General features: G+C 43.3%; 1 protein-coding gene across 1 annotated transcript; it reads left to right on the top strand.

Annotated features, from left to right (window-relative positions):
• Positions 1–60,742: 60,742 nt before the first annotated feature.
• LOC107185725 (Down syndrome cell adhesion molecule-like protein Dscam2) lies at positions 60,743–139,366 on the top strand. Its single transcript, XM_015573480.1, has 11 exons — positions 60,743–60,833; positions 72,284–72,604; positions 78,646–78,807; positions 95,277–95,426; positions 111,003–111,328; positions 120,042–120,303; positions 130,535–130,679; positions 133,717–133,979; positions 136,213–136,374; positions 138,690–138,971; positions 139,224–139,366. Exons 1-11 carry the CDS (start codon positions 60,743–60,745, stop codon positions 139,364–139,366), a joined length of 2,307 nt encoding a protein of 768 aa, XP_015428966.1.
• The last annotated feature ends 4,813 nt before the right edge of the window (positions 139,367–144,179 follow it).

Genomic DNA, 144,179 nt, shown 5'->3' with positions numbered 1-144,179 from the left:
GTCGATGCGCGATGGCAAACGATATCGGAAAGCCATGAAGGGAACGTACGAAGTTTCCATCATTAGGCCGTACAGCATGTGCGCGATACGGTCGCAATTAAACCGCTATAGGGTAAGGGGTCAGGTTTAACGTAACGTGGCGGCGGCGTCGTCACGTAGTCGGGCGTCCTTAGAGCGACGACATACCATGCCCGTAATATAGCATACCGTGGCATAATGCCGCATAATAAACCCCGGGGATAGACGGCGGGGGCGTTCTACGGTTCTGGCCCCTGGAGTACGCACGCCGATATACGTATATATACCGTTATCGGCTTCCTGGCTATAGCTAGACCGTGGCCGGAGCGTAGCGCGCCGCCCCGCCCGGTATATACCCGTATTCTATCCGTTAAGCTGTACACGCTTTCCTCGCGCCCGCGCAACCCCTCATTATCTCAACACAATGAATGCTCCCGGCCGTCCGGTATTGGCATTCGCGTGAATTCCAATAGAATTTAATTGGAGAAGATTGAGCGCGGCTGTGGTATACGTGCACCAGCTGCACGCACGCCCACGGCCGTATGCGAAAAAACAGGCTGCGGAATGGTCCAATTGCTAGTCAGATCGGAACACTCGCGGCAGTTATCGTCACGGTTCTCCATTATTCTACTTTTTTGTGTCAAGATTTCGCGGTTACTGTGGCGCTTTTATTGGGGTGGGTTATATAGTTTTGGGTGGGTACTGGATCATCGACGAGGGAAATTAAGGGTTTGATCGAGCTTTTGGACACCTTTTATCTCGATCGTGATAGGATTCGTAATATAGATTATGGGTACTGGGTAAGAACTGATCTTACTGGAAATTAGAGGATTAACTGGATAGAAAATATTATGGTGTTATGTGGAGGGTTAATGAAATTTTAGGTACTTGAATGATGGGATCACAGACGCTCAACTAATATTTCAACCGTTGTTATAATATTATATAATTCGGAGTATTGCTTCTGCTTTTAGGAAATTTACTGAGACATCGGGTCAGGTGTTTGCCCTTTTATATTAGGGAAGTTGGTGGAAAAAAATGTAGTTTTGGGCTTGAGTCATAGTGTAGAAGATCCAGCGTCATTTCAGATAATAACTTGTTCAATGATAGTGTTTGAAATTAACAGCGAAGAGAAAGTCTTATTTAAGAAATCTTCAAATTGAGAATCTCTTGGACTATTAGATTCTCGCTACTTCGATATTTTGCCTCTATCTACAGCTACCGCAGGTGATCTTGTGTTATTAACTTACAAAGTAAGCAGTATCTGTGAACTGTCTTCATCCCTTTCAGCAGTGATCATCTTCAATGTAAATTAATTTCAGTACCAATATAAGAATCGCAGTTGTCGGTAGAATGGTCAACTTGAACTTCCGTCCACTATATCCGTACGAGTATCAACTCACAATCGCAGATGATAGTCCAATAGTTTTCACCAAACGTATGACAGCGGACGACAGTTCGCAAGAAGCGAAAATGCAGTTCAAACTGTGCACATTGTCTTCTTTCCATCGTACCTCCAGGGAATACAACGTTTACGGGGACAATACCGGTTTTCTCGCCGGAGTATGACTATTGTGTCACGGTGGGGTCCTTAATGGTTCGTGTTTCTTCCAGACCGCGGACGTTTCACGCGTGAAGTGCAACGTAACTGGCTCTCTGCGAGCATCGACGAGCATTCTGAAACGTTTTAGACGTTTCGACAGACGCCTGTATCTTTTTTTTCACCAGGCTTCATTCTCCGTACAAGAACCCAATGTAATTGTTGGTAGAACGGGTGACAGCGTCCTGGGGGGGGGGGGGACATTTTCCGGATAAATACGGACAACTACACGGAAACGGTGTTTACAAGTTCATCTGTCGCCGAAAAGTTCGGCCGTGTTGCCTCGCGCATTTGTTCACGGTAATCGAATCACGCCGCAGCCGTATTACCAGCGAGACGGTGTGATGTTTTTGAAAACGTGTCTGAAACAACAAACGCCTAGATGCAAGGTTCGTCGTGGCGCTCATTTGCAATTGAAATGAACGGGTAAACGGATCCACTGCGTCGTATCCTTTTCGACACTACCATTGGGACGAAATAATGTGAAATGGATCGACCTCCGTTTGGCTCGCCTTTCGTCGATAGAATCATCCCCTGGTGGCGATCGAGTCGAATTTTTCGAAAGTGAACCGGTTATTTACATGCCGGACGGATTACGGGCACCGTTTTCACATTAATTGCAACGCAGGCCACCGGTCACAATCAGTTTCGCGAATTTAATTTGTTTTCAATTTGCTCGCCGTCGGACACACGGCAAATAAAGGCACGGGACGGGGGTACGGCAACATGTGCTGCCCGGTCTCGCATTTAATTCGAGGAAAAGTAGAACGGATGCGTGTAATCGCTCGCGTCGCATCGCTCCGGGTCGGAGAGTGTTCATCCCCCGGCAAATGTATATCGGGGCACGGTTTTGGCCGCGCGTTCGTTCGGATCGATATATCGGAACGGATATAACGCGGCCCCCATAATTCACCACCCCTCTCCGGTTATAACGTAATCCTTTAATTCATGCCGATATAAATTAGAATAAGCTCCACGGCCTGTCGCGAGCGAATCCCCGCGTTTTCTGGGAATTTTACCAAACAGTATAGAACAACGCACCTTCTCGATATTCCATAGTGCCTCGAGAATTATGATCGGTGGCTTCTCAGGATACACCGGGTCGCTAGGTACATTGAATCGAATGAAAGATACGCTCACGGTGAATACATATAGATATTTCGTTCGCCCTCTCGGGGGGAAAAGTACGATATAACGTGTAATAAATTCATCGTCGGTAGACAGTGACAAGAGCCACACGATGTTTCCAAGCGTCGGAGGGAGTGGGTTGAACCGAATCGCGCGAACTTCCCGCGCCGTCTAGCAGAAGCGAGATTAATCTGGGTAAAATGTAACGCGGTTATTGATCTGAGCGACCTGGCGGGCATTTATCATCGGACGTCGTCGCGAAAGGCGATTACGAGATCACAAAGAGGATGAGACTCTTCTTCGCGCGCGTAAATCGCCCTCGTAAATAACTTTTCGGCCTTTTAAGTGGATTTTCGTTTTGCCTCGCGAACCTTTCACCCCCACCCCCTCCCCTCCCTCGTGCTCGACACTTTCTATCGTGTACGTAAGCAAAACGTTTGCGTCTCTAAGATCATCGTTCCGAGATGCGACGTGATGGATCTTCGTTTGCAGAATGATTCTGAATAGTCGATTCACAAATCTTGTCTGTCTTTACAAGGACCCAACTTCAGGTCGACGAATTTAGTAAAATTTTGATGACATGTAGCAGGCTTCTAACTCTTTACAAATCGTGTACCATATAGGGACGACCTGAATTTGGTGCCCTCTGCTTGCTAGTATCGAAAGTTATTCTAAGCAGCGGTTGTTTCCATAAATATTACGATCTTTAGTCATTCATACTTATTTTGTATCTATAGTTAATGGACAACATATAGTGAATTCGCAAGAATTTTTTTCAATGTTTCTAGAAGCGTTTTGTACATCTCGGGACAATCTCATTCGTCGAAATTAGTAATAGGAACATCTTGTATCTTACTCAGAGTCGTAGGAGTCGTTTCAAGTAAAATTTGTCCCAGTTTAGTTCTATCAGGAAACTGCTTAGATTTCCTGTCAATCCTCAGCGGACTAATTTCACGTGTTCGCCAGATCTTGTCCACCAAATACGGAAACCACTAAGCACATTGGCACCGCACCGTCTCGCGAAGTTTTATCGTAATTACAAATTTCGAAATCGGCAGAGATATCGCGGCCGGTTTCATTTTGTTCTCGACGGGTACGCCCCTCGGAATCGTTTACCAAGTGTAGGATAATAAATTTCTCTCGTCGTAAAATCCTGCAACCGAGAGCATTTTTCGAAATCTGATTTATCGTGTACGTGAATACCTAACAAAAAGAGGCGGTAAATAACTCATTTCGTTTTTGACGTTTCATTCTTTTACAGGCGCGTGAGAGAGAGAGAGAGAGAGAGAGCGAGAGACAGTGCAAATGCGCGGACTCGAGCGCACGCGCTCGCAGACCTTTCATGCAATATTCAAACGCGGCGTCGAAACACGATTTATCTTCTCCGGCCGACAAACAACGGAAAACAATTTTCTCCGATGGTACGTAAGATGTTAGAGAAAGGGAGAGAAAGAGAGAACGACTCGACGTGACTACGCTCGGCCGGTTATCGATTTAAACGTTTTACTACCTTCATAATCCGTCGCGGTTCTACGGAGACGGCAGTGGGTACCTAAAAGCGGATGATCCTTCTCGCGTGCATAAACCGCCTTAATGCACCTGCCGTGAGAGTGCATCATCGTTCGCTACCCCTGCCCCCGCCTTCACCGCCTGCAAATGACACGCCGTCCATTCATTTCTCTTTTATCTCTGTTTCGTCCATTGTGCCGGGGCGTAACAAAAGCCTCGTAATGATTTAATAGAAAGGAGCCCACGCGTCTTTTGCGAGAGAAACTCTTTTTCATGCCGCGATGGGGCGCACCCCGAAGCATACTTCGCGGGTTGGATCTAACCAATCTTTCGATGCGTTACATTATTACTCGTTCCCATTCTATGTAATGGTTCGATCCAGAAGAGAGAAAACAGGTAGTGAACGGTATGAATGGTGGTGCGTGAAATTTTAACGAACGGTTTTCTACATGGCTCGAATGACCGTTTCTGTTTGTGATTATTATCCGCTGATACTAATCCATATGTCCATGTATGGAAGTTGGAAAAGCGGGAAAAGGCACGGTTCCCTTTTGACACACGATACCCTTTGATATCGAGGGTTTCGTTTGGTGTCCGATTGCGTAATCGGGATGATAGAAATATTCGGGTAGAACGAAAATTACCTTCCCATTAGTGAATTTGTTATTTATAGCGATAAGAAAAATGCTTGAGCAATAGGATATTCCAAGGTTTCTGTGTGTGAGAATTGTATAAGTATTGGGTTATAGAGGAGGTAACTATTGAATGTATTCGCAGGTACGCATTAATCTTAGTTTAATTTAGATTAAGCCACTCACTCTTTGCGCAATGCGATCGTTATAATATCAGACTCGATTCATTATCTTCGAAACATAGAAACCCAGGAAATTAATAATCTAACATTCATCGCGTCGATTTTCACAGCGTTTTAATGAACCATCTGATGATAATGTCTTTGACTCAGTCAGGGTAATTTTGTCCCAAGTCAGAAAGTGATCATTCTCAATTTTACAGCTCTACTAATTGTTAGATTGAGTTGATTTTTACATGAAAAGATACCTCACGTAAAATTACCCGTAAAAGTGCTGTAAACACGAAAATGATCATTTACTGACTTTCGAACAAAATTACCCCAACTTACTGTCGTTATACACCCTCTATTTGCCCAATACATTCATCCCATAACAGGTTCGATGAATTATCCCCGAAACACAGAACCCCACGATATTCATAATGAAAATTCATCGCCTCTATTTTCACGGCGTTTTAATAAATCATCTAAATTGATTATTGGACATAACTTCCCCGCCCGGAACATGCTGCTACGGTTTCAATGAAACCAGCATTTGAGTCGGGTTAAAAGACCTCATACCTCTTCGTGTACATAAACCGCCTTAATGCACCCTCGGTAGCAGGCCATTACACCACGCACCCCCTGCCGCCTGCCCCGACCACCCTCTCGTCTTCCCGGTGACTTGCGCCGCGGTCGTTCACACATTCATAGCGTGCTCGCGCGAGCGGGTGCGCACACACATGGCCGACCGGCCATTGATACGAGCGAACGTACACTGGCGCGAGCTATACTCTCTCTCCACTTTTCCTCTCTCTCTCTCTCTCTCTGCATCCCCATTCAGCTTCCATCCCCCTTTAACGCATATTTACGCTGTATCGACCGGCTAGTGGGCGAAATTTACACTACCAGTAGCGATACATTATTTCCGCGAACATTAGCGCACCGACGTTATTGCATTCCCGGCTGTCCGCCGGGGATTGCACGCGACTTCCGCGACAATGGATCTCCTCGAGTTCCTCGGCGAGGCACCACCCGGTTCGAAAAAGAAAAAAGGAATACGCCTCGATCACTGGGACCATTAGAACTGGCCTCGACGGCCTCTTCTCCTGTGAACATGTCCAGGGAATTCGCTTGTCAATTGCACTGGCAGTAACAGGCATTAACCACTCTTCAGAAATTGTATTTTTACAGTTCTCGATTGTAGAGCTATGTCCGCTTTATTCCGCGACTGAAATTCTACGAAGAATTCCGCGAAGAAGCTCGTTTCTGGTTGGGAACGATTTAGTATTGAGTGTAAGTACTGTAAAGTATACCTTTGTTTTGGAATTTGATAGGTTCATTACTGAAGCATTAGAATAGAATATTCTGCCTTTTAACCGTCGTGCACTGTTCGCGTCAGTTTCACTGAAACTTCGATTTTTAATTATATTCTTTGTCAGAGAAACTTGGCAATTATTTCGGTACCAGTGGTTTACATGTACAGTGGGTGATCAACTTATTAGAGCCACAGCATGAAAAATATTTTTTTTGTATTTGGGTAGAAATCAAATCATAATGTCAAAATTTGTGTACTGGATAATGTTTAATTAACAATTGTTCACTAAAAGTATTATAGAAAATATTGTTAAAATCGTAAAGTCGTCAATTTATGCACGTGGCTCTAATAATTTGATCAATCAGTGTATAACGATTAAGCGACATGTAAGTAATTATATTTTCTTAATTCGACTTTAGCACAGACACCAAGTTTACTTCAAGGAATAGTAATTTAAGAATCTATTGAACGGTGCACGAGGGTTAAATAACATCGATTTTTTGTACTAGAGACGGTTCGAGGCACTTTACAGTTATCGCTAATTTATACGCAGGGTGTTTCGTAACGAAACTGACAAACTCCTTTAGCATATTTAGCAGTTCACTTTGAGTTAGGAAATTCATACGTAGTAATGGGTTCATCTTAGTTCGTTAAAGTTTAAACATTATATTGTTAAAGTTTAAATATTTTTATTGTTACTGCTACTCATCTATTATTTAGTCAAATTTCCAGCCCTACCAGCGAGAGTTATTCATGGCAGAATGTTATAAGTAAGTGAATATTAGTACGATCAAATAATTTACGAATTATGCACTTGGAGTCTGCGCTTGGACCAACAATGTTCCAATTTTATAGACTAACATTTTAAAAAACCATCTTAAAAAACTTCCATTCGAATTCGCGTCTGATCAATCGTTCGGAAACGCGACACACGACGAAAAAGTACTTTTGAATGAACTAAAAATTTCAGTATTACCAACGTCATCAATATTTCATCGCGGGAACGTTCCAAACGACCCACGTACATTATCTCGCATAAATATTAGTACACCTGGTCTGAACAAACACAATAGGATGTTTCATAAAAATGGTATCTTGTACATTACATTCGTTACGTTATAGTAGAATAAACGTTGTTCATCGAGCTTTAATATTCCCCAAATAATATTTATTTCAGACTTTCAGCAATTTATGTCTGCATATTCGACAAATGTCCAAATACTTATGAGCAGATGCAGAACACATCGATATATTTCATCTCTGTCGATACAATTTTACCTCTCACACTTTCCCCGCAAAACGACGTCGCCTTTTTTTCTTTCCCCTCTTGTTTCTTGTCACTTTCACCGCGAATTCAACGCCAGATTGCGCCGCAGCGTACCTGCGCTTTTCGGGCACCAAGTGGTCCATTCTCATGCACATATTCGCCGGCATGCATGTCCCGCAGCGCGACCACTTACAGCCATCGAATAATCCCGGGCCGTTTGAAAAATTTAGTCTTCGTCTGTGGCGAGGCTCGAGTCGACTAAACCGGCAAAGCTTTTGTCTGCTTCCATTATTTCTTCCTAAAGCATACCTACTTCAACAGTGTGGGAGGTGGCGACAACGAAATTCTCGACGCGAACACCGTAACAATCCGTTTCAGCCGACGAGCATCTTCGAAAATTCTCCCTGGCTCGGACCATTTTCGCTCATCAGCCGTGGACGTTCTCGAACAGAGTCACTACATACACACAAACCTTTGCTTTCTCTACCAGTTACAGGGAACTTCATTTCCGGACCCAGTCTTTCGAACTATAAACGCTACGTCTGCTTCCCGTACCTTTATGATTTCCTTTATCGCGTAACACGAAGAATTTCATCGTGCAGAACTGTACAGTCTTCGAGCGCGATTTGCTCGAGAAAAGTTAATATCAGCGATTGCAAGCTTGAATCCACCATACCTGATCCCCCCCTGGTCTTAAGTTAATTGCTCTCCCGTTGCGAAATTCCGTGCACGATGCTCCACGCGCAGCGAAACTAGGTCCATTTGTACGCGACCGTTTCCCCGCGCGCGCCAAATTTGGAACGCTAAGTTTTCGTGTTAGGAGGACATACCTACATAGTGTAAAAAAAGGTCGGGACCAAACCTATACTACGTCGTGTTAATGGGACCAAGTGGATAAAAAAAAGTTTGTATAAACTCATGTCTGAAAATGCTTTATTGAAAAGTTTTAAGCGTTCAAAGATTACGGATGGGTTCATGAAAATATGATAGAAACAGAAAACCAGATTTCGGAGTGTATTGAACATCCGTTTACTACTATTTTTAGTACAATAGGAATATTTGATAGAGTTCGATAAGCAATAGTTCGACCAATGGAAACTCACATTCTTGCACAAGGAGGAAATTTCGTTTATAACTTTCCAAAAATTATTTCCTTGCATAAGTTTATATGAACTTTCTTGGCCCACTCGATCTCATTAGTATGTATGTAGTATAAGTTTGGTCCCCACCTTTTTGGACATTCTATGTATCTCACGCACGCCAGTTTTCCGTTGTTAATCATTCACGGACTATAAATCGGCGCGCATCGTATAACAATCGAATTTTTTTCGGCGGATTATAATCAAGGGAGGATGTGCTGCTGCGATGGGATTCCAAGTTTCGCTTGGGAAGTTACAGCGGTTGAACCGGCGATAAATATTTTCCGACGAGCTCTCCGAGCCTGGCTTAATATTCCTTCGGTTCCCTTATTACGCCCGGGACATTGTTACCGCGGCGCAGTTACTTCCGGAAGTTGAGCGATGAATTAAGTGGACGGATACTTGCTTTCGCGTTACCGTCGTCGACTGCTCCAACCCCCGCAAACCGGGGACGGAAATACGGTTTTGCCGAGCGGGACGATCGAATTCACGAGTTCGAGGTTCTTCCTTGACGGAAACGCTCCGATGGAGTTTTCCTCGAAGAATTTCGTGCGTGCTTGCCTCTACGGGCCCCTTCAGTTTCTTTATCAACTTTTCGTTTTTATTTCTGTTCTTGGAGCTCGCTGCTACCGCTCAAAGAAAGGACCCAACCTCTTCTGATCTGTTTCGAGAGTGTACAGGGTGCTTCCGAAAAGTGTTACTTTCATTTACCTATGTAACTTTTGTACGAAATGGAACTATTAACACTAGAACTACCAAATAAGTCAAAACGATTTATCAGTACACTCTTATAACGATGATTAAAGTGTTATAACTAGGCTGCGGATTTTTATGCAAAATGACACTTTCTAAAGTAATTTATAAAGATAGGAGCAAATAGAGGAATTTATTTTGCCTCTTCAGTATTTTATCGGATTAAGAATAAAATAGAAAACTCGTTGCGTTTAACGAAAGTTTTGTCTTTTATTATATTTTATAGAGCTCTAGAGGCTATAATTGCATAAAATTCGCAGTCTAGTTATAAGAATACATTTTCTCAGATCCTTTATTACGATATGAAAGTGAAGGAATTAGGTAATTTATAAATTTGTAAATTTTCAAAAGTTTGTCATGTTTGTCGACGAATCGAAACAGATATGCGTTTATTGTCGGTGGTCCTAGTGTTAAAGCAATACGTCATTTTAACAAGTGCTGTTAATATTCACATTAGACTGTTCGTATTCACATTCCAGTTATTATTCCAATCTTGTATTAAAATACCCACGGTAAGATCAGGAAAATCCGGTACCTCTTCCACGAAACATTTTCACGTTTAAACTTTTCAACCGCGACGAAAATCAGTTCCTCCCTGAGCTTCCTCGCAGCCGCGCGGGCACGCCCGAACATTCGACGAAATTCTACACTCCTCTGAAGCTTCTACATAAACTAGAAATCGTTCCACGAGAAGAGTGAAAATATTCGTGAGTCCCATGTTTTCGAAAAATTTAAACTCCACGCGTCAAAGTAGAACGTCGAATTTACGGTAGGTACGTACAGACAGGCGGGGGGAGGGGCGTGGAACCGATAAAAAAAACCCAGCAATGCCTCCGATACAACGCGGCCGCGCAATTTTCACGAAATTTCCCAGCGTTCCCTTTTCTCTATCGAGTTCGCCCCGTTTATATTTTCGCTCGGCGGCCTGTGGCCTGACTGCTGCGAAGAAATCCCCGAGGGTGCAGTGACGTTTCCGTATTTTCAGGATGGCCTGACAACGGGGCGATAAAGTGAAACGGTGCGGATTCTTCGTGAACGGCCGAGTCAGTCCCCCACGGTTACTGCCGCCCGCCATTCGGCCAGTGATCTTGCCCGCTGTAAAAATATATTTATCTTCCCCGCCGTAAACTAGAAATTTCGCCGCGCAAATATACCACGTATATACACGCGCGATCGTCTTTTCCCCGTTGTACCCTTAAACCAACGGACGCGTGCGTTCCTGATGTAAAAACGAAACCGCGTGCTACAGGAAGGTTCGCATAAAGTGATCGTAGCTTATTACGTGGAGATAACCGATTCGCGTGAAAAATGTTCGATCGAAACGAACATCGTTCTATGTATAGTGTAAAGGATTGATAGAGCAAACTTCAAATTTATGGTTGGGAGACGGTTGTTTGCGGCTTCAGGTTACTTCAGAGAAGAGGCTGGAATCGTGTCATGAACAACCAAGGGACTTTACTGGTTAAGCCGTGACATTTAGCAGATTCGGCAATTGATCTGGGAAATTCTGGCAACGTTAGGCTCAATGCAGAACACTGTGTTGTATTACTTCGAAGGAAGGCGCAATCGAGGTGGGATGGAAGGGAGAATGGGTCAGTGTTTCAACATATACAGGGTGAATTTTTCCATGCTAGAGGCGAAAGGCAAGCCGCCCGTTTTGTCGTTAAATAGTCGCTAGCTACACCTACGGAGCAGTATTAGTCTTGAAAGAACCTTGGCGTGCCCTAATAAGGATTGTTTCCTAGCTGGGCTTATGTTAATCTTAGGAAGAACTTTGTGATTGAGAATAAAGCTTCATTGTATGCAATCAACTTGCAATTCTCTTCTTTTATAGTTTCATTCTATGTAAACGTTGCGGTTTTGTTTGAAATGTATAGTTCACAAAAAAGACATATTTCCTGAATATGCAGAGACAGAAATGTACTTACAACCTCAAATAACAAATACTGATGGAAAACAATGTTTTTTGTGGTTGCGGCGTTGGTTATGTCAATCTTTGTCGGAATTGACTAAAAATCTACTGTGTATTTTCATCGGAGTCGATAGTTCATGCCTGTTTTAATAAACCATTGCGTACAGTTAAATAAAGCCGTCTCAGGATTTATTGTGGAAATACAAATCAAAGCAATACAGAGTTAGAAGATCTGATTCAAATGGAAGTGAAATGATACACAGAAGAATAATTCAGAAGTGAAATGGTCCAATGCAGTTACCATAAGTTTAAGACTCGAATTAAGTCAGGTCATGATTAAAGGACTCAAACTGAACTTATTTCGGACCAAAACATTAACATTTTACAGGTGTTAGGTTGGACCCATTCGAATCTTTAGTCCTAGGTTTGTCCGACTCCAATCTGTCGACCATATACGAGTCTAATATAAGTCTCTTGCCCCTGGTTAGGCATCGTTGAGTCTCTCATGCATCCCTTTCCGTTGATTCTGGGTTATTCTAGTATAAACATATCGATTCCCATTTAATTAACCTAAAGTACGGTAACCGCTCAGTTATTACTAGACCGGAAATTCACATTAAATAAACGATCAGGAAGATAGGTTACATTATATCAAACTGTACCTTTCAAACTATAAACTTAATACTCCTGTTCGTGAAGACTTTCACGTTCGTTATCGAAATATTATAAACTTAACTAACTACAACTATTACTAACTACGGCTACTGTAATTAATTGAAAGGGAACAAGTTGCGACGCTTCTCACGAACAACCAACGCCTTCTGTATCACGTCCACACAAACGCTCGCGTTACGTACGTGCGGGGACCAGAGCCCGGCGAGCAGAACCGAACAGGAGGAAGTGCTCGCTGAGTCGATTCACGTTCCGCAAACGAGCCTTCACGCGCGTCGTCGTCGTCGCCATCGCCGCGTTCCAATATCTAAGTCATAATTCTAATGAAATTCCTCGGCGCGTCGCGGTCTCCGAATTTCAATCCGCGATAAATAACGGGTCAGCCAGACGCCGTCGTGGAAAATACCAACGCTGCCGGTACACGGCCGTTCTGCTGCCGATATATTATTTTGTTCGGTCGGGAAACGCGGTCAAACCGGCGAACTCGCTGGTACGCGGAGAAACGCGAGGAGACGAGAGGAGGTAGGAAAAAAAGCGAGTTCGTAGAAATAGAAATAACGCGGAAGTATGCCGGGCGGAATGAAAATTCCCCGGCAGATAATGGGAATTTTTTTACGACCAAGAATTCCCATGTCTTCGTGCGACGAATCGTATATCCCGGATAAACTTTATCTCTTAAGTTCGTCGGGTCTATTTTGACCCGTATCTAGCAACTGTTTTATATTGCAATTCAGGTATATTATTCGAGAGAGATAAAATATGACAATACATAAAATGTTAGCTATACAGCCGAATAATATGTATGTAAATAAGGCGGAGCACCACGTGATCCTCTATGTAGAAATAAGAAAAAATATAGATAAAACTTTGTTATTTTCGGCTTAGTTTTCGAGAACAGCGAGTTTGAATATTTGCTGGATACGCGTGCAATTGAATAGAACTTGGCTAGCGGGTCTGGTCATTGCATTCCGTTTCTACTTAGTACCATGACTAATAGTCTAATACATGGTTTCACATGAATTGAAAAAATGCTTTGATCGGATCCAATGATTTTTCTGTTTTAGTCTGAACCCAATAAGATACTTAAAAGGAAAAATAAATTTCTACATTTGTTTCTGTCTTTATAAATTACTTTAGAAAATGTTATTTTGCATACAAATCCGCAGTCTACTTATGACATAATCTGATATTCTAGCTTGGTGTAACCTGCAGACTATTCCTCTTGCTTTTCGAGGAAATCACTCTTAATTAGCAAATATTGACTTAAAATTAAACCAAGTGTAACCACCACCATTACCTATTTAGCACAAAAACGTATTACGATTACAACATTCCAAAGTGGTTATCGGGCGACAGTAATTTATTTATCAATCGTACGGGAGCGACGTTCATTCGGCGGTGATCTGGGACCCCGACTTGTTACGCGATTCATTTCACGGATACGACGCCGGTATGTACGAGAAACGTAATTACGAACGGTGTATTTGATATGGGTGCGAGAGCATTTTCTACGGCGGCTTTCACGTTAATTAATATCAGTTCGTTTCGCGGACACCGTCACAGGATTTATAGTTCGTCGAGGGGGGGGGGGGGGGGGGCTGCAGAAATTTTCCTGACACGTTGGACACGTAACACGGAATTCAAGGACCTTAATGCATTGGTAGCGACGCATTATTTCGGCAGATACGAGCGTTGAAATGCGGTTCCAGCAGGTGGTCCACGAAACTTTGCATTACGTTCCACGAGTGTGCGGGTCATGCTACTGGATTTTCTCATAGTCAAGACAAACGCGTTGTAATTTCAAGGACACTCGACTCCAGAGTTCCGCGGTCGTTATTTTTCCGCTGTTGATAATTGAACACAGGCCATTACGTCGCGACTATGATTACTAAAGGCCCGTCTACACGTTCAAATTATTTGCGCAAACTTACTTGTGCATTACACGTTCAGTCTACCTTGCACAGTTATTTTATATACATATAAAGAATAATCTAGAATTACAATTTGTTATTACAAATTAAATAATAAAAGTCATGGGAATTATTTGCCAAGAACGTTAGCTTCCATTTAGATGTACGATTTGCTTGTGCAAACGTGAGTGCACAAGTGTGTTTGCGCAAATTATTTGAACATGTAAGTTACCGTTTAGAGGCAACGATTTGCTTGTACAAACATGAAGCATAAGTATGTTTGCGTAAATTATTTGAACGTGGAAACGGGCCATTACGAAATCGCGCATGGAGGAATGGGCATTATTGCTTGCCATTTTTCTTATTCGTTAGGGAATTTCGACTGGTTATCTGCGTTATCTAGTTGTTGGGATTAAAGTGATTTTGGTATTACGAGGAAACGAATTATATATTAACGAGGAAACGAATAATCTTTTTCATGTAAGTATATATACAGTGAATCATCTTTATTTTATCTCTTAGCACACCAACGAATTTTCGCATACCAATATTAATATTATATAATGATTTATGGTCACTGAACTTACCAGAATACTATCTTAATTATGTCGCGAGTGCAATGCACTGGTAGCTAAGGCAAAGGTGCCGGAGAACATATTTCAGGACGGCCGCAATTAATTCAGCTCGATGAGGTCGAATGGGCAAAAGCGAAGAAACCCGACGACAGGATACTCGTAAGTTTCCGCGGGAGCAAGAACCGTGGAAAAGTAAAGTATCGTCGCTCCGTTGTACCCGTTGGGTAAGGTGATGGAATGGCTGGTTGGGGAAAAAAGTGTCGGGTGTGAGAGCGAGACGCGGATGAATGGACGTTAGAAGAGGACTGGCGGAGAAGCTCAGCAAATAAGGAGTATGGGGCAGGGCGGCTGGGACGAGTTGCGAGGCAGAAGAATGCTCTTGACGTTGACAACGATGGAATGAAACTGTCGCCGGCGAACACCATGGTCTCCGTGTTGCTTTTTTTTTGTCGTTTACACTCGTTGCTTGCTTCTTTTTTTTAGGAAGCCGGCCGTATTAATTTCGTGCCCGCGGCGAAATGGACGCAGCCGTGGAACTTTTCAAACTTCGGGTCGTATCGTCACGTCAACGCAAACCCCTAGAGCAAACCCAGAAACGCATTATTCAATGGTATTTCCACGTAATCGTGACGTTAAGGGGGATATCTACCTTGTGGGGCAGTAAAGTAGATGATTTTCTGCGAACTTTTGGCACGAAAACTGTTCGAGGTTAATGTCTGTGGGCCGTGAATGAATGTGGCTATCTATTGTAGTAGATTTATTAAGAAGAATAAAAAGATTACTAAAATTGCAGCCTTCTGAAGAAAATGAACCGAATTTCGCCCAAAAATCAGGAAAGTTTAAATAAATAAAAATCGGTAATAGATACGACAATAAATCTACTACAATCTCGTTTCCTTTTGCATTTCAAATAATTCTTGGGGTACACTTTGTCAATGCCAGTATTTCTTCAACGGACCCAGTCATCACTTTGTATCAACAAAATGTTTTTTTTTGGCGTCACAAAAATTCAGAGTAATAGTTAAAGATAATACAAAAATAACCTGATAACCTTCGAATTAATTTGTCGAACAGTTTTTTGTGCAAAAAATTTGCAAACATCTACTTTACGTGAAAGCGATTTTTCCAAATTCAAACATCTGACGAAGTCACAGCTGTGGATACGGGGACAATCGTGTGATTGTGCTGAAAAATTGTATAAATTGTAACAACTGTAATTACAACAGAGGAAGCGTACGATGGATGCAAAGCAACATCAGATTCTATAATGGTCGTTTCCGAATCTCTTGTTACAACGAACGAAGCATGCCTAAAAGGGCAGTCCAACCGGTTAAAGGTAACACGTGGGTAAATAATATTTTCCGTTGATACGCTTATTACACGCGAACGTCCTCGTACAGTACTTAGATTCTCGTTAGAGGGATGATATATTAACTCCGGTTATGAGGCTCTTTTGTTCACCCCGGTTATGAATTCTGTATAAACAGGCGGAGGGTGCGGGGGTTAGCTCGAGAGATATGTGCTCGCGTAGAGGTGGGTGCCGGTCGCAGCCCCTACTCGTGTGTCGCCGCTTGAACTTTGAATGCGGGGCGCGAGTACATTAAATTACAGTTCATGCTCCATGAAAACGCGGTCGTATCTCTTATTCGTCCGAGCGTTTCCCCAATTACGGAATCCCCATTCGCGATCGTCGTCGAAAACCAATCCTGGAGGGGGCCACTTTAATCCACCGCGCACCGATAACGAGAGACCTGCGTCTCTGTTCGGATGATAACAAGGGGTACCTCCAATGGATTACCGAAAATTTCGCAACGTTCGATAAATCGATTGCACTTAAGGAGAGAGAGACAGAGGGATCCATGACTGCGCTCGATGGCCGCCGATTAGGAGGTAGGAAGACAGTCGTAAAGTCCAGGCTTGGTGGAATTACTTATTTTAATAAAGACTCGCTAAATTGCAAAGCACTTTGCTAAAACGATTACTGTGCTCGGGAAATTGCTTTTAGCGCCACAATTACGTTCGTGCGTCGCCTTGGCCGGTGCGAACCATGAAGCAAAAGGTGGGGAAGAGAGGGGGGGGGGTGGAGGTGGGGCGCCAACTACCGTACGCTCAACTGTTGCGAAGATCCTCTCAACGGCTTCTTTTCTGTTTCACGCGCGAGCCGCTCACGCCGCTGGCCTTTTCACGTCGATATCACGTTTTATTCCCGACACTTCGCGTGCGCGTGGATTCTTGTTTTCACGGTGTTATAGAGATTTCCCTACCCACCGCCGACGAGCCAGGTACGTGCTCCACATTCGCGAGAGGGCAGCGCCTCGTACGGTCCGTTAAAGGTCCCGGGGCAGCTAAACGAGAAAAATACAGAGACCCATCATGGTTTTCCCAGCGATCTCGCGGCCCCGTCTGCTATCCCTTCACCCCTTTGTTCCGCGAAGTAGTCCGGGGATACGCGGCCGCGCGTGGGGTGAACAAAAAAAGAATACCTCTCGTATTTAACTCCCGTCGAGAAAAAAGGATTTCGAAGCATCGAATCCGATTACCCGTTCCATACCGACCCCTCCTCCCGATTTGAACTGGGTCAGCTGTGCTACCACTGACGTCACGACATTCCTGATACAGGAAATCCACCGTTACCAGGCGGTATGTACCTTCGTGCCACGGTCGTTCACGATCCTTATCGTTCTAGCTGGTCTCCATTTTCCATAACTGGCCTGCCACGTTTCACAATCAACGGCTGACTACGTCGCCAAGGGGAAATGGTGTGTCCATCTGGTTCGTAAACTTAATCGCGGAGGCGACAGAATTGCCTCCCTTCCCTCCCCAATCCCTGGTTCCGTTTCATCGGCGCAGGAGACGAAGGTAATTTCACCACCGCCGCGGGAACAATGTTACTCTGGTACTTCTCTTTCTACCCTCCGTCGAGTTCGATCCGGCCGATAAATGTACCCGTTGGATGACCCAATCTTCTGGACCTGGACCGAGAGACACCTTCCATCTCCGGGCGGCGCTCGACGATCGCGTAAAAAAGTTCTTTAATCTGTCGACGATCCGAGGAAATGTTTCCCACCCCTTTCTCCCTCACACCGTGATATCGGGTCGTGACACCGTCGTCTTTCACGGATTGGATACACGGAGATTTTAAAGGGGGTTGGAACTGGGCCATCGTGGTTCCTAGGGATCGTGCAAAATTTCGCAGTAAAATTCCACGATGTTTCGTCGGCATCGTAACCACGGGCGCGGCTGATACAAAACGGGAGGCGTATCTAAACAGCTTCTCGCTGAATAAACAACCGTCCCGACTGGCGGCGTGGCGCACGCTTTTATCGCGCTCCGCTGGGTATCTCGTTTTTAATCGTTGGATCAGAAGATTCTTTCTTTTGCCGAGTTGATGTAAAAAACGAAATTCAAATAGCGAGATACGGCGATGCTCGAATCGAGCGCGCACGGTGGCTCATTACAGAATAATGTTTTTCACTGGATAATTGGGGAGTTTTTGTTTCAGCCTCAATGGGTAGTCTTAATTAAGCGTATCAACTGTACTGTATGTGTATTTCTATATTACAATTACTGTTATAAATTAATGTTTGCAATTAGAAGAAAGACTGTATTTTACAATTTTTTTTATATATCAGGAACACATCAAATTCGCAGTATAATTTATAACAAATTTACAAGAATAAACCTTGATTGCACTGCTCTCTACGTATAATATACAAAATCTACAAATACGTTTGTCTCGTATTGTAGATTTCTGAGGCAGCTTAATAACCCGAGATTGTACAGCAACAATTTATTATCGGTAAAATCAAATCTTCCAAATTTCCTCAAGTTCTCTAACAAACACTACATTTTCGAGACCTACAATCAGAATTGTAAAATATCGTCCACGTTTTCCCTGGTCTGTTCCCGTTTCCAAAAGGGAGAACGAGCAGGAAAAGAGGGAAAACAGATGAATTCGGGCTCAGGGTTGCATATGACGTTCGAATGTTGGTGAGGCGGCTAGACGGTCGGTTGGAGCGGAGGGTGGAGGGGGTTGCCTTCTGCCGGGGCGGGATGAGCGAGTGTAAGACTAGAATGAGGGGCAAACGTGACGGCGGGGCCGTGAAGCGAATCAAACGATTTTACGCTCCAAATTCCAGCTCTTTGAATCAACCAGCGCGGAGAGAAGACTGTAAGAAATGGCAAAAAGTACAGTTATTTCGTTTCTCGCTGAAGTACCTGTATTCATATTGGGACGATTGTCCCGTGTCCCCCTTGTAGAATTCTAGACGAATGGGTCGCCGACACGAGAATCGAGGATGCGTATTTTTCACGCTGTTCTTTCGGAAACGGTTGGACCCTGTGGCAGGAAATAATAAATGTCTTGTGTATTTGATACAATTTGTTTAGTAACTAAGTACATTTGAGCACTCGGAATTATTGGAACAGAAGAATTACTACAATTCGGTAACAGATTAGTGACGCGATGAGCTTGTTAAGAAATAATAAGAAATTATTGGTAATAGTATTTTCTGTAACCACACGATACCAAAAAGAATGTGACAAAAAACGGTAACAACAGATCAAGCCTATATTCACTTAATGAGGATTAACGTCTAACATCAGTTTCACTTTGAACCACGACAAAGTATTGTATAAATCTTTGGTCACGTTGTGTTAATCATCAAGTTGTGTGGTCGTTCCATCGGTTAACATAACATCGAGTATATTTTGCTTTTGCGGAACGGGGCAGTTCCTCCATTAATGTGAAAATTGTATTTGCAATAGTAAAATACAGTGAGGTAAACACAGCTGTGCACCATGGCGTTCTCTCGGCGTAGTTTAATGGTGCCGGCGGCAAGTTACTCTGTGTCTCTTTACATCTCGGTAATTAGTAAATATGTTGTGTGTTTACCGTGTACAGATTATATAAACTAGGGGACATTTGTGCGCCTGCACTCGGTGTCCCGACAGTTCGTGACGATAAACGTTTTTTGTTCGTGGTATCGTACGATTCATTGATTTATCAGAACATAATTTCATATTTATTTCAGTCGAACGTTCTTTCGATTATACAGAAAGTAAAGAGATACAGAAATGAAAACGTTACCACGGTTATATTCTTAATCAGTATTATAACAATTATTTCGAACGTAAACCGCAGCGAGATGTATCGACAAGGCGAGTCAACATTCCGTTGCCAAACTGTGCATCATACGATAGAGTATCGCTGGTTTGCATTTAATTAGCTACGACAAACAAAGCGAATTGCCTGCATTTCATTTCCGCGATGTTCTGCTGCGTGGACCAATGTTGACTCGACGTTTTCTGCTACTTTCCTACGTTTTTTTCGTTGGATAATCCTGTACCAAGAAACACCGATTAAAAGCATCATGATTTTATTTTAATACGTGACACGTACAGGGGTCGTTAACCGTGTCGTTTTCTTCGACGAGAGAGACGAACCGAAGCATATCGTGAATCGTCGTTGTCACCAACTCGCGCGCGTATACTCGTGTGTCCGTTCAGTTGACGAGCCGCTGGAAAATCGGCGTGAGAAGAAAAAAAAAACTGTTCAATATTCCATGGCGGAGGTGAAGCAAAGGAAGCGACGGAGTGTGTGCGATGAACGGCTAAACCGGTAAATAGAATACAACGCTTCGAATCGTATCTATATTCTCTTTGCGGGAACATCGATTCCTTTTGACACGACTCCGAACGAAATGTATCCTTCGCCGCTTTGAAACGGCGGCTCTCGAGTTCGATCAAAGTGTTCTCGGTATATCGATCGAATATTTGCAAAACGAGGAGAATACAGGCGGCCGAATTTAATCCATTCTATCGCTACCTACCTGTGCACCGTCGATCTTTGCAATTCTGTATCTACTCGCAGACCTCTCTATAAACACTCTTACGCCTTATCAGAAACGAGACCAGATGTTTCGTGTGAATATAAGCATTCGATGAAAGTGTTCCCCGTATGTAGATTAGGACTTTGTTCAACTGGCTTAATCGGGGGACACACAACTTTGATAAATTGAGGCCTACCGGATAATCAAGATTTGGGGAGACATTACTGAAAACGTATTTTATATACAAAATAAGCTCTTTATATTACAGAATCTGTATTTCTTTTTACAATACAATCATAGCCAGATGTATCTACTTAGGTTCCTTTTATTTTTTTAATGTTACACCTGTAAACGCTTTGTCACGAACTAACGAAACATGGATTTTGTGGAAACAAAACAGATTTGTAATAGACGATCATTCGTTATTAGTGAATACATGACCTCGAATAACCGAAACCCCCGATGCGATCCGGTGAATCGAGGTTCTACTGTATATCGACCGAATATTCGTAAAACAAGAAAAATACAGGCATTCATATCTAATCCATTCTATTGTTACGGAGCCTCTGCATCATCGATCTTTGCAATCCATCCATGAGACCTTTCTACAAACATTAAACGCCTGGTAAGAAACACATCCAGACGTTTCGCGTCAATATGATCGTTCCAGAAGCCCAAGAGAAAGAAACTGTCGGTGGAATAAAACAAACGTATCGGCGAGTGTATAGAGGAAACGATCCACTGGCATGTATATACGCACCGCGTGTTTTATGATTATGTACGGTCGCGTGACGTGCACCGTCTGGGAGGACTTTCATTGAGCGGACAAACCCCTAGGCACGGATTCGAGAGGGGAAAAAAAAATTGTCGATACGAAGTAGGGGTTTGGGCTTGAAGCGGTGGGGAATAGGGGGTGGACGTGGGATGGGTGAGTGTAGAGTGGGCAGCCTGCCAGAAAGGACGGGGCGAAAGGTGGGATGAGGTCCGATCGTGGGCATGCAATGAAACAGAGAGAGAGAGAGAGCGAGAGAGGGATAGCGAGACGGGGTGGTAAAGCTGCGAAGGTAGTTCGACCAGGGAGAGAGAGAGTGAGAGAAACTGAAGCTCGCGGGGGTACGGGAGGGTTTGAACAGAGAGGAAGAGGCTGGCTAAAGTTGGCTGGGATACGCGGATAGCGGATTGGGATGGATGGGTTGATTGATTGGGCACGCTTGTATTGTTTCAGGAGGAAGCTGAATCGACGTAACGGTCTACGGCAGGATGGCCAGTTGGCCGTTGAGACTCGTATTCCTGTCCAGCGCCCTCATCCTTGTCCGCGGTAAGTAAGAACACAAATCGGGCCCAGTCGGCCCTGTCCTGCTTGCCATGAAAATCATTCCCTCCTCCCGGCATGTTGTTCTCGGTCGGCCATTTCGTCGACCGGGGCAATACCGTCCGGAGGGATGCGCCTGTTTCCGCGTTCGGGGAGGGTGGAAGTGCGTTTAAGCCGAGTAAATATTTGGCGTCGGTGAACGCGAAGCGAGAAAATGAGGCAGCTTCGCGTCTGCTCGGTATAGAAAGTATTTTTATTTTACATTATTTATTTTTTTTTCCGTTTCTTTTCTTTTGTTGGTAATACAGCGACTTCCTTTTTGGGAGGAACTATATCCTTTGGATCTCGGAGAGTAAACTGGGTTTTTTGTGAACCCGTACGACAGAATGTAATATTAAGAGGATTTTCATTGGTGCAAGTCCGAAAACACATCGGCGAATCCGTTGCAAAAGTATGCGAGCTATAAATAGAATTTTTAATATCGCGCGGTTACTCGGCGCATCGACTTCCAAGCACGTCGGTTCACAGCCAAGCTGCCCGTCTTCAGCATTGTTCTCGATAGTTCTTTTTCCTCGGAGAGCCTGGAGCTCTCTGTTCCGCGGTCGAAGTGTCCGGTGATTGATTTTCCGTCAGTCCGCGATTCGCTCGCCATTGCTCACCCGCGTGACGAAAGTACCGCTGGTATCCAGTATAAATTATGGGACGCCGCTCTCATTTATTCCGCAATCTATTATCTCCCGTGCTTCTCGCGTAATTTGAAAGGTTATTCATGGGTAACTTGCGTGGGGGATGAAAGTATTGGATACCTATGTCCCCTATAAACTTCGACCGTCAATAACTTCGTTCCTCTTCGAATTACAAATTGACCAGCTTACTGGCCGATTTAATTGCATTTGGAATCGTTCGACATTAATTGAATGTCCGTTAAAGTGAAGTTCCCAGGGTGTTTCTAAATCGTTTCATCGAGCCCTGAGGGACACATTTAACAGATCCACGTTTGTATAACATTGTTCGTCGGACATGAACGAGTAGATTACGGTAACGAGGCTCGACAAACAGTCCTGGAAAATTTCTCTTTAATAACGTCCAAATACTTAACGGCCATCGGCGTTATATGCAGAGTCCGGTCGAATAATATGTAAAAGCTAGCACTATGTGATTCCTTATGGAAAAATAAGAAAAAATATAGAATTAAAGTTCGTCATTCTCAGCTTAGTTTTCGAGAAAATCGAATGCAAGTACTAATCTGAAACGCGTGTATTCGTCTTGGTAGTAAGTGGAAACGGAATTCGATGATCAGATGCACTGGCCAACAAAGAATGATCGAAAAGTGATACACGCCGATTTTTTTGTAATTTTGCTGAATTGTTTATTGACCCCTTGCAGGTCCTATTCAATTGCACGCATATCCAGCAGATATTCAAATTCGATTTTCTTGAAAACTAAACCGAGAATGACAAAATTTTGTTCTATATTCTTTTTTTCTTATATTTTCAAAAGGAATTACGTGGTGCCCGCTTTTCTTTTACATATTATTTCCCTCGAACCCGTAGATTCGTATATAAAGTTCACGCCGATTCCGTTTAAACTCGATCGTTTCGAGGTCGAGCGAAAACTTTTGTGCTCGAATTCTCCGAAGTAATTTCGTTTCGCGGTGACCGAGCCGCCGGTGATGCCTTTGCCATCGGTTGGAAGCGAACCCGGCTTTATTTATTGCGCCCCTATAAACGTCCCCGAGGGGTATTAAATCGCCGATAAATTCAGGGTATATCGTTCGATGACAATTCGAACTCCGTCGGCAAAAACACGCGATACTTGTTGCCTTGGTACCTTCAGCTCTCTTTCCGTTATTCCATTGTCTCGGCCTGGGTTTCGTAACAATCGTCCCCGTAAGAAACATTAAACCAACGCCCACGGTCTCTACCTTCTAATTAAATATCGTACTTCGCCGACCCGGAATGATGTAAACTTTCGCGTCCAAGTTTATGACCCTCGAGGAACTTTCCTGATATTCAATATCATCGTGCTCGTAGAAACTTTTTAATCGTCGGTACTGAAATATTCTCCCCATCCCCTCATGGTTTTTCTCGGTATCCACGGTGTCACGTGTACATTCCACCTTTTCCGTTGTATTCCCGTCGATCGAGGCAGTCAACAGGGGTATACGATCTCCGCAGGAATCCTCTCTCGAATCCTCTCGAATCGGCTCGGGAGCATCGAATTCGTGTTATCTGAGCTGCGATGTCTGTCTTTCAACGACTCTCCTCCGACAACTTTTTCGTCTTTTTCCACCCTGCTTGCTTCCAGAGGGGAGGGGAAGAACGTGGGACACCGGCACACGGACGGGACAAGCTACAAAGTCTAAAAGAGTACGACGAAGAGACTAGTCGTGGCTGGCAGTTTGCGGGCGTGAGCCGTCACGGGGGTGGAAATAGTGGAGAAAGACCGTGGAGTGATTTGGAATAGAGTCGCGGATTGGGGCCAGGGGGTTAGGGGGTGGTGGTGACGACGGGACGAAAGCGCGACGGAGCGTGAAAGGAGAGAGGGGTTGGAAAAAAAGGAGAAGAAAGAGGAGAGTTAGGCGGATGGGTGGGGCGGGGTAAGACGGTGGTGTTAGTAGCGGCGATGGTGGCTTAAACGAGGTAGGAGGGAACGGGTGCTTTCTTAAAGATGTGAGTCGGGGGCGCACTTGTTGCGCGGGAAAGGAGTATGGGCGATGCCAAGGAAGGAAGGAAGGAACAGGCGTGTGCAAGCTTCGTGGCCGGAGGTGGGGGACAAGGGGGTGGGGTGGGGTATTCGCCGAGTCGGTCGGAGGGACCGAAGAAAAACGACCAAAGGGGGGTGAAGAAGGAGATTTGACGGCGACGAGAGTTGCCGGGCTGGTGGTAAGGTGAGGAAAAGATACGGAGTGCTGGAGGGGGATGGAGGTACGACTTGGGAATCGAATTGATTCTCTTTTACGGGCTCGCGTTACTTTTCTTCACCGTCTTGCCGTCATTGCCTCTTGACCGGGGGCCTTTTGCTGGTCTCCTCTTCCAACACCTTACCGTCCTCCCCCACCCCCATTCCTCTTCCGTGTTATTTATTTATCAACTCTCGCACGTAGCTTTCCTCATCCTCGCGTAAAGGACCCCACGATGCTCTTTTTCCATTGAACCTCCTACTTTCCCTCTTCCTCGGCATTTCTTTTCTCTATACCCCCCTCCCAGCTTCTGCTCCTTCTGAACGTCGATCCCTCTTCTGTACCAGTTTCCTCGTCCGTTTCTTTTTCTCATCGTTCGACTGTGAAAGGCGGTTCTTTCACATCGACGCGAGGAATCGGCACTCGCCAATTGCGCCCCGAGGACGGAGTAGAAGACTTATTGGGATTCCTTGCGGACAACGGTCCTCTAAGGCGTCCCCGTTCGATCCTCTAACGAACAGTCCTGACGATCCATTCATTATCTTGAATATCGTATATCGAACGAGATAACGAAAAAAAAGGGAGTTTCATAACTAATGTTCTTTTTTTGTGATATGTAACTATATGTTCGACTGGATCGAAGAAAGGGCATGGAGGTATTAAAAGAACGCACGTGACGCAACAGGGCTTTAATCCAGAATGGTTTTGATCCTCTCTGGAAATTTTTGAGGAAAGAGAAATGGCGCACTTACGTTTATTAGTCGAGCGATACAGAGACAAGAGGAAGCAGCAAGCTTTTCCACCACCGCGTGGGCGGCGGTCCATTGAACCTTCTGGCTTGAGAGAATTCACCATGTTACTTATTTATCAGCGTCCACACGTACGCGATGCGCAGCAGCCACTTCCCTGTAAAGAACCACGCGACCATCAGCCCCTGGGAAAAAGGCACTTTCCACGCGAGCAGATAGAATCACCGGGGCCCGGATTGGATTGGAGTCTCGACGAAAAACTTATTGGGATTCCTTGCGAATATAACGGGGTTCCCGGGTCTGCTTTCACCTGCGACCTATCCACGCGAATTGATCGATATCGCGTCGGACCGACGTGATATTAACCGGAGAATTGAAGTTACGCATGTAATTTCGCGCAACCCCGACGAAGTTCCCTTTTAATCGGAAAGATTAAACGCTGAAGAACGAGATTTTGCTTTAAGTGTGTCGATCTATCAAGGAGTAAAGAATGTTCAGCAGCCACGTCGAGATTAACTGAAGTGTCCAGGGGTGTAGGGATGAGGGACCAGTTTTTGCATATTATGATATTTGAACATATATGGATGTATTTTTCTATTATTATTAATATTATTATTATTGGTGTAAATGGGCATTGCCCTTTGGCTCAATAGTTTACAATTTTGTATGAGGTAAGCGAATACTTCGTGTAGTGACAGTAATGATTCGGTGCTGAAGATACTAGACTCATATTTTTTCCCTTATCTCTTCAATTACGATCATCAAAATCGTGCCTGTTCATCGTTTTAACAATCTAGTGCACTTGTTGGGTCCGTGGGACCCACGAGGATACTGTTTTTTCGTTTGAGTACTCTTCACTTGTACACTGGACGGTTAACGATGCATTCTATTGTGATTGTCGGAAAATCGTACTGTTTTTATGGGAAGACTTACAATCAATATTTTTCAATTTATATCATATTTCTGTTACCTATTTTTTTTTTACAATTTCTTTTCATTTTTTAAATTAATTTGATTGCACCGGTTATACAGCTTCGAGTGTATTTGCGAAAAAAAACTCTTCAACCTACTTCTAGATTGATTTTGTTTCCGAAGTTTTTTTCTGGATACGGAATATTTTTGTGATCCAATGAAATAATCATCTGATGGAACAAAGTTTAATCAGTCGGGTGGGAGATATTAAATTTTCCAGTCGAAATATTGTATTTCTCTACAAGTTTGTTAGAACGTAACGAAAATGGACCTTACACTTGTTTATAAGTAACACCTCAGAAATTTTTCTACGTTGGGAGACAGTCGCCAACTGCGCAAGTTATGTTGCCCTGAAAAATTTTATCGTCGAATCTGATATTGACGCTTCCGAGGAAACATACGCCTGGTCATTGGTCACAACAGAGAGAGAGAGAGAGAGAGAGAGAGAGAGAGCCTTTGGTTCGTTCAACGCTCGTCGAATCCGTCTCCCCCGTAAGTGTTTCCATCTTTTATCGACGTCCACATCGGCCAGCCTCGCCTTCGATTCGATTCCGTTTGACGAATAGCCGTGTCCCCGGCAATACCCACCGATTTCCCTTTCCCCTGTAAATTAGGATAATGCGAGCTTGCGCACAACCTGGTGTACCCGCGGCGAGAAATTTGCTCCGGTGACACTTTATTGATTTCAAGATTATCGTGTTCCCGGCGGTGTGGCGCGAGAGACATCGGTCTGAAACGCGCTCTCCGACCGGACGGTGAACGGCGAACCAAGATATTGTACCCGGTGAGCTCGTAATTGGGACTCCGCTAGGTATCCTCCCTACCCGCACCAACCCCTCTGGCCCTCTGGCCGTCGCGCGATTTCGTCGATCTGTCCAATCGAGGCGACCCTCGATGCTGGAAACTCTCCAACATCATTTAGAATGTCTACATTCGGCTGCGCGGGGGATTCGATTGGATCGGTTTTTCCGGAAATTTAACTGAGCGTATGATTCCGGGCACTTCCGGGGAGGGTTGGAGGATTTTATTCCTACTGTCGTCGTCCGGGTATCCGTCGATGACCGGAAGCCGATCGCGCGCAGTCCCGACGGAGGCGGCGTCCTATTGTAATCGGGTAGCTTCGTAAAAATAAAACGCAATTTCTCGCGGAACGATCCGCCGAGACACGACGAGACAGAGTGCATCGTTGTCCTGCGAATTTCCGCCAATGTATACGCCCGGTTCGAAAAGTATTCCCGTTACGCATTTACCCCGTGAACGAGCTCGTAAGTTCGCCCGCGAATTTATCGAACGGTTAATTGAAATGAAGCGGGTAATCCGCTTTCTCCGAACGAGGATCCTTTTTGTCTCTTTTTTTATTCTCTCTCTCTTCCTCTTTTGCGACGATCGGAAAAGAATCCTCCTTTATCGGGGAGGAGCGAGCCTTCGACTGATAGGAAACTTTCATAAAAGAATTCAAATTAGTCGATCCTCGGAATTTAACTATCCTATTCGAGGTTCTCTGATGAAATTTTCGTCCGTGGGAGTATTGAACTCGCTCCCTTTACCTAACTCCCCACCACCCCCTCCCTGTGGCTCATCCTGGGGTCAATGTGTGCCTTATTTTTACACTATCGATTTCCTTCGCTTCTTTGACGCTGGATCCTGCATTATTCAACGGGGCTTCCGGTTCGCGTTATTCCCGCCACTCTTCGTACATAGAACATCACAGATTCTCGTTAATCCTGTGCTCTTCCGTTCCCACCCTTTCTTTTGTATTTGACGCACGTTGATTCCGTCATACGATTGTGCGACGGTAATTATTTCATCGGGCTCTACAACGTCTCGGAAATCTTTTTCCCGCCGGTAATCCGGTCTATCGGGTCGAAAGAGGATTTTGTTGGCTGCCCTTTTCAGGAAGCGGTTATAAGGGGGTGGGTGGGGTTGGGGGTGGATGGGGGATCAGTGCAGCGCCGTGAACTACGTATAATGCGTACATCGTCTACATGAATTATGCCGAGCCCTGGAGAGGCTGGATTATATACCACTGTACTCGTGGTTGTTGAATACTACCCAGCCAGTAGCAACGATTTTAATTAACCACGTGACACGACGACCGTATTGACCGTCCATTTCCCCAACGATCGAACGAAACAACGGGGGGCACTCGATTAATGCTCCTTCATACGGGAAAAGTAAAAAAATCCCCGTGGTTTTGGAGTTCGTGCCGCTGGTCGCCTTCGATCGTGATCGTGCAACGTTCGCAACAAAATAAATACCTATTCGTGAAAGCTTCGAAATTGTTGTTGATGGACAACAAGCGGGAGGAGAAAAGGTGGAAAGCAAGGTACGAAACGTTATGGAACGGGTCGACGTATACAGTGGATACTGTTTGCGTTGCTGCAGTAGCATACTAGGCACTGTTTTGATCAGTCACCGTTTTTGATGGTTCAGAAACAGAGAATATTCCGTGGCCACTGGTTGTTGAAACTGACGTGACGATGTTTTTGTGCGTGGAAATGTCAGAGGAAAAGTCTTTTTTTCGATTCGAAATGGAGGATACTGTTCTGGTTGTCTTTCGTCGGAAGAAACTCTGTATTTTGTTGATGATACTTTGTTAGACAAACGAACGGAATGTTCCATGATATATCGCTGCGGTAATGTAGCATCAGGAGAGTTAGTTCAGAAAGTACACGGCACTGTATGCGATTTCTGTTTTGAACAGCTACTTCTACTTTAACCGTGATACATATTCCTACTGTCCTTTTCACGTTTACTCGTAGCGGGCGTTGTTCTGTGTGTCTGTAAATCTGTATGGTATTATGAATCCGATATGCGTACATCGTAAAAGATCGACAGAGAATTAATATTGATATCCGCGAAGTAGGAGATGATCAGAACGCAGAAATAAAAGTGGCCATTCGATACAGAGAACTCGTAGAATACTTGACGTTTAATCCACACGAACGTACTTTTATCACGGTATTTTGCGTGTGAAGTAGTTTCAAAATTTAATCTCATTACATAATACACGAACGTACTTTTATCACGGTATTTTGCGTGTGAAGTAGTTTCAAAATTTAATCTCATTACTCAAAACTAAATATTGAATACCAAAAAATACGCTGTATTACATATTCGCACATCTAATACCCAGAACAATAAAAACCGCTCAAATTCAACAGTTACTTTACACAGCATTTACCTACTAACGCTCCGCGTCATCCGGTCGTCTCATAAAGCCCTGTATCAACAATCGTCTCGAATGTCTAATTACCGACCCGGCTAAAGTAAACAGCGAAATCAAGGTTTCAGCGAGCGAGAAAAGTGGAGAAGCTTTTTCCTACCGGAATCATTCGCGAGGGAAACATGTCGCCGAGATAGGGGGGGAGTTGGGAAAGCTTTCCTCGTAGATTCGAGCCGCGACAAGCTACATTTGCACAGAACGTCTCGAATACACACCCTCCCCCTTGGGTCGTTCTCTTTCGCGTAAAGTGTTAAATAAACAAATTTAAGCGCGGCTGTGTCCAACGAGCAGCGGCCAGGGGTACGGAGGATGGTCGAAAGAAACGAGGGGAGCGTGCCAGTATCAACACCAAGGCGAAAGTTGTCGTCTCTGTCGCGCGGAGTCGGCGCAGATAGCGCCCACGATCTTTGCGTTCAAGTATCGCAGACATTTAACGAAAGGCGCGCTCGGTGAAAGAGGCGGCGGCGGCGATAAACGGGCGTCGTTTCACGCGAGCCGAGGCGAGGCGCCGGCTGCCTGGGACTGCTAACGAAAAGAGTGCGTATAACGGCAGTCTCGATTGCGCAGCCCTTTTCTCGCGTATACATTTTCTCTCCTCTCTCGCGCGCCCGAAACCCTCACCTCCCACCCCATTCCCCCCGATCTCACTCTCGCCGTCAATTGACAAAGGCTGGCAAGTTCGCGCGGAACGCTGAAAGGGATTCGTGATATTCTCATTTATTTTAATTCCCCCCTCCGGGCGGCGTTCAAAGGATTCAACGAACGGCCACCGTTTTCCACGGTATCGAGAAATTTGTCATTTATTCGCGTGCTATGCGCGTGTGTCAGATTCACGCAGGCGAGTTGTATACTGGAGCTGGCTCTCTTCGATAAACGGCTTTGGTAAAGGAATTAAATAAAATTGTTATTGACCCTTTTGCTACGGTAGTGTCGGCCAAGTTGCAATTACGCGGTATGGTAATGTAGGCTGGCAGGAATCACGAGACGCTTTAAAGTTACTTCGCTTTCTTACATCGCAGCAATGAGAATGTCACTTTTCATACAGATAAACAAAATATTAAGTTGACCAAAATGTTGTCTCGTATTTTTGCGCCGGATGATGCTTTTCTACTTGAAAAATAATTTGAAAATATGAAACAAAAGTTTGTTAAAACTGGCTTCCTTTTTGAAGTAATTGAGTTTGAATTTTAACGAAGTATGTATACCTGCATCGAGGCAGTTGAAGGTGAACGCGAGGATCAGGATGCGAGGGGAATATGTATTTGTTGTTTGACATTGTCGCAAACACATTTCAATGATAAGACGACATCTGGATTCGGCTCAATATGGAATTACTTTTCATTGGTCAAGATTTGAACCAATAGGACACGTATTCCTTTCATTGTCTTGACGGTCTCTGTAGAGGTCGGAAGGAATACGAGTAGTAGTGGTTGAAACCTTGAACTGTGACAAGGTGTTTCCGTATCGGACTTCAGTGCCCAACATTGGACTTCAGTGCCTGAAATTGCAGTTCAGTGTCTAAAGTGGAATTCAGTGGACCAAGATTCAAACTCAGTTACCTCGAAAAGTGAATTACCGAACCAATTTTATTCTTCCTTTCTGACACATTTTTCACCTTGAATCGCCACCTTTCCGCTTTTACCACCGGTTAAAGGACATATCTGGAACATTGAATGTTTTAAAGCAGATAGAAAAGTGAACAGTAAAAGTTTTTTATTCGAAAAGAACTGTTCGTATTTTAAAGGGTTGGATCGATGAATTATACGTTTCCGGTTATCAAAAAATTAGACTTACTATGTAAATTATCTCCACTCGAGTTCGCGTGCTGGATTTTTCGCATACTCGAATACCACTCAAGCTTGAAAATTACCTGAACACTTCAACTCTCGAACTTCCGAACTTCTCGTTCCCTACTACACAATCAAAATTTTCAACTACCATCGAACTCGACTACATAAGCCTTATAAAACATCCAAACTATATAACATCGCACTGCAAACATACCTTAACAAACACGCTAATTACCATGCACATTCAACGAAACGAACCTGCATCTCTCACTTTACGTAATCAAACGAAGTCATCGTACTATTCACTATTCCTATTCATCACTTCCTGGATATCTTCTTACGCAACCATGTATGATTTCTTCCAGCGAGACCTTGCGACCGAATGCAATCATCTCGAACCTTTCGATTCTTACTAACTCAATAATCTGAGCGCGTCGCGTCGTTAACTTCAAATGGAAACGATCGATTCCCGCAATTACAGCGAAAACATGTACCAAACCTTATGTGGAAAGCTCGCGTAACGCGAAACTTGTTACAAAATTCCTTTATTTTCTTCGTCCACCGTAATTCGCGACATTAACACCGGGGTAAAAAAAAACAAAACATGGCAATCCACGGAAAAGAAACGACGACATCCTGGCGGAGAGTTTTTTTTTCAAATCCCTTACCATTTAAACCGAGTCGCAGAGGGTTGGCTCGATAGGGTGTCGAGCGGTAGGAAGGAAAGAGGGGGTGCGTGCAGGCAGTTGTTTATAAATTTCTTTTCTGGTCGCGATCGCGCGGTTACCCAACCTTCCCCTCTGCTAGTATTATTCTCTCACAAGGGGGAACCGCGCTACCTTTGGCACGGGACACGGATTTCGTGGCGCGTATTTCCATAAATGCCCCGCTTGTATTTGTAACCGCGCCGCGGTGGAACCGGACGCGAACAAAACGCGTTAAAACCGACAGGATTTTCGAACGCGTTCCACGAACACCAACGCGTCGAAATTTTCTATTCAAACCGCGCCGTCGCTGTCGGAATCTTCTATAATACGCCCCGGGAACACTCGATCCTCCCCGTGGTTCTGCATTAAAGCAATTAAATTTAAGCGAGTTGCGATTCGAAAATTCTCTCCGACGCGTTTACAACGCTCGGGATTGAGTGCAATTAAAAACGAGCGAATCCGTGGAAATGGAATTGTACTGCTATTGGGCGAGCAAAAATATATTTGTTACGGCATATTATTATTATAGTTAAATTTGAGTGGTACGAATACGACACGCAGTTTGGTTTACATTTGTACGGTATGAAAGACGAGGTGAGCCTCAGACACCACACTAGTACGAATTTACACCAGCGAAACTTTATTTCGTCTGTTCGTTTTGAAATTTATCATTTATTTCTAACAAATTTTCATAGTTAAATTTTAGTTACGGAAATGTTCAGATTTCTGGAAAAAGTACGTTACGTTTTCCTATCTTTCTTTGTTAATAACTTTTTAATAACCAATAATCGGCGGTTTAAACTTTTCGAAGGTTATTCCGAAGAATGACCTTGACAACATATGTCAAGATTAGGGTCATCAGGTGTGGGTGCTTATCAGAAGGGCACCCACGATATTTAATCAAAATTCGTCCTGCTCCAAAATAATCCATCCAGGATCAGACAAAATCTATTCTGTAGGTACGCACATGAATCTCGGCCCAGTTAAATTAACAAAATATTGAAGTTTTCCACGGTATACTCTTTGCTAATTTTAGCGACGCGAGTGACTGGTATTGATCCAGGCCCAATTTCCGCTTCTCCTTTCCGTCGTCGCACGTGCACGTCTTGTAATATCGAAGACAGCCCTGCGATGCTTTCACCCTACAATTTCTCCGCATTCTCCGCGTGGAATTATTGGGAAGGCATTGAAGTATATTGGAGCACAGTGTTAGGTTGTCACGGCGCAACAAAGGCGATTAAATCGCGTGTCACGGTTATGACGTCTAGCACAATAAGCGGAATATTCAATGGGCAATCGAAGGGGCCGGGAGAGTAACCGCGTATTGATAATGCTAATCACGTACTTACATTCGAGCCGTGTTATTAATACGTCGCTGCGACGTTCGCGAAGGGAACACGCGTTGTTCGAAGCAATTTATCGTATCCAATTTCGAGAGTAGGTACCGCGAGCTCTGAATAACAATGCGTATCGAGCCACGCGAGGAAGCGTTTTTAATCAACAACATTCACACGACGCGACTTCAGTAATTTCGCGAAGAAATTATGTTCGCGGTAATATGTACTTGTCCTTTTGATGGAGGGTTCACGATTTGTTCACTCTGTTCTAAGCAAATTGTGTTGCAAGTAGTACCGAGCACAGAGAAAATAAGTATCGATTTATGATACTGAATGATACGAGTGGTGCAATAAGAAGGGGTTAATTTTTCACAAAGAAAGTAAGACGAAAGTCAACAAAATTTTGTCCTATATGTATGATTGTCTCCGAAACATAGTTTCGAAAAGGAAAACGAAACATGTGCTTGCGATTAGTAGAAACGGTATGCAATGGTCAGACATTCTGTCAGGTTTACCGCTTTGATTGCCAGAGTGAAAAAGGCCGTATGTAGCCAGACATACTTTATTTCGTTTTGCAAGAAACAAATCGTCGAAAATATATGCGTTTATTTAATACAGGCTGTTGGTCTTGCTTTAAATTATACTGCGATATTAATTTGGCGGAAAGCTTTTGTAACGGTATTTAAATAATCCAGCCTTTTTATAATTTACGTTGCAGTCAAAATGTTAATGAAACAAAACCCTTTAGCTGCGTTGTATTCAGTAGTACGTGTACCCAACGAATGATAAGCGTTATTTGCCTCGAGAAAAAGCTTTATTTATATAAATTTCATTCTATATTTTCGTATAACCTCATCACGAGTAGTCACTATCTTATTAGTTCCACCTCAAGTAACAAATTATACTATGCACAAATTCATTTGCTTTTACTATTCACTTGATAATCATATCTGTCACTTAAAGTTAACTAAGAAAAAGTGCAATTTCGTTTATTCTAGTCTTCGAATTTGCCTGTATACAGTCGTCTAGTATCTCGTCAAGATTCTCCAATTACGTTCAACGTCCGACCCGACATCTTTCGAGCGAATTAAATATTTTTCCTCGGGACCGTTTCAATTACCGCGGTAGCGACGAACAAGTCACGGGAAAATATAGTTTAGCGAATTTACACCCGTAGCCGGTTCTAACGATGTTTCCGCGGGGTTTCGTCCAGTCTCGGCGGACTTCGTTAATAAACGCAGCACGAGCAGTCACTCGACGGTTTATTCACGCGGTACCAAGCAACTATTTCGTTTTCCTCGGGCCGCCTGTATACTTTGCAACGAGGGAAAATCATAATGTCCGCGCTGAATACACCGCTGTAAATTGACGGAACGAGCAATTACGGGACTGGCTGCTCCGTAAATGGACATCGCGCGAAACACGTTAGTTTGCGCGCGTACATTTAATGCACGCGTGGATACGCATACCGGCGCCGTGCCCGGCGTTTCGCTGATGTTTACAAGGCGGAACCGTAAACTTTGGAATCGGACCTTTGGATGTGTCTACTCTCCTCCATTCGTATGAATTAGACCGGACGAAATTAAATTATACGAAAGGAAGACTATCTTCAAGCGGTGGACACATTTATTACCTAACGCACGGAATGGTGAAATGTTCTCGAAATTTGAAGTACCCAAACGCCGTCAATTGGCATTAGGAAATTGCTGGAAGTCTGAAGTAAATATTGTTTAGGGGATATTAAAGCTCGGTGCACAGCGTTTATATATTTTTTACTATAATGTAATAAATGTAGCTTAAAATCTTATTATTACGAAACATCACATTTTCCTCATACAGAACATATGTTCTAATACTTACGAGCGGTAGTCTGTATCTAAACCGTTATACAACCCCGCTCTATCGTCGGCGGTATCTCCGAGCCTTCTCGAATCTTATATTTCAGCGACACCATATAAATCAAATTTAATTCTGAAATTTACGTTAGTTTCCGTTCCACTTTCCGTCATATTCCGATACTTCCTAACGGGAGATCGCGAATTAATTCCTTCCTAGGGGAAATTCAGATATTTATAATATCGATGTTTCCGCCTGTGTCGAGACCGCGAGAGGGGAATTAAAATAAAAACCGAATTACAGAGCGGAAATCGGGCCCACCCCCTTCCCTAGAACGAACGTTCGAGCCTCCGAGGTCTCCGACCCATTGTGCTTTCGACTTTTGACACGTTCTCCGCGTACACGCGACTGAACTCGATGGTCTCTCCCTCTCTCCCTCCCTTTCGGTGTGTTCGTCGTTGGTTTCCGTGCTTGTTAACTAGTTAAAGCCATTGTGTTCGTACGACGGAGCGAACCGGCAGGCCAGCTGACTGAGGCTGGCTCTGTTTTGCTCTGCCTGCCTGCTTGCCTGCTGGCGCCCCAGAGATGTATCTGGAGATGTCTGGAGACGCGAACGACGTCGGGTCGTCGACGTCGTTCCAGGCGCGCACACACAGAAAGCTCCGCGGATGAGATGAAACGCGTTGGAAACAAGGGCGGGGGGGAGGCCTCCTCTGAGGGTGGAAAAAGGGAAAAGTGATTAGGTTGGGAACCGTCAACCTTCTCCCGGCGCCCGAGCATTTCTGGTACACCCACCCCGCCCTCCCTCCCCCATTTCCCCCAGCCATGAGCTCCGAGTCGATAATTAACAAGCCGGGCCAGTCGAGTCACTTAGGCATGCTGTGTCGTAGTCGTCTCTTCCTCGTTCTCGTCGTCGTCCTTGTTGTCGTCAACTCGTCCTCCTCGTCCTCGTCGCGGCCGTAATTTCTGCCCTCTTCTCGCAGTCGCGGTTGCTCCGCTTGCTTGTTTTTTTTTTTTTTTTTTTTTGTTCAGTGTTTTCTCGTTTCTCTCGATTTCTCTGCTCGTCTTTCTCTGTTTACCCCACCCGAACGTCGATGGCCAACACTGCGAACAGCGGGTTAATTGTTAACGAGAAAAGTTTGCATTTTCGAGTGCAAACCCCTGCAATTCTCGTGCTCTTTGCCCTTCGCCAACCCCCACTCGTCCTTCCTCTATGTGTATCCCGGTAACGAATTCAGCGAATCGCGTGGATCGTTGCCTCGATCCTTCTCCGCTGCCCCCCCCTTCCCCCCTTCAGACCCCTGTTCCACCGACTGTCTCCCGTGGAGCGGTTTTCTCATTGTCCGCGGTGAATGCGTCCCGTTTCAACATTTTCCCGCGCACGATCTCTCTGTTACCAACGCCGTTGGTCGACTAAAGCGAACGAAACGCACGGTCATCGTACCTCCCAACACCCCCCTCATCGACTCACCCACCCCGCAACCCTTTTCGCCCGGGTAGCATCGTTTCAGTGTTGTTTTGAAATTGGTACTAATTGGGGTACCGTTTCAGCTTCTCACTACGCGGCTGTCTGCTCTTGTACCACCTCAATAGATGTAACGCACGAAGTATTTTTTAACGATCATTGAACACTTTTTATATTATGTTCTGATGAACAATTATCATTGACTGTAGTCTCTCTGATCTTGATTTTAGAAATTGAACTCCAATAGCATTCCAATAGAGACACGCTGTCTGAATAGCTGTTGCCGTCAGACAGAAAATCAGTAAACAATATTATTGTTATACAAATAACAATATTCGATGAGCTAATAAATGATCCACTGCTTCTTTTTAATAAACTGGTAGTACAGTTTAAATTTACGTCTTTCTACCCTGTTCTTCTTTTAAAATACCGGCGAATAGGGGGGAGGGTGAGGGCATATATCATTGTAACAGCATAGGGTTCTAACTTCTTTCAAATTAATTGTAAGTATTGAATTTGACGAAATATAGGGTGTCTTGCTTTGTTAATGAGATATTAACGAAAAACTCCGACGAAATTTTTAAATTGTCCATCTGACCAATTAAAAATGTCTTACTTGGAAGCACTAAATCGGAACATGAGCAAGCTCCAGTACATTAGTAGAGCATCGCAAGATACATACCGGTATCAGTGTGTCGTTCGACCCCCTGATGAAGCTACCTGTAATGTTTGCGAAACATAAGGAAAATAATTCCACAAGGACATAGCTCACCGTCAGCCTCAACGGTAATAACTGTAACACCTCGAATCTCTGATGACTATTAAAACTCTCCTTTATAATCCCGAATCCCTGTGAATCTCATTACAAAACATGCACCGAATTAATCACCTCGATTTCACTAACCAGCGTGTTCCAACATTTCATATCCAAGGACAATACAAAGGAATAAGCAGATTCCCGGTATAATTTATTGGTGCTGTAGGAGCGGGCTAGGTATGGCCGTGTACCACGACCGTAAAAAGGTGTCACTTTTGATGCCGAGGTAGTACTGCGTGTTGCCCCCATGTATTTCCTTTTTTTGGGGGGTTGGGGGGGGGCAAGCCCAGGGGCAAACGGCTCTGGGATTTTTCGTTTACACCAGCGCGGCCGTATCTGTTGTGCGGAACCGCGCGCAGCCGAGTTCTTTGAACCCACCACGCTGGGTTCTCCCTGAACGGCGTGCGCTTTTCTCTTTCCTGTTTCGGCTCTCGCTCGTGGAAAAACCGTTGCACGCGGTCGTTTCGAGGAGGCGGGAATGCTCGACGAATTCGGGTAGTGTGCGAGCAACAGCAGTAGCAGGGAAACGTCGAAGTCGTTGCCGGTTGAAAAGCATCGTCTCCCATCCGGTAACGAGAGTATCGAGAGGGACGGAGATGATCCATCCTTCTTCCGGGGAGGGACCAACCTGCAACCGGAACTCGCGTGACGACGATCGCCTCGTCTCGGTACTCGTTAACGAACACTTGATGTGAGAGAAAGAGAGAGAGAGAGAGAGAGAGAGTTAGTGAGAGAGTGAAAGAGAGGAGGCACTAGCGCGCACTTACCACACACACACACACACATTGGAGGAATTTTTCCTCTCTCCTTTTCGCCGTCCTTTCGATTTGCCCCGCTTTCCCCCGTTCACCATGGCACGAAACGCCAGTTTTCCCTGGGTAAAAAATTAATTTACGCCGCATGTCGCCGCGACTAGGAGGCCGAGACCGCGGTGAAAAGCTTTGGCTGAGCCTGTACAAGGAAGAGGAGCGGTTGACGCGGAGAGGCGGGAAGGGCGACAGAGAGAAGCGGAACCGGTAGGTGGAAGGAGGAGAGAGACAGGCGGCCGAGGCAGAACCCTAGGGTGCGTCAAGAGTATAAGTGCACCAGAGGGGGTGACTACTACCATCATCCCCCTTCTAGTACCGAGGGAGGGTTGAGTTTCCTATGGTTTAATTGGGCGCGAAATCATTTCCGATGCAATGCGCGCGGATGCAGCCGCGACGACGAGTAATCACCGTAAAAGCTCGACTTCTCTCTCTGTCTTCCCACGTACCCTGTCCTTCTATCGTGTGATTTCTCTCTTTCTCACTCTTACCTTCGCGCGTACCTCGCCCCTCCCGCCCTTAGGCCAGGCGTCCATTCTTTCTTCCTTCATTTCGTCTGCATCTATCATCCACCCGCGTCCGTATCGTTTCTCAGAGCACAAAAGAAACCGCGATCGATACGCCAACTGTCACACAGAAAGAGATTTGTGCATGCGTTCCCCGACTATCTTATTTGCCGTATGGTGGCATGTTGATGAAGTCAACTGATGCGATATCGTGACATCGTAAAACCAGGAAGTTGTAAAGAAAGCCGGTAGCCGAAACTATAATTTGTGACTACTTTCATCAAATTTTTGTCGAACAATATTTTTCTATTTATTTAATTATTAAATCTGGCCCCATACTTTTGGCCTGTAGTGTATATTTTTAGTGTAACTTTAGCCCCATTGGATAACGTCTGAACACTCAGTCTCGAGGAGCCTTCGAACACTCATCGATGATTTGCTGTATACCGTTCGTTGATCGAAGGCGTCACCTCTCTCGCGTGTGTACATGACGAGAAGTTTCGCGAGAGCGTGCGTTCTCGCCACAAAAAAAAAGGACCGCAGTGTTTGTTCGATTCGTCGATGACCAAATGGGATCACAGTATAATCAGCATGAGCCAGAGATTCTGTCGTTCGTTTCAGCGACGCCCACAGTGTCCTACGTGCATCGCTGTTTGCGCGTCTACGAGGCAATTTCCATCGATCGACCGAACTTCGACGCGTTAATGTTTGAGCAGGTTGATTAAAAATAACACGCACGAGCATATCGGGAGAGGATGTTAACTTCATTGCATCGATCCTGACCCCGAAACCACCCCGATTCGGACTCTCCGCCGTTCGGTCATAACATATGGCATCCCGATAGCTTGATCTTCGACCGCAGCTTATTCCGCTGTGAAATAACGCGAGGGGCGGTTTACGATCGTTCGATTATTTAAATTGTAGCTCGCAATGTACGCGCCCCAGAGAAACGTCGTATCTCTAGTGGTGTACGATCGATGCGGTACCTGGCATCGAATGTGCATTGTTTTAAAATTCGTATATCGATGCACGAGCTCGGCTAGTGCGGTGCGCGCGATTTAATCGAGCTGCTCTTCCGTATTATTATTATTGCCGTCATTTAATTCTGGTGCGTAAATAATAACGGGAGCTGTGTTGCGATATTAATTTCGCCCTGTGCCAGGCGCCCGTTGACTTTGCACAGATTCTCCCGTCGCCGCCGCCGCCACGGCCTGTTAGCCGCAGAACGGAAATGCGCAAATTGCGCGCCATCATCGCCGCCGTTGGATTTCCGATATTCGGTAATTTCCGTGCGGCCGCCGCCACGCCAATGGTAGACGCTATTAACGGTGCGGACGCAAGCGTGTACTCGATTTACAATTAATTACGTCGAATGTAAGCGGCTTTCGTGCCCGACGATTCTTCTGAATGGAAAAACACGATCCTCGGAGGCACGGGGCATTTGATCGTCGGGACTAATTGTTAGGTGTATCGTTATGGTTTTGCTTCTGAAAGGCGGGGTTTTCAATTTCGGATCATCGATTCTAACCTTTTGACTCATAAGATTGCACTAGCGCAACAATCATTTTAATAGCGAGTCCAACTTCGTCGCCGGTTAATCTGTAACATTTGTCAGGAAGGATGCGAAGTAGATCTTAACGTTTCCACTTGAGAAATTCCAGTATTCACTCAAAAAGGAATAAAAAAAAATAAGAAAAAATAGTTTGGTTTAATATCGATGTTTTTGACTTTAATAATTTTGAGAAAACGATTTAATAGTCTGGGCGTTGAAGAGTTAAGGAAACTTTTAGGAAATGTAGTAGGTTTCCACTTATTAATAAATCACCCTTCATATGGGGGTAAATACTCGAAAGTTTTTGAGTTATTCGCTTCTGGAGTTTTTCACGTGACTTACATAAATACAAGTTATGGTGTGCGAAATATTCGTTGGTGTTGTAACGCCGGGACGACGTCCGGTTTCCAGTAGAAACTTTCTACCGTGACCGCCAGAATTCAAATACGTCCAAAATGTCCAAAAGTCTTTGGGAGGGTAGGATAATTTGTACCGAAGTCACGCGGAAACTTCAGAAGCATACATATAACTCAGAAACTTTCGAGTATCTGCCCCTATATGGAAGTGATTTATAAGGAGGTAGAAGCATGTACATGTCCTAAAACTTTCATTAAAATTGACGATCGGGGGATGAGGGTTGGTCTGATCCCCTTGTGAGATATTACGTACGCGTAGTAGGGGAATGAGGCTATTAAGAATGACTATGCTGTGATCTCGAACTCGGAATAAAAGTATTTATCTACAGATGTCATGTGTTCTCCAGTTTAAATATTAGTGAAACATTTTCATTATATAAAGAGTACGAAAATAAGGCAGTTTAACAGAAATTTTAAGGAAAGTAAGCTTGGATACATGCCACGATGTAAATGGCACGGTAAAATGGAAGTTCTATTGTATTATTAACCTAACTTCTGTTTTATTTGTGTTTAGTTCATTGGCGGTTTGTAGATGTACAATATCTACTTAGACTTGTTATACTCAATTTTCTATGTATTAAAGACTAACTTCCTATCTCATTTCTTTGTAAGCTTGGAAATGAATTTGGAGTCAAGTTTGGTATTTTTTCATTCTTTTCAAGTCATTTTACTTACATGAATCCAAAACACATAAAAATTGAAAAGAATTATAGAAAGAAAGTTGTTTATATCGGTTTTCAGAGTTGCTTATGACCGACATTGACGCCATTTCTCTGGCCGATACTGATTTTTCCGACCGAATGATACTTATTTCAATTCTTTGGATGTCGAGTATTATAATTTCCAAGTACTGTTTTTTTCAAAAATTATTTAGTTCAAACCAATTTCCTCTTCCATTTTGCACTTAATATCCGAATAGTTGACGATCTGTGCTCAAAGTGTATTCGTCCATTAACCATCTAATCGCCTCAGTATCGATCTTCCGGGTAAAAAAACATGGCAAAATGGTTAGATTACTATGTGGTTAGATTACGTGCCTCGCGACGTCGGTACGAGCCTACGTGAGCTATCATATATTACAACGTTGGCGTTAACCGCTTTGTATTCGGTCGTAAAAGGACTCGCGGGCTTCTATCGCGTCCAATAGTTAAAGTAGAGGGTGTATAACGAGGATGCTTTGCAAGTCGCTCACCCCGTTCCTCATTCTGGGCTTGTCATATCGTTATCACCGGGGCTAAAGTTAAATGGAGGAACGGAAGGTCGTTGACACGGTGCGCGCCACAAAGGCCAGGAAATTGCAAAAATAGCGGTGTCTCTGTTGCCCACTTATTTTAATGTCGTTGTCCCGGCAGCTTGAGACCGTTGTCGCATGAGTTAAACGTATTGGGTTGCCTCGATAACCGGAAGAACGATACGATATCCATATACAGACATGCGTATTACCCCAACGGAATACAACTTTTGCTGGCCTATTGACGCGTCAGTGCTCATGGAATTACATTCTTCGTGATAATTACAAGGTATGATCAAATCGTTTTATTCGAAACCTCCTATATCAATTATTTATTATTAATCTTAACAGTAATTCCATGGGATCACCATAAATGTAATCTGTTTCTGCCCTTATGTAGGTTTGAAATCATTTTTTCCCAGTTTCCGAAAGCAAAATGATAAGCGGATGCCAAAGTCAAATCTAGTTCCTCCTGCGGTTTTTTAATTATTTTCTCTCGCGTGGCAAAATTTCGTTCCCTTAGCACTCGTTTAATGCGAGGGAAGAAGATGAAAAGTAATCCCAAATAAAGCATGCATGCGTGGCTCACATGTGAAACTCATTGGCTCAATTGCTGTTTCGTCTTCACATCGTAACCATAGATACATGTTTTGATCTTAGTTAAGATTAAGTTTAATACGTTTTAATTTTCTTTCCTTGCGTTAAATAGGTGTTAAAAGGACGACGTTTCTTGGAAAAAAAGAAGATTTCAAAGATGTACAAGGGTAGGAAACGATTATTTTAAAGGTGATCCTACGTAACTAGTATCAAGATTAATAATAAATGATTTATACATGGAGTCCTTCAACGTTTTTAAAAAAGTTTGTAAAAAAAGACCAACAGCCTCTATTAACTAAACGCATATATTTCCGATGATTTCTAGCTTACAAAATAAAATAAATGATGTCTAGCTACGTACGGCTTTTTTCACTGCCGCGATCAACGTGTCAAACGGGGCCGTCACAAAGTCACGGTGTTAGCTGAATCTTGAACAACTGACCGCTCAAGAACAGTCTTTCGAATTTAATGAAAGACTAAAATGCCTTAAGGAGCGAATAGCCGACTTAACGGAATGAAACGAATTCCAGACAGACAAGAAGCTTCTGCTCCGTCTTTGATGGTAATAGTTCAAATTTCCAATCATTGCACTTCCACCATCTCATTTCTCTTACTATTACTGTACCTGGTTGCTCCACGCAGTACTTTACGGACGTTGACGTGCCGCCCCTCCCTGTCCAAAACAACACGAACCCAGGAGACTCTCTTATTTCGATTGCGAGCGCGATTACAATTGGTGAAGCACCCCCTTCCAACGGTTTATTTGTCATCGGCGGTCGCGTCGAAACGTCGATGCTTTCAACGGGAATAAAGCGATCGATCGCGGTCGGTTCGTCTATCGTTCGAAGAAAACGAAGCTGCGTCTGGTTAGGCGGCGTGGATTTTGCAAGCGTGGTAGGAAACTTGGCGCAGCTGCTACCGTCTGCGCTCACCTTCTCGCCCGCAATTTATGCTAAGTGAATTAACATTGATCTGGCCGGGAAATATGGGTTCGTTCCGACAGACAGAGGCGCGCTTGCTTGCTTTATCTATCCATCTCTCTCTCTGTACTCTTATCCTTCTGGCTGTGGCAAATTCGAATTTTACGCGCGCGCACACGCTCAGAGAGAGAGAGATAGAAAGAGAGAGATCCCCGTGTTTCCCTATACATCGTGCCAGGAGCGTTTCAGGGCTTTCGTTCAGTCGGTTGAACGCGAACGGAAGCAACCCGTGAAAGGGTGCCGCGTCACACGCTAAGAGACGGCCATGTAATCGGTGTGCCATGTAAAAATCAATTATTCCCGCGATGATACCGGGGGAATCGTTCCGGAATGAAAATTTTCGGCCGGTTCACGTTCGTTTACACGCGAAAGCCGCTATTGTTCTCGCAAAGTAGAACGATATTGATGATGATAATAATATGTCTTCGTTTGTGGTGAGATGGATTGGACGTGGAATGGGCAGAAACAATTTAATATAGTGGACAATAGGTGAATGACATGGTACCTTAACAAATACTATTGAGACAAAGGAAATATATTAATATCGTGAGATGCCAAGGGTTGAGGGTAGCGGGCGGATTTTCGGGGTTCTTGCTGCTATGCAAGCTTCTAACAGAATGGTCGAATGCTACTTTCGGTCGCATTCGTTCCCTTGTTTGGGAGAGTGGCAAACCTATATAAAGGACGAAAGTTGCGAAGTAGACGGAAAATGACGTTCTGTCGTTTAAAAAGATGGAACACTTTTAATTTTGTAATACGACCGAGTCTTTCTATAAAGATTTGAGGGTGCGTTACGAATATACATAAATCAAAATAAATAAAATACATAAATCGAGTGGAAGCGTAAAAGAGTAAATATCACTTTATCTGTGACGGTGGATGATTGACAAAGATATTATCCGTATAAATAACCTCGTGGCAGGTTCGGGCCCGGGACTTCATATTTGCGGTGAAAAATTAAACGCTGCCATGCATTGCGTGAATTTTACGAACCATTTCGATTTCCAACAGAAAATCTACACGCACCGACGAGTAACAAACGGGGGCTAATGCGCAACATCCGGCTGGGGTTTATAGAATTTTTTTTTGCAAACGTTTCTATACATCTCGGCCAATCCGCAGAATTATTGCAAGAGCATTACCGATTGATCACGGGAACCAATTAATCCGCGTGGCCTCGCGTGACCGTTCCGATCCCAGAGAGGCCTCCTTTTGACGGTCGAGCTCACTTTGTACATATCTCCTTTCCGTATCAATTTAACGACACAAAATTGAGCCCCCATACGTTTCAAACTGATCGTTAAAAATTGTCGCTAAACGCGGCCGACTGTACACGGGGTGAAAGGCAGCCGCCCCTATCCCCCCCCCCTTACTCCCACCACACCGATATTTCTCGATAGAATGTATACGTATAACCGCGCGAAAACCAATTAACCTAGATTCGGCCCGACTGCATTTGCGCCTGGTGATTTCCCTAATTATACGCGACAGCTCGCTACGGGTTTTATATTTTATTTCCGCTTAACGTCGCAAACCGTCTCGTTAAGGGTTTCAATATTTTTTACCTTCTATTTTTTTTTCTCTATCTTTCTCTCTCTTGCTGGCGTTTGGGGTTTTTTTTGCTTGGAAAAGCGTAATCGCGTCGCTGCGGCCACACCTTCCCTGTCTAACTTCTTTACCCCCGGCCTTTTTATATTCCGGCAGTTTATTTTTCAAAACACGATCCCACGATGTCAGATCTTACGAAGGAAATGGAACTTGAAAGTGTGGATTTATGCACTTATTGTTTAGTTCCCTAGCTACAACCCTACCACTGGGAGGGTCCCCCGTGGAACCAATCAAGTGCCCAGTAATAGGGATGACGTTCGAACACTCAGTGTCAAATAGCCTTCGAACACTCATCGATGATTTACTGTAGATTCGTCAGTGACTAACTATATAGTGGTAGCGAATGTGTTAAAAATTTAAATGTAACAATTACGTCTCCCCCCAAAAAATATACAAAAATTTTGATTATCAATAGAAGAATAGTCAAGCATTTTGTCAATCCAGGCGTATCACTCTAGTTATTACTCTAACAAATATACGATTATGTTAACGATTACAATAGGGACTTTATTTGAAACACTGTTCCATTCCAGCTGAATTCCAAACATCACACTGTGACACCGTGTCCCAGATTTACAGTGCAATAAAAGTTTGCACCGTGCCTGCCGGCCGGAGGACCGAAAAACGCGCGAGAGCGACTCGATTAATTCGTGTGCGTGCCGGCAACGCACGGACCGTGGAATCCGTTGAAAACGTACGGCTTTAAACGAACATCCCCCCACCACGCGTACAACGTCGTCCAGTTTTTCTCCTTCGAATCAATAACAGATAGAAGCGGCTTTCGCGGAGGTAAAAAGGGATCGGTCCACAAGCGCGCTACTGGCTATACCCTTTTTCCGTCGTGGCCTCTCCACACATTCCCGCGAACCCGGGGCGGGCATACCCATCTGGGCTGGAGATGGCATTTTAAATCGATTGATCGGCAACCGGCTTTTACTCGGCTTCATGCGAAAATAATTGTGCGGCCGAGCTCCATCGTTCACAGCGTATCCCTGGGATCTCGCAACTGCCCGCGGATCCGTTTCGTTTCGAGAATCGGCGGTGGTCCACTGCAAAACAATGAATCCGTCTATTTTCACACGTAGAGCAGGCCCGTTGCTCCCTTTGTGCCGTTTCTTCAAAGCGTTCGATTGTTTTGTAACCGTTATTTACTCGAGAGTTTGATTGCGTTCTCCTTGGATCGAGGTGGAAATTCAGATGCGCACGGGGAAGAAGATTTTATTGTTTATTGTTACGTGTTAGAATATACTTTCTTTAGTATTATAGGGGTATACTAGTGTAGATGCCTGTTTTCAATATGATATTTGCCATAGTTCTCTGGTAGTTTCTTTGCAAAGAAAATCTCAAATGTCACATTGAAAACGGGCATCTACACTAGAATACCGTAAATTATCGATGAGTGTTCGAAGACTCCTCGGCACTGACTCTTCAGACGTCATCCCCACCACTGGAAGGGTCTTACGTGGAACCAGTTTAACGCCCAGTGGTGGGGATAACGTCTGAATGCACAGTACCTCCTTAATGTACCTTCTTATTGTACCTCCTTAAGAGTACGTGCTGTGCCTAGAGAAAGGTGATATTTTATAAGCGTTGCATATCGTGCACCTGTTTTGTTTATCACATGCTAGTATTACTATAGTCTATGGAGCTTTGATAGGGTCTAAATAATTATTCATTTGACACTTTGGTTGCCGGACTTGACCTTAAAATCAGCTGATATTAGGGAAAAACGAACATTCCTTGATGTGCCACGTAATTGTAGAAACCACCTATTTATATTGTAATTTTTTGCATCAACAAAATACTAAAAAATGTGGGGCGACACGTCCACCTGTCAGGAGACAGTGAACGTGTTAATACCGTAATAACTTTGTAATGCTTTTTGCAGTTATATTCGTATTCGATATTCACGAATAGAGGGTATGCGTCGATTTAGAAGTCCGTTGTTTGAAAGTCTCATCACTGTTAATATTACAGAATTTATTACTCTTCAACTAATTAATTATTCCGTAGTGATCACTGGATTACGAATTCCTCTGCGCAATTTCTACAAAAGTTTACATACTAACCCGTTTAATGATATTTAAAGAGCCCAATTGAACCTATAATAACACTTCCGTCTGTTTCAAGTTTCTGTAATTAAACCCATAAAAAAAAACAATATTCGCAAAATATATCCGGCATCTGCCAATAATAAATCCAGCTACGTCATCAGTTACGCAACCAAGTATTCCACCGTGTACCAATTGCGTAACGACTCAGGTACAAATATATATTTTATTCGCAAGAGGGAATCAGTTTCTCGTTCGTACAGTAACGTCATTGCGTCAGCATCACAATTTTCCGTCGTGTATTAAATTCTCGTTTGAAATACTTTCTCTCTCAAAGTTACTCCGTTAGCATCTCTTTTTTTTTATCCCCCGCGAAATTCCCACCCTTTTCGCGGTTAATTCTCTCCCTTGCATCAGCGGCGTCTCTTCGCGTCTCTCTTTCTAGTTGCCCCCATCCCCTGTTTTTAATCGAACCGGGCCGCACCGTATCAGATTCCATCGGAACCGCGGTGAAACAAGTTTCATGAATTTTATTAGCCCTCCCCTGCGTTTGGAACGCGCAATGCGCCGACAGACAGAGAGAAGTGTGTCAGATAGCACCTTGTCAGGCCTACCCCCCTTCCCATCCCCCTGTTCAATCGATAACTCGCTAACACGCCGCGCGAATTTCACACGATTACGAATACGTGCCTGGCCGTGCGCACGAACACGCTCGAAATAAATGTGGCTATTCGCTCTTCGAAGGAATCCGTCCGCCGAACGTCCCGCACAATAGGATTAACTCCGGCGATGCATTAACGACTAACCGTGTTTCGGCGCGGTGAACATTGCAGAAATGGGATTCAGAAGCCAGCCGTTGGAAACGAGGTCCGCAACACGTTTGGACAATCTACCGGCTGGAGGAACGGAAAAATTACGGCACGAGCGTGCCACGTATACATACGTGTGTTTTCAATTTAAACAATTATCAACAACAGACAGAGCTGTCAGCTGCTTTGTCGTGGGAAAATATTGGAGCGCTGGGAAATCATTTGCGATTGTTAATCATTGTTTTAAGTACGAAAAATCACGAGATTCGATTTTTAATTTACCAAACTGGGTTGTTGCTTTAAGTAAACGTGGAAATTAGCTGTTCGGAGATCGTAGACAGCTTGTCCCGCGGTGATGTATTACAAAGTGGAAAAATACGATAAGCGATTTAAGGCCGTTACTCCAGTTTTTGTGTAATTAGACATTTCGTTATAATGTAAAGTGTAACTGTTATAGGTATATTCTTTTTTTCTGGTGTAATCTTTTACTAATAATTAGTAATTAATGTAGGTACATTACGGAGTGGGTAGTATAATGCATAATAATATTGGTCAAGTAAATTAACGACGTGATAGTAATTCGTTTAGAGATATTCATTTGCGAAAGTGATTGTAGCACAGGTGGAAAATTCATATTAGCTGAACATTAATAATGCAAACGCGTTACGATAAAGGTTTACCATCTTTACAACATTGAATCATACAGGTAAAGTCACAATATCAAAAAGTATCAGTTTTCATCTTGTTTTTGGACTCGACTGAGTCCTTCGAACCTACATATGTAGGTCTGTGTCATCCTCTGGGAGTGTCCTGTTAGGATTTTCTGAGAGTCAGCGGTTGGCTGCTTCCTGATGTATCTTTTGCACCCTTCTTAGGTATCTAAGGTAACGTGACCTCTTATCGAAAACGAACTCATAGCGGCTACCTGTTTTTATACTTTCTAGCATTCCTGAGTTGATTGTTATCCGTGATCGAGCACGACCAGCTGAGAATTTAATTTTCTTTCGCGAAAACTACAATAACGGGAGCGACCATTCTCATCGATAAAGGAAGATTACGTAGATACACGAGAATGATTGCGAATAATATTGTTACGGGGCCGATCCGTCGGTGAGTAGGCGGGTCTGTGACCGTTAGGTCAGACGGGGATGAAGAATGGTGAAATGGATGGGAGTGCTGGTGGCAGAAAGTATATGTAAACGAATGAACCTGCTCAGGGAACGGAATGAAGCGTACTCTCGTCGCTCCATTGCAAAGCGATCAAGGCACTTAATTATTAGATGTACGAATGTTAGCGTGTTTGCCTTCGTTCACCACCCCCCGAAAGTGGCTTAGCTGTTAGCCGGGAACAATTTAATTCTCATCACGTAATAGGGAGCCAACGTGACTCTGCATTTTCATGAAACACACGACGTATTTGTGGGGGAGGGGAGTAATGCTCCGCCTCGCTACTCCCTCGCTTGTTTTCCCCCACATTCCCTGATTTTGATTTCGGCTGAAACGCCGAATAAATTATCGGGTTAACGCACGTGTATTCGACCTAGATAACGAATGCTATAGACACGAAACCCGCTCGAATCTGTTATAGTACTCGGTGAGTACGCGGTAAAATGCAATTCGAATGCCGAATACGATTTCTTTGGTACGATTTCGAAAAAATAAATTACTACCCGTGCCGTCTACCATGAAACGCAAATATTTTCCGTATCTCATGCACGTAAGCATTTCGTTTACCGTATTACCTATCCCGAAAGAATGTTGAATCTCGTCGATTACGGGAAATACATGTACCGAGGAAGAGATGGTTCGCCAATTAGAACCGGTCACGGTTGATTCGCGGAGGAAAGGATAATTAGAGGACAGTTCGATCGAACGAGCGACCACGATCACTGGAACTTCCATCGTCTATCAAAGGACAAACCCCGGTGATTACGGTCATTACCGACTGCGCGTGTTCCCTTCCTGCAGGGGAATGACAAAACAAGAACAGAGTTCCCGACGAGGATCATCGTGGTAGGTTTTTGAAAAAAGGTCGATGTTCACCGGGGCTAAAATATCGTCGGGAAAGAGAGAGATCGAGAGAGATAGAGAGAGCGTGCCCCTTTGAAGCTTGATCAACGCGAGATCGCCAATACACGCGCCGATAAGTTGCCTGTGGATGGGTCCCTATGTGTGTTTTAACTTGTCGCACTTAAAAAAAAAAATCCGTAGGACAAGGAGCCCAGCAACTGGGTTGAAATTGACGGGGAGGTGGTGGCGGTGGTCGGGGATCGAACCGAGCGACTACAGTGGGTACGGAGGGGATCGATGATAGGAAAGAAGGGTAGGTTGGTAGAAAAAAGAAGCTGATGGAACGGTAAAGGTGAAAGAGAACGGGACCGGAGAGGGGATAAATGAAGGGGACGCCGAGGGTGGGCAGGGGACAAAGTAGCAGAAATCAAGTGAGTGGGAAAGAGAGAAATATAATTGATAGGGAGCCGACGACCGGGAAAAGTGTACACGTATGCAAATGAATGGGTGGAGTGGGGTGGGCGGAGGAATGCGGTGATGTAGAGATGTGTGCGCGCAGCTGGGACACGAGGGATAGAGAGAGAGAGAGAGGGAGGGCGAGAGGAAACGTGAGTGGAACGGGACAGTATATGGGAGAGAAAGCTAGACAGAGACGGGGATACGTAATGGGTATGCATAGGTGTGAGATGCGACGCAGACCCCGGGGACTGCGTTAATTCCGGGGACCTGATTAATCGGAAACAGGACTATCGTGCAAATAGGCGCGAGATAACCCCGTCGTCCGTTGCCGCCGTCCACCTATCTGCGACCGTGTCCCACCCTGGCTCCATAATGCATCCTGATGGTGGCTTCGATCGACCCCGTTCCTAGATTTAGAGTTAAGTCCATGGGGGTACCATGACCGGGAGCGGCGGCGTCGGATCGCATCGATTTAATTACGATCGATCTGTCAAGCCGATGACGCCGCGCAACCAACACCCGACCCCGATATATCGCGGCTTGCCCTAAATTTCGAAAATGTTCGGTTCACGTGCGGCCGCGATGGCTGGTTGCGTTCTGCTGCGCTGTTACGTTTCGGTTCCGGGTCACTGTCTTGCCAATGAGAGGCTCGCTCGATGGGAACAGGTCATCTAATCCTATCGCGGTGAAAAAGGCCGATGAGCGCATTAAGTGAAAAATATTTTCTTGAAGCTTGTCTGCTGTATACGGGATCTTGAAAAAAATGTGTGTAAGCTTTTTTTTATGCTTATAGTACTCACCGAGTGGAGTGAAAAATGTCTAATTAACATAGGCACTAAATTAATCCTTTCGATGAAAAATAAAGATGTTTATTCTCATATTTGTTAAGGATGTTCGGTATGTATTTCTTTCATTTCGATATAAAATTCACATTTCCGGGTCAGAGATCGATGTGCATTTTCCGATGTTACTTCTGTATCTCGTATTGTCTGTTGTCATATCACCTTGAACTAATGCACTTGTAAACTGAATTCTTTTGATTACATTCGATATGTTGTGAAGTGACTCATTTACGACGCCGAAGATCAAGTTTAATTCGAGGAATAGAAATACAATTTATTGAACAGTACACAAGAGTCAAGTATCTTAATTTACAAGTACAAATAACGACATTATAGTTCTCTAAAATTTCCCAGAAATCCGTATATATCAATGCAAACAACCTACATTTATATATTCTCAGTAATTCACATACAAACTTTTTAAAGAACCCTCAGACACCTCCACTGACCCGAGTCAACGAACCACCTTCTGCGCAATCTCATCATTTCTTGAGATTTTGTCAATTTGCCCGTATATTCGCTGATACCGCGCTAATTTCAACATGGCGTCCAGATTGCATTCCACTTGAACTCTTAAAGATACTCATCTGCCAGCGTGCCATGCAATACCTTTTCGTGTGTAGAAATGGAAGTCTAAAGGAGAGTTCGGAAGACGTTGTCGAACGATACTAGAAGGGTGGTTTAATTTATTCGACGCCGGGAGCTCGTAGTGCAGGCTTGTCAGCATGTAGCTACAGTTGTCTAGGCGCGCGTCGCGGTTTTCGCTGAATTGCGAAAATGTCGGGTCCACGCGGTCCAATTGTGTCGGACCGCTATTGGACGCACAGGTCTCGCGCGATCGATTCCCACGGTGGAGTAGGCGGTGACTTTCTTCCTCGAGGAGTTTTAATTTATTCTTCGAAACCGGTTGCACTTTTTTTTCTTGCGTGCCCTCTCGCGGAACTTGTCCAGCGATGCTCGAACTATCGTGGAACTTCCATAACGACAGACTGGTTCCTCCCTATTTTGTTTCTTTTTTTTTAAATTCCCTAAGAATAAAGTTCAAACCAGCTCGCAAAGAAAAGCCACAGTAAGGTACTATCCGTCGTATCGCGATTTTTCCATCGCGGAGAGGCAGGAACAGGAGCGATATCGCGTGTCCTTGGAGAACATCAGAGCCACGTTCGATTCGTTCCACAAAAGGGGGAAATGCAGCCGGCTATTAAATCGCGAAATAACTTCTCGTACCGTGATATTGAAAGAAAAACCATAGAATGATTTAAAGTGGACGGTCGCGATAGCGAAGTAGGAAGCTGCCTATTCACGATATCATCCTCGATATCCCAATTTGTTCCCCCTGACATTTCATTTGATAAACCCACCCCCGGTTCCTCGATACAAGTCCCGTTGTTAACGCGAAACTAGATATTATACGTACCAGGTGGTTACGGAATAGGCCCAGCAATTAAAAACCTCGGCTGTAATTAATCGGATAAATGTGAATCGTGGATAATTGTACCGAATACTACCGAGAGGAGCGGAGAGAACAGGTTTTGTCTCGGAACTTTTAAATGCGCCCACCGTTAAACGAACCGTGTGCGTGCGACGAATAGAGTTTCGAGTTAAATTGCCATAAATAAACGTCTTGGCTCTCTGGCTACACTCTCGCGGAGCGTTAAGTGACGTAATAGGGCTAGAAGGACGGGGGGAGGAGGAGGAGGAGGAGAAGGGGTTGAAAAAAGCGTAGGCTAGAGGACAACAAAAGAATCGAGCCTATACCGTGGCGGGTCTCCTATGGTACGCCTGCCCCCTTCAATTATATTCGGAGTAATTAACGATGGATAGCGTATAATGAACAATATCCACGGGCCAGACAGTATTTATGGCCAGGACTCGGTGTGATGGAGGAGGGGCGAAGAGGGGCGGGAAGGGGGAGGGGTGAGCACAGTGGTATTTTGTATGCGGGCCATATTTTATCCTACAATTGAAAATAATTTACGATTCACGGTGGGCGACGCAGCTTGTAATTAGAATGCAAAATGAGGCGGAACTGCCCCTCCCCTCTCCTCTCTGAACACATTGCGTATAGCTCTCGCTCTAGCTCGTGTATTCGCGGCTGTGAAATTAGAATGACGCGTTTCCTGAGTGTACTGTGCGCGAATTACGGGAATTCACGCTCCGGGGACGGCGGTTTTTATTAAAATCGGACCTGGGAATTTCGCGCGCGTTAAGCTTCGTACGGAATTTTCGTGTTTTCGCGAACGGCCGCGAACGAGTACGACGCGTCGAACCGCGCCTACTCTTGGGATCTCAGTCTGTTTACACACCGGTCGTGGATTATAAACGGCGGAATGGTTACGCGTGTCCACGCGGCGTGCTTCTTGTGTAGGTGGCTTTTCATTGGGCTGGTTTCGCTTCTTTGTCGGGATAGGGGGAGGGGCAAAGAAAAGAAAAATTCCGTGTCGAGACCGTGTGTTGTTCTTCGTTGTTCCATCGAGTTTTTAGAAGTTTGTCCGTTTCTCCGCGGACTGTATGCTCGATGAGTCCCTGTGTTGCGACCTGACGCAGGTGTGGCGACGGTCGTAACGCTCGTCGCGCCTTGGCCCGTCGACATTGTCACCAAACCGTCATAAACAGGGATTCCTGGACAGCTGCACATTACGTGCAAAATATTCACGGTCCTTAAGACCGTTCCTTATATTTTTGCGCTGACTTCCAAGAATCCAAGAAATAATACATACACCTATTTCTTCCAACGTAAACTACCACCGCTTGAACCACCTTTCTTGTAACGGGTTTCACCCGCTAACCCCCCCACTGATGACCCTCTCGGGCGTGAGGCCCGGTCCCTACCTACACCAACCAAAATTCTGCATTTTCCACCAATCACGAGTCAATCCGTTCCAGCAAGCATCTATACATTCACTCAATCACCAGAACACACTCAACCGTCATCAAGAATACATCGATCAGTCAGACCACAACCAGTACACACATACACACGCTTTTGTTGCTGAAGTATAAGTGTGTTATCAAGTCGTCTTAAATTATTAAAAATTACATAACATCAGCATCTGCTACCACACATCATTTATCTACGAGTTCCTCGATATTAATTTATTACCAGACAGTGGCAAGTGACGAGCTTATCGTAAGTCACCAAACCCTCATCTGCGATTTTTTAATTTTTCGCCGGGGAAGGGAACTATCTCGAGATCCCGTGAACCCCTTTGCCCACACTTTTGTTTCGTCCTCTCCGCTCTGCCCCCCTTGTTCGTTCCGCCATCGTTCCCTTTAATACGTCAAGAGCCGCGTCGTTTCGCCGTCTGCACCTCAGGCGAGACTAGCTTCGCGCGCCTACCCTCCTTCCCCTCACGCCGCGATCGATATTCTATTGTATCGGTGCGTTCGAGTATCCTGAAGAGTTTCACTGCCTCGTAACGACACCGATGGTATTATGCTAATTCAGCGTGTCGCTGGAGTGCGGATGCCGGTGAGTGATAAGCTACGAACACCTGGTCGAGGAGGGAAGAGGACGCCTCGAAGCCTCCGGGGCGCGCATCAGCTTCCCTCTGGCGTGTCAGAGGGGAAACGACATCGGGGTTCACCGCTTCGAAAGAACCTCCTGGCAATCGCGACATTCGTGATTAATTCCCCAGAAAAATAGGACGAGCTCTATACGCGTCGGATACGACCGCCGCTGCGAACCGATGACGCAGGTGTCTGGATAATTCTTTTGTCTCGCCCGGCGATCGATCCGTCCGAATGCCACTGCGTGCATCTGTACTGATTTATACCTGATTTATCGTTACACTCATTCACCTCACTCCCCCTTCTGATGCCGCATGAAGAAATTATTGACTTGCAAGGGGAGAATTACTAGGGGAATGGGCAAACAATGGAATGGCACGAGACGAGGTTAACCTGAACTGAGTTTTTTCTGTGACTTATTAGTTTAACTCGTAATTGAACACGCTGATATAAATCGTACAGTATATGGTAATTTACGTGCTTTTAATTCTTATTATTGGTACTCTTCCTGGTTATTCCATTTGCTCTATTTTTTACTCTGAAATATTTTTCCTTACAGTTCTTTGCAGTTTGTGAGAGTTCTCGCAGTAGATCCCATAGAGTTCATTTCGACGAATCATTTGAAATGGGACCTCCGACACATTTCTAAAGAGTTCCTCGAACAGTTCTAAACAGGTACACACAAAGAGGGTGCCTTTTTCTTCTTCTTCTTCAGAAATCATTCCCCATATAGGGTCAGATACTTGAAAGTTTTTGAGTTCTGCCTGAGTTGCTTTTGAAGTTTCCCGCGGCACTTAAGTGAAAGTTACGTTGATCGATCGTTCGCAGATGTAACGTCGAGGCAACGCTCATGGTTTCTACCGTGACGGCTACAGTTCAAATACGTCCTAAATATGTCCAAAAATCTTTGGATCATATTCGTTACATCTACGAACAATCGGGCAACATGACCTACATTTATATCATCTGAAAAACTTCAATGGCAAATAACTAAACTTTCGAGTGTCTAACCCCATATGAGGGGTGGCTTGTACAGAGAAAGAACTACATGTCCTACATATTTTATTAAAATCGGTGACCCAAAGTTGAAGCCCTGTCCTCTTCAGTTCTCTGATTTTACTTTTTATCGTCACAACTTTTACTAGTTATTCCACTTTCTCTACTCCACGCTCTAAAACGTTTTCCCACATGACTCTGTCAACCACATAGCGTTCATTCCGGACGTATCGTTCAGATATGGGACAGCCAAAGAGTTTCTCGAACAGTTCTAAACAGACCCCCACCCGAAAGATTCAAGAAGTTAGTTCTCCCGGGGCTAAATATTCGAGCAGTTCATTCACGCTGCCTGTCTCATTCAGGTACCAACCATCGTACAAAATAGACGTTGGTCCTATTGGCACACGGAATATTTGCGTCAGATGACACGGAAAAAAGTGCTTAGCAGGATTCGGCAGTCGAGAATCTGTGGAACTGTCGGAGCGATGGGTTAGCAGGACATTAATCGCGGGGATTAACTCCTCTAAGAAGGGGATTAAGAAAGTTACCACCGTCGACGGAGGCTGCCTATCCGCTGCTAAGCAGTTTACGGAGGAGAGACCCCGTGATGTCGTCAAACGTTTTCTTCGCTCGGTGCACGACCGCCGTCTTTTTTTTTTGTTGCTTCTCAAGACGTTCTCTCTCTCTTCTCCTTCCTCTTCACAGTCGGAGAATCGTAAGTAGGGCTCAACCGTATTACCTTCCCCGCGAGCCCATTTCCCGTTCACTGTTTCAATTATCCGGTAGCTCTGCTAATTGCATTTTGCGCTTCATTTTCTGCCCGATGAATCGGCCTTCCTCCTTTTTAACCTCTCTTTTAAGCGGCGCAACGTCTTTCGCCCGATAAAATATCCATCCGGTACGAGGGCGAGTTTATTTCTATGGGCAATAATTACAATTTCTTCAATTCAATGATTCTTTTCGGGCTCTGGTCGTCTTTTCAGAATTTCCCCTTTAAAGTCAACAAAACGGCCGGGAATTTTTCAGAATCTTAAAATTCGTTACCTGACAATTAGCAATCTCTGAGTTTCTACTTTGCTTTCAATGTTCCATTGAATTTAGACTTCCGACACATCGACTGCTGAGCACCGTTCGTACCATTTGCTACAAACTTATTTCTACACGTAGTAATTACAAGTTTGAACGAACGTTTCGAATTTCAGCTGCCTTTTCGGTGTTTCTGTTTAAAAATTAATACAAAATTCTATCGTAGCAGATTTCAGAAACTTGGGATTTCTAATTTGGAGTCAATATTCCATTGAATTTAGATTTCTAACTCATCGATAGCTAAGTACCGTTCGGATCACTTGATACAAGTTTTATACGTTTGATCGGCTGTTTCAGATGCCAGTTTTCTTTCCTTTGAAAATGTAACAAAAATCCTATCGTCGCGAACTCGAGAATTTCGGGATTTCTAATTTCGACTCAGCATTTCACTGAATTTCGATGTCTATTTCCGAGATACAGGAGAAACCTTTCGATCTGTCTGTTGTTACCGCTGATAGCCAAGTGGTGTTCGAGCGTTGCTCGCGTTCCTCTTCACCGCGGCAATTAACAAGTTAACAGCGGCCATTCAATGTCGTTGAAAGATGAAACTTTCCCGGTACCGTGCTCCGAAGGGTTAGACACCCATCGCTTTGCCCGTCGAGGAGCCAGAAGATTGGATTGATTGGCAGATTGATGGGACCGCTCGAAATCGCTGATTGCGCCTGTCGATGCTTGTTGAAAAGAGAGTCGACCCCCTTGAAACGTAAACGCTGAAGAGAACTTTCGAAATACCGGTTGGAAACTCGAAACTCTGTGCACTCGTAGAATTTTCGTTGGTGGAATCGATCGCGAAGTATCTACCGTTGCGATCGTACAAGAATCCGACAGATTGCCGATATAAATTCAAATTGACCAAGAAAATACAAAGAGAAAGCGAAATGGAAATGAATCACTTAATTAGAGAACCGCTTGCTTCACTTCCGAATTGTTCCCATGTCGAACAAAAAGGCAGAACAGACGATAACCGGCGATTTGCAAGGTAGAAGAGGATCTAGCCGAGATAACTGACGATTCCCCAGCCAGGTCGTAAGCAGCTTATGGTAACGATCGGGTCAGTGGACCGGGGTCCCTCGCAGACTCTCGAGGGGCGAGCGTTAAGAAACACGAGCGTTACGATCCATTTACGTTGAAATTTCACGATATTAGGAATCTACGAATCGATTTCACCTGATAATATGAAGACGATGGGTTCGCGGGTAGGTGGCTCTGACGACACGTACGACCACGTACACCCACACACGCGGTTACGAGGGAGGCACAGTGGAAGGCAGAAGGCACGGATCCATGGAATTGTCAGCCATTCCAGACTCCAGGGATTAACTCGCCCAGGAATGCATTCCTCCTTCCTCCCCTCCGCACCTCCCTCCACGCCACCCTTTCTCGATCTTCTGTCTCCTATCCATCTCTCACTCTCTCTTTCTCTCTCTCTGTCTCGCCCTCTTCAGCTTTTCCGTCTTCTACCGGAATTTCACCTCCTTCTCCGACGTCCATCGTGATTTTCTCGCCTCGTCCCACTTCATGACAGGGGACGAAGCACTCGCAGTCATTTTCTCCATTTTGCGATTCGATTTCCGCCGATATTGCTGCCGTCTCGGTAGATTCTTCCATTCGTCCGGATGAAGACGCTGCCGAGGGAAATATATTCATTCGCCACCGACAGAAAGAGACGGCGAGTCGAGTGGGAGCGGGAAAGTATAGGCGAAGGAAGGAGAACGGAATGGGTGAGAGAGGGTCAGACGGAATCGGCGAGAGAAGAAGGGAAATCGAATGGTGGTTAAGCGTGGAGAAAGAGAGGGAGGGGCAGCCGTAAGACTCTCAGCGACGCGGCCAACTAATTTCATCGACGATGCCGTCGATTTCCCTTCGTTCGTACCTTGAAACCGAGTTCTCGACCAACATGCTCCATGGTGTGTGCATAATGCGTCTAACCGTGTACTCGAAGATCAGGCCAGAGCATCGACGCCGTTCAAAGTGAGCCAGTAAGATGCCGACACGGTACATAGTGTCGAGAATTGCCGCCTTTAAAAAGGGAAGACAGTCGAGGGAGAGCGCCCGGAAGTCGTTTTTGGCGAGTCACTTGAATGAAAAATCAGGAGGTGAAGTGTTTCCATGCGCGTGATATTACGTATAGATAATCTCTTTGGTTTATTCATTTTTCCTTTGACGAGGCAGCAGGAAAGAAATAAATTCTGTGGGGGAAAAAGATGCGTAGTGAATGTTTGTAGCAAGCGTAAATTTGAAATGACGATTTAGGCGTGCGTGACGTAACTTTTATCTGGGAATGAAAGAAAATTGTTTGGTGAGGATGGAAGAGAAAGGGATGCATGTGGGTGTGTTTCTGTGTGGAAGGAGGAAATATACGGGAAAAACGTGCGCGAAGTGTCAAAAGGCAGACCGAAAGAGCTTTGACAGCGAACAGAGAGCAGAGTACAACACACTCTTCCAAATTACTCAAACGTTACAGATATATTCAGATTAAGCAATATTCACCACGATCTACATACTCTTCGTACTACGGTCACAAACCAGAAAAAGGGCAAGCTTAATTATTCATCGAGAAAACGCAACCGGAAAACGTTCCACCTCGTCTCAGCCCTAAACGTCACAAGAGGGTCGAGGCGATCGATGATCCGTTAATTTGGGAACGCATCCGGTTCCCGATATCGCCGTGAATTTCCCACGGCGTAACGCGACTCGTCGAGATTGAAACGAAATCTAGCACTTGGAAGTCGATGGCTTCGTCACGGATCGATCCGCCTCACGGCTTTATCTGGCCGTTGCCGATTACACGTACGCGGTCGGGTGACATACGTGCCGGGTACATGTGTGTTGGTGCCTGTTTGCGCGCGCGCACACCTACCTGTGCACGTACACACGTACACGTTGCACGGTACCGTACAATCGCGCGCGTGTACGTATACCGTGCCTTTATGGAGGGACCAATCGGACTGCGCAATGCAGCGAAGTCACGGCGTGATTGGTACGGTATTGTGCGCCATAACCAACGGTGAAATTAACCATGATCCTGATCAAACGATCCTAACGGTTCACGGGGCGCGTGCCGGCAAAATCCGAAACCGGGGGCGGTATCGCGGCGACACTGCATTGCAGCTAACTTCGGGATTCTGCGTACGCGAAATATATTCGTATTTATGTAGGCGCTTATGTCGGATTAGTTGTGCGGAACGGGAAGGATAATCGTGGTACTCTCCACCCTTGCCTTATCGATCCCGATGCGAGCCAGCGTTGTTTAAACCGACTCGAATTAACGAAAGGAACTTTGGCCCCGATCGCGGCGTTAGAACCGGCCAGCCAGCAGACGTCAGTGGCGTCGGGGACCGTGGTTAATTGAATAGTACTACTGTCCTTGCGTTCCGGATCGAATTCGATCGATACCTGTCGTACTTGCCATGATTGGGATTATTGGTGAAACGTGGAGAAAATGTATTGGAATCACGAGTACCTTTACCTTGATGCATGGAAGCTTGTAATTCACATGTAACTTTCATCCAAATACAAGTAGAATAGATTGATAGTGGACGGACAAGTAGAATAAGTTGATATTGGCCAGACAAGGAGAATCGATTGGTAGTGGGCGGGCAAGTAGAATAAGTTGACATTATCCAGACAAGCAGAATGTGTCGACATTGCCCAGACAAATAGAATTTATCAATAGCAACTTGGCAAGTAGAATAGTTCGATATTGATCAGACAAGCATAATAGATCGATACTGACATACCAAGTAGAATGTGTTTAGAACAAGCATACAATTCCGTGGAGAGCGTTGTCAATAGCAATGCAACGGCCACGTTCCTCTACATCGTCTCTCAACTGCCTAGTAAGTATCCACGGAATAATGTTCGAATACGTGAATTCGATTACACGAAAAATGAAATTCAACCATACATCATTTTCCTCCCTTCACTAATCCAAAATTGCTACACCGGAAGTCAGCCCTCGTCAGAGTACCCATGTCAAGAAAATATCCGTTCGACTGGCACATTACGGTTCCACGATTCTCACTGAAACTCGATCCACAGCTTCCGAAATCTGAAGGCAACGGTGCGCGTCTGGCATTCGCCTCGAGCGCGGGCTTAAATTTCATCCAGGGGGTTTGAACGAGGGCTCACTCTAATTAGAGAATTAAACGCGTTCGACGTTCCCGGGTGGCTCCGGCAAGTGCGCGCATCGGGAGTATCTGGTAACCTAACGTACTCCGACTCGATGTACCAAATTCCAGGGTGGTTGGGAGCGGGGGGAGGGGTGGGAATCCCAGAACGATTCGTCTTTCTCGACCGTGTGAATACCGGGTTCCCAGCGATAAGAAAATCGCCGTGATTCTCTTGTAGCCCGCCTAACGCACAGTGCCGGTTAATTCGTCAGTGTGTGACGTACGGTGAATTTCGCCGCGACAAATGATAATACCTACCGTTGCCGGGGATCCGATCCCTCCGCACTATTGCGGCGTAACGGTGCTCTGTAATTAATCAGGAGCGCGAGGTACAACGCAACAGAGCGAGATAGAATATAGGGGCTGGTACCTGGAACGCGTAACAGTCGCGTTGCACCAACGGCGGCAACGTTTACACACGCGATTCGACCTGGCGTGTAACACGCGTGTAGGTGCATAGGTGCGCGTCGAGCCCGCGCGCACGGTTGCCACCGGTCGAACACGACCGGATACGGTGCGCACAGCGGAATGGTGGAAAAGTGAGGGGTGGCAGCGGATGGAGAGAGATGGGGGAGGGTCGAGTGTATAAATGCAGTATAAATGGCGCCGGTGCATAATTGTGGACTGGCACAGGTGTGTATCGTGTTCGGGGCAAGGAGGAAGCGGCCCGCGTAACCGTCGCCCGGCCATATGCGCACGTAATGGAATGCACTAGAGGCTGGATGGTACGCGGGGATTGCCGTTGGAAAGCTTCAAAGGGTTTTTTCTGACGCGATCCGTCGCGCTTCTGGATGTGTTCCGGAGTTTTATTCGATGCAGGAAGTGAATGTCGGTAGCGCAGGAGTTAAGTGATTGATGAACTGTTAATTTAATAGACTCTTTAGCACGGGGGGTATGACGTTTATGTCGGGGAATTTATGGGATAGGTTTAGTTGGAAACTCCAGGAAACTCCATTAGTCGCTACTGTGCTCTTGACGGTCTCTGGTCGGCTAACTTCCTCGCGGATTCTTCCCAATGCGATCGTACGGCGACGTTATACCCGTGTCGCTTGCTCGTGCCGTCGTTTGCCCGAATGTGCTCGTGCACTGCAGACATCATGGCGATGCATAGTTGGTATTTAAACGTTTGTTCGAAATGACTCGCTTTTTATTTTGTCAATTTTATCAAATTTAGTACATCGAAGACAAGTAACGTCAGTGAAACAGTAAATGAGGTCTGTAATGTTTACCGAGAAAGTACTCTATCAGAAGGAACTGGTCGCAAATGTTTCTGCAAAATTGACAGATGGGAATTCTGATCCTCAGGATAAAAAATGTTCATCATTTATTGCTAACACATATGACAGTTTTCGGCCAAATGGAATTATCAAATTGCCGGAAAGATGGCGAAAGATTATAAAACAAACCGTTGCATGTCTTATAGAATACCGAAATAATTGCTTCAAAGTATAGAGTTTACTTATCTACCTAAAAATCGACACCAATTTCCGGACATTCAATTATCAAACTATGCCTCCAATGGATCATATAAATCAGACATCATCTATATCAATCTACGAACGTCCATATCACTTATACAGCGTTTCTCGTACAAATATCAAGCTCCGTCTATCGCCAGAGGCATAAAATTGTATTAATCATACATCAATGATATTTCATCACGGAGAAAGATCATAAATGGACTGCATAATAACACAATGTCCGTGATACGCCAGCATTTTCGACGCTACAAAGTATTTCCTTCCAATTGTCGAAACCTTTACTCGATGATCTTTTCGTGTCGTTCGAAAAATACAGGGAAATATTTCAGGTGACAAAGTCACGCGGGGCACTGGCTATACGGGAGAATGAGCGTGCATTGAGTAACGCAAGCGTTAAACAGCCGCGACGACGAGCGAATACGCGTTCAAAGGCACAGGACACCTGGAACGATAAGAGGAGAGGACCGAAGCGGGCGGCCATGAATGACGTGAATGCATAATTGGTACAGACGTATCGCGCCCGTTAAGCCCCCGTTGATGAATTAACTATATCGTGGCCGTTTGTGAGCGGAACGTACACCGAAGACATAGGATCGCGCGCGGCTGCAGCCCGCGTTCTGTCGCTGAAGGAGGAACAACACAGCGACAGGTCGAAAATGTCACCTTTTTTGTTATATAATTTCAAAGTATGAACCTTTGAGAATATTCTCCTAAAGTATTAAGTAGAAATTCGTGAACATAACAAAGTTATAGCAGCTTTTGTCCCACCATAAACGTCACTTCAGAAAATAATAAAGAAGCTTTAACACTTTGACTGCCACGTCACTCAAATATGGGTGACACGTACATTGCAAAGAGACTGGGTTATTTAAATACCGTTATACAATTTTTGCGTGAAATTAATATCGCAGTATAATTTAAAACAAGAGCAACAGCCTCTGTTAATTAAACGCATACATTTTGAACGATGTATAACTTTAAAAACGAAATAAAGTGTGTCTGGTTATGTAAGGCTTTTTCCACTGTGGCAGTCAACGTGTTAAGGGACTACATATATCTACCAGGAGAAACAGTACGATGGATTTCAAGAATTTTTTTAAAATTTCAAATGTTTTCAAAATATCTCCCGGATAATTCACAGAAAAAACTCGCACTTTTTCCGGGCGTCACTGTGTTGGTCCCGCTGAAGAGTTAGAAGGGTTGCACAATATTTGGAATTTTCCATGACACGGCATAATGCGGGACAAATACGCGCCCTCACGGTAAATAGTTGCGTTGTTTCGTGGAAACTGGGCGCATGGGTGAGTATCATTGCGGCGAGGACGTTGTCGGCTTGTAATTGTCTCTGCGAACGTAGTTATCCGGTGGTTACGTAACACCGGAAGCAACTGATACGAAAGCATCGAGGCGGCCGGCTGTTACGCAATTATCGGGCGATCGTGGAAAAACTATGAGACTTGAACAAAACCATGGAGAGGCTTCGGAAATTTCGATAAAAAAAAGAACTGTTAATGGTTTTTGTCGAACACTGCTATCGTTTTCTCGCGCGAGAGAAATTAATTTACAGTCCGTGAGCAAGGCAACAGCAGAGAAGTTTTGAATCCCGAATTTCGACGTGATTAATTAGCCCGCGTTAAATCGTGTTTCGGAGGTACATACCGCTGTTACGCGCGATCTTACACGCGCCATCGTGAATTTTCCACTGGCCGATGTTGTAGACCGTTATTGTGGAACGTTTCGATTGTCGAATGCTTACGGACGTACAGAAAGCCTTTGTGCTACCGTTACAGAGCCCTTTGCGAACTGTTCGGCACTCGTGCAAGCATTTTGCGAACAAAGTTCGGCATTGATCCAGTTTCGAATTTCAGTCATATCGGTGTCGTTTTGATCGTGTTCAGTGTAAAATTATCAGTAATATATTTACAGTTATGAAGACATTTTTACTTCGTATGCTGTCATTTTTTAAATGTACAGTTGAAATCTTCTTACTTGAACAGTCAGCATTGTTATAATTTATATTCAGTTGTTGCGATCCAACTCAGATAGCATATCTAATCGACATTAGATCATAATGCATCAATTATCTTTTATCTAGGTTCATGTTATTAATTTACTCTAAAGCAATGGCAAATTATAAGTTAATCGCGAGCTTACAACAACACATTTATTCCTCCGTTATTCTCCCCGCTTAACTGCTACCATCGTTACAGAGTTATCCAGTTTGTCCCGTCTTGGAAAAAAGCTCCAACAAGGAAAAGAAAAAGCTGCTCGTTATTCTTGATAATCCACCTCCATTTACAGTTTATCCTACCTCTACAATTGTGATAGTACAATACTCATTTTCTCCCGTTTAGCTTTTGATAAGTGCAATAATTGAAATAAATATAATAAATATGTTATCCTTAATGTTGTACATGCTGGTCTCCGTAAATTAACAAAACAATTAACACTAAAACTACCAGCGTTGAATGTATTCCAAATTAATTGAATGCATAATACAGTATAATATAAAATGTACAGTAAATAGTCAACCAAAAGCACTATTATAATTTTAGTAATTGTAAAATAAGAACTCTGCAATTCATAATTATGACGGGTTTGGCAGTAGTAGTGTTAAAACAAAATTGCCGTTCTCCATTATGCTTCACGAACAGCTAGTTTCAATTAAATTAATTAAACATTCCTGCCATATAGTACATATTTCCATTTCCTTCAAAACGATGCTCCACACGAATAAATATTCATTCCCGATCCACCTGTTCTCAAAGAATCATCAACTGTTATACCGTGCTCGTACAAAGCGATGGAACCTCGAGGAACGTGTCTCTCATGCGTATCAGTCGCGTCGTATATCGTGGCATCGATGTATTCGCTTGTTTCCCGTTTCCGCGATCACATGAACCTTCCTCAGTCGACCGAACCCCTACATTTTCCCTCGTCGCGCATTAACGCGTATGTACAGAGAGAGTCAAAAGTGAGTATACAGTTTGAAAGTATGGGATTTATTCAGATTTATTTCTCTGAATTTAGTAACTAACATTTCGCATAGATGCTCTTTTACATTGACATCAGACGACTGTGGAGGAGGACATAAATGATTGAAAGTGTTTTCCAGCAAATAATTTTTAACCAGCTTTAATATATATTTTAGGTCACAATCTCACTCAAATGCATTTGCACCTGAATTTGATTTTAAAATATTTAAATATCCAAATTTGTCCATAGTACTATACATGAAAACCAACTGTGCTACAATCGAGCAATGTTTTTTTTTTTCACAAGCGATGTTTACAAAATTGTGTGGTTATATCTTCGAATTTCTTTTTCTCGAATTTTTTGGTTGCTCATTCATCCCGAAAATGTTCAGAAAATCATACGAAACTGCATTATTCTAGTGATCTTACACCAGTAAGATGTTACAGAAGTATTATACGAACCTCATGTTTGTAAGGTGTATACTTAGTTTTGACTCTGACTGTATATACACACACACAGTAAAGAAATTAAAACCACGCTGACGAGGACAGAGAACTCTAATCTCTCGCAAGCGTCCACGTAAAAGAGGCGAAAATCACGACGCAAGTGTACACGGGTTTGATTTATTTGTGGCCCAGTTTTTTTCCCACGCGTTGCAATTATCCCGGAGTTTACGGAGGAGGGTATAATGTTCAATTTGCGTTTTGCACAGTGAACCGCCTACGACCCTTAATAGAGAATTTATTCGAACTTGACGCCGAGTTTTTCCTCTAACCGCGTGTAACACGTGTAAACGATGGACACGAGCGCCCTCGAGGGTGCATCGTTCGCGCTCAAATCGAGCCAGTTTCACCCGAAATATTGTATAAGGGGACTTGAAGTGACGAATGCAAATATAGGCGAGATACGGTGACCGTGTTATAGAACATGGTGGTACCCCGTTGAAACAGAAAAATAAGCAGCGTTAAATAACCGGTACAAATTTCGCGGCAGCGCGTTTTATAATGAAACTAGGATACAAACGATCCCGATAAATTCTGGTATATGTAAATTCTCAATGTTCCAGAAACACACGGAATGATAAAAGAAGCATCGCGCGTGATTGTTTTCGGTTTCGTTAAACCGAGTCACTCGAAATAATTGCAAAAACGAACTGAAACGGTTTTTAATTTTCCACAATTTTTGTACGGAGATCTTTCTCAGGTATACCTATTCCATTGTTTTTTTTCTATAATCCCGCAGTCGGTTTTTGTTACCAGGGAATTCAAAACCGGATGCATTTTTATTCATTGTTTGATCGGTGTTTGGGAATTTCACGGGGAACGAGTAGACTGAACGGGTGAAACAAAAAATGTATTATATATTTTTCAGCTCGAAACCAGGACATGAGAACGACGGATTTCCGTCCGAACTGAATCCCCTCATATCTCGGGGATGTATTAATTATGAAAACGGAGCAAAACCAAGAATACCGTTGTGCGAGACGGGTGGTATAAACACACCACGTGTTCATTATTTATTGTTAATTGGTGGACCGGTAATGCATAGTTTCAAGGGGATGTAAAATTCATCGGGAATGTTCCGTATACACACGCCCAGGCGGCATACGGATTCAAGTGTTGAGTAACCAACGGTATTGATTGGCTTGCAAACGTATGCAGATAGTCTCTAAACACTTCATAGGGACAATCATAGGGATTTCCGTAAGGTTCTACATTTAAACGGTGATCAGAACAGTGTTCTTCGGGGGTAATCTCTGGTTAGATATTTTAAAAAATTCAGCATCAAATTAACTTTTTAGAGGCGGCCAATGCAACAGGAAGTCTACTATATGGACCTGGAATAGATGACTGTCAAAGTTAAAAAAAAATTGTTTCACACGTAAATTTATTTTGAATCTTTAAACGCGCTTTTTTCGAAACAAAATTTTCAAACTCGGTGACCAGGATTAATAAAAAATCGCGTTGAACGGATTCGTAACAAATTTTAAGGGCTCATTTCATGTGTAAAAATCTAGCCTTTAATCGAAGGATTTTATTTTTAAATGTTTAGTTTTTATTTTACAGTCGAAAAATGAGCATTTTTTTAAAATGAAAATCGGTTACTTAATTTTAAGCGGCCATTTTGTCTGAAATGATTTTTTCCTAAAATACTTCGATTAGGGATTGGATAAATTAATATACCAACTAAATTTCGATGTTAGATGATCCAATTCTGGACAGGAGTGGTCTTCGCGAATCACCTTTTTAAAAAGGCTCTACGGGAACTCTTACACAATTCTTAAATAAATCAATATTTTTACACGAAAATTTAACAAAACATCCTCTAAATGTGCCTCTATTAAATACAGAAACGTTCGTCAAAATAAAAACACACGCGTTTCCCTGAAAAATTCCCGAAAAATCGCTATTTGTTTACCTCACAACCATAGATGACTCGTTAAATCATTCCACGCGGATAAATGTTACAGGAGAATACTTTGATGAACTGTAGGATGCAAATGAACCGGTGCTTTTAAAGGACCTCATCCTATTGCGCCCAAATGCGTAATCGTAAACCGAGCGTAGAAACAAGGGAATATGGGTCATCGAGTTAAGTACCGTCTCATTCAATCTATTCGCGAACACGACGACGTAGATTTTCCTTGACTCGGCTGCGCCAGTGTTCCTTTGCATCCTTAATAACTGTTTTACGACGAGTTTCACTGGCAGCTGCAGACTGCTTTACGTACACAGTAATTTAATTGTATCTTTTATAGTGGAATGTTTATGGCATTAGGAAACATACAATCTCAGATCCTGTTTCTGATGTATCGTAGTGTATTACGCACATTTTATTCAAGGGATTTTCATTTGGTGCATAATTTGGACATTTGTTATACAGTAAATGCTTCCATATCCGAACACCTGCAACACACACACATACATTATCCGAACCCTTGTCTCCCCATTAGTTCGGATACGAGAGGCTGTACTATATTATCTAAACTTCTGGCTTTACCACCGATATGTACGTACTCACACTCCCTTTCCAGCTCAGAAATCGACTATGAACGTATAATATTTATAACCACGAAAAACACAATTGAATGCTAATGCTCAAGTAAATCGACTTAGTTTACTTTTAATCCTCGGACAATATAAAAGTGACCGAAAGAAAAATCCTCTAAAATACAGTTCAATTCTCTCAACATCTGGCAGCTTCTGCATACGCCATCGCTATGCTCCCAAAAAACAATACCTTTCTCACAGGTATCTGAATCCACCATCGATTCCCAGAGATACACAAACACTGTATCCACGCTCTCTACCACGAGAACTTTCTGCATAAAACCAAACGGGTAACAACGAGATTAGCATTTTTGCCAAGTTTCGGAGACTTCCGACCGCTGTGCGCACCGATACGCGCTGGGACACAGTCTGCGTATATGGGTCGACCGTACGCAGTCACGTATAGAGCGGAATATAGTAGCTAGAGTAGGCGGGTGTAGGGGGTGGACTGTAAACCGGTGGTGACGCAGGTGTATCATGCTCGTAGAACGCAGGAAGCGGCCGAACATAAACGTCTTTCCGGTGCATGCAGGAGTGGTACCACTTGGCTGAATGCAATACATCCACCCTGTCCCCCTCCCCTAGGGTGTGCACTCTTACCGGTCTTCCGGATTCCCGCGTATCGGCATCCAGGTTATCAAACCGGCGTTCATACATAATGGAACCTATTCCTTCCAGCCTGTACCCTTCCCTGTACCTAGGCTCATTTCCCATGCGCATCACCGCCCTCGTTCGTCCCTGGGCTCTGTGTGTTCCCCATCCGATCGCCGAAAAACAAGCTCCCGGAATTCCTGGGGACAAAGCTCTTCCGCGACAGTGCTGGCATCAGCTGCGTCCCGAGATGTGCTCTATCAGATTTTCTCGTTCGAAGGAGCACCGCGAGGGGAAGCATAAAGAGGGAAGGGATGGGTGCTGTGGATGGAGAGACAATGGATATAAAAGAGAAAACGAGGGATAGACACCGGGCGGAAATGATATGAGTAGAGATCGAGGGGGAGGGAGAGCTGGCGGTAAATGTTGCAATCGCAGCGAGCTGCGGCGAGGGGCGATTCGCACGCTATTGAACAGGCCTCGGGTGCACGTACGACGCGAGTTTTACTGCCGGCGGGGAAGATAGTTCGGTTACCATTTATTTGGGTATCGTGTCTGATATCCTTGTTGTTTCGTCATCGATCGGTGATGTTACCTGGACTTGGAAAGTTGTAAGTAAACTGCGGACTTTATACATTTATAGAATATCCGATTGTCTAAAATTCAGTACAGTAAACAGTTTTAGAATGTTTATTTAGATTTTCTTTTTATTTCGAAACTATTCAAACCTTTAACAGGGAAAATATATTTATTTTTGTGTCCACTTTCGAGAGATTCGTCCATAAAATGTTATATTTCCATAAAAATTCGCGTTTTACTTATAAAATATACACTATCGCTTGTACGTATCTTGCCTACCCTCGAAAACGGGTATATTTATTTTCGTTTCAGATTTCGCTTTTGGAATTATGGACATTGATCTTTTAATACAGTAGATACTCGATTAGTGTTTGCAGGCTCCTCGGCACTGAGCATTAAATATTTCATAAATTAATGCCCATATGCGGCTAGAACAAATATCATTGGCTTCAGAATTCCAAATTCCATCACTGTGCTAAACCTCATTACAAAGTCAGCGTTACACTTGAGGACCTCTTCTTGTCAGTGCCGAGGAGCCTTCGAACATTCATCGAGGATTTACTGTATCGTAAGTCTAATTTTGTTGGCAATTTGATTGTGTTCGTTTGAAATTATTCTTCTGACAAATTGGTAGTTTTGGAGAATAAGAATAGAGTATTTTAGTTACTTAGAGTTATGCATTCATAAGTCAAGATAAACAACCAAGACAGCCTCCTATTATGCCGTTCTGCGTGAACGATGAACCTGCTGGCTTTACGTGAAAAATGCAAATGATGTCGCGCCGCCCGTAATAACTGACAAGACGAAGACCGAATATGATCGATTCCCGTGTTATTACTCGTCTAGCAGCGACGCTTCGCAACAAAATGAAAGGTCCCCCGTGTTTGCCGGCGTTATAGATACATATAGAGATGCAGGCGTTTCGCGCATTTCGAGATATAAGCTCTTCGCCGTCGATACTAGGAAAATATCGAAGAACTTTCAAACTAACCGCTGAATCCTTATATCGGGAAGAAAATTCTGGGCTCAGTTGTTTCTTATCTCGGGCTGAACATTACTGTTCGATCTATTTTCCGATGGAATATATACTTCTGATCTGTGTATCTGTTATTTGCCGATAAGTAACGCATAAAGTGACTTTATCTAGAAAAATCAACACCTGGTAATTAATACGCTTCGTGCTTGTCAATTACCACAGAGGTGCCCAACTTCTATTTCATATAAAGTGTGTTCGGCAACTGGTTTCAGAAATTCTACATGTCAAAATGAAACAAAAATCAAAAATGTTGAAGTTGCGTTGGAATCTTTGTTATTGACTTATTAACGATCGGAAATCAAGGTCAGAAAGGCCTGAAACCAGGTACCCTGCGTACAAGCGGTAAGAATAGGGCACGAGGGTCACGGTGAGTATAATGGCTTCGCCTAAAAAAAATACAATCTTACGTCTCAGCCAAACATGTGATATATACATTTTCCTTGGTACAATCCCAACATCCACAGGTCATGCGCGACCGTTAATGACGTTGTCGAGGGACAGGTAGTACAATATCCACTCACTGTTTAGATATTTCAATTACTTTTCGGTCCTCTGCGTGGAATTCGAGTAACGTTTCCTCAGTTCGGTGCTGGTCGTCAACGTGAACAGATCTAGTCGATCCGAAATAACCTTCGAATTTTTCTGTAGTATTAGTTCAATATCTTGCATCGTTTCGTGTGTGTTTTTTTACGAAGTGTCACAAGAAGATACTCCAGGCTCGAGTTTAAATGTTACGCATCACTTTTTTGGCCACGAGGTAAAGGTGTATTCTTAAAAGTTTCCAACCCGAAGTTTTGATTGTTAATAATTTGACAACGAAACTTTCACCACAATTTCGTCATGCTTGATTTTCGTTTTATTTTAACACGCAGAATTATCTCTTAAAAGTTCTGACCCTAGTGACCGAACACACTATATATGTATACCCACATAATACTACAGTATCTGTACAAAACAGACCTATCTTCCTCTGTTAACAGTTTCATCAAATATAAGTATACCCAATATTTGGATATTGAATATTCAGAATATTTGGCTATCAGCCAAATGCAATTACCACCCCATCGTGTGAGCGACAAATGTCAACAGTAGACATAAAACAGGCGTGCCTAAATAATTTGAACAGTTCTTGGAACTAATATGAATTCTACTGTAGTATTAAAAATCCAAAAACCGATATAGGTAGTTCCGAATTTTACAGGTCGTATCATATACTTCTCGAATTATTATTACTCTAGACAATCTTCGGAGAATCCCCGATTCGTATACAAAAGAGAAAACCAAGAGTCTATCAGCGCCATGGAAAGCATATGTCCCTTCAAGGCACACCTTTTTCAGTCGATGGTTATTATATAATGGACACGATCCTTGTTTAAACCTAACACGCTGTATTACATGTTTCAGGACGGGGTGTGGTGCTGGATAGTCAGGGTCCAGTGCTGATCTCGGAGCCACGCTCGGCGGTCGAATTCTCGAACGAGACCGGAACAATGATCCATTGTTCGGCCCAAGGCAGCCCGCCGCCGAGGATTGATTGGCTTATGGGCGACATGTCACCGGTGATCCCCATACCGAACATCCGCGAGACGCTGGTGAATGGTTCGATGTACTTCTTGCCGTTCAGAGCGGAGGGTTACCGGCACGACGTTCACTCGGCCGTCTACAGATGTCAAGCCTCGAACAGTGTTTTCGCGTGGCTGACTAAACCTGTTCGCATGTGTCCGTGTCTCGTCCCTCCGTTGTACAGGATGTCCTAGAAATATGGAATAGAGTAGTGATGTAAATGGAAGAACATTTGTTCGTATAAGGCCCTGTTTTGAAGAAAATTGAATTTAAAAATTGTTTCGTGTAGTCTTAAGGTAGATTGACCCTCGGAAAGACTCTATGATGGACGATGCAGGGCTATATACAGGGTGTTTCAGGAACTTGATACGATATTTTTATAGTCGTTCTCAATTGGAAGAAAAATGTGTAATAATATCGTGTCTCATCTGTTTCTGCTTTCTTCCTTCAAGACCCCTTAAATATTGTAACGTATTGCTGGGTCACCCTATATATTAATTACGTCGCTCATGAAGAAAATAGTACTAATGAGTAACTGTGATTCCGTTGCTGGCAGGAAAGCTGGAAATTTCAATTAGCATTTCAGACGGTGAAGTTTCATTCTGTATTTAAATAGCCATTGTTCTCGAGTTGAGACAGTGAAAACATTGAACTGCAACGTCTGTAGGTAGATAACACTAAGACCTTTCGCACTCCATATTTCTGTTAACTCGTTCAATTCAAACACAAGTACCTTAGTTCTCAATCAATTTTACGATCTCTTCGTTTTTTTTCTTCTTTCGCCAAGTATACTCATGCACTCGTTAATACCACCAGTAGAAACAATAAATGACTAAGACACGCAGCTGCCTGTACTTACATGAAAAAAATCTGATTTCAACAATCGCACCAAAATCTAATATAATTCCTTCAAAATACAGCAGGACTACGATTAACCAGCTTAACCGGGATAAAAGCATTTCGGATAAATCAAGACCTGGGGAGAAATTACTGTAAATATATTGTAGATATATTCCTTTTTACAATATAAGTATAGCCAGACGTATCTGCTTACATATCTTTTATTTTGTACATGTTGCATTTACAAGTGCTTTGCCACGAATTAATGGAAGAGGGATTCTGTAAAAACAAAAAAGGGTCATAAGAGACGCTCCTTCTTTGTTAACCCTCTACAGTCCGAACTCTTTTCGTGACTATACAAAAATTGATCTAACGTGGAACCAACAAATGTCAACCTCTAAATACAAATTAACAATGAATTTACAATTTTCAAAGATTTTACTATTACTCTGATATCTCAAGCTAGCGTTGACAATCGCTACAAAGAATCTTATCGGTTACCAAAGAGAGGTTACAGAACACCCTGTATACATCACATAACGGCAAAAAAATAAATTAGATCGAAAAAATATCGATGTACTTGTACGTAAGTTCAAAGTCACTCGGGGCTACAAAGGGTTAATGAATTACGAGACCCTCGATGAGCCGAGACCCTTTTGACCCTGATTGATCGCAACTACAGATAATCGTGATTCGGTTAATCAAGGTCCTACTGTATTCAAATTCCTCTCCGACATGCGTCATTAAATTTCGAAAGTGAAAAAAAAGCTACTATCCTCGTATCCGGAGAATCGTTGCACCACACCAATCACGATGATTTTACCCAACTGAACGGGGGGCGTATCCCTTGGGAAGCTTACAAAATCGTCGGGACAAAGCATGCTTCCTGGTTACGGACTATAACGTGTTCGTAATGCGACAAAAAATTGTCGGATACCATTCTGCAGGAGGTATCGTTACTCGCAATTATGCCATTGAGGGCGGCGCAGCTGGAGTATACGCTGGGGCTTCTTTCCCGTAGAACGAGCTTCGCCTCTTGCACTTAGCGTACCGGGCGGCATCAGCACACGGATATTTAGCGTCTCGCCGTAAGATGCCCGCTTTACCCGCCACAATCCTCCACTTCTTCCCGCCACGATCCCCCACTTTTTCCAGCCACAATCCCCCACTTTTACCCACCACGATCCCCCACTTTTTCCCGTCACAATCCTCCAATTTTTCCCGTCAAAATCCTCCACTTTTACCCGCCACGATCCCCCTGATTTTCCAGCTGCGATTCCCCTGATTTTCCAACTGCGATTCTCCTGGTTTTTCAGCCTTGTAAAAATCGGACGAGACGCGCCGGGAAAACTGGCATTATCGGTGTGCGACGCAACCACCTCGTTGGGATATCTCTCTCGTCGTGCTCGTAAATGTAATCGGCCGTTCCGCGAAATGATGCTCTAAACCACGGACTCGCCTTTCCGAGAGTGGGGTGGAAACGGCGGAAGAATGATCGCGGCTCAAGAGAGCCCGAGCCAACTACATTTATCGCCACTCCGCTCCGGTACCTCTGCCCGGGCTCCGCAGATGTATGGCCTTAAACTCGCGCTCGCTTATGGCTAACAAGCGGCACTCACTGCCAAGATCAAGATTCGCAGACTCTCGCGCGCTGCCAAGTGCTTTCACCCACATTTTCATACAGCCAACGGTCTGTGGAAGGGCGCGACGTGGATGGGGGAGGGTTGGAGTCAGTAACCACTCCGTCCGCTTCATGTGTTTCTGCTGTTTCGAGCGGGGAAGGGGAGAAAATAATCGTGGCTGTACTCGCATGATTGATCTCTTTGCAACATTTTTTTTATTCTTCTGAGTAAAATGAGTCATGAAAGGAACGTATTTCCAGTCACTCCCTAAAATTCAAATTAATGTAACGCGGGTATTAAAACAGCTACCAAAAACTGAATACCAGAAATGTCAGAATCAATGGATCCGACATTGAAATGCGTGTATACAGTCTCATGGTGCCTAGAATAATGGCAATGACCTAACAACTATCCATATCTCAAAATAAAATTTTCAAGTTATTTATTGAATCCGATACGGGAATGCTTGTATACATTCTCAAGATTCCTAGAATGAAGGCGATGGCTCCATAATCTAATTCTCAAATAAGAATGTTCATATTACTTATTCTCGAAATTAAGCCACACCTTATACACCAGAGATTTCAGGCAATGCCAAAGTGACGATCCACCCTGCGATTCGCATTGCTCGAATCACCGTATTAATTTCATTTCGATCGAAACGGTTATGCAGAACAGCATCCCCAAACAGTTCTTCTCGGTGACCAATCGTGACAAACGACCTCGTGAAATTCTTTGGGTCGTCGAGGCGGTCGGTACAACAATCCTCTCAGACGTCCCGCCAAGAATCACTTATCGCATTTAGCGGCCAGATGAATCAAGGAAATTTCCATCCGAGCTGCAGAAAGAATCGCGGTCTTGGATTACGCGGAGAAGGTGGATTACGCAGCGCGGGGCTTGGAGAACGCGAGAAGGGAGGCCGCTAATTACCGAAAGCACCGTTCCCAGACGGTTTGAAAAGCCACGTTGTTCGCGAACGGAATAACGAGCTTGTAATAGAAAATGTCTAGTATATACAGGATGGGGCAATAACTATGTCCCCTTTGAATATTGCCGTCATTTGTAATAATACGAAAAAATGTTATATACAAAACTTACACGATATAGAAGGGGGCATATTGTGCCACAAACATTTCCTGCGTGGGCGAAGGCATAGAGGAGATTTCAAGGTCACCCCTATTTTTTTTTAATGAAATGCTGTTTTTTTTTATCTCGATGTGATAGCCGGTGTTGAGACGACTTCAGCGAGCTATCATTGAAGGTCATGCAAGGTCAAATGTGGTAGTAAAATAAACTTTCTTTCATTACTGGCGAACGATATGCACACTTTATACGAAGTAGATTGGGGACTTTATTAGAAAATGTACCAGTAAACGTTCGCCAAATAACATTTTTTCATATTATTACAAATAACGGCAATATTTAAAGTGGACATAGTTATTGCCCCACCCTGTATATATGTATATCCCGATAATATTATCGGGGTTGGCGACAGGCGGCGATGTGTTCTTTGGACGAGAGCTTCCTAAGGTCTTTACGCTTCCGTCGATTACAAGCAGCCAGTTTACTACGCTACTCGCTGGCGAATACGTTCTCGGCGACTAAACGTTGTTACAAAGAGAACTTTCCCGGACGTTAAATTAGTTTTGAAAAATCAATGGTTGCAAGTTGCAGGGCGCAATCTCCTAAGAACTGAAACAAGTGTCCCGCGCTTGGAACATTTTATATCGGTCAAAAAAATTGTACCAAAGTTCGTCGTAAACAGCTCTGAAAATGAATATAATTAATTTTTTTTTTCAATTCTTTTGAAGGAATTCTTTTCTTTATCTATATATTGGTAACATACCAAAGAACTCTGAACTTCCATAGTTAGAGATTATCCATAATAAATATTATGATATGTGAAAGTAATTTGTACGAACAAATCGTTGACCCGATAAGGGCCATCCTATGCCATTGTCGGATAATCTGTTGTTCGAGAGTTAAGTTGTCAATGGACGATGATGGTGAGATGAAGTTGTCGACTTTTCCTACTTTACTCGCTACTCGTTGGTGAGTTTACTATCCAACTAGAAAACTTGCCTAGTGAGTTTGCTACGTGTGATATCATGTCGCGAAAAAAGTAGTCGTGTATTGTCTCAAATAAGTCGCGGAAGTTAAATACAAAAATCAATACTGAACAGAATTTTTTTTCCTCTATTAAGAGTTTTAATGTTTTCATAACTGCGAGTGCATAATCATCCGCATCATAATCATATCTGTTCCACTTCATGGAAACCGTGATATAATAACGTTCACTAGCAAAATAGTTTATCGTTCATGTTACATAAAGAGTATTTATTCGAATCGGAGTTACGCAACATCAATGAGTTCACAAGTAAATTGGCTCCGTGTAATCGACGCCTGAATCATCGGGGCGCACGTTTTACGATTATTGATTCACGGATGGGAAATTTGAGGTCGTCATAAAGAACATATTAATTGATAATACCGTGGTCGATAAGAAATTCGTGTCTAGGTGAAAGTCTTGGACGAACGACGGTGATGTTTCTTTTTGTTCGTGAATCGAGCTTTACGATGCAATAAAATGATAAAAGTGAGCAGTCTTTAACGGAGTCTAAAATGTACAATCAAACGTTACGAGATCATAAAAGCGTGTTTAATAATTTTTATCGTGATTCGTGTCCCTATTGTGTGATATTAAACGAAGAATTTTACCCCTTGTCTTTAATATCGAGCCAGACTCATCGAGACGATTATAGACTGGATTTTAACAACAAATCAAAGTGAAATACTACTTTGTTGATCTTGATATTCAACTTTATAGGAAGCGTACAGTTGCAATGAATATAAAACTGATATTGCTTTTAGGAAATTATTAATACTGAAGCAACTTCGGCGAGAGAACTCATTAAAAAAAGATGGTAATCGAAGAGATTAGGCAAAAGATAAATTACCAGTCAAAAGTACGAAACCTGGCTATATAGTAAACCCATTCACGAGTGTGATCCCATATATCGGTTTCGACGAAACGTTCGCTGTAGAATAAGTACCCATATACGTGTCCGATACCAATGTTCGCTATAAAATGTTTATATACCTCAATCTTTCGCTCCAGCGTAAGTCTGATAAAAATTCAAAAACTGTCAGCACGCTAGCAGTATTTGCATAAAACATTGAAGCGATAGTATACAATTAATGTACAGACATCTGCTATTAAACTATACAGCGTCCGTGCGTTGCGAATGTACTTAGGCTTGAAAGGGTTGAGAAGGTAGTAAAACATTATTTTCCAACGTTTCAATAAAACTTCTGGAACCAATCGATACAGCAACAATTTCCATTTCGTCATTGTAATTTCATCGAATCATCGCAGAATGATATTGTCCTCCGTTCGTTGGGTAACAATTGGTCCGATGCTTTCTCCCGGTAGTGTGTATCAGGCTAGATATTGAAGTCACTTTGAAATAGTGACATAAAGAAGGCTATAAAGGTTCCAGTCGTGCAGTTAAGAATGCGTTATGTCACAAGGAGACGTCTTTGAAGCTCTCCACGTTCTTGATCATTCCGCCATCCGCGCGAGCTCGACGTCTTCATTCCTCCCTCGATGATGCAACCGGGCTTCCTTCAACCTTTTTTCCCCCCATCCCCCGACGAACAGCGAAATGTGCCGGGGCACGTTAACGCGGCCTCGTGGTTCTCGCTTTTTCTCAGCGAAGTGATCGTAACTTCCTTTTTCAGTGGTGCGTCAGAAGTACCAGGTCCAGGTGCGAGACCTATACGTCCCGGAAGGAAATACCGGAGTGCTCAGGTGCGAGATACCGACGTTCGTTAAGGAATACGTGGCGGTCACGTCCTGGGTACGGGACTCCACCTTCAACATCTTCCCTACGCCGAAGGGCGGTGAGTGAAATTGCAATAAGTACCGCGCGGCGTTCAATAAGAGCGAAACGTGGAACGTGTCGGGCGTTCTGAGAAGTCGATGATCGATGCGCTTTCAAGTGGAATTTTATATGAGGGGTGGGGGAGCGGGGCAAACGCCAATAACACGCGACAAAAATTGCTCTTTTTAATCCTTGGATTATGAATTGGATAATTGTGTTAATCGACAGTGGCTATCAATTTATGCAAAATTTATGAACATTTATTCAACTGGTTTTAGTTACCTCCGAGTACATAGACGTAAATCTTTGTGTATGATCGTTGATTTATAGTGATGACTAGACTACGGATTTTATGCATTTATAGCCTTATAGGCTCTATAGTATAGTACTTTCGTTAGATGCAACGAGTTTTTTTTTATTATTTCTTTAAACCAATGAGATACTTAAGTTTAAGGGAAGAAGGAAATTCCTACTTTTGTCTTTATGAACAACTTTCTAAAATGTAATTTTGCATCAAAATCCGCAGTGTAGTGTGTGTGAATAACGATCATTAATCTTCATTAAGCATTAAATCTTCTACTTATCCCATAAAGTTCATTAAATTTATTAACAAATACTGATTACATTCGTTCATTCACTTTTCCGTACAAAAATTTGTGGACAGGTATCTCTAACACTTCCTCACTTGTTATCACATTACGAACATATATTGCACCGCCGCAAGAAAAGTGTCACAAGTCGAAAACATGTAATTTTTCAGAACAGCGTAAAGAAACTCATTCATTACGTAGCATTTCATGTATTAATTAAAGTCACACTAGTCCAATCTCGCTCGAAATATTGGACATCAACTTGTGACGTATTTCTAGACGGTGAATCTACGTACTCAAAGACATTTCACGCAATAAAATAACAATTATAAATTTTCGACTCATGACCCATTTCCTCTAAGGATGCGTTCTGTTTATCTACCAGACGACCCTTCTTATTTCCCACACAACCAAGTCCCAACCAGAAACTTCAAACTTGGAACAAGCAATTCCACCGCCGAATTCAATACATGCGGCGTTCACCATCCTTTTTGATTGATAAAAATTCTCTCGTTAGCGTTGTCGAAGCTCTCTTCCGCATCCGGCTTTCGTCGGTCGTATAACATCGATGCCAGCCATCCGGTAATTCCTCTGTTCCTCCCCCTGGGTATCGTCGATGACAACAGCGGTGACTTAACAAGCACAAAACACGTTCAATACACGTCTCGGCCGAAAAAAATGCAATTCCGTAGCGTTCTCTCGTTACGCATTCAAAAACGACTCTTCTCGTATATCATATACCGGTGTCACGTCTCGGTGCACGTGATCGCCAAGTTTTTGACGTTTACGCTATTCCAACCCCCTGGCACCCCAACCTACCGCTCGCTCGAGAGGTTCGTGAAAACGGCGCAACGATAAAAACGTGGAAGCCTGATAAATTGGTGGCACTTTTTTGCCGGTTTTTCCCTCGTTTGTGTACCGTAGACCGATGCGTGTGTTTGCAATGAGTGGACGGATAAGGGGTTAGGGCTAAAAAGCGTGCGCGCTCTCATACATGTGCCCACGTTGATATACGCCAGAGTTCTGGTCAATATCCGAGTTAATTAGAGTCTGAGGGAGCGATTCGAGTATTCTCCCCCCCCCCCCCCCCCCCCCCCGCAAGGTCCCTTGGTATTGCACGCGCGCGCACAAGCGGGACACAAAGAAAAAAAAAAGAGCAAACCTCGACAAGAGTTCCAACGTTAGCGGGAGCTTATGAAAACAGTGGAAATTGTTCGAAAACAACGATTCGAAAGCTCGGGTAGCCATGTGCGTTCTTTCTCATACGCGTCACGATTATTCCGCGCGCTCCATCGAGGCACGCCAGCTGCCACACTGTGTTCGCGTATCCGAAGCGAGAGAAATTGTTTTTTTTTTTTTCGTTTGTTCCCGAGACGCTGTTAAGCGAACGCGAAATCATCACGCGGAAAGTCGGTCGGTTTGCACAGCCACAAACGGACGTTGATTGAATGCGATGCGCGTTAGGTTTTACGAGTTTCATGTCTGTCTCTCTCTCTTGCCAATCCCCGACACCTCCGACCGGACGAGAATTTCAACTCCGTCGCGGCGGTCTTCGCTCGAAACTTTCCTAACTTCTTTCCTTCCGACCCTCCGTAATGGTCGCATTGTGCGACGCGGCCGAACACGTCGACCGGTTTAGGAGGACGGACTTTTCCCTGAAACTTTACGCATTGTTGGGCAGAGGACCTCTCCGTGTTCCGATTGTATTCTACTTTTCTTCGGTGACACGCGTGCACAACGGAAACCAAGCCCCCTCTGTTTGGGCAGTCTTCGCTTTTTCTCTGGTCTCGTCACTGTTTCCATCCCTCTGCACGACGAAGCCTCTTTGAAAAAGTTGATCGGAGGAGCTGCCACTCTGCTTCCCTGCACTTCGTACCCTTTCGAACGGATTATACCGAATAAACGGGAAGTTTCTCGCCTCGACGGACTGATCTGTGCGCGACTAAAACTTTTCCGAGTGATTCGTTTTCCATTCAGACGGGATCCCCGGCAGAGTCTTCCCGGCCACGTTTCCTCTTCAATTGCAAGATTGAATTTTCCTTCGGGAGTTTACTGCACCATGCCACCACGCGCGAACGGTTCGTACCGGATGTTTGATTTAATCACGGGCTTTTTGTCTGCTGGTTTTCAAACTGCGTTCACATTAGGTTTACGGGACGCATCATTTTCACGCATTTCGAATGCTTTCTAATCTTGAAATTTTCTATGTGGTATATGTACGGATACGCGTTAATTTGACGCGATTGTTAAAGTGAGTATTAAATAAAATAAGTTGTTTTTTAAAGAAAATCTACGGTTTCTTTGACCAAGTGTACGTAGAGATAGGTATATAAGAAATGTCCGTAAACCTAGTGTTAATCACGTAGTTTATTATATTCCCTATAGTTTTGGATTTGTGCAAGGGAACGGTAAAATGAACAGGTGCACGGCCACGGGAACAGTAACAGTGAATATACAGGGTATTCCGCTTAAAACGGGTCATCTAAATATCTTCTCTATCATCTGGCACTCACATGACGTGATGTTAATTTACAATTAATCCAAATCTAGTTAAATCTTTTTGTCTCTCCATACAGTCAATGTTTGTGTACCAACGGACTGCGAACGACACCTGTTTGTTTTTCTCCCGTGTTTAGTTTCTCCCTCCGCACCCACAGGTATTTGGTTCGTTAGTTCGCTACTGTCGTTCCATTCTTATTGATTTTGAAGGATGGAATAAAGTGGATCAAATTCTTGGTAGTATGAAGCATATTCCTCTTATTTTATTCATACATTTAGTGCCAAAATGAACATATAAATCAATTTTCCGAATAATAAACTTCAAAGTAATTCTTTGATAAAATCCCATTTGAGATTTGTGAACATACAGTTGCCTTGGAAATTATTAAGCGTACTAATAAATTGTTCTCTGTTCTTGTGAAACTCTGTATTCATTTTGAAATAGTCGAAATACCTATCACATAAGTTAACGCCCAACCGTATTTAATACAATATTTCTCGAAGATGCTGCTAAAATAAATCTACCACACTCTACTGAATTTTCAACAAATGACAAAAGAAATAAAAAAACGTCTCGTCTCGTACCAATAAAATATTCATTATTTTTCCTGAATTTAAACAGTTTAAAGGGAACGTTAACTTCCTTTCCGAGGCGACAGTATAAGAAATGATTAGTAGAAGATTATTATTAATATTCGGAGCCTTACAAAACTCGTTTCTAGAACAATAAATTCATTCATCCATTTTCGCCCAACATAAATTTTAATTAACATCCAGAGCTTGCTGCGTAGATCATAAAACAGAGACGTAACAAAAAGGTGGAATTTCCACGAGAGCATGGCACTCGTTGAAAGCTAGCACCAGGTAATTTGAATCTGTAATGCGGTCGCGTCGAACTCTCGTACAGCTTGTAAATTTACGACCGGGTTAAATCAGATTTGATCCGAATTCTGCGGGTATCGTGCGCGGTGGAGGAGACTTTAATAATTTCTTCGCAATATCGGACCGGCTGGATCGTGATAAGATTGCCAGCCGATAGCTGCCGATGCAACGCGTGCCCGAAAGTTGCTGCGCGAGCTTGTCACTATTTTCATGTCCACGACCGTTTCCTCTCTCCGTTGCATCGATATTCACTGATTTCTAACGCCCGTTCGCGATTCGTCCGGTACTATTGACAATCGGAAAAAAACTGGCCAGCTTTTTTCGTGTTCCGTCGATCACACTTCGAACACGGACGATGATTAATTCAATCGCGGCGATTGAAAATCGATAGACGCGTTGGAAGTGGGAAGGAAATTTTCCCACGAGCTGATTGGGGTTTTCGCTTCTACAAGGAGTTTCATGTCAATATGTCGATTCTTTACAGCTGTCTACGATTACATTGACATACATCGTCTGACAAAAAACGGGAAAGGAATGTTGCCGACAAGATCGTTTTATTTCCAACCTCCAATTCCCATACTGCATCATAATGCATCGTTTTTCAGTACTATTCACAATTGTACCGATATTATCATCCGTCAAAGAAAACACCAAACATTATTCCTTTCCCATGTATCATACCTGTCAATATCTCACAGATACGCTAATTCCTGACACCGTTCGCGATTCTTCAGCGTAATATAAGCAATCAGAGATAAAAAAATCGCTTAACTTTCCCCGTTTTTCGTCGGATCACGCCACGTACACCGCGGAATCATTAATTTAATCGCGAGGATCGGCGTTGGTTGTACGCTCGCTGGGGTGTATCGACGGTTTTCCTCGGATTAAAGTGCACCGTACCAGCCAACCAACGAACCAGATGCAACGGGGGGGATAGGGCTGGCAGTGCAGCTCAAACACAAAGCGTTCGGCCACAATGCAAATTCGCCCCGGGGTGATCATCCCCGCGTGTAGTACCGAAACCCCTGAACTATCTTCTGCTTCGTAGTACCCTGTGCGAACCCTTCCGTCTAACTATGCATTTCCACTGTCGATGTGCTCTCGTTGCATACCACCTTCCCCCGTCTCACTCTATCACTCGTTCCCTCACTCGATCTCGTCCACCTTATCCCCCATTTCCTCTTGCTCTGTCTCTCGTTTCGCCGTTCGAGCGACGCTCAATGGTCCACGCATTCCGAGGGGCTTTATAATTTAACTGGATCCAACGCAAAAACCGGCTACACTGATGTAATTACACACGATATATCGGCCCGATGGCTCCCATCAAAATGGAACGACGAATTAAACCTTTCCTGTTCCGTTACCTTGGATTCTCCTTGTTTCGAGCAACGAACACTCGGATTGTTCGTCCACGCAGCTAATATAGGCGAGTGAATAAAAAGGGAGACGGTGGTTGTTGAAACGCATAACCACGAACGATAGGAAATTTCGTTGGTCGATCGAGATTTCTAGGGTTGTAAATCGAAGGGAAAACAGTTCATGGTGTTCGGTGTTTATACGAGGAATGCAAACCTGGAACGACGGCGGAACGATATCGCCGTGATAACAGCTTCAGGCTGTTTTCATTCACAGCACTCGCGAGTTCTGGGCGAAACTTGCCCGCCTGGGCGAACGCGAAAGTTACCGGCCCGTAGGCTTTTCGTTTGAACGCGGTAACGGACGAACGAATCGAAGCTTGACATCCGTGACGACCGAACACGTGCTGAAGAATCGTTTTATCGTTTTATCGTTCGATATAGAGTATCTCTGACATTGATGATTTGGATGGGCAAAGTACTAGAATAAAATAAAATAATGGATAGTGTTGAAAATGCATATTGATTCGAGTAGATAGTAGATGGACATTACCAAACCCAGACCGAACCCTAATACTACAAATTTATATCATTCTCAGTTTCTTTAACAAAATTTATCTCATTATTTATTCAATTCCATTTGTACAATATATATTGTATCCAATATAAAACCAACACAATATTTTTTTTCATATTACATCCCCTATTTGCTATTTTAAAATCATCCTTTTACAGCGACACCGTGTATCTTAAAGGGTAGACACTCCATTGCGACGAATTGTAACTTCATCGTTACAGTTCTTGGTTCGGATTCGCCACCCCTCCGCGATTCCATTGTACGTATTTCTTTGTTGCGGCTTTTGAGAAGCGGGCAGTGTAAACAGGATGCGACACTTTGCAGCTCGCCCGGCTTAAAACCAAAGTTTTTCCCCTTCGTCGTGGAAACTTTCCTAAAATCGCCGTGGAATAACGCCCGTCCCGGTAGGAAAAAATAAAAGGAAAAGCCGTGAAAAACGAACGCCGCCTAACAGATATCGATTTATCGCTCTTACAAGAATGAAAGAACTTTTTCCAACGGTTTTCAACAACGTTGTTCACCCCTCCGGTATTTCACGATGCTTCTACACGGCGAGTAAGACACCTTCGACAATGTCAAAGATAGCCTGCAGTCGCTTTGAAAGTTCCGACAAACTTTTCACAAATCGACACCGATTAAACGGCTTTTTGTATTTGAAGCCTCGGGATAATTGAAACGGAATGTATCACGTTTTCATACGTTTTAACGAATTTTACAGAACTTTGGAGCGCATTTTGGATTAATTGCTCTCTTACAGGTAATATACAGTAACAGATATCGTACTTACAGATAACCTACTCAAATTAAAAAATTTTACTAAATATACAGAATGTCAAACTGGTGGTATAACCGGGTAGGGAATGATTCTTCGTGAAAAAATAAGTCGAAAATATACAATAAAATTTTTTATTTGAGACTTTGTTTCCAAGAAAAATGACTGAAAATCTACTGGATACGCGTGCAATTGAATAGGTCTTGGGGCAAGCGTGTCTGTCCATTGCGTGCCGTTTCTACTAACTACCATGACGAATACAGGCGTTTCAGAGTAATTTTCGAAATCGATTTCCTCGAAAACAAAGTCTCAAGTGAAAAAATTGTATTTTATATTTTCGACTTATTTTTTCACGTAGAATCATCCCTTACCCGACTGTACCACCAATTAGATGACATTCTATATAATGTTTACAAAACATCAATGTTCCCCATACAGACCCAGTGTTCTAATACTAATAATCGATATTGAGTATATATTTTACAACAACAAAATATTTACGCGAAAAGTATCAATACCGAGTGACCTGTAAGAAGTGGAGTCGATCGGTCTAGCTTTCGGGGGAAGCTCATATCTCTTCGAAGCATCCTCCGAGCGTAGCCGTTCCATTCGGCGGAGCAACGATATAAATCGTTCGATTAACAAAGCCGGTCGTGTTTCCCCATTTTTCCCCAGCGCAACGCGAGCATTCGAAACAATTGCACCCTCGCCTGTTAATCAGAACGACGTGAACGTGATTCCGTTTGAAAACGGCCGGCGGGAATGGAAGCTGTCGCGAGTCGAAAAGGATTTATAACGACGAAAGTTTCGTCGCGATTTAAAACGGTGTCCGTTTTATCGAGATGTGCCTCTTCCCCTGCGCGAGATTCATAACCCCGATAAGCGAATGACAAGACACGGAAGAGGAAAAGGTGTGGAGGGGGGCGTTTCGAAAATCCAACAGCGATTTATCACGTCGCCCTCTGCGGAGGAGCTAGGCCACAGGGGATAGCAAAGGCGAACTTTCCTTAAAACGGAGAACCTGCGTTTGGTACACGACACTCTGGAGAACATTCACTCCCAGGCCAGAATAAATCGAGCACGAAATATATTTCGGTAATAGCCCCGCGGATGCATGAATTATACCCGGCTTTTGGTCTTGTCCCGGGTGTGGTCCCGTGGGTATCAAGGTCCGGCTCCAAGATTCGTATCGGTGTGTTTCGCTTCATCAAACACGCTTTAGCCTCGGGTATTGTTCGTTCGGGGGTTCATAATTGCTTAGTTTTTGTTCACGCGGTGATTACCGAGGCGGAGAACCGATGAACACCGCTATTCTAATTCGATAATAGAACGTTTAATTATAATTCCACGAATGTAAAGTAGAGGGTGTTACCGGAATAACAGTTCTGTGTATGCAATACGCAGCGTGTTAGCAAACTGGTGGCACAATTAGGAAAGAAATGAGTTTATGTGAAATAATGTACAGAAGGTGGAGAAACCAATTTGTTGTATTAAGCATAGTTTGCGAACGCAGAGATGAGGAAAATTTAATCGCGTGCTTTATGTGTGAGCTTGAATAGCATTTGGCTTGTGTGCCTGACCATTACCAGTCACTTCTACTTACTATACATTTTAGTCTTTGAATGTAGAGCAGAGATACGCAAATGCATTATCTAGATGGAGAGTTTCGAATAACGAATAAAATATAAAAAAAAGTAGTTTGCTTTTTTCGATCGATTAAACGTTGAAATTCTAGTGTCTATAATAAAATAATACTTTTCAAACGAGTAGACATTTCGTAAGCAATTGTTTCATTTCATTAAGTGTTTAAAGGTCAGAATGATGCCCTTAGCAACTGCTGCGTTTCATTATAATGTATTGTTGATAACTGCTGCAAAAATTTGCATCCATTATTATTTACGTAACATGTGTTTACGTCACACATTGAGTTTTCATTACTCGAATTATCTATTATCTGAATTATCCAAACTTTGTTTAGTTGAATATAACTCCACAGCAATTTTATTCGCTGCCAGCATATGTATACAGGATGGGGCAATAATTTTGACCATCTGCAATATCTCGGGTATTTTTAAAAATATGAAAGGGCTTTATTTGAAACGGTTGTACGATGTCAAAGGGGTCATAACATGTTGGTGATAATTTTTTTACAGTTTTTTATTAATATCAAATGACTTCGAATTATAGATCATTATATTTGTATAAACATCCGTTATTCTATTGTACTTTGAAAAAAAAAAGTATAGCATAATACTCAAAAGAATAATGTTTACAAGCATTTTTCGGTTACTATTATTGAATGTTATACTATTTGTTTTTTCTTTTAAATATTTTAACATAAATTGACAGCGATGCTTTGTTTCGCGTGTAAATGGATAGACAGAGCTGATTTGATCCGGCCGTCAACACATCAAAATACTGACAGTTTCATAAACCAATGGTTACACGACCGGTATCATGAAATTCTATATGGCAGTCGTTTCAATCGACTGCCCAAGTTTAATTCAAAATGGCAACTCTGCTAACTAGTTAAATTACCGACGTACGTAAAGGCGAATGTAACTGATGTCGGAAAGTCACTCGCACTCACAGGCTCTAGTTTTAGACGACTGAATTCGTGAATTAGACAGTTTGAATTTACGTCGCTATTGGGGCACCAGGAACCACTGCAACTTGCAACAAAATTACCATCGAATATGTAGAACGGGATCACCAATAAAAACATAGAATTATATTGTTACGGCGGTGTACGTGTGATTCGGTTCAACGCGATGTTTGACCGACCAATTAATGTAAAACAATCTGTTCCTCATTTATACCTGTTAACAAGGTATTGTATATGTTATCGGCGAAGTGTACAATCTGACAATGCCGAAATTCATGCCAAACATAAAAAAAACATGTTTTCTTTCTTTTTAATTTTTTATACTTTGCCTCGGCAGTATATTGTTGACTGTGTGACTACAGTGTTATTTGAGATGGTGACGGAGTTGTTTGTTATGCTAACAATATAAAAACTAGGTTTTATGATGCAATTAAATCGAAACCTAATCTTTCTTCTAAAAACAGTGTTTGTTACGACATCAGAAACTGTTAGTAAGGTGAATTATGCCCTGATTAGGTCTAGAATGGAATCTAATACGTTAATAGTTTGCCCGGAACTGTATCGGTTGTTTAGTTCGCGACACGTACCAGCATTTTTTCCGAATTTATCTATATATCTGATCCAACGAATCGAGTGAAAAACTATAAATAAATGGAAATAATTACAATTAAAGTAATAGAGGAACAGAGACAGTTACCAGTCAATACTTGTGCTTAGCACTGCTTTGGCTGCATTCCTTAAAACACGGTACACGCGTGTAAAGTTCGAAACGTGTATTATTTAAATTAAACTTCGTAAATTATCCATGGATCGTGGGTAATACTAAGTTCACCCAAGTAATCCCAGGTCTAGCCTTTAGACTAACTTCGCCTGTAGCATATTCATTGCCCGGACTTCAAACTTACCCGGTAGCACATGCACAAAATATTACATCGTCCATTTCCTTCTATAAATATTATTCGACGTTTCGTATCGCGACACGTCCCGCTAGATAGTTCAACACGAGTCCCAGTCCACGGTTCCCTAATATCGAAACAATACCCGTCGTTCGTCTACACTACTTTCGCCAGGATTAAATGCCCGAGCGGGTAAAAGCGCACCGCCGCGCGTTCGCTCTCGCGTGCCATTGTGCTACTCCGTTTCACGTCCCGGGGCTGGTAAAAAAAAAGGGGGACAAAAACACAAAAAACACTCGCGGCGTCTGTCCCGTGTGTACAGGTGGGTTTCTCCTTTCTAGGAACCCCCATACTCTCAGAATTATTACATCGGCTAAATGGCATTTCAGCTCGTTAATGGGTATTAAAAAATGTTTCCGTTTTGCCCACGGTCATGGAAATTCACTATCTCCATTCATTCGTGTTTTCATTCGGGCAACGCCCGTGGAACCACCGTTAGAGGAACTGGAAACAGCCAGAGATTGAATCCCCGCGAAATCGGTTCCTCTCTCTTTCTGTCTACGGCGTGCGTCCCTTTTTTGGGGGGCAAAGAATGCAGCTCTGAGCCTCGAGTACCAACGGCGCCCATCCGCCTCTATTCTAGCCCAGACCCGCGGCTTGCTCGAGCATATTATTCCGCGTGTACGTGCAAAAATATTCGCCTGGCCGAACGCTGGTTAAACCCTGCGCCATCAGCCAAATAGACGTCTGTCATTTCCCCCTCCATTGCCGAGGAATTTATCCCGGTCTCGTGGCCTGTTTCGCGCCACCGCCGCCGCTGGCCGTTCGACACGGTCCATTACACTTATTAGCGCGAAATTCCGTGCTGATGAAACGAAATTCTCTGGTCGGTCGGTGGAAAGGAGCTCTGTGGGGATTTTGCATGCGAGTTCGGTGCACTCTTTAATATTAACGAGTGTTTCGCCTTTGGTTGCTGAACGGGTTTAGCGCCCGATGTTCAGGAGCCCTGGCAGGAGTGGTGGGAATTTGGGCGGGAAATTTAAATACTGATGCGTTGTATTTTAATGGATTGACGAGGTATTAAATGAACAGGATTCTCCATCTTCTGGGGGTAATTGTACTTAAATTGTGGAACTTTCTAAGTAGGTGAGGTCGTATTTGGCAAATCTGTGGTCTGGATGTTTCTCAGTAGGTTTCCATGTACACTTCTATCTCGGAACTAACATTCTTCAGCATCATCCTACCTGGTGATGAGCCAAAAAATTTCATCGATAGACTTACTCTCCGCCAAAAGTATTTCAGCATTTGGATACAGAGCGTAAAAAAAGTTCCCCAAGAGTTTCGAACAGTTACGGTATTTACGTCCGATACTTTCCATATTCGGTTATCGGGTTTCCACTCATTTGTAGCATGCGGTCGGTCAAATTTCTCCTGCATATATATATAACGTTCGCGCGGAACGGTTGGCGTATGGTCTAGCAAGTGGTCGAATAAATTGTCGGTGGATTTTTTATCGAGCAACTCTACCGTTCGCAGCTTGAAATTTTGCCAGTAGTAGAGCCACGCGATACATCAGCCGCGGTGTCCCCGTATCACTTGCAGGCGAGGCTCGATCGTCTAATGAACAAATTTTATTTCTGTCATCTAGTACTGCTTGTTTATTAATTTACAAAACTAATGTTATAAATGAGAGGTGGGCAAATTCATTATCTGAACAAAGAGTTTTGAATACCGAATAAAAGATGGAAAAAGTGTTTCGCCATTTTTAATCGATTGAGCGTGGAAATTCTATTTCTTTTTATCAGACAAAATTAAATTCATCAGAAAAAATGTATAATGAAGGAAAATATTTGGTTAATTTCAACATAACAAAACAAAGTCGCGGGATATCTCGTCCCTGCCATTGTACGACTAATATTATACCGCGAAATATCTCGTCCATGGTTGCGAATCGGTTAACATGGTCGTCCGTTGAAACGCCATTCGAAAACGTTGTTTAACAGGACGATAAATAGTTGAAGTTTTTCTAACAAGCCATATATACAATCTTCCAGAGACAGAGGTTAGAAGAACACCGTGACGTAGCCCGTATTCTAAAAATTCTTTCGTCGACTCCTGAATATGTTCTCGGTTTGACACTTGGCCGTACCATTGCTGACACTTCATTGTATTCTCCGTGACGTCTGATTATATTTTTCTACCTGGCTGAATCTACTTCTTAGCTAGACTTCGTCTTTCGTGAATATAAGCAAGCTACCCTTTTTCGAGAATTATCTTGGGATTCTTGGGGACGGGCGTGAAGTAAAACGGATATTGTAGGCCATCGTAACGAAAAATCTTTTTCGAATCATCCACCGAGGCAGCGAGATTCCAGCCACCCTCCCTGTTTTATTTTACGACAAAGGGACGGGTCCCGAGAGGGTGCGACAAAATGCAGTAACGTCTCTAAATTGCTCGAATTTTCCGTCGGTTCCCTTGTCTGTCTTATTCAACCATTTTCGTATGCTTTGCGCTCCCTTTCCATACGGAATACATTACCAGTCGTATATTTGGAACTGCATGAAACATTCACGGTTCGCGAAATAAAACCTGGAAGAAGATAAAATAATTTAGTAGCTATGTGTTTTGATTTACCATTTTCTATTAGAATTAGAAACATTGTTCAGAATGAAGTTTGTAATTTTTTTTATTGAGAATCGAAGTCCATACTTAATTATTATGACAAATATTTTTTAATGAGATTTTAAAACTTGATAGACAACATTTATTTAAATATAAAGCAATAAAAGTAGCCTGAAATACACAGGGTCCGGTCGAATAATATGTAAACCGGCCACCATGTGAATAAGAAAAAAATATAGTTTCGAAAAAATCGAATTTGAAAGTTAGTAACAGAATGCATTGACCAGACACGCTAGCAAAGTCCCATTCAATTGCACGCGTATCCAGCAAACATTCAAAGTCGATTTTCTCGAAAACTAATCCAAAAATGACCAGATTTTATTCTGTAATCTTTTTCTTATTTGTTCATCAGGAATCACATGGTGGTCTCTTTTACATATTATTCGACATCATATTTTGTCCATACAAATCAGGTGTCCTAATATTTATAAACAATAGTGTAACGTACGTCCATTCACGTCGGTTGTAGTCATAGTATTTTTCCAGCGACTGGAATTCCAAGCAATTTCCTCGAGAATACTGCAATACAGAGATACAGTGGTCGTAGAGATGCGACATGGCAACGAACGTCGAAATATTGACACTGCTCCAGAAGAGTCAGGTGGCCGTGGAAAAAAACGTGGATCGGTCGGAAAATGCGAGCGGAGGGGCGGGACAACGGGCATGAATACTGTATCAGTGCAAATGCAGTCGTTTATACGTCGAGGTGCGAACACGATGGGGGTTGGGGGGCGGGAGGCAAAAACGTTTTTCGCGCGGAGGCATTTTCCGAGGCGTCACGCGCGACACGAACGCCGCTGTTGGGGAACGCCCGCGGAAGAAGGGAATTTACGTAATATATTTCGCGTCTGGCCGGAGAAAAAAAGCGCGGAAAACTGGGCAACTAAAACCGGCTGCCTTTGTACTGCGTCGCTCCGTCCAACGATTTCGCGTAATTTACATTGGAAGAGGGACCAGGGAGCTACACGGGCCACTTCGTGTCCCTCGAATACCGCGAAAGGACGTACTCTCGTCGAGAATGTTCTCTGACGGTTCCACCCTTCGTTGTCGAGTTCGACGGTTCGTCGGGATTCATTTTATTCGGGTCGTACCGTGACACGGTTTCTTGGAATGGAGGCCTTATTAGCTGGATGTTCCCCTCGTGGGATACTAACAAGAGCCTTAATTGATCTATTAAAGCGTCGACCTGATTCTCCGGGATGCGACGGCGTGCACCGTTTCTTATTTCTAGGTATTGTACATTAAACGTAGGTGTCAGGTGATGTGATTTCTTGGAAAGATTAATGGCATCGGTAAATGATGGAGGAGATGGTCCAAATACACGCCAGGGTCTAAATATGGACTGGATGATAGGATAAGGTCGTGTTAGATGCTTCATCCTAGGGGGAATAGTATGAAACTATGACTCAAGGGAAAAAGAAGATTATTTCAACTCCGTATCATAAAGCAAATGTGTTTTAGACACATTATAGTTACATCTTAAAAATCTTCATTTTCGATTTCATTAATTAATTAATTAACTAAATGTACTGTATCGAGATGTTGGTCAGTGTAATTATTAACATCTCCGAGTATATGAAATATCTACATTTAATATTTCGCACACAGCAATAGAGACCTATCATACAGTGCGAACGTAAAAATCGAAATCGAACGATTCGGCCCTCTTCCCTGTCAGACTGGCGAAGTGCATCGACGAGCTGCGGGACCCAGCCAAGTGCATCGTTAACCGTGAATTTGCCTTTCCATTATCGCGACCGTCGCTTGGGAAAGTCGCGGGAAATGCAACCGGGGGGGATCTCGTTATCTCGAATCGGTGTTCAATTTCCAGGATCAACGGTTTCCTCGGCCGTCGATCAACGGAGCGTGGTCTAAATAGACGTCAATCGACGCTGCCCCACCATCCCACGTACGTACGAATTTTTGCGACCATCGATTCCACCCTCTGACCCAGAATCATTCTCCAGGATTACGTCGATCGTTCCGCGCAGCAGCGGTCATTATCGCGTACCAATTATATAAACAGACGTATTCGAAGGGTATTAAGTTGTCGTAACACAAAAGCATCGCTGAATATATCTATACAAATAAACAAGAATGAACGTTACCATTCACGTATGTATACATTCACGCTCTCGCTGATTATTTTACGTTCGTTAATCCGAAAAGCCCCCGACCTAGTTACACGCCGACGAAATCCATACACACGAAAACTGAATTTAAAACTTATGTACGTTCTCAAAAAAAAAAAGAAGATAAAACAGAAGACAGAAAACCGACTGAAAAATGCCAAATATTAATGAAAGTTAATAAAATGGCAATTAGTTAATAAAATATTTATTGTTCAGTCCCGAATAGCCTTCGAACACTCATCGAAAATTTCCTGTATCTCCCCGAATATTCGCTTTCAAGCATTCCCGCGTCAGAATTTCCGGGACGAAAAGTCAGCAGAAAAGATCTGATACGCGAGTCGAGTTACGGGGATGCGGCGTGAAACCGCATTTCACCGGAGGCGCGAGCGCGGATGGTCGCGTCGCGTTAAGTCGTGCCCGGGGTTACACGATTGACGCTCGCCTGGCTCGCGTGGAATATTTTTTTTACCCGCATCGATCCGCTCACCCGCGCGCCACTGTATGGAATTAACCAGTCGCGCCAGTTTTGCGAGCTTGCGTCCCCGGTGGGATTCGACGTTATTTCGGTCAAGCCCGAACGCGGACCAGGGCAGTTTCGGTGATGGTTCGTCGTCGACGGTCGAATTTTCATTTTACACGTTCCCGTTTAATGGCCGCCGTTGGCCACCATTAACGGTTGGACAGAGAGTAGGGATGCCTAGTTTCCGAATCATTTTTCGCGCCATCCCCCCTCTTATTGTTCGCCGATTTACGACACGCGCAGCGACGCCGCGGACAACAGAGAGGAGTTCCCATTAAAGAAATTTACATATTAATGGAAGCGGCGTCCACGGCTGCGAAACGGGACACGATTGGCTCCGGAGAGTTCCGATGAACAAAAAATCGAGGAACAGAGGGAATATTAGAGGATGGTGTGTAGGGGGATGGGGATGGATGTATGAGTATGGATGGTACACCGGGCATGGCACGATGGAATCAGCGTGTTACGTGTATGCTTTCAGATGATAAATATCGTATGATGCTGAGCGGCGAATTGTTGGTGTTCTCGGTGATACTGGCGGATAAAATGTTTTTTAGAATAATAATAGACATTGGCTTAGTCTACAGTAGCATTCATTTATGTTTGGTATAGAAGGCGTAAAAAAGCAGGACATCTTGAACGTTTGCGTTCGAAAATAATGTTTAAAAGGTAGAGAGTGTTAAGGATCCAAACGGACCCAAGCACCGTTGTGCGAACATTAAAAAGGTCTGCCTTCCGAGGGTTAAACAGTGAACATTCAGGGCTTAGAAACCAGAAATGTTTCGAAGGGTTCTTTAACTAATTTTAAATTAACTGATTTTGAACTAATTTCAACCGATTTTAACCGACTCTAACCAATGTCAAACATCTTTAACTAATTTAAGAGGATAGGGTGTAGGGGGTAGGAAAGGATAGGGATATGGATGGTAAACCTGGCATAGGACGATGGAATCAGCGTGTTACGTTATATGCTTTCAGATGATAAATATCATATGCTGCCGACCGGGGAGCTGCTGGTGTTCTCGGTGACTTCGGCGGACGCCCGTTCCAGTTATCGCTGCCGGACCGTGCACCATGTCACAGGCGACACCGTGGAAAGTTCTTCGTACGCCCGGGTCATGGTGAACGGTAAGTTTCGGGAGGGGGGGGGGTATCAAACACCTGACGGGGTTATTCCCGTGGCTTGCACTCGTCCACACGGCCGCCAGTCGAACTTTCCGCCCGGTTGAATATTTAATGTCTGCAAATGCGCGTCGCCCACAGGACCTTCGCACGGACAAACCCGCCCCTCCCTTCGCGGCAGGAAGTCGAGGTTTTGCTTCGGCTAGATCGTGTGGATCGCGAGATACATAAACGGATTCGCGGTCGGTTTATTGACTTCGGCGGGCTTGAAACTGTTTTATCGTCGAACAAATTCACAATTTACTAAGTACTTTGCGGCTATTCGATGCTATTTATGAGAGTGGTCGGTTTTCGTTGATCTATCGCGACGATGAGATACAGGTATAGGAAATGCATGTGTAATTAGACGGGCATATGTGGTAATCAGTTTCAGCAATTATCGAATTTTGTTCTATAATTTTTTTTCGTATTTTTTCATAAGGAATCACCTTCTACCTGCTTGTACACGTTATTGGCCGGACCCTGTACAATAAGTAGCTACTATACTGTAAGCGTATCCCATAAAAGGGTACATTGTTACAATATATCCGAAACTTGAACTTCAGTATGTACTCTTACATTGACTAAAACTTCTACTGTTTCAAATCTATAGGAACTTCCTAACAGTACACAAGGTTACGCATCTAAACCTTCTCCAACGATCCTCAAGAACTACCGATTTCATCAAAAAGGGATTAAACACGATTCAGTTAGGTATACAACAAACATAATTCCCGAGTTTCAGCATCATCGGTATTCTCGCGAATAATCTTCAACGGCGGGGGGGGTCCCGTGAAAAAAATCGCCGTACGAAGGTAAAATCAACGAGTACCGCCGGGGCTGGAAGCTGCGTCGGCATAACGGCGATTATAGTTGCCGCGTCGCCGCGGCCGGGTGGTACGTGAGCGACCGCTCATTCGGAGCATTTCTCGGGTATATCCCCTGGAACGTTCCGTGCATCTACTTAAACAGGGAGCGTTTATATAACGATCTCACGCATACCTTTTGCATAGTAAATCATAATGCATTGTTGCACGTTCTCCGGCGCGTCGGCGACGGCGGCTAAGCGAGGCGAGGAACGTCGACAGGCCGTTGGGAGTTTGCGAGCGAGCGAGCAAGCGAGCAGGCTTCTTCATGAATAAATCATGAGTGGCCGAAATGCTAATGGTTGAAACGTCCGCGCACTCGCCTGCTCTCCTCCCCCTACCCTGGTTGTGTTTCTGCGTCGGCCAAGTGCTCCGAGTCGTAAACAAAATGTACGGACGTCGTTGAAAATACGAGCTGATTCCGAATGGCACGGTCTGCTTTTACGCGTTGCACACCGTGTATCGTCGTAAATAGGTTATAACCTAATTACGGGTATTGTGGTCGACGGTTCCGGTTGCACCGGCTGTGTATACACGGACACGTTCGTGTCTCTTATCGTTTTCTCGTTGCTTCGTACTTATATTGTCGGGCTTTTTATATTTTTGGCGAAATTCTACGGATTGGCTAACATTTGCGGGGTCTTTTTACGAGGATTTCTTTGCGGAATGGTCTTTGTCACACGGAACCTCGGAAGGTTTGGTCTTCGTGACCGTGTAACTGCTTTTTCGATTCTGGTATTATTATTTTAAATTTATTTTCGGAACAGAAGAATGTTGTTTGTGTCATATGCCCATGAAGTAATAATATTTGTTTTATTTGACAGATTGTTTTTTGGAATAATAGTAAACATCGGCCTAGTTTACAGTGGCTTTCGGTTACGTTTGGGAATATGGCGATTACAATTTTGAAGCGATCATTTAGACAGTAAATAGTCAGGACTTAGAAACCAGAAATTTTTTGAAGACTTGTTTAACTAAACTTAATTTAACTAATTTTTAACTAAATTTTAACCAATTATAACTAATTTCAATTATTAGCGATTAATTTTAACTAATTTTCTGCCATGCAGGACACAGGAGTCCATTCAAGTTGATAAATGCCTAATAGAGTGTAGATGTTTTTTCATAATTTCAGTAACGTAACTATTACAAAGTTATGCAAATTTATGTTCGATAACGTGTAACTATAAACCCCATAACCAGTTTGCTTTTGATCGGCAGCGCACGCGCTTGAAACGTGATCGAAGTCCTTGGCTCGCATAAAGAGGAATGTCTGAGATACGTGATTCCAGGCGAAACGTGTTAATTTCATTTGAATTGGTCCCCAGTGATATATTATCACCGTCGACGAAGTTTCATACTTACTTTTATCCGTAATAGCAAGATTGAATTTGAAGAATCTTCTACACGTCGAAGACACGAGCCAGAAGACTTGCTTTGTCGGGATTCGGTGGACGCGTGATTACCTAAGCGATCGTAATCAACCCCTGTTAACGATCTAGCTGTGAACACGATGGTTCGTCGGCTGCACTTCATCCCTGGAGCGAGAGAGCTGCTGATTCATAAGACATAAAATGGGTCGAATGTGGATGAGCGACTGGAACAATAGATGGCTAATGATGAAAGTGCAAGATGCTCCAGTGGCTGGAACAGAGAAGACACGGAATCGAATGCGGGATGAACATATTGTTCGTTAGTTGCTCGCCGTCTCGAGCGATGAAATCAGGGCCTCAGTTGTTGGAGAGAGTTTCCCAGAAGTAAGAATTTCGGCGAGTTTGGCCTTGCACAATCGCCCGTGGAAAGGCTGAACTGGGACAATAACTTCAGTGTCAACGAATCCGAGGAACTGTCCTCCAAATTCTTAAGTTGAACACCCTTGAACGGTCGGTTAGTATTCGTTGGTGCTCGTTGAATTATATTTGGAAATTTGTGGAAATGAATTATTCCGATTTAATGAATACTCTCGACTTGCGTGTTATCTCTTTTCCGTGTATACTCCGAGTTTACTGATGAAGACGTTTGTTACTTCATATTTACCTCCGATTACGAAGACTATTTCAGAAGAAACAAGGACCATTTCTGATCAGACAGGGCAATGCTACCTAGACATAGTCAGATGATTCTAAGTAGAGAAACCGTGATGTGTAACAATGCAACTAAAATGGAAAGTGTGTTCGGCCAAGTAAGTGAAATAAGACAATATATAGTCAGACAAGTATGACATTCGTGTATAGGTGATCAACAACCGGAATGAAACCAGTGTAATAAACAAATATAATAAACTGAACGAGGAATTCACGAGGAAGCTCTAAAGATCATATTTAATACGTCCACGTCATCCTAGATTGAATTTCACGATAAACTCCAGCCACTTCATCAAAATTACTATACCTTGAACCATATATCTTTCGTGGGCTATATGAGAAAATATTCTCTTTACCCGAGAAGCATGACAGATCACCCTTAGAATCTCGTACATGCTAAAGGTCGCAAGAATCTCAAGAGATAATGCATAAACTCGCTCCGCCATCGAGACGGCCGGAACTTAATCGATTCTGACGAGGGTACAACGTCCTCAAGGAAAACAGTAGTTCCTAAACTTCGGTCCGCGTCTCGTTCCCGCGGGCACCTGTCGGTTTCTATTCTCGTCATACTCGTCGCCATTATCCATCCGAGCGTTTTTTACTTGCCCTTCTCGCCATGTCAGAGTCACAACACCACCCCACCCCGTCCACGGTGCATTTTAGGGAAGCCCTCTGCCTTTTAAGCCGGGTGTCCATTAAAGAGCGCGCGGACGGATGAACTGGAAACCGTTTAAAACTGGAATTCCTTAAGCCAGACACGGTACGTTTCAGCCACGCTCTAATGGACCAGCACCAAACCCCTCCCCCGACGGGACACACCTCCGCGTTTCCCTTCTCGATATCCTTCCAAAGGGCGAGGGGGTGAGTGGGAATTCGAGTCGCCTGGTTGTCGTGAGACCAGGGGAAAAACGTCGCGCAAAGAAACCCGAGAACGCTTTTCGTCCAGGAACTTTTTCGAGAACGAAGTTTAATCCGTGTACACTTCACCCTCCCGTCATCCCTGCGATGTTTAGTGGTTCCCTCTACTGTGTCTACAAACCCTGGGGTCCCGAAACATATTTTTGTCTCGGGACGGTGGAAAATTGGTTTGTCGAGAAATCGGCGAGTATACGCGGTTTTCCGTGGGATCGTGATGGGGGTAGAGTGAGATCGCAGTAAAGGAATAGAGAAGGAAAGTAAGAAGATTGAATGACCTGTCTCGTGAAAGGGTAATATAAGAATCGTCTGTTTGGAACTGCTCTTTTTCCCACGGTTCACATGCAGACAAATTTAGGCATCCTGCCAATTTTCCTTCCTGATCGAATTTGGAAACGGAGTCAGAAAACGCGTACTATTCAAACAGGCTGGTGTGTTCGCCAGCAATTTACGGAGAAGAAACTGATGAATACGGAAGTTTCGTCGATACATCCGGGGAAAGTTTTCATTTGTATCGCGGTTATTCACGCCGATAAGTTTAATTCGATTCGATGAGAAAAGGAGGTTAGGGAGAGGAAAGAAAGTTTCGAGACTCGACGAAAACGTTTTCCTTCCGATGTCCGTGCTCGACTTAACCGAGCGTCGAATTAGTTCGCCGGTCGAATAGTTTCTTGGGAGTTTAGCATCTTCCAGTTTTATTGGCTGGCTCGCGTCGGCGGTTTCTTGCGCGGCGTAGCTCGAAAATGCCTGGCCGCCGCGGGAAGCGTTCTTTGGTGTCTCGGCCGAAGTCCAAAGCGGTAACTCACATCCCCGGTGGTTATCCACCGTGGAGAAAGGACACGCCGAGAAGATCCAACACGCTGCTTTATTTATAGATACGACGAAATTTGTCTCACACACGTCGTGGATGTTAGCGGTGAACTGTTAAAGAACTATACTCGTTCTTTTCTCTGATCAGGTATACAGTGGTGTTCCAGTATCGATGGTACAACCGGGGAGGGGGTGATTCTGCGTGAGAAAATACGTCGAAATTATGCAATAAACTGTTTTCATTTGATGCTTTGTTTTCGAAATAATCGAATTTTAAAATCTGCTGGGTACGCGTGCAATTGAATAGGACTTGGCTAGCGCGTCTGTCCATTGCATTCCGTTTCTACTTAATACCATGACCTATGCACGCGTTTCAGATTAATTTTCAAAGGCGATTTTCTCGAGAACGAAGCATCAAATTAAAAAAAAAATATTCTATATTTTCGATTTATTTTTTCATGTAACATCAGGTACACCCTGTATGTCTGACTAGTCTGACTGTATATTGTCTCATTCCATTTGTATTGTCATACACGGGTATCAATTCAGTTCCAGGGTTGTATATGAAGGTGGTTCTATTTAAAATTAGGTGATCAAGTGCAGATTTCATTGCACTTGTTCGATCAAAAGTGGTTCCTGTTCGACGAGTTTATAAGTTATGTCTTGAGATTCTCGGGATGTTTAGTATGTATAAGATTTTAAGGTGCTCTGTCATACTTCTGTGGGGTAAAGAGAATATTTTCTTACAGAACCCGCAGAAAATTTATGCTTGAGGATACGATAATGTCATGAAGTGGCTGTGCATCGTGAAATTCAATGTAGAATGACGTAAAGTTATCAAACATGATTTTCAGATCTTCCTGGTTAACTTATTGTTCGCTTTATTACACTTGTTTATCACATTGGTCTCGGTCTGTTTGCTGATCACGTATACACATATATTTCTCCCTTGTCTGGCTACATATTGTCTTATTTCACTTATATGTCCAAGTATAGGTATCATTTTAGTTGGATTGTCGTTTATGAAACTTATTCTACTTACAATTAGGTGACCAGGTACAGGTTTTGATGGTATTTGTCTGGTCTATTCAGTTCTGAAATAGTGTTCATAATCTAAGGTGACGATACAGTAATAGAAACTTTCGAGTCGTATGATTTTACTCGGAAAGGATATGTCACGTAGGTCAAAAGTATCCATTACATCAAAGTATTGATTTCCACATATTGCCAAACATAAGCCAACGAATAGCCACGAATACTACGTTCTTAATGAATCGATTACCTTTCACCATACATTATCTGTGTGACATTTCGAACCGAGGATGGAGACAGATTAATCTTTCCTTGCACTTAGCTGAACCACTCCTAAACAACAGTTGTAACCATTGAGGAAAAACACTTTAAGAATGGTCTCGTTAAAGCGAAGGATTAGGACTGTTCAAGGTAAGGAGACCGGGAGACACTCTGGGAGTTTTTACTTCCCTAATCTCCCGGCCGGATGGTCCAGGAAAATTTCAAGAAAGAAAAGAAGCGAACGCGAGGTAGAACCAGTGGAAACGGTTCTCGCCGGGGCGAGACCGTTGTCACGATGATAAACGCGCCGTTGGAAATTGTAAATGCAGATTTATCGCTTTTATTCGGGAAGTGGGGTGAAACAAAGAGGAGAGGGAGAGAGAGGTCCACTGGAGGTTACTATCCGCGTTCACGGTATTACTTCTAAGTACTTTAAAGACTCTCCGAGGCTCTGGCAGCGTGGAAAAATGTTGAACTTTGGTAAATCCGTGGAATAAGGCGAGCACTTTCTTCGTGGCGCGCTTTTATGATACCTCCGTGGCTTTTTTTGCCAGGTCAATGACGGAGGGGATGGTCGATGGAGAACCGGAAGGAACTGGAAAAGAGAAGTGTGGTAGAGAAAAAGAGAGAAAGAGTGGTAGGAGTGAGAAGATGGAAAACGTGGACGAAGAAAGAGGAGGGGATGAAGGGTATGGCCGTATTGGAGACTCAACGAAAACGCAAAGTACAATCCACAGTGCCAGGATGCAGCCAGTCTGCGAAGCAACGTCGGCAAGAAACAATGCAGCCATCACGGCTCCAATCCCTTCGCTCGCTACCCTGCAATCTTATCGAGCCCAACCGGCTTGTATCTCTCTTCTCCACACCCTTATACACCGGGTACCGTAGATGCACGCGTACTCGTCGTGTGCGCGCGTGTACACACGTGGAACCGTCGAATAAGATGATTTGGAAGGAACCAGACGAGTGTTGTTCGGATTCCGCTCGAAGACCCGCTGACTCGAATTGCACGCTCGAGGTCCCGTGACTATATAGGTTGTTTCCTCCTCCCGTTTCGGAGGCTGGTTGCACTCGGTTGATTGTTATGGTAGTGCGATAGTTGCGAGGGGATGGTGCTTCATGAGGAATATCTGGGTGTATATGAACGGTATCAAGTAGAATCAGACGTACGGGGATGAAGTACGTAATGGCGGAACGATTTTCGATCTTGAGGTGGTTTCATATTGCCGTGGAAGCGATTCGCGGTAAATTGTAGAACTTTCAGGTATAGATCTCTCGAGGGCGTTTGGTTCTTTAACTATGGAAGTTAAATTTCGGGTATGTAGAGGATTCATGTTGGTAGTTACTTCCGTAATTGTCGGATAAGTAGAATAGGGATTACCAGGTAAAATATGTGTCTTAGAAACGGTAGGTAGCATGGTCAAATATAAGTCAGTAGCCGGCGGAAAAACAGAAAAGCAGACACTTGTACTCAAACAAGTGTAATACAGTTCACATCTACTCTGACAAGTGAAACAAGATTTTGACGTAACCAACCAATTGTTAGGAGTGATGTTGAAGTATAGATGCAAATTCAACGGGTTCCGTTGTAAACCAGAAGGTACTCTAGAGTCTAACTTTGTTCGAATAAAAAAAAATACAAAAGTTTAGTTTCATGAAATGATATCTCGTCTGGCCAGAAAAATAGATTTACGTATAATAACTGTTTCATATCCATGAGTACACGAAAGTTCGTCGAAAATCTGTACTTTTAACCCTTCACGCGTGATTCTAAAGTTACATAAAATTTTTTCATCAACGAAAGCAGATAATCCCGAAGCTTTTTATTTTTTTTACGTCAACACGATCCTAAGCCACACGCTAGAAATTCGCCCGTGTCGCTAGCGATTTGTCCCGGTGACTTTTGAATTTTCCACGTCGTTCTACACCTCTGGCATTAATCTTCTCCGGTTTCACTCGGGTTCGAGGCTCAGAATATGACACGTTAATCCTCGACCGGTGTGGGGCAGGGTCGTTAATTCAACAATGGCGGAACACGGTTATAATTTTCAAGCCTCCACCGACACTGCAGCTTGATACCGGATGTTATCGCTGCGCTCTACCTTTTTCGCGGACGGTTTTGTTTATTTATATGCGCGTTTTTGCCGTGGTAGTTTCCAGGCTGCGTTTGTAAACCAACAGACAGAAATGCCGACTGCATTCGCGGGGGGTGAAACGAACGAAGTAAATACCTTAAGTTACGAAGGACAAACAGCAAAGCTGGCTGCGCGTGGTACGGCTTGCGACGATGTTCTCAGTCGAAATTCGCAAAAAACACACCGACTGGAAACTCGCTGGAAGAAGACAACATTTTTAAAGAAACATGCAGCAGGAGCATCGTGTGAAAAACTGCTTCGATGTTCTGCAGTGATCGTATTAGACTGCGAACCAAAGTGGTTTAATTTGCGATTCCATTTCCTGGGAGGATTTTCTCGCTGTAAATCTGCGGAGCAATCTGGTCTATGCGTCGAGGAGGTATGTAAATTCGTATTCCATCGGGGTAATACGTCTGGGAACTCTTCAACGGATTGATTGATCGATAAAAAGCTCGAGTCGATGTAATTGATGAAGATTGTTGAAACGGTGAGAATTTGTTTCATACCTGAATATTCTCTTTCAAATATCATTCTTAGAACATTTTTGGAATGTATCAAGCTCTTAAAGACACGAAGGAAAACGTGCATGTTGCCGGAAAGATTGTTTTTGTGTGTATATTATATATCAAGCACTGTTCATAAAGCTCGTTATTCTGTAACACTACAAAGGACTGATGACAAAAACGTAGACGTTTCGAAAACTGGCAACAGTTGTCTACCACGTTCCGGTGAATCGATTTTACAGAACTTCCATGTGGCTTACTCTGCACTTAAAAGTCCGGACAACTTTCTCGAAGGAAAGTCCGCGGTTATCCGAGAAACTCGGAGAAATAAATCCAAAAGGACCATTAAGTCCACAGACCGGGCAACATTTTGAATGAAAAATTAGAGGACTTCTCACTCTCTGAAAGTAATTCATAAAATCTATTGGATCCCCTCGTGAAACGAAGAATTTCTTCAAAATACAATTTCCCTTTCCGCGTATTCTTCTCGGTGAACTTGCTAAACACTCCGGAGCAATAATCCAGAAGCTCGATACAAAGTACGGAAAGCAAAAAAAACCACGAGCAATGAATTTACATCGCGCCAGAAGAAAATCGGTCTTAGCGCTTCCGTCAGAGAAACCGCCCCAGCCGTTTCATGCTTCTCCGCCCCGCCAATTTGAATTTCACAGGAATAAGTCCGCGGTGGAATCCCCGTGGCAATCCAATATTTCACTCCGGGCCAGAATTACCTTCCCCAAACGGTAAAGATTGCACCCCATGTTTCTTTCGTGTTCCCGACCGGCGTCAACACACTGCTAAAAGAATTATTCACCGTCTGGAATACGGCCGGGCACGGAAACCGCGGTGGGTACGTAAGGTCCCCGAGGTGTAAGCTGTCGGGGCATATTCTTCGAAAGGTTTCGCGCTGCTGATAAATCTTCATTTCCAGGCCCCGGAGCCTTCTAATCTAATATTCCCGTTTTCTCTGCGCTCTTTCCCTCTCTCTTCCTCTCTATCTCTCTTCTTCTCTCTCTGCGGTATCGGGTAACTTCGACGTGAAACGAGTTAGGTTTCGGGGTCTCTACCCAACCCGTTTCTCTCTGCCCATCCGCCCGTATAAATCAGAGATATAATTATCCGGAATTGCGGCCAGGCGATACGCACGGGAACACGTGTACGCCTTGCGCGCAAATTTCGCCCTGGGTTATAGCGCGCGCCCGTTCGTGCTCGTTGTGACCTGAATTCTGAAGCAATCAGCAGCTGGCATTAAATTGCCTATGTGCTCCATCGGTTCGAGGAGGCCCGTCGCCCCGCGTAGCATTGCTTCGGTTTGATGATGTAATTAGTCAACGACGTAATACGGTTGCCGATAATATTAGCTACAATTAATGCAAGGAGTCCCTGTCTTGCCGACTAATTACCGAACGTTCACCGATCCATACGACTATACGCATTCCATCATCCCCTACCTCGAACCGCGATGAACTCGATCCTCTACGAGTGGAGAAATCTTTCGCGTTCGAAGTCGCGTGGGTTCGTGACACGGTTGGTTTGCCCGGCGAGCCGCCCGAGGAACGTACTTTCCCCTTTATTCCGCGACTTTCACCGCCACCGTCGAGAGGGAACAGTTAAGTGTGGAAAATCCACTTGGACTTTTCCGTTCCGCTCCTTTTGGCGCGTTTCGCCGCTGTTTCCTTACCGCTGAAGAGGGCCTGCAAAGGGAAGAATTGCACGCTACGCGTCTTGTGTGGTTTAATAGGAAGTTCGCGAAAGTAAGTGGAATACTTATTCCCATAGTGCTCCCGGTTCGAAATTTTACAAATGAACTGAATGTACTTGGAAACCGTCTCTGACCATAGCAGAATGCAGACCTCTTATGGTCGTGGAGGAAAAGAAATATACGTTACACGTGCTGTGCAGTTTAATAGGAAATTCATAAACAAAGTGGAATATTTATTCTCATAGTGCTCGCGGTTTGAAATCTTTCTAATGAAGCAAACGCGATAGAAACCGTGTCTGTTAGTACCAATAGAATACAGACCCCTAATAGTGGTTGAAGAAAAGAAATGCACGTTACACGTCGTGTATACAGGAAATCATCGATGAGTGTTCGAAGGCTCCTCGGCACTCTGTAGAGTTCCCCAAATCTAACTCTGACTTTTTAGCGAGGTTCAGCACAGTGCCAGAGCTTGGAATTCTGAAGCCAATGATAATTGTGTCTGCCGCATATGGCCATTAGTTTATGAAATATTTAATGTTCAGTGTCGAGAAGTCTTAAAACACTCCTCCAAGATTTACTGTAATCTAATAGGATGTTCGTGAAACGAAGTGGAATATTTCTTCTCATAGAGCTCTCGGTTCAGAATCTTTCTAACGAACCACACGCGATAGAAGCCGTTTCCGTTGACCAGAGTAGAATGCAAATCCTTCGTAGTCGTACAAACAGGACAAGGGTTTGGTTACGATACCAGCGAGCGCTATGGGAGTTCCAGCTGGCGAGCACTATGGGAATAAATGTCGTAAAAGAAAGCCGTGGCACCGCACCACGGAAGTATTTGAACGGCTTTAAAGGGCGAGCGCGTAGCGCACGCGCTCGTGTCGCGCGAGATACATTGTACGGCTAATTAGTGGCAACTTTGTCACGACGGAGTTGCTTGTTCCAGGTAAATACGCGAGAAAGACCGGGGCCATTTGAAATTCACTTTGCCGGCGATACACGCGCGGTCCCGGTGTATATTTAATAGAGTCTTAATTGAAGTCGACGGCTCGAAAGGTTTAATTGGACATCGTTCCAGCCCGCGGTTTCCGCTCCCTTCAGCCGCGGGTAATCTTTTTTTTTTCCGTCCCTCGGCGTGCGTTTCCACGTGCCTACTCGCCAACGGATCGAGTGACGGGTGGGAGGGACTTTGGATTACATAGTCAATGACTGATGGCTCAAAGGACATCAAGATGTTCGTTTGAGCGCACTGTCTCTGTCCGCCCGATGTTCCGCTTAAATGTCGTCCTGGTACGCCGACAGGAGTGCTCTTCCTCGATACTAGCCCGAGTTTGTGTACTTGGAAATCACTTGCTGCTCCCCCGCTATTAATTAAACTTCTCTCTATCTCTTTGTCCTACCCTACTCCTTCTGTTTAACTTTTTAGCTGCCTACGCGGTAAGAGCATTCGGGGGCGAAGAACCTTTTGAAATTTTCCGACCAGCGTAACGTGTTTTCCCTCGTTATTCCTCTGTCGAGCTTTTCCTTCTCCGGGAAATACTTGACCGGGGGTTTTCTTGATAGATCGTCAGGTAGAGGAGAGATTTCTATTTTATAGGATGTTTAGTTAGAAATTGTAACACTTTAAGAGCTGTGGGCGGAGAAATGGTAAGGATCGTGTACTGTCCGTGTAGCATGTACTATTTTTTATTTAATAATTTGTTGTCCAATGTCATCAGACCGGGAATGATTTTTCTAGACTGGCTCGTTGTACGACGCGCTATTGAAAAATGTTTACTTTGCACTTTAGTTGTAACATCACCCACGTATATTTCCGATGTGGTCTATACTAAGTAAAGACAGTTCAGTTCAGAACTGGCAGGCAAGAAAGCTAAATTCTATGATTTTCAGTTTTCATGGTATTAGTAAAATAGAACTCTTCTGTATTTTATAAATTTCCGTGAGCAATTAATGCCCACATGCTCGTAGTATAATCTCAAGAGGTAGCAAACTTGAAAGCAGACAGAATCTCTACAACGACCAGGGAATGTCCAAATCTTCGTTTCAGGACTAACCATTAGAATCTATTCTACATTATGCTCGATCCTATGGGACTCAACAACTATCCAACACTCGAAATGACCCACGGTCATGACCAACCAGACAATACCTTCAGGTGGAAAGTATCCAAGTTCCTATCCCGACGGTAAGTGTTACGGTCTATAGTATACACCGTGCTCGTTCTCCCGAGACTCAGCAACTATCCAACAGTCGAAATGACCCACGGTCAAGACCAAATCCCCACCTGCCCGTCGACGAATCCCAATTTACGGCACAGCCGGCAACGAAACGGTCCCTAAAGTGGCCAGCCAAATCTTCGTCGGTCCCCTCCGTCGTCTCGAGCCGCGCCGTACTTTCGAGACCGTTAATTACGATCGATAATTCCACCGATCAGGCAGCGAACATTAACCAATCCAACACCGTGGAACGCGAGGCAGGGTCTGAACAGCAAAGTAGTCGTGTCGTCGACGACAGAGAGTTATTAACGCGCTAATGAACAGCTCCGTCGTCGGTGCAATCGTTGATGAACGAGTTTCTTTCGATTCGAGCATCGATCGCGGAGTGTGATGTTGTTTTTTCCCTTCTTTTCACCGTCGAGCGAAAGGGGACGGGGGGACGTCAACGCGAGCGAAGTTGACGTTCAGGCGTAAGTCGGATGTAAATGGCATAAAAAGTTTTGAGCGTGTATATGCACGAGCCGGGTGCAACCGGGCTGGAGTATGAACACAAGGGTGTGGTGGCGGGTCTGGCTTGCTGGAATATGGCAACTGGAATTGCACGGTGGCGCGACAGAGACAGGGCATCCAACCGGTGAATAGGCGAGCGACGATCAATACGCCATCAGCTTAAATTACAATAATAACGCGAACCAGACAAAGCGAGAGCGAGCCATTATAAAATAGTGCCAGCCGTAAAAAGGTTCGGCAGTCTCGCGAGGTCCAACTGTCCGACAAACACCGCCCAGGTGTTCGAGCGTTCCTAAAAACAGAAATAAAATGTCCATGTTTTTCGACCGCCACCAGGATCCCAAGATTCTAGGGAAATTGGACGGCCGTTTACTCGCGCAGATTTTCTGATCGCGATCGGAACGAGGACGCGTCCGTCGAGCTCGTTGCTCGTTAAAATACTATAGATCTTTCTCTCGAGAGAGGACGCAATTTCCCCCAAGTCACCGAATACATGCTTTCGTTAATAAGTTATCGAGTTCAGCGACCGCGTATCGCGACGGAAACGTTCCACTTGTCGAACGATCGTGTGATCATGACGTTTGCCAAGCAAGCGGAAAATATTGTTATTTCGAGGCGCAATTAACCGTCGGTAATGTAAACGTACCTTGGGACGGGGGGTCGATGGGATGTTGCTGGAACGTAAAACTGTCGCGTGACACTGTAGCACGCTCTGGTACGATACTCCAAACGGCAGGTTTACATTTTGTATGACAGAGACCGCTCGAAATTAATAATAAAGGCTGCCTGAAAATGGCATAAAGTGTAATTAAATCGTAAAAGGAAGGTGGAAATATGCTACAAATGAATGAGAGGCATATAGCGAGAGAAAGAGAGAGAGAGAGGGGGGAAAGAAATAAATGTAAATTTGCGGAGCATACTAGGTCGTATAATACGCAGCGGGGACAAAAGGAGCTCCTACGCGAGCATGAAAAATTGATACAGAGATTTTTGTCTCTTTCAACAAGTCCCCGGGCGATTTCTTTCTCGTGAATATCCGGACGATTCGAAATGTATTTCGTGGTATCAAGCGACACGGGTGTTGAAGAAAAATTGATGAAAGAAAGAATCCATTCACGACAGTGTCGTTTTTATCCTTGGGATTCATCGGCCTCTGGAGCTCGGGTTACGGTGAAATACAGCGAGTTATCTTCAACCCGACCACCAGAGCGGAGGATGTAAAACCTCCGTCGGGCGGAGGCTTGAAATAACACGTCAATTTCCAACTTTCCGGTAGCGAACTTTCGTCGGTACGGTCGGTGGCGGGAAAAACTAATTGTTCAGGGGTGGAACGCGAGGGATGAATCGGTCAGAGATTCAGAGAGGAATATTTGTTTTTTTTTCTTTCGCGAACGTAGTGCTTTGATGACGTGAAACTACATTACCGAGTACTGTTTATTCTATTCAGGAACGTTCAAACTTGGAAGCGTCGGAATAATTAAGTTTGTAAATTATGTCCTTCTGGAAGTTCGGAAGCGGAGAAAAAGCCGTGATTGCAGGATGTTTCGAACTGTGAAAAGTAAATTCAGTGAGTTTATATAAAACACACTAACTATCCACTAACATTTGTAGTAATGATTTTGATCTATGTTACGGTAACTGGAACAAAATGTAATAGAAAACATAACGTTCAGGTTACGATTAGGAATTACATTATTATCTATAATATGCAAGACTCCGAACTTGAAGCTTGAAAAATCATAAAAGCAACATGGAATCTTACGAATGTAGCGCCTAAAGATTTGACTTAGATCAGCCGAATATGAAGAGACTCAAATTGTACTAACTCAAGACCCAAGGGATTGAATTGGACCAATCTAGAACCGAATAAGTCAAACTCGACCAACCTAAGAACGAGGAAACCCAGTGAAGCCAATCTAAGACCAAGAAAGTCTAGTCATACCAAACCAGGTTCGAGGGATGGAAATTAAGTGACCCAAGGATCAAAGACTTAAGCCTAAGACACTCTTAACCTGAGGGCCCAAACCTGAAATCAACCGGATGAGAAGAACCGAGGCAAAGGCCACGTAGACTCAAAAACGCAAGCGCAAGAACGTAAAAATCCAAGGCCATGGTCTCCAGATATAGGAATTCAAGCAAAATGACCCTTGGACCCGAGGACCCCAGCTAGACATCTCCTTGGACCCAAGAACCCAGGGCCGAAGCTGTCCGGACCCAGAGACTCAAGCTCGTAACCCTGGAACCGAGAAGAGGAAATGAGTCCCAGACTATTTGGGTCCCTGGGCTCAGAGGTCTTAAGCTTGTGTCTCCAGACTCGAGAGATCTCGAGCTTGGATCAGTCAGTTGTAGGGATTTCAAGACTTGGGTTATTGAATCTGAGTAGTTTTGGGTCCATAAATTCATTGGGTGTCGGATTTACTTTCTTGAATCTGAGGTGTCTCAGACATGAGTCCTTATTTAAGAAACTTTCGTTGGATCAATATTAAAGTCCTTATCTTCTTATTCTTTCCAGAACTGTCAAACCCAGCTTCGCCACGATTCAACGAACGGGTCAGTCCGGCACCGATTCGAACAGGGGAGACGATCGTGCTGTCCTGTATCTCCCAAGGCTTACCACCACCGATGTATCTATGGTTTCGCGAGTCCGTGTCTGGCACGGCGATGATATTCAATTCAGAGAGGATTCACGCGCGGGCGGGTGTGCTGGTGCTACAATCGGCCCGAGCGGAGGACGCCGGACGATACGTCTGTCACGCCAACAATACGGCCGGTTCCGAGAGGGTCGAATTGGAAGTCTCTATTATAAGTAGCCTCTCGATCCACCTAGCACCTCAACAGGTTAGTTCCCGATACTCTTTTGATCTTTCGCCTTGTAGCTTCGCTCTTTTTTTGCTCAGGAAACGAAACTGCATTGACCAGTTCCTTCCCTTCGCGCAGAATTGAATTGCATGATGTGTCGAGTCGTGTGTTACCGTGTTGTTAGATTGTGATGATCAAACTGCGGATGTTTATGCAAACATAGATTTTTCTTATCCATTTTACAAAAAGTGACATCGAACAGAAATTCCTTTACCCAACTAAGGATTCTATTGGATGTCAAATAATAAGAAAACCTCATCACATTTTCTGAAATATTTTTATATATTTTTATATACTCAGATTTAACCAATCATACAGCTTTAAGTGCATAAAATACGCTGTCTGTTGACGAGTAACAGTACAAAACGTATATTCTCAACAACAAAACTTCCTGTGAAAATATTCTACTTTACATTTCACTTTTATTTTTAGATATCTCTTCCATTTCGTCTATACTACAAATTACACCACACCCTGTATAAATGAGTTCACTTATCCGTTCATATTTTACCATTGATCTGATTAACGTTCAGGTTTCGTTTAATCAGCGAGATAAGATGACATAAGATGATTAAACCTCAATCTTTAACCTAACCTACGTTTATTCCTGTTCGTCCGCAATCTCAACGGGTTATCATCGCCAATTCCTTCGCAAGATTTCACCCACGTACCGGTTTCTCGAATTCAAGCGAGAATTCGACTCGCAATTCCCCCAAGATTCTCGAAAACGAATCAAAGATCCGAATAATCCCCAAGCTGTATAACCATTCTCCGTTTCCGTAATCAAGCACAGACGATAGGAATTCTAGGATCTCCTCGAAAAACTCTACACCCCTCATCCATTTGACGCCTCAACAGGTTAGTATCCTGTTCCCCGTCGATTGGATCTCAGGAACGAATCGAGCGATTCGGCGGCCCTATCTTCACCCTCGATAATCCCGTTTCTCCTTGCTTCGAGGAATCCCCAGACTCTTCCACAGCATTCTCGATTACTCATTCCAGATTCCTTTATTGCGTCGCGACGCTTTCTTCCGCGTCGTCGATGTCGTCCCGCGAATTTCTTCCTCTGCGATCCGGAAATAAATTGGACGTGGCCGTTTTTCCACGTTGGGGGGGTTACGTCCGTGGGGGAAGGGGTGGGATGGTTCTCGACGATAAGTAGCTTCTCTTCATCCACCTGATACCTCAACAGGTTAGCGTTTCGTTATTCCATTTTGTAAACAACTCGAGCGCTCCCTCTCCTTCTCGATTTCTTTTCCTTCCCTTGGACCGCCCCCCCCCCTCACCTCTTTCTCCGACTCCTGAATCGAGCAGTCCTCCCCGATTCTATTGCCAGCAGATCTGCAAACTACCCGGCGCAACATGACGGTTCGTTGCTCCGCGACTTTGTTAAGTCGACGAGATATATCCTCTCCCTGCCCTCGACGAAGCACGATCTCTCTGTTTCCCTTGCTCTTTCTCTTAAGCGCAACCAGCTCCCGCGAGCTCAACGAATAAATTGTCATCGACTACCGGAGACGCCGACTAATTCCCGCCGACACGGATAACTAGGTATTACGTTAGGTAAACACGTCGCACAGAAGGGGGATAACAACGGGCTTGAGTCGTAAGACGCTTCGATGAATTTTTGAAAATATATAGCCCCCGGCCTGGAGCCTCGCCGTTCTGAACTCTCAGCTGCAACGCAAACATCGCTCGAGGAATAACAAACAGCTGCGCGCTACGAATGGTACGCTTCTATTAATTAGTATTAACTCCTGTTAATTAGTAGCCTGTCACGGAACAGTGGAGCTCGAGGCATGCTCTTGGTGATTCCCTTTAATCTTTTAACAAACTTCGTTAATTGTGCTGGCGATGTTTCCTCCGGCGATAAACGGGCATTGTGTCGATTATCGCAGACTGGGGTGAATGGGAACGATCAATCATAAATATGTATTACGTTAATGACCATTGTATAGTAAGGGTATTGATAATTTTGGTAGGTATCAAACGGGTATCGATGCCTTCCGGAATTATTAAACGAATATTGTTTCGGTATACTACCCACTTGCATTGGTTAAGTATCGCTTCAAGAAATATGGGTCTCGAAAATTGATACCAAGTATATACATAAGATTTCGATATGTTTCGATACTTTCCATGGAATAGTTTGGTATCGAATTGTTCGAACATCATCAATATGTATCGGTGTGAGTGCAATCACTACCGATCGTGGACGTATTGATTAACATACATTTATCGATTTGTGGGATTTATTAGCTATGAAAATGCCAGTACCAGGATAATTAAACACGACAAATGATATGGGAATTATGGGATCCACCCGTCATTCCAATGTTACGTCGAAATAACGACTGATACGGTTCCAGAGTCCCCGTGATTGATCTGCGACATCGATGTAACCGTATTAGCGACTGGCCTATTGATCGTGTTAAGCGGACTAATTAGTAACGTTCGAAATTGAGTGCGGAAGGGGAGAAACATGTTAATTCCGTCTCGTTTCGATTCTATGTTGTGGTTGTTAATGGAATTTTCAAACTTGTCATTCGAAACACTCTCATATGTTTTGTGGTTAATTCTGACATTTAAAGGATCAAACAATCCTTCGGAGGGATAGACAATTTCGTTTTATCCAATTTTGATTTATTAAAATTCACTTGAACTGTACACACATGGTGGTAGGTTTCACGGAACTTGGATGTGTGAAATATGTTACAGCTGTCTCGGAATTTGTGTGGGGTCTCTTCTTCGAAGTTCTCAACTTCGGTATATTGATGCAGAAAAATGTTAGACTCGCAGGCATTGTGATATTATAGAACTTTATGCATGAAACCCTCATATCTCTCCTGAGTACAAAGTCTCCTAGAGACACTTGATACCCTTCTTTGGATATTTTGTAAACTACAAATATTCACCTTCGGTATCGTACTACACAAAAATGTGAAAATGCATGTACATCAGAATGATGCACAATTTTATTCGAATAATACATAGTGAAAAACATCAAGCAGCGACATCCAGACCTTTAAACAATGAGATTAAAGAACTGTTTGCCAAGTGTCTGCGCATATAGGAATAAGCATCATTTTATTATAAAAATGAAAATTGCCATGTTAACATCTTTATCGTAAACACAACTTATAGACAGATAAGACGACATTCGATCCTCCAAGATCGTTCGAATACAAGGTACGCTTTAAAGTTGGTGTATCCAGATACATCGAGATCGGTTATGAGCATCGGCTCGAGCGTCGACCAAACGGAAAATGCGACGGTAAAACGTCGCAATCCGTCGGGAAACGCGAGAAAGTGGTATCCATGCGCCGACGTCTGTCGACGATGGTTCTTGGATATATAAAAGAAGGGAATAGGGATCGACGAATGGTCCGTGTGCCGTCTGGTTAGGTGCGGAGTATGAGAGGAATGGTGAAGAAGGGGTGGGAACGGAGTCGATGAAAATAGCATTCATTCGCCGGAAGCTTCTCGCATAACTTTTGCAGTCATCAGCAAAGAAACGCTTATTGCGGACGGATTCTCCTCATATATTGGCTGCCATTCGCTCCGACAATTTCCTTCCATTAACGCGGCCCCGACTTGGCCGGGGTACTTTATTAAAAGCATCGTTCCGTCTTTTCGTTACGCACCAGGTTTCAACGAATCGTCGGTCTAATAAATCTTCCGTCAGCAGTTTTAAAACGCGAGCTCGGTTCGACAGTAATTTTGTTCTCCGCGGATTGTGCTTAATACTTGGATAACCCGTTGAATAGATACGGAATGAACTTGGAAGTACATTCATCGCTGATTTATTGATATTAGGAATCTGGGGAACAGTTTACGTAATATTAAGTCGTTAACTAAGTTTTTTACCTTGAAATGTTTATTGAAATAATACCCTCATCATTGTTTTCGAATTTTAGTTTGAATTTCATAAGACCAAGCTGCTTCGCAAGTTCACTGGTCGATTGGACCGGGTCTTCTTTCGACGACACTTTCAAATTATCAGTTTCCATTTAAACTTTCATTGTCCAAAGAGTTCTTTGCCTTTCAAGTCGAAGTCGCCATTTTTTAATCGTTGAAACTATCTCTCGAATGTGTCTGTAGATCACCACCGCCATAGGCTTCTTCAATCTATCGTTTTGTTTCTGCTGCTGTTTTCTTAAAATTTCCTGGAATTACAAATTCTTCTAACTTTGGCATTGTATAAAAATGACATTATTGCAGTGGACGAGAAATAAAACTATAGCCTTATTCAATCCCTGTAGTTGTTGCACATCCCGTTACAAGCTGTCCCGAATCGAATTTCAGTATTTTCCAAAATATTTCGACAACACAACATTCACTTTATAGATGGAGTTTTTTGGACGGAGGAATATTGCGTACGGAAACTTTTGTTTGCGGCGCGTACAGCGTCGGCGTTAAAATTTAATTTTCTGACCGATCACCTCATCCCGATTCATCAAAGTCAGTCTCTGTGCGCACGAATAGCTCCATAAAATATTCAACGCAGATTGCGATGGGAGCTCATAAGGTCTATAAAAACAGACAATCTCTTTTCGCAACGGAACACACGTCAATTGCACTGACACAAGCGTGTTTGATTTATTCAATCTACCTCCCCTGACAGCAGAACCGCCGTCTCACTCATGTCCGCTTTACAATTCATTTGTCGTAACCCGTGGAATGTTCGTTACGCGACTATCCTCTCGCGAGCGCGCAGTGAGCTCGGAAAATTTCGTCGAATTCCACTGGCTGGGACTGCACGAGCCATGGGTTCACAGGCGCGTTCCACGAAGTTTACGACTACTTGCACCGTCCATTTTTCTCGAAATTCCCGCGATAACTCTCTTTACACACCCTCTCGATTCGCCCGCGGAGCGTTTCGAAAGAAGACGCGACGTGGTCGCTCGCGCGCGCACCTGTGTCGCGGTTATACGACGAAGCATAAACGCATCGCTGCGCGTCATAATAACGTAGTTATATACGTATATATAATACCGGAGAGACAGGTAGAAAACGGAGACAGTCACTTTGGACAAAAGGAAGACAAAAGAAGAAGCCAGATGGAACTCGAGGCGACGCCTTCGGGGTGGCCCCTTTTATTTATTTTTTTCACCTCACGCTTTCGCCTCTCTCGATGGCTGGCTTCCTGCGTATCTTATTTCCCATTCCGTCTTCTCCCGTTGAATACAATATCAAAGGATATTTAAAACCGACTTCGGTTTAAAAGAAAGTTTCCTTCGATGGAACAAAAGCAACTGGGATGGAGCAACTCGGGGTGGTATCATCTCGACAATATTTAATGGCCGCGTGAGTTCGATTCAACGCGACCACCGTCGAAATTCTTCGGTCGGCCGTGAACCGCCACCGTGTGTAATCTCGATCCCTGTAAATCGGCTGCTGCCGTTCGAGTACCCGTCGTTTCACGGGGTGGCTCGACCGTTTTATTGCGATCCTTTCAGCCGTATAAGGGGAGCGGTGCCCTCGTTTTTCGCCGATCGGGACACGCTCGATATGCCCGAGGAATCCGTCGCGATCCTTTGACGACGGTCGGGGTACATGCTTTCGAAATTCATAGCTAGGGGATCGCATCGCGTGATAGTGACCCGACCGAACCCATGGCTGATCTGTACACACAAGCGACTTGCACGTATGTCTATTGATAGATTGCTCGTAATCAGCGCGCAGAATCAACGTTGCCTGCACCTATGCCCTTTGACGGTACACCTCCTCCTGCCTGTTCATCTCTGTTGGTAAACAAGCCTCTTCGATGATACATAAGACGGATACCTGGACGGATCAAACGGGTTATATCAGCGATCGAAGATCAATTAAGACACGCCCCTGGGGACGGATATGGAAAAGTCAGTAGGTCAGTCCCGTCTGTGGTATTCCTTTAAAGGGGCTGCGGTCAAACGCGTCTGACTAGGTCAAGCTTTTTCTACTTGTCGCAGATAACAACCGTTTACGGGGGGAGGGGGGCTGTATCGAACCGTCCGGCTGCTCATATATTAACGTTCGAAAGTTTCGGTGGCCCCTTATTCTTCCGTGGAAATGAGGTTGGATTTCGTAATGGAAAGAATACCACTGAATGCTCGAGAGCTTTTCTGTATTGTGGGTTCGTAAACGCGATTCGAGGAAAGTAATGGTAAAAACGTGAAAGACGTGATCGCGGTATGTTTTTATCTCGTGTTCTTTTATAAATTGTCAATGTTGTATACGGTTTTTTATTTCTTGAAGGAAACTTCCATGTATTATGTACGTATTCATAAAAACTGGGATTAAATATAAACTTATTTCTTGTGTCGGTGGCTTTACGAGGTGACGGGAGTTTAAATTATATTCCAAAGTTTTATATTACCTGTAATATGGAAAGCTTTGTCGACGTTTTTATTTAATTTTCGTTCCCTTTGGTGGAACTTGGTTGAATGCACAAGACTCACGGTGTCACAAGTTTGTCACCCGATAATATCTAACATTTGTCATCAAGGATCCGTACTTTCACCGATGTGATGTAGATATCCACGTTTTCAGTTGACAAAATTCAAGTGTCCCCTCCAAAAATAAAGGAAAAAATGAGAAAAAAAACAAGCCTGTCCAATATCGATATTTTCAACTTCAAAATAAGATATGTATTAGTCTGTTAATTTTAATATAACGGTTTAAGTGTCTCAGTGTTAAAGGGTTAAATTCCTTTCCCCGTACCCCTTCCAACAAATTATTGCCATCCATGTACGTCGAGCTTCTCGAAATACAGAGCATTGTCAAATCGACCGTCGAGCCGGTCGCGTTTACCCAGAACGATTCTCGTTACTGATAAATCAGTCGGGGCACCGAGCTGATCAAAGGGAAGCTCCTCGCGTGACCCGGAAGTAATTAAGCTTTCGAAGGTGGCCAACGAAATGCCCAACGGTACATTCGATTTCGCCAAGGATTCCTATGCTCGTCTGCACGGAATCCGACCGGTTACGTCTGAGCACGTCAGGCGTTTTCCATTAACCCTGCCTGCGATCATCTAGTTCACGTCTAACCGATCCAGGTTCCACGTCGCCCTGTATCGACAAGATCCGAGTACATCGAACCAGAACACGTTCCACGATTCGATAGCTGAAGAACCTTTCATAATTTCGGTATAACATTTACCAAGATCAAAGGATACCCTTCAAGGTAAATGATCCGTCAAAGTTCTCCTATATTCTGTTCGGAAATTGGAGCAGAGAATTAATATACTGATTCCCTGGGCGTGGAACAAAGCCCTGCCGTTGCAGTCTCCGCCTTAGTTTGTATGCACACTGTTCGTCACAACACGCGATCCTCATCTTACGTTATTATTCTAATTACAAGCTGCAACGCGCCATTTATATGTTCGCTTGTCAGGCTGATCCTTTGAATAGACACATGTTGTAGCAGGCAACAGCATCGAAGTGAGAGAATGTTCGTTGATCCTGAAACGCCCTAATCGTTATTTGAAAATTATGAGACTGATATATATGTTGTATCTGGTCATTGTGAAGTCGAAAATACCGATATTAAACGGACGTAAATTTTTCATTTTATTTTCTGTTTTTTACTTATTTTTTGGAGGGAATACATGGATTTTTCAACTGAAAACGTGAAAATCTATTTCACATCAATGATACAAGGGATTCTTGGTGACAATAGTTAGATATCAACCAGTGACAGAGTTTGATGCACTTTTAAAATGAGTGTTGCACCGATGTAACAATGGTCGTTAAAGGGTTAATAACCAGGCACGTTCGTTTAGTTCGAAATTATCACTTTCACTTAATTTCTGTATCAGACGATATGTACTCGGTTCTTTTTTCGGATTGTTTCTACAAATAGAGCTGTGTTGATCAAGTGGAAGATGGGTAAAAGAAGCAATTGAATAGTCTGTACAGTTTGTATTGCATTAGGTAAGCCCAGAAAGAACAACTGAGAGTATAGAACCGGATTAACTCTTGCACATGGGTTTTACAGAATTTACAATATTCTTCCTGTAGGTATTAATGATATTTCAATGATTGTATGGGGAATAAGAGACACGTGGAATTCTTAAGTTACAGTGGAACAAGTTTAATGTTACAAATCGGAGAATCATTAACGGTGACAGAATCAGAATCCTATAACACAGAGATGGACAAGTTCATTATCCACAATAAAGAGTTTCGAATTACGATTGAAATGTAACGTGGAAATAAATGAACGTGGAAATTCCAATTTTTATAATAAAATAATACTTCTTCTGGAATAAGTAGACACTTGCCAAAGAATTACTTAATCTTATTAACTGTTTAAAAAGTCGAATGACGCTTTCAGACACTGCTGCTTTTCACTATAATATTATTCGATAAAAATTCTGCGATAACTAAACTGCATATGTTTATGCATATTAGTGTCTCTTAACTTGAGAAATGCAATAAAATCCTCATTTTTCAGTCCAAGTATAATTTTGCCTTCTCAAACCCGTCACTAGAACGCTCGCACAGTTACTCAAAAAGAAAACAGAAAGAGCACGTGCCAGTTTTCCGACGAAACGAAATTGTTCGTAGTATACTCTGTCAAGTTTATGATTCGTAGCTGCGTTCATCGGGTCCGCCCCGCGGGCAAAATAGATTTCCACGAAACAGTCGGGCAGCTAGCTTCTCCACCCCTCTGGAAACAATATCAAACTATCTAAAGACGTTCAGGGGAGATTATAAGTGACGTTTATGGGCGAACGTGTAAAGACGCGGAATTCCAGTGTTCCGTCACCGGTCAGCCACGACCGGTGATCACGTGGTCGAAGGACGGGCTTCCGGTGAGGGAGAGCGCTTCAGGGAGAAGCAGAATCACTGGTAACGACGGTTCGACGTTGCATATCTCGTCGATCGCGAGGGACGACAAGGGGATGTACCAGTGTTTCGCGCAGAACGACTACGAGATGGTCCAGGCCACCGCGGAGTTACGCCTCGGGGGTGAGTGGTTTATTTAAATTCTTAATTCTTCATTCGCCTAGGACGAAGCGGAAAAACTGACACGGAAGTTCGCTCGATCCCCGTTCCACGCTGAAATTAGCCTGGTTGAAAGTTAAAAATTTAAGGCTAATAAAAATGTAGGGTCTGGTGGAAGTTCAGAAGGTGAACGCTGTAATGGCAGGGAGGGCAGATGGAGGAAGGGTTTAAGAGGGAAGAAGGGTGGTTTGTAACGACAGGTAATTTGAGACGTTAGATATGATTATTTGTTAGGAAACTGTTGGGTATTGTCGTATTACGTAGTCGTATTACGTCAGTACCTTAAGTCATTAACCACAGTCACCTTAGGAACTCCCGTAAACCAATTGTTACCGTTCAAACAACAAATACAAATTGTAGGGTCTTTTCAATTTCGCATACTTCTTTCTGTTCTTGTACAATAACAACTACAAGTCTTTTTTTGCATATTATGCATATAATTGCGTAGATAATTGATAGGAAAAGATATACTACACGTTCCTCGATTAAAGGCTTTATCAATTTCTTTTGGTATGTACATCTCGAATAAAATACATAAAAAAACTGTTCGATTTGTGTACAATAAAAATGAACATGAGAACTTTCACCAATCAAAACATGTTAATTTACAATTTATAAATGGAATCTTTCTACTTGCTAATCGAGCTTCTACACTCTTATAAACATTATTAATATTAATATACTAAAGATAGCTCCAATATATTTATTATCTTCGCGTTATTACTCCGAACAAAAGTTTATTCCGTTCCCCCTTACGTGTCACATATATCCGGCAACCACAACGTCCCATTGTACACAGAAACAACAAACGAAGTTTGCGTACCTCCCATCTTACAAATACACTTTCTTTATTACATTTCCCGTTGCGTAAACAGAAAACGTGTATCGTGTATCGAACAAAAATACTGAAACTTCGAAGTGTTCTTTCGTACAGGCAGGTTTGTTTTTCTTTACCAAAAGTTACTCGTTCTATGGCCATATTTTAACAGAATAATGAATAAACATGAATAACAGCTAGTGGTGAGCGCCAACGACTCGAAAAAAATTCCTGTATAAATTGCCGTTACCGTACCATTCAATACGATTCCTCCATTATTTGTTTCATCCCTAACGAATCCAGTATCTGTCATCCGTTCCAATTACGTGACCATTCCCGTTGCAAAAAAAACTTAGCAATTTCGAACTTTCTATTAACCGTCTGACGCGTCTCCCGCGGCGCGAGTTATCCGCTCGACTCAGAGACGCACTAAACCGTCACGCAGCCGGGAAGGGGCGTCAAGATGGATTAGCACGCCTAAACGGTCGTAACCCAGGTTCTCGGGAGTTCCCGTAGAAGTTCCATAAAAGTTTCCGTCTGAAAATAATAAGGCTGAATTAAAGCTATTACCGGGGACGGTGTTAACCGGCGCGAGGGGGCGGGGACGGTCGACTCTATTGCGAAAGTTTCGGCGAGCGCGAGGACGCCGTTTTTATCGGTCGTTGGGAAAGTAAGCCCGTTAAACGCGATAAAAAGAAAAAAAAATATATATATATATATACGTATTACAACGAGCCTTTATCTCCGTTATCCGGCCAGATGAGTTGAATATTTTTAATTAACGGGGGTAGAGTTTCATCGGCTCCGTGGGGGTCGGTCTAACCGTTAATTCGACGACCGATCGCCAGGTAACTTCTATCCCCACCCCTCGAACGGACAAAGAATATCGGAACCGACGAGATATCGAGCGAACCGGAGGAAAACCCTCGTAACCCTTGACTCGTCGTACCTTGCCAAGTGCTCGAGAAATCTCCGTTGGAAAAATCTGGTTCAATACGTGGGACCGAATTCTTTCATTACTCGGTCCCTACGATTTCGTCGCGACGCGGTCTCCAACTGTGTTCTAACCCCCCAAACGGTGCTCAGTGGGGACGAAGTGTGGGTGAGGAGGAAAGGTGACAAAAAGCCAACGGAAGGAAGAATAAGACCTCGAACCGAGAAGGTACAGGCGAGAAGACGAAGAAGAAGACGAAGGGGAAAATGAAAGAGAAGTAGATGAGAGGGGTGCGGAGAGACGAGGTGAACGGAACAGAGAAGAAGGAAACGAGAGAGGCGGAGGCGAGCGCGTCAGGGAGAAGCGTCGAAATAAAATAGAAAGAAAGAAAAGAAATGCTTAACGAGGGCGATGCATAATGGAGAAAGGAGAAATCCACTGGCTGCCGTGTCGTGAAATAAATATATACCATTTGTCTTAGTCACGAGGGTCGAGAAGCTGGCTGCTCGAATGAAAGAAACTCGACGCCGGCGCACGGTGCGGGGCGCGCCAAAGGGGGTGATATAGTTAAAGTGTTGGTGCGGCTTGAAATTCCCGCGTAAAAACCAATGGCGAACGAACTGGAGGACGAATCGTGGCTAGGACGAGTATTTTCGTCGGCATCTTTAACACTGTCACGCCACCTAAATATAGGTGAAATGTGCATTGCAATGTGAGCTGGATTATTTAAACATCGTTACAGAATTTTGCGTAAAATTAATGTCGCAGTATAAATTAAAATAAGACGAACAGCATCTATTGACTGAACAGATATACAGCGTGTTCTACGTAAGTGTGGCCCAAAAAATTTCAGGAAATTCCTTGAAAATCACAAAAATTATGTTAGAGAAAAGCTGAACTGTATTTAAGTGTGCACAGATTCTGTAAATCAGAGTTTGTTTATCTGCATTGTTTTCGGGAATACGAATATTACCTTTTGTTTGTTAAATAGCACTATAACATTTTTTAAATATTTTTTATTAGTACGTATCATAAGAAGCAACGCTGTGGTATACGTATACCTTGGAGCGTTCGATTGTTCCTGCAACGAACACTTTGATACGCGGTATTGTACAACTTCTGTTGACTTTCTTTACGTTGTTTGTACTTTTTTTGTAAAGTATTTATAGTCGTTGGATTTGTCACGATTCGTCTGAATGAAACACGTTTAAAAAATGCTATGTAATCATTTAAGGAACGAAAAGTAAGGACAAAGAAAAATGTGTATTTTGGACGATTTATGATTACAAGAAAAGTAATAATGCATGTCTGGCCACGCACGGCCCTTTTCACTGTGACATTCAACGTGTTAGAACCGTGAAACGTAATCGACGCCACCACGTGATATAATCCATTACTTTAAACGGAAACTGTCAGTCTGCTCATCTTAAGTGCACCTGCATACCAGCCAGGTCATTTTCGTTTCAGCGTGTGCACACGACCGCTGAAGCATCGAGTGACATTTCCCAACCAGATTGCATGATCCGACGTCTTCGTTTATCAAACTCCGTCTACATTCTTATTTCCGATTCGGTCCTTGTAACTGGTCACCTTTTCTAGCGAAAACGTGCGAAATCGGAAAGGTTTGGAACGTTCGAGTGTAATTCTTTTCGGTGAAATAGTGGGAAGCTTTGAAAGATATCGTAACTGAATACTGTTCACCATTGTTACAGCTCGCAACGAATGGAAACGGAATGTAATAACCAGACACATCAGCGAAGTTGTATTTAATAGCATGCATATTGTACGGATACAGGAAATTGAGTTTCTGGTAAAGAAAGATATCTATGGCAATGTTTCAGTCGACTCTTTCGATTTACTGTATGTAAGCAACATCTCCACGGTTTTTACTACTAATCTCAAACCACCCGGTTTAGGTGTCAATTTTATAAGACGCCAATGGAAATATTAAATTGTACCTGTTCGACCTACTATTAAGTAAAAAAACATTGTTGTATAAGCATTTACTTCATTAGAAAACAACGAAAATATTACATTTCAAATTTTCGACTTACTTTTGCATAAAAAAAGCATCTCTATTTTAATACTAATTCCAAATTACCCTGTATAAGTATCTACTTTATTAGACAAAAATGCGAATATTTCATTCTATCTTTTCAATCTATTTTTGTGTAACTAGACCTCTTCGATTTTACCGCCAATTAAAGACCACCGAGTATATGAATCCACTTTATTAGCCATCAATGAAAAGTTTACTCCCATACTTTCGATTCACTTCTACGTAAACAGACATCTCTGTTCTACCACTAATTCCAAACCACCCCGCACAAGCAACCTCTTTATTAAATAATCATCGAGATAACTTCCACGTGCACGCCGCCTAACAGTCCCTCGACGGAATCTTTAAACGTCATTCACAACAAGCAGTACCTATCGACCGCCGTAATAGCCCGGTCGTAGCCGTTTAATCACGATCGATAGTCGTCGGTCAGAATCACTTTGCAAACACCGCGGCGCGTCCGACTTTACACCACGGCCCGATAATTACTTGGAACGATTTTAACGAAGACGAGAGGGCCCGTTTTATTTGGAGAGCTTTCGTACTTCTTCGCAAATATTGGAGCGATGCTCGCCGGGACACGGCAGACGGGGAATGCGGAGAAAGGACGGACGGGTGGTCCGTTTATCTCCCTACTCGACTCCATTTCTCAGTCGAAGCGTCGTCCCGTGGAAATTTTTAAACGTCCAATAAGAGGTCCACAAACTAGTTCCGCGTCTACCGATCGTCTCGTCCCGTTCCACTACGCTACAGTTAATAACTTTCTTGTTCCGTGCGGCGATAAGTCACGCGAGACGCCGCGCAACGACTCGTTTCGTTCCCACCTGGAGATATCCGTTCGACGAGCGGCCGTCCGTTCGGAATAATTCATTGGTTTGTCGAACCAGAACGTTCGAAAAAGAATGAGAGAAAAAAAAAAGCAGAGGTAGGGTTAGTACAGGCCGGTCCGCAAAATGGCTATCGCTCTGTGAAACTTGAAATCATTGGAAAGGGACTAATCCAACGGCGTAACAAAGGGAAGGAATCAAAGCGGTAAACTTTTGTAACGGTGGGGAAAAAAAACCGACTTTGAAAGAGGGAAACAGATGTACGCACGCGCGCGTCACGTTAGAATCTTTTTTTTTTTTTTTTTTTTTTTTTTTTTTTTTTGTAGTCAATTCATTCGACCGGGAGAACGGTAACGCTTCTGGAACGCACACGGATCGAGGGAGCGAAATAACGAAGAATCCGGGTTTGGATCGGGGCAAAATTATTCCCGTTGGGAAATATTCGAAATTATGAAATATTTCGCGAAACGAATTTCAATTTTATTGAAAACAATGTTCGATATTGATATATTCTTTGTTGGAATGTTTTCCGCTATTTATAGTACGTTATTAAGCAGTTGTGTGCGAAAAATATTGCGTTGCTCGATGATCAACGCATTGTGTTTTAAATAGCTGTCGGTTTGGTTCAGAGCGTTCGAACGTTGGTTTCAACGGTAATGGCGCGTTGTCGTGTTCATAGAGAAATTTCCAGACCAGCATGGCTACACTGGCAAAGTTCCATTTTATTTACATCGCTTTAGAGCTGCGTGTGGGAGGGGGGAGGCAGTAATCATGGCCGCGGTAAATAATGTCTTCCTGTCGAATTACCGAGTCGCGAGCTGCGCCGAGACAAACGACACGGTCTGTTTTGTATTAACGAATTGACGTGCCTGTCGGCCGTATATTCTCGGAAAATTCGGAAATTTCTGCGCGATGGTGAACGTTTATCGGGAAGTTTCGTCGAGGCGTGACTCGTGTATAAAATTTATTATCATTAACGAGAAAGCGTCTCTGTAATGCTGAAAATTAAATGAAGTGGCGCTCGACACGAATACAAAGAGAAAGGTAACGATGACAATTAAAAATACAGAATACTTGGAAAGGTCCGTTATATAATTTTTATATTGATGAAAGGATGGAAATGATTGAATTCTTCTTGTTAGAAAATCGTTCGTTATTTTGCGTTAACTAACGTTGTTGTTGAGTCGAATTTTAGATTTAGGATTTTCTATCTGCTGTCATGTGTATCGGAGAAACGCAGTATTTAATACGCGTATGGTATAGTATAGACACAATATTTGGTTTCGCGAGTTTATTAACCCCAGGGCTGACAATAAAAGCGCATAATTGCGACACGAACCTGCCGGATTATCTATAAAATGAAAATGTGACACAAGGTAGATCAATAGGGTATTCTCCTGATAATAGCCCAATGCTTTTTCGTATCGCGGCTGCTATATGGGTGACCCATACTACTGAAGTGAGTTAAGCAACACGACGAAGCATTCAACGTGACCACTGTTTAATATGTATGCGCGGTGGATTCGTAAAATTGTAGTTTATTATTCATTTTTACTTTATTTTGCAAGCAGAGATAGGTATTTGTACATTTTTTGTTATATTATACCGGTGGAAAATAAGTGGCCAATTATCACTCATATTGGGAAAAATGGAATATTTTCTCTTTTGAATTTTTTCCGTAATACTATGTACATAATTAAAAAACTGCATCAGATTCTACGGTTCACTGTTAACTTTTTAAAGTTAATATGCACCCACGGAAATATGCTTTCACGGATTGTATAAAGTTTAATAACATCGAACACTGTGTCCGATTCACGAACGAACTAGGACGACCGACGAAGCTTCCGTTCGTTCAAAAATAAAAAAAAAACGAGAGAAGACAGGAAAAACGAAAAACCATTTTCTGAATAGAACCTCGCATTCTTTCAACCCGCCCCCATCCTCTTTTCACGCGACTGCTTCGCAAGCTCGCGATATTACATCGAGCAGCCCTCGGGCCGAACGATCGGAGAAAATCTCATGCTGGCGATCCACAAATGGAACATCGTAACCAATCAACAATGTAATACCATCTTACACAATACATTGTTCACCACAACATGCAACCAGCCCAGAAATACTTGAAAAAATTACACAGTTCGTCAGTTTTATATCCGTGCTTGGAATGGAATCTTGATTTGGAAATTGAATTTACGAAAGGCATGGGTTGTGAAAACGAAGACGCGCTTTATCGTGCAAAAACACAATCTCAAAAGACAGAATTCCACTGATTGCTTTTTGTTCCAGTATTATGTTTTGAATAACACATTTCAGTTTCTTTAAGGTCTCGCAATATGTATCAGTAGGAATAATTTAAACATTTTTTCTTATCACTGTTTCTTTTCAATTGCTGACTGATACTTAATTTTTCGAAGCGCCTCGTATATTAAGACCTTCAATATGTATTACCAAAGTTCTATCCAATAACAGCCTAACATGTAACAACTATCTAAAGTATACGCTTAGACGACAATGATTCTTATGCGCTGCTTAATCACACACAGCAGACCGTCCAATATCTCGATGAAAGTATCCCTATCCCCCGGAGGCTAAATCCACCCAACTCCCGAAACTGCCGGTCATACTTGACAACTAGGTCACCGGGACCAATAAAGTGTTTCTTGAAAGGCGGAAAGGCACCGAGTCGAGCCGCCTCGTAAGAACCGTCCCCGTTCCGTGGTTCTTAAGAGCCGCGCAGTGGTGTGGGTCCACGGTATATCGGGCAGCGGGTCGAAGTTCCTCCGATAAGCGTTCAGAGAAATGCCGTCTCGACAACGAACGGACGTCGTGCGTGCAATAATACCATTGGAGAGGGTATGATAGCCACGAAACGGGGCGTGGCCATTCGGCAATAGGGCATCTCCTGATTTACGCCGTGGGGCAAACAGCCGCGCAGCTACTGTGCCACCTCGGTTATTGTCGGCTCTATAATTTCGGGGTTAATTCACTAGGCGGCACTCGAGTTCAGGCGTCAAACCGCAGATCGATAGTTCTGACCCCACATGTGTGTGTGTACGTGTGTGCCGAGTCTTGTCATGTAAATGTTGCGTGCATAATACCCCGCCTTGTGGCCAGCCAGGATCATTTCCACGGGACCTCCGGCCCGGTTCCTTGTGTGTACGTCTCGACGTACGTGGACGCACCTGGACCACGCACACATCCGTGCACGGAGCACGAAATTCAGCCCGCAGGTAAATCATCGCGCGGCCCCCACGACGAGTTTGCGGCCGCTGCTTCTACTGTCGGTGGTCGGAATTCGAACGACCTTCGCGAAACCGGATTTCACAACGCAATATTCGTAGAATTATGGACTGGATGGTCTGATGTTGTAGACTGGGGTGGGAAGTGGAAGGTAATGTAGGGTGTTTCCATGATAGAAGCCGGATTAATATGATTCTGCGTGCGGAAATAAGGTGAAAATGTGCAGTAAAAGATTTTCGTGGGATCCTGCGTTTCCAAGGTAATTAATTTTCAAGCGTAACTGGAAGGACACTTATCGAATATGCAAGGTGTTACGAAATTGCTGAGTATCTGAAATAAATATTATTAGGGGGGTATTAAAGATCGATGGACAATGATTATGTCACTATGAAGCATTAAACTCGACTCAAAATATAGTGTGTAGAATTATATCCTTTCCAATTGTACCACGAATTCGCAAACACCCTGTACATAGAGAAGATATAGACAGTAGTCAACGGTAACCTTTACCACGGCGTAAATATACATTTAGGACGTTGAAATGAATGGAATAAGGGTGGCTGTGATGACTACCAAGTAGTAGTCGCCATCGATGGTTAGACATAGAATGGTATGGCTGTTGATTAATACGTAAAAAGGTTTGGACGTGTGGAGAGAAAGCAAGTGGGGGATAACATATATGAGATATAGATGATGCCTGTGATGAATATACAATTGCATAGGGGGAGGTGGAATGCAGGAAACAGGGATGGTTGCGACGAGTGCCAAGTAGTATTCTTCACCGATGGTCAGACATCGAATGTTCTCATTTTTTATTAATACCTAGGAAAATAAATCTGAAAGTATCTGATTATGGTTAAATGTAAATTTCAAGAAGTATTTTACTACGTGTAACAAATTTATCCATCACTCTATATACCTATTATATTAATTTTTTTACAATAAAATGTACGGTAGTGCATAGAAATAAAATACAACTATCAAATATTATAGAAAGTTATTGTGTAACAGCGCACACATCGGAAAAGGCAAAACAATTGAAAAAGGCAAAAAAACTAAAACAAATCATATTTCAGTTTTAGAAACTCATAGAGCGAATAGTGAAGTGTATATACGCTAAAAATTACAACGGTGTCAGTTTTATATATAATGCAGTGCTGGTCAATCTTCCTTCATTTTTCCACTGTTCCGGTTCTTCCCTGTTCCGTGACGAGGCCCATAATCGCGAAAGCACTACACACAATTCTCGACAGCGAATCCACGCGAATAATCTGCATACATTTACCTGCGTATAGTGTGTATCTACGCATCACTGAATTATTTCGAAATCTCGATGGATGCTGATTGAATTCCAGCGCGATCGATTTCCCCGGGTGAAATTGAAACACGCCGGTCCGGCATAATGTTACCAGAAACGTCATTTAATTTCCAATCCACGAGGCATTGGTTGCGCTCGGGCAGATGAATTGCGAAGACCCTCGAATTACAATTCCGTCTGTTTGGTGAGCAGCGAGAGGTGGATCAATAAACGCACCGAATCTTTTATCTTTACGGGCGTTCCGTAATTTCAAAAATGAATAGTCGGCTCCGGTTATCGTAAATATGCATACATTTAACTGGACAGTTAATTTTACGTATCTGGTTCTGCACAAAATTCACGTTAATTAAAGAATTAAACGATGAACAACGAACTTATAGCATATATCGATACCACTTAAAATTGAGACCCATTACGAAGTTACCGTTAACAGTCTAACCACACTGTAACCCTTAAGCGGATATGTCGTATATATACGTTATGACCAAAGTCAATCCATAGCAGGAATGTCGGGCATATTCGTGAACAGTGTTTTAAAATAATTTCTCAATAACAATGATTATTAAACTTCCTTTAATGTTATCAAACCAATAGTATTCAAAATGTATCGTTTTACCGGTATTTCTTGTAATGTGCAAAATTATTTTCAAATAACGGTTATAACGTACATATACGTCAGTGGTGAAAAATTTCGTGTAGACTGTACTTTTAGTGATACATCATAACATTCAAGGAATGAAAAGTATTCAGTTTTATCATTTTGGGACCATTGTATGAAAGATAGTATAAAGTTAAAGAGTAACAAAGTACTTTTTCCGTGTGTAGAGGCGGTAGAACTCCATTTATCTAAACGAAGTTTTTCCCAAACACCCAATTAACTGAACTCGTATAACCGAGCTGTTATCAGCGAACCTGCTGCCAAGCAACGTATGTAATCAGAGCTACGTGAAATGGTATTCTATACCACTGTATTTAATCTTAATTGTGTGTCTTTTAGACGCGGCGCCGCAGCTCCTACATAAATTCATCGAACACACATTGCAACCGGGTCCTTCGGTCTCTTTGAAGTGCGTCGCCACCGGAAACCCAACGCCGCACTTCTCATGGACCCTGGACGGATTTCCTCTTCCACAGAACGACAGGTACGAGGATTACGGGTAGGAAATGTCAACATTTAAACGAACAGTAGGGTATTAACAGTCTCATTGCGTTACGTGACATATATGTCTCGCATTAAAACGTCGTTTACATGTCGTTAATATATCCTATCTAACAAATGATTGTTTTTCACGATTTTTCGAAATATTTGGAGTTCTGCATGTTTTTCACTGTTTAAATCAAATTATTGTAGAATACCCTGCATGCTTCCAGGTCTCCAGAAACAATTTAATTGATTTGTTCTAATTGCTTTTCAAGTGATTTTAGTAGTTTACATTGTCCTATGTTACATCTACTAGCATCGTAAGGATGAGTCATTTCTGACTTCTTCCAGATCGCTAATGACGCGATGGTTCTCTATTTATACCACTCCTGGCAGAAAGTGCTCAGTCAAACGAGTGAACATGATCATCGAGTAAAATCTTTACGTACGCATTAAACATTTTGAATTTTTACGAATATCTACAATCGATTTCTAATTAATCAGAATGTAATGAATTGTAAGTTATCCGTTTTCAGTAGAAAATGGCAATTTCAACAATATGTAATGATCTTCAGGTGAACACGTGAAAAATGTTCTATAATCGATCTTATGGACTTTAAGGATTACAGGAACATCATGTGGGTCCGGTTGCGGGTACTTGATCCCTTTCCAGGGGGAGGGGATAACATTACCACTCTCGAAAAAAAATCGATGGATGGTGTGTACACAATTATCTTCGGTTATTAAGCCGCGGGTATTACGATCGACAGAAAATCAGACTGGCTTCCCCTATATAACGCGGCTCTCGTGGGAACGGATACCTCCCCGCGGGCTTCGATTCTCTGAACCAATTGAGGGGAAAATTACCAATCAACTCGGCTCAGTCTAAACTTTTTAGAGCCGATCGATTTAGAATGATAGATTTACCGGGGTCCGCGTAGATGCCATTTGATAATGCAGTCGAATGCGATGTTATTTTTTTTGCCCTTTTTTTTCTTTATGGGCTTTTGTTGTTCATTGATCTTCGATGCAATCAGATAGTATAGACGAGAAGCGAATAAATGAACAAAGTATTACCGAAGTAATATTCTCTATTAAATTACTTCTTCTCATAATTGGTAAGTATTGTAAATACTTGTTTGTGTAAAAGATTATATTGCAACGATTAATACATTCTCAGGATAAGGAAATTAAAGAGTAACATAAAAAACACGTACCTACCAGTCGTCGATTTTATAAGACGATCCTTCAATTAAAATTTGTTTCTAATATATTTAATCCTACAGATAATAAATCAATTAACGATCGCTCGGTAGTGAATTCTACCACAATTGAAATTATGTCATCTATGAATTAGTTACAGGTGAATGTGTTGAAAATTGTCGACCTCGTTACTTAAACTCCCTTGCGAGCGCAAGGTCGTTGAGTTTAAATGGTCGAACATACCTTGAATGTTGTAATAACGTTTGCAAGAGAAACTTGTAGAATATATCGTACAAATGCTTGTACGAGCAGTGCATCTAGCAGATGTTTGGGAGATACTATTCCGCAATGAACGGAACAACGACAGCCGGCACAAAAGCCGTGAGGTACAGGAAGTTGAAAGGATGCTCATAATTGGGACTCTAGTGGACGGCATTATGGTCGATATTAATTGCACCTGGAAAGGGAGCACGTATCTATAACAATAATACATAGAAACTATCCAACCCATAAACCCATAAAAACGCGTGCATAATCAAAGTACTCTAAAAATAGAAAAAAAAAGATATTGTAGGATTTGAATGATTATTAAGACCAGCCAGGTGTAGTATAAAACAGAACTACATTTAACCAAATATAAAACACTACACTGTGTTCAATATTACAGATAACAATCCTAAAGATACTCCACGTTATTGCTTCGCTGACACCCAAATCCATACTCTTGCTTCGGTGACACTCAAATCCCCACTGGCTTCCATCTATTTTCCAACCACCCAGGTCACCAACCTCACCTCTCATCATACTCTTAACACTAGAACTACCAGACCCGTCAAAATAACGGATTGTGGGTTTCTTATTTTAGGATTTCTGAAATTACAACAATGTTTTAGGCGAAATTTACATTGATTGTAATTCACTACACATTTTATGTTATACTATATTACGTTAAATTGTATTATATATTGAGTATATTAGTATATTATACAATTTAATTTAGTATACGTTCAGTGTTGGTAATTCTAGTGTTAAAACTAACCATAAATACGATTCCTATGAAAGAGTTGTATCACTGCGTATGAAAATGTATCGTATGGTGATACGACCCAATGATACGCAACGGTGATACCATACGAAGATTCGCAACAAATGGACACCCACATTAAAAGAAGGTAGACGTGTCACGCTGCTGCACGTCACCTGCAGACAATTGTCGCTACGAGCTTCCCAGTCGTGAATTAACTAAACCCTAGACCAAAGCCTACATACTAACATTAGGAAATAAATACACCGAATAAACTTATTTCATTACTGTTTCCAATCAAAACATTAAACTGAATTAACAACTTGACTGTCACAGTGAAAAAGGCCGTATGTAACCGGACAGATTTTATTTCGTTTTTGAAGTCATAAATCGTAGAAAATATATGTGTTTAATTAATAGAGGCTGTTAGTCTTGTTTCAAATTACATTGCGATAATAATTTTCCGCACAAATTTTCTTCAAGCTCTTTATCCACATTTGGGTGATGTGTGACAATCAAAGTGTTAATAAGTAAGATCTTCCTGTCAAAAGCGACTCATCCAAACCAGCAACCACTGCGACATCCTATCAATATCCACGAAAATTTCCTCAACCCCGATATTCTTCGGGAGGGACGCTTGTAAAAACTTTTGTTCCATTAGCGTAGTTCGCTCGACATTCCTCATTACCATAAAAATCCCACCGAAAAAAAGTTCGCTCTCCGGAATAGTCTTCCTCTACGTCCTTGGAAAAGTGAAGAGAAAGTGTGTGTGCGTGTGTGTGACAGAGGCTGTTCTGGTGCTTGCCCGCAGGTTTATGATAGGACAGTATGTGACGGTGCACGGGGAGGTAATATCGCACGTGAATATAAGCGTGGTGCACGTGGAGGACGGCGGGCAGTATCGGTGCACGGCGTCGAATCGCGTGGCGAGGGTCCACCATTCCGCCCCTCTCAACATTTACGGGCTGCCCCATGTACGACCGATGGGGAACTACGCTGCAGTCGCCGGCGAAACCACCGTCATCAAATGCCCGGTCGCGGGTTTCCCGATCACGAGCATCGTATGGGACAAAGGTCAGTGATCGTGCCAGTCGACAGAAAATATTCAGGCTGGAACAACCCTAAAAGATATATTCGAAATTCTTTATTTTTCAATTACGAAAATGATAAACCTTCGGTTAGAATTTACGTTGACTTTTAATTTATTATACATTTTACTATACCCTATATTCTGTCGTATTGAAATTGTACCGGGCGGCCCGACGAGTCCGCTCAACTTGAATATCTCAGTGATTTTCAGAGATATGGAAAAACTTTACTGAGGAACATTATATGGTATAGTATGGGTCATAACTTGCCGATAAGAGTCAGTCATCTCTAATTTTTTTTAAATGGCATGCTATACTTTTTTATTCCTAGTAGAACAGCGAATGTTTAGATGATTTCAACGATATCTGATACAAGGTCATTTGACAATGAATAAAGGAATAACACAATGGAGTTTACATCGTAAGAGGTGTTCCAAGTGGTATTGCGTCGATGTAATCGGACACTACAAAAAATTTTTCACATTTATACCCTATTAGACGCGATGAAGTGTCTAAAACCAGGCCTGTCTCATTGTCAGCCTCGTTCGCAGGGGAACAAAAATTAAACAGAAATTTGCGCGGCGTATAAAGAGCTCGTAAATAAGTTACCGTCAGCGGCCAGTTCCCCTCGTAAATCTCCCCGCCAAGGAGACGAATGAAATTTCAGAGAAACTGAAAGTACCGTCGGTTTTTCGAGCGGTCTAAATGAACGTTTTTTTCCTCGAGCTCCGCCGTCGAAAGAGAACGGGGCCTCGACGGGAGAAGGGAGGGGGAGATCTGAAGGGGTGGGGGAAGCGACAGGGAGGTCGTCAGTTTTATTTCTCGAACGAGGAAAACTCCGAGGCTTCTCAACGCCTCCCCCTCCTACACCCCCTCGCCCCATTCATCTTCGAGCGGCGAGAAGTTGGAGCGTTTTCTTTTTCCAGTAATGATGAACCGAACTCCTGGAAAAGTTTCAAACGGTACCCGCTAACTTTCTCCCTTTTACGAGGGATGCGGCGTGGCGGCCCGCAATACCCGTTTCCCCGTGACACTTTCAAAGTCAGCGGCCCCGAGCGCGCGTACGACCACGGGAAAGCGGATTGAAAAGTCGGTTGAGCGCGCGCTCGACACCGTCACACCGACGATTTGACGCGAGAGAAACGATGGAAAGTTGTGATTTCTCCGTACAAACAGACCGCATCCGCCTCTACAGACGGGATTTATACGTCCACCGACTGTTTACAGGGCCCATTGTGTATCGTTAAATTTATTTCACGGCGGGTAATAAAGTTAAAATATAATGGCTACCGGCAGATTGCAGTTTGACGAGTGGACGTGCGGTGCACCCGGTTCATTGAAACGGGAAAGATACGTTGGCAATCTTCTTGAGAAATAATAAACCATTTCTTAATCCCTGTTTCAGCTTATGTTGTTTGTTTTTTTTCTAAGAAGGATATGTAGTACCTAAGAATCAATAGTATAGGCTATCATCTGGTCAAGTATGTAATAGGAGATCGTTCGTGGTCAAAGATGGTAACATGTGACTCATTGAAAAGTACAATACCAAACCCATACTTTTGTACTATAATAATAGAATGTATTAACTATTGAATGAATTGTACTATTCCTATTCTGTTTATCAGGTATAGACTACCATCTACAAATAATCAATCACAATTTATTACTGTTGGTATCATAATGAAATAAATAGGACTGTATAACGGAGCATGTGCCTGGCTGGCAAACAAAATATCCGTAGCTGAATTGAACATGTACAGGTTCTCATGTAACTGGTAATACAACCGGGTGATTCTACGTGAAAAAATAAGTCGAAAATGCGGAATACAATTTCTTTCAAGAAAACAGACTTCAAACATTAATCTGAAACGTATTCGTAATAGCAGTAAGTAGAAGCAGAATGCAATGATCAGACACGTAAGCCAATTCACTTGCACGCACATCCAGTAACTCTTCTAAGTCGATTTTCTCGAAAACGAAGTCTCAAATAAAAAAATTTTATTCCACATTTTCGACTTATTTTCTCACATAAACTCACCCTCTACCCGATTGTAGATCCACTTACATGGCCAACCAGTATTAACAAAAAACCACTACCAGTAACCTTCCTAACTCTATCTTATTATTCCTAACTCTAATTTATTCCTCTCCGAAGACAACAGAACCAACACGTTCCAACTCATACCCATCAAATTAAATAACGTTTCTTCCAACGGCAGACGGTAAAATCCTGCCAACCAGTCGCCGTCAAGAAGTCTGGTCAAACGGCACGCTGGTGCTTTACGATGTCGACAGCACCACCGATCGCGGTGCCTACACCTGCACCGCGAAGAACGCGCAAGGACGCTCGGACTCCCAGACGGTGCACATCGAAGTGAAAGGTAAAGTTTTACCATTTCGTTTTCTCTGTCCTTCACGTTTCACGAGCCTCTCCAATGGTGACTTCGCCCACTTGAATTGGAGTAACAGCGTGTTCAACGCGGGACGTGTATCCCGTCGCGTCGACGCTTGATCCGCTCTGTCAGGATTTTCCATGATTCGACAGCGCTCACCCGCTATACACCTCGGCGAGCATCTCTGATAAGTTTCTACCGGGACGAGACGCAACGACGCGGAGTCCTCTTTACGGGAGGGAACTCATTCGAGACGTTACACGGTTCGCGACTTTCCGTTAAGATCCCGGAAAGTACACGGAGCATCGTCCTGGAGTGACATTCCGCCGATGTGTCTCGTAATTGTCCCGTGTTTCCTCTTCCCCGTTCTCGGGGTTAAACCTCGAGCAGAATTTCCTTCGTGAATCGCCAGGTGTTTGCACTCGTTACGCGTGCCGAACGGTTTATGCGAAGCAAAAGTTTGTTTATAAATTCGGTTTGCTGAATTGTAATTATTTGTTTTGTTTATTCAAACTGTTCGAGAAAATTTTGTGTTACACGAATGGGTAATTATTGTGTGTATCGACGAATTTTAGCCTGGCTAGGGACTTCGGTGCAGCTACACCTTCGAAATAATGACAAGGAAGGAGAAACACGTGGGTCGGTAACAATTTCTTTACACGTTTCACAAATATGCAAATGTTTTTGAAAAGACCAAGTTAACCATCCGTGGCGCTTGTTATTTGAAGAGGTTCCGTCACCGCCTGGATCTTTTATGTCGAGACCTATTTTTTGAATTTATAGGCTTGCAAGAAATCTGAACAAAACTAGGGATACTTCACAGGGTATTTACTATATGTTCCAATAGTTTTTAAAGTTGGATGTTAGTAGTTTTTTTTTAATAACAATCTATTCGTTTCGGAAATATTTGAACGCCGAAGTTTCGCTTGTGTCATGAAAAACACATGGTTAAGGTTAAATCGGAAAACCGTGTGAAGTAGTAACAATATTGCAGAAACGAGAACGTTGCTAGGTCGAAATAGACTCAGAGGTCATAGCAGGGTTAAGAACACACAGGTTGCAGAAGTAAAAAGAAAGTATCCATAGACAATTTTATTAGAACTTGTTTTTACCTATAATTTTCGACCAAGGTTTCATTGTTGAAACAGGAGGAATAATGTCACGATTAAACTAAAGAAGCGTACAGATCATCAGAATATATGATTATACAAAAAGCAATTAAACCGAACGGAACCTTAACATTATTTTTAGATTTAAAAATTTGTTCAAAAATTGAGCTTGCTGCTTATGGACGTGGCAGAAATTCTATCCGATTCGTTTCTCCCGTTAAAAACATTGGTACTTCCCCACACATCCATGACAATTAAAATTACGTCCACTTGAAATTGAAATGGGTTAACCGGCTGAATAATAATTCGATACTGTACCGTGTAAAATAGTTATCAGATTTCGTGAAATTATTGTCGGTGTCCGATATCACACACGCTGTTATTCCAATCGAGTAGAACCCTATGAAATATCGATATCGTTGTATCAATCGCTTGCGAATATCAATACGCTCGTATCCAGTAACCACCGTCGAGCTGATAAGACTGTGAAGCTTTTCTTCAATTAATAACGGTTTCAGATCGACGATTTTTTTCGCAGCGAATTACCGTAAGCTGTGTTCACAGGTGGGCCCGTACAAAGCGTGTCTCTCGTCAACCGTTATAAAACCGCGCAAACTGTCAAACTGTATTATCCAAGGCGACCATGAAATCGCCTGTGCACGAGAACAATTTCATCGCGACCATTCAACCCCCTGCGAGTCGAAAGGATTACGCGCGTGTTTTTGTCGACTAGTCGCGGGGAACAAGGAGACGATGGGGAAAAAATCGAGTGATCTTTTTAAGGGGGACAACGGTGCGTTGAAAAGGTTATTCGGATTCGAGACGATTTGTATCGGTTCGAGAGGGCCCGAAGGGGTTGGGGTTAGCGGGGGAAAGAAAGGAACGAGCAATCAAAAACAACCCCCCGGTCGTCTAGCCAACGACGCGTCGAACGATGACGATCGATGCGTGCAGCTTTTGTTTCCGTTACAATCGTTTCCGTTTCGATTGTCTGGCGTCCGCGGCACGAAAACCGGTATCGATCGGTCACCACGGTTTCGAAGAAACTTCGCTCGTGACTCCACTCTAAGAAAGACAGAGAGACACACAGCGACAGAGATATAGCGCGAATGTGAATGAAAATGAAAAATCGAGGAGGATGCGTCCGGCGGGCGGTGATGAAATAAAGTATGTCGTGATTCCTGTAATTTTCAGTACCGCCTAAAATCGATCCGTTTAGCTTTCCCAACAATACACAAGAAGGCCAACGGCTGCACGTGACCTGCGCGGTACGCGAGGGTGACTCGCCGTTGAAGATCACCTGGCTGAAGGATGGGAGACCGGTGGAGCCGAGCGAGGCGACCACACATCATATAGGGGACTTCTATCTCGCATTGAAGATACCGAGCGCGTCCACGGCGCATAATGGCAACTATACGTGCGTGGCGAGCAACGACGCCGCCGAAACGTCTCGCACGGCGGCGCTATTAGTTCACGGTACGCAGGGACGGACACAGGGTATCCATCGGGACACGTTTCTACGTCCACCCCTGACGATGTCTCTCGATTATTCACTGATCCCTGTCACTTTGGACGCGATGGTACCGACGATGACGGTGGTCTTTTGTTCACTTGAAATTTCATTGTTTTACCATTCTTCGGGACATTACACTACCTTGAATTCTTGAGCGATTTACAGTAACGAGTAGCTTTCGTTAGTCAGATGAAATAAGGTTTATATACTCATAGGCAATAGTGTTCGACCAAGTAGAATGGGTGTGATTCTGTGTCAAATCAGTAAGATAGTGATAGTTCATGGTCAGATAACTAGAACAGAGACAGTATCTGATCAGATACGTGGAGTAAGGACAACTCCTAGGCAAGTAGAATAGGGACAGTCCTTGGCCAGATAAGTACAGGAGAATCGAACCCCAGTTAGACAGTGGAATAGAGATGGCCCCTGGCCTGACAAGTGGAATAGGATCAATTCCTGGTCAGACAGGTAGAATAGAGCGTCTCCTTAGTCGTACAAGTTGAATAGCTATAGTGCTCTTTCAGACAGGTGGAATATAGATTATAGCTGATTTAATAAGCATAAGACGACCATCACGAAAAATATCTATTTGCACTCTCTCAACGATATTTTTATCGGAAATTTTATTAAATCATTTCACACGCTAGAGTAAACTGTTCAATGAATTAATTAATTGTTAATTGGCTAGAATTTATCAATGCAAAGATGATGTGCTAAGTGTTCTGTACGAAAGATGATGAACCGAAAAAAAAACGTCTCCCCGTTAATTTTCACCGTTCATCGCGAAGAAGTTAAAGAAACTATCGAGTACGTGGATCTCAATAGAGCACCGTCATCGTTAAACGAGTATCACGAACGCGTGCAATCACATCCGAACGAAGTATTCCCGCGACTACAGGTCTATCATCTCTACAGGCTACAATTGTTGAAATATTCTCCATTATCCACCAGCCACAGAATTATCCCCCCCCCCCCATCTACGCGAATCACTCACTCGACTTACCCCCTACGAATGTTCTTTACGACAACCAATCTCAGCTAATACTGTCTTTCATTTCTCCCGACATGCCAAGAACTCGGTTAAACAATTTTCTTTAGGTCCCCGCAGCCCCTCCATCCCGCCCATGACAACCAACAAATGCCCCGAACACACAATGATTTCACGGTCTATTTTGTTTCACTACTCCTCCGTTCGAGCGTATACCGCGGATAAATTCGCGTCGTCCCACGACACGGTTCGCCGTTGGGTGGGGAACGGCCGTGAAATGGACAGGTGAAAATGAAAGAAAAGGTATCAAGGGATCGTCGATATTAATCGCCACCGGGAGAGGACCTCTCGACCAGGCTTGGAATTCCCGCCATAAAAGGCGCGCAAGATCAATCGTTCTCGGTGTTCATCATCCTCGGGCGAGGATTCAGCGTCGAGATCAACCCCTTTTTTTCTCTCCGCCCCCACGTGTCGCGCTTTCCGTCATCCTCTTCGCCTACACGCGTAGATCGTTCTCTCTTTCTTTCCATCCCTCTTTTCGTCCCTGTTTCAGCCGGAAGCCAGAGCTTTGCTCGCTTTCCGTTTCTTTTCCGCACGACGAAGCGACCGGCGGCGGTATAAACCACCACCAACCCCCATATCCCTTTTCTTTTTCTTTTCCGAGACGAACAAATCAGTGCGAGCGGAACGAACGAAAACTCCTGCCCGTGCTCCCGAACTTGCGAAACGAACGGCCTAAGGGCGACTTTAACGTGTCGTCGACGTGACGAGCGGCGTGAGCCGAAACAGCATCCTCCGTTAGACGCGTAAAACTGCGCGTTTTTGCGTGTGCACGACCACCGAACGGCGGTTTAAATGAAACCCTGATTCTTTTCGACGGGTACATTCATAATCTTTTTAGATTTGGAAAGGTGTTCATTCCGATTGGAATTATTCATAAATATTGTATTTTTTTTATAGACATGACAATTTTAAGAGAATCTTGGAATATTCTATTAGGAGAATATTGAGATAATTTTGAAGATGGTTTGTCATTTTGCCAAATAACTTTGTTCCATTAAATTTCGTCTTATACGAATGATTACTTAATTTATTTACGTATCAACGAAATTTGGAATATAGACAGCCTGCAAAACTAGTTAAACAGAAAGTACTGTGCACCGTTCTATTGGAATCCATTGCTACCTGTGAGTAAAAATGGACGTATCATTGAGACAGGAGAAATGGTACCATAAGTAAACCGTAGTTCGTATAAATTTTCAGGATACGTAATTGTACAAAAAAAAAAAATTAAATTAAATGTAAATCCTAAGCTTATTTTTAAATCTCTCAAAATCCTGAACAAAGAAAATACATTTTTCTCGAAAGCATACTCGTGTAAATAACTCTACAGAAATGTAAAGTTGCTTACAAATCCAGAGTTTCTTCATGAATGATTTATCAGAAGAATAATGTACGCCATCCATGGATAGTCTACGTGTTTTCCTCTCAAACATTGCCACAATATCTTCAAACACTTCTATACGATGGTATTTATCCTTTTGAGTGCTATGGACGCCTACATATGAGTACAACAATTCACATCTAACGAAACGTTGCTCACAGGTAATATAAATATGTATGTCTAAATAAAAATTGGAGGAATTAGATAATTTTTATATAACGTTATGTAACAAAATATTAAAATATCGTTCACAGTACGCGTTTAAGTTTGAAGTAATCCACACTCAAAGGGTTAAAACAATTTGCAACGACAGAGCCTGTACATCTCAAAATTATTTCTCCTTTCAGATCATCCCGTGCATACACGTGTTTCTTTTTTCGTTTATTTCCCTATCGTAACGTCCCTCCCCATGCTCGGCGCATTCACACAAACGCGTGCTCACAGAAGCCGTTTGTTTCGGCGTTACTCATACAACGTCGCGCTATCTACCACCCCACGTACGGTTTCTCAATTATTCTCAAACAACCGCCACGTTCTGTTCTAATACCTTCGGGGCACTAAATACCCCGCCTCGGTGTGTATCTCTCGTTGGGGGCCAACGAGGCGAGTTATTATTGTCTTTCCGCGGCATTACGTCTGATTTCCATGCTGCGACGAGACCTAACGGCAGGGGACTGGCGACTAGAGCCGAAAAAAGTTCGATAGAGGCGACAGTTTGGTTTCTCCGTCGATATAACTTTTTTTCATATTCGCAACATATACGGACGTGTCCATATACAAGAGCGTTATGATAACGTCCGAAGCAATTTAATCCTTCTATCGTGGTCCAGTCAACTTGACCCGGAATATTATATAATTTTTAGTAACCCTTTCTGGAATATAAATCTTTGACGCAATTCTACACGATTTCCTAATTTCCTTTTAATTCTGGTACACTTTCAGTAGAGTCTAGTGAAATGGTATAAAAGTATAAAAGTATAATAGTATAATAGTAAATACTGAAAACGTAACATAAGTAGTCATAATGACTACAAAAAATATGGAACAACATGTCTAACGGATGTCTGTGTTTTCTAAGGAAGATAAGTTTGTAGATTCGTTGGGTACCTGTACTTTCAAATAGGACTGGTGCTGTGTCTGACTATTATTGGATATTTCTACTTTTAGTACGCTTTGGTCATGGTACTTTATTATTTCTGCACCATCGACCTCACTATATACGAACAGTTTATATCAAATTACTGTAGAAAACAAATGCCACATTACTGACGACATTCGTAAACATTATCTGAAGTAGAAATAACCCGTAAAGGGCAGACAAGTGTGCTAAGTGATTGTCAAGTACAACCGTACTCGACGAAATTATCGAAAAGGCAGCCCTACGTAAAGAATTCTTTTTGTACATTTTCGACTTATTCTAAATACTGCATCTACTTCCAAAATATTTCCGATATGCGATGGGGACCCTGTGCACGCGAACACCGGATAGAAATTTCATAATAGAAGCTGAATAAAGGGGCACCGAGTTGACCTTATTACGGGATATATATATATATATATATTATATCGGTCGCTGGACCAGCGATATCTATGAAATCCCGGCCCTTTTAATAAAGTTAACTACCATAAATAGGCGCTTTATTCTATTACCGGGGCGCAGCATTCGTTGTTCGCGGCGATAACCGCGCTGATCGGCCGTCCATTGAGTTCGTAGATGTTAATACGATCCTATTCGCATAATGGTGAACGCGTAATGACGTACAGCCGAGTTGATAAGCAGCATCGATGTTATCGCATTACGCTAGCCCACTGTCCATTACGGGGAGCGCAATACAGGGGGACTACGCTCGGTTGATATCGTCGAACGGTGGAACCGATCCGTGGGGTTTCAATAAAGTCGATGCGCTCGGAGCAACCAAATCCTTCAAAGAAGATGAAGCACAGCGGTTTATCATTTAGGGAACGGGGGGACCCCTCTGAATGCCTTGTCGCGAGCGCAATCCACCGATGCACTGGAACGGATTTACGAGAAGAACAGGATCTTCTCTTGCCTCTATTGTTACCAACATACGACGACGATACGCATGGCTGTTATTATTTCCCGTTCATTCGCTAATGAATATGCGATTCAATTGTCTCGTTATGCCGTTATCACTGTACTGAGTTTGTACGGACGTTCATCGAGGTGCACAGGTCACCAAAGGTACAATGTAATCTGTCCAGAATGGTGCAACTGGCGTGGGATGGTACTTCCCAGTGATTAGTTAATATAACGGGAATAAGGAATTATAGAAGGGAACGGATCCTGAGATTTCCATTTGGTGCACAATCGTGTGAAATGTATGAATTTAATAATCGATTATTTATCTCTAACGTCATTATCTGCCATCTATACTACTGGTCGAAAGCACAAGGCCAAGTCTTGCAATTGACGAAGCGGAAGATTATTATTTTATAAAGATTGGATCAAAATAGTTTGCCAAAACTGATGAGTAGACTGCGAATTTTATGCATTTATAGACTAATAAGATGTAACGAGTTCCTTCGGAACCCAATAAAATACTGTAAAGAGGAAGGAAATTCCTACATTTGCTCTTCTGAATAACTTTACAAAATGTCATTTCGCAGCGAAATCCGCAGTCTACTAATAAAAAATGATTTACACATTTACTGATTCCATAATTTTTATTAAACTGTTACAAAATAATAAGGTAGAGTATCATTAATCATGAACTATCC

The sequence above is a fragment of the Dufourea novaeangliae genome, unplaced genomic scaffold (genome assembly GCF_001272555.1).
Source record: "Dufourea novaeangliae isolate 0120121106 unplaced genomic scaffold, ASM127255v1 scaffold56, whole genome shotgun sequence".
NCBI classification, from domain to species: Eukaryota; Metazoa; Arthropoda; class Insecta; order Hymenoptera; family Halictidae; genus Dufourea; species Dufourea novaeangliae.
This window is presented reverse-complemented; position numbering and strand designations above follow the sequence as displayed.

Coding starts and splice junctions, on each gene's coding strand:
- LOC107185725 (XM_015573480.1), top strand. CDS start 60,743: ATGTGTTTAGAACAAGCATACAATTCCGTGGAGAGCGTTGTCAATAGC. Junction 120,304..130,534: donor CGCGGAGTTACGCCTCGGGG/GTGAGTGGTTTA, acceptor TGTGTCTTTTAG/ACGCGGCGCCGCAGCTCCTA. Junction 136,375..138,689: donor GGTGCACATCGAAGTGAAAG/GTAAAGTTTTAC, acceptor TGTAATTTTCAG/TACCGCCTAAAATCGATCCG.